The sequence below is a fragment of the Natrix helvetica genome (genome assembly GCF_964273705.1).
Source record: "Natrix helvetica genome assembly, chromosome: 1".
NCBI classification, from domain to species: domain Eukaryota; kingdom Metazoa; phylum Chordata; class Lepidosauria; order Squamata; family Natricidae; genus Natrix; species Natrix helvetica.
Window position 1 is genome coordinate 20,001,291 of NC_138548.1, and position 144,179 is coordinate 20,145,469.

The following is a 144,179-nucleotide window of genomic DNA, read 5'->3' on the forward strand; positions in this document are numbered from 1 at the left end:
ATGCAGAGGCACAATTGCCAATGTTTACAATGCTTAACAAGCCTTCATCCATCTAATTTTTAAAAAAAATAGTTATCAAACAATTTACTTCCATGTTCTAATCCAAGAAGGAGGTATGAGTTTTATTTACATGCAGACATAAGAAACCAAAAGCTAAATCATAAAAGGATGGAAATAATTTTTGGCCTCTTACCCCTATCAAAATCAGCTTCTCTCCATTGACTCCTGATGAATTGGACTTCAACATCCACAATCACCTCCTAGCATAACGACCAAAGATGTATTGCAGTGTTTCCCAACCTCAGCAACTTTAAGATGTGCGGACTTCAATTCCCAGAATCCCCTGGAAGTTGAAGTCCACACATCTTAAAGATGCCAGGATTGGGAGACACTGATATATTGATTTGATCTGGCATAATTGTCAATAATATGATTTGGAGCAGGGGCAAGCCTTTGTAGCCTCCAACTTGAAGTAAACTATATCTATTATATTTCTAATTTTCAAATCATCTCAGTTTTGGAGACTTGGGAGTTTCACAGATTTTCAACATTTTCTCCTTGATTCCCAGTGGATAACTCATACCACAGAATGTATGATTGTAAAACTAGTACAGGTATCTGGTCCAATCTGCTGCTCAGTGCAGGAATCTAGTAAACCATCTTCATAGGTAGCAACTCACCTCTTTTTTTGGAAACTTCTATCAAAGGGGAATCTATCGCTATTCTAGGTGGTTACACTGTTTGGCAATTCTGCATCTACATGGAGGGAAGTATGCAGTGGAGTACCCCAAGGCTCTGTTTTAGGCCCAGTACTCTTCAACATCTTCATCAATGATTTGGATGAGGGAATAAATGGGGAACTCATCAAATTTGCAGATGACACCAAGCTGGCAGGAATAGCCAACACTCCAGAAGATAGGCTTAAGATACAGAAGGATCTTGACAAACTTGAACATTGGGCACTATCTAATAAAATGAAATTCAATGGTGAAAAGAGTAAGGTTCTACATTTAGGCAACAAAAACGGAATGCACAGGTGCAGTATAGGTGGTACCTTGCTCAATAGTAGTAACTGTGAGAGGGATCTTGGAGTTCTAGTGGACAACCATTTAAATATGAGCCAGCAGTGTGCAGCAGCTGCCAAAAAAGCCAACACAGTTCTAGGCTGCATCAACAGAGGGATAGAATCAAGATCACGTGAAGTGTTAATACCACTTTATAATGCCTTGGTAAGGCCACACTTGGAATACTGCATTCAGTTCTGGTCGCCACGATGTAAAAAAGACATGGAGACTCTATAAAGAGTGCAGAGAAGAGCAACAAAGATGATTAGGGGACTGGAGACTAAAACATATGAAGAATGGTTGCAGGAACTGGGTATGTCTAGCTTAAGAGAAAGAAGGACTAGGGGAGACATGATAGCAGTGTTCCAATATCTCAGGGGTTGCCCCAAAGAAGAGGGAGTCAAACTATTTTCCAAGGCACCTGAGGGTAGAACAAGAAGCAATGGGTGGAAACTAACCAAGGAGAGAAGCAACTTAGAACTGAGGAGAAATTTCCTGACAGTTTGAACAATTAATCAGTGGAACAGCTTGCCTCCAGAAGACGTGAATGCCCCAACACTGGAAGTCTTTAAGAAGATGTTGGATAGCCATTTGTCTGAAACGGTATAGGGTTTCCTGCCTAGGCAGGGGGTTGGACTAGAAGGCCTCCAAGGTCCCTTCCAACTCTACTATTGTATTGTATTGTATTGTATTGTATTGTATTGTATTGTATTGCATTGCATTGTATTGTATTGTATTGTATTGATTGTCAGAAAATCCCTCCTAATATTCAATCTCCATCCTTTGATCCTACAATACTCTTTTTTCTTGGTTTTGACAGTGAGCCCCCCTTGCACATGATATCCCTTAGATATTTGTAGACCCCCATCGTATCTCCAATTCTGGGAATTGAAGTCCAGACATCTTCAAGTTGCCAAGGTAGAGAAACACTGATCGTTAGGCATTCTTTTTATTACATTCTCTAGATCAGGGGCCCCAACCTCTGGGCTGCAGCCCACTATTAGGCCTCAGCCCATTTGGAACCAGAACACACAAGTGATGGGCAAGTGTGCACAAAGCTCCACTTGTGCAAGTGGCAGGTATACGCACCCACCATTTGTGTGTTGGAAGAAATGTCCTTCTGGGTTTAGTTCCAAGTGGGGGGAAAAGACACTGGAAACATGGAGGCTGCTTGGAAAGATGGTTTAATTGTGGACAGGACCACATGGCTTGAGGTCCCCGGGGGGGGAGGGGGAGGTGATCACATGCTTCCAGATGTTGGATGAAGAAGAAAAGAGAGCAAATGCTGAAAGTCCCTGGCTTTATGCCCTCTCTGGCCTTTGATCTTGATCTTGTATTCTGATTGGTTGTCAGACTCCCATGGGTGCCATGGAGGAGCAACTCTGTAGGCTGTGAGTCTAAGTTTGGTTGGGCATCGCTTCTTCCCAGATGCCCTGTGGTGAGATGAGTAAAGGGCAAATACTAGCATGCCTTAATCCCATCACCCTGGAGCTGAATGGGGGATATCTTTGTTATGCAGAATAGACTGGCCCAGGCTTTTTTTAAATGGCCCATTGACAAAGGTGGGGGCTATTAAGAGTGAGTCTGCTTCCTGCCTAAAAACATGTCTCTCCATTTCTGATCCAGGGAAATATAAAATTCCGCCTTTTCAATATTTCCCAGGATATTTCATTTTTTCTAAGGGAGGGGTGGGTTTTAACTTCCTACATGTGCAAATGGACTTGCACACTCTTGCGTGCACACCTGCCATTCACACAGAACCATCTCCTCCCACCCCGGCCAGGCTGCCAAGCCGGAAAGGCTGAGGACCGTTGCTGTAGAATCAGGTCTGTCAAAACGGCGGCCCGTGGGCCAGACGCGTTACACGGAAGCCTACGCCCATCCCGGCTCCGCAAAGGCAAAAAAACGTTGCGATACATCACTATATGTCATGTGACACGTTCGCGTTTGACACCTGTGCTATAGATCATTCATTAAGAAATATTGAACAGCACTAGGCTATAATCCTAGGGAACCTTGCATGTTTTTCTTCCAGGCAATTTTGACCCACATGCAGACGGTGTTTGGGTGCAATGTTTGCAACAGATGCATATTCATTTGACCCCAGTACTATCTAGTCCATGTTTATCCATCTTATCTATCACATCATAAGAACCTTGTCAGACACTTTGCTGATTTCCAAGTGCCCTCTATCTATTAAGGTTAAAGAAGAGATCAGGTTAGTTTGATAGGACTTCTTGTCAACCCAAACCAGTTCCCAATAATGATAACATTCTTTCCTAAATACTCCAATCTGTTTTCTTTTCTTGCACAGATTAAGGTAATTGTGTGGTCATTTTCCAGTCCTCCTCCTTCTCATATATGAGTATTGCAATGATGTTTGCCCTTTTCCAGTTGTCTGGAACCTTACCAGTTGTCCAAGAATTTTCAAGAGTTACAATGTGAGATCAGTTTATGTCAGGAATTTCGAAATCCTGGAATGTAGTTTGTCTGGCTTGGAGACTTGAACTCATTTAAGGTAGCAAGATGAATTCTTATCATTTTTAAAAATAAATCCCGAGCTGCATTCCTTCCTTTTCCTCTTATACAACGGAGTATGGCTTATTCCTTCTGAGTGAAAACAGAAAAAAAAGGACTTAAACAGCTCTGCCTTCTTCTGTTCCCCATTCTTGCAGTATTTTTTAAATTTTCTCCTTGCAACAAAATGACAGTCTCTTGACTTTTCATTTATTTTTGATATTTTTCCCTCAAACCCTTCACATTATATTTTGTCTTCCTTACTACCCCTATTTCATTCTCAACTTTAGCCTACAACCACAGGTTCGAGTTAGTTTACAAAACATAGAAACATAAAAACGAAGAATCATAGGGCTGAAAGGTACCTTGGAGATCTTCTACTCCAAACCTCTCTGCCCAAGGCAGGAGACCTCCCAGATAAATTGATGTCCAATCTTTTCTTGAAAACCTACATCAATGGAGCACCCACTGGAAGGCAAACTGTTCCACTGATCTTACTGTCAGGAAATTTCTCCTTAGTTCCAGGTTGGGTTGCTTTTTAATGAGCTTTGACTCTTTGCTTCTTGTCCTGCCTTCAGGTGCTTTAGAGAATAGGTCCAACTCAGGGGTGGGTTCCTGCCAGTTCTAACCTCTTCTATAGAAGAGGTTCCACAAATCTACAGTGCCGTTTAGAACCGGTTCCAGCTCCCTCCCCCCCGCCCGTCCGCACATCATCAAGATGAAGAGCCAGAGGAGGAATTCTGGGAGTTGAAGTCCACAAGTCTTAAAGCTGTCATGTTTGAATACCCCTGGGTTTTTTCCCTAAAGGGTTAGGGGTGCAAGGGTCTTGTAACTTGACAGCTTTAAGACTTGCGTGCTTCAAATGCCAGAGTTGCTGAGCCAACATTTTGGTTGCTAAGCAAGAGTGTTGTTAAGTGAGTTTCACCACATTTTACAAGTTGGCCATGCCCACCCAGTCACATGGCTGGCAAGCCACTCCGACCCGGTCACATGGCCAGCAAGCCACTCCCATCCAGTCACATGGCCAGCAAGCCACTCCCACAAAGCAGGCCACACCTATAGAAGAGGTTCTAAAAAAATTTGAAACCCACCACTGGTCCACCTCCTTTTCTCTGCGATTGCCCCTCAAATACTGGAAGACAGCTATCATGACACCCATAATGGTTATTTTCGTTAGGCTAGACACACCTAGTCCCCTTAACCATTCATCATGTGGTTAAGGCTCCATGCCTTTTATCCTCTTTGTTGCTCTTCTCTTTACTCTTACAGTCTCAGCATCTCTTTTGTACCAAGGTATCCAGAACTGGATGCAGTCTTCCAAATGTGGCCTACCTATTGAAGTAGAATGTGATACCATCACTTCTCGTGATCTTGATGCTATCTCTCTGTTGAACCATTTTGATGGTGAATGATGGTGGCACGTGGAGCCATTTGTTAGGGTACGTGAGGTTGAGAATCGGCCCTACAGACAAACCAGAAGTCACCATTCCCAAACTTCCGGGTTCCCCATAGGTTCGTTTTTCGCCCTCCGGAGCCTTTAGGGCAAAAACTGGCCCTACGAGCAAACCGGAAGTGACTTCCAGTTTGTCCGTAGGGCCGTTTTTCTCACTCTGGATCCTTCAGGGAAGCCTCCCTAAGGCTCCGGAGGTCGAAAGTCGGCCCTACGGACAAACCCGAAGTCACCATTCCCAAAGTCTCCTGGGTTCCCAGTAGATCCGTTTTTCACCCTCCGGAGGCTTCTAGAAAGCCTCTGCAGCCTGGGGAGGGTGAAAAAACCGCACCAACCGCACTGGGGGGTTGTTGGTTGCGCATGCATGCGTGCACGGGGGGTAGTAGTGTAACAATGCATAGCATTATGGGTGTGGCACACCCACACACGACCCCCCCGCGTTCCCCCCGCTTTTGGCACGGGAGCCAAAAAGGTTAGCCATCACTGCCCTATGCCATTTCTGACAGATGGCACTCAGTCTCTTAGAACAGAATAACAGAGTTGGAAGAGTGCTTCTTCCAGTGAAAACGGAGCTCGGCAGAGGGTTGCAAGGGGCGGCAGCAGCCAAAAACGGAGCTCAGGAGCCTGTTTTCACTGGCCGAATGCCCCTGACATGAGTGACATCAAGCTGACCACGCCCACCCTGGCTACACCCACCCCAACCCACCAAGATCAAACACAACCCTGAGGGTGGCCCTCAATGAAATTGAGTTTGACACCCCTGGGATAGACATGATGATGAGATGCAGTTCCATGGAGAACGATACCTATGCGAAAGCTGACCTTTTCCATTCTGTAAATCGTCCTACCTAGGGCTGCAATAATAAGTTGGTTCACTTTTTAAACATTTATTTAATCAACTAAAATCATGATTCAGATTATCTGGATAATCTTCTATAAACAAGGCAAATTTCTTATCAACATTCTGCATGCATAGAGAACATACAAATTGTGCCGCTCCCTTTCAGGAAATTGGTGTTGAAATTACCCTCATTCTTTAGCACTTGAGGATCTATTGGGCATACCGAGACTGTAGGATGTGAAGTTTACCTTATGTATTTTTTTGGCCATCACTTTCCCTGTTCTTTGTTTAAGAAATTGAAAAACTGAGGTCATATCCTTCTACCTTTGTTCATGGGCAGGCAGCTATAGTCTCTTTCTGATTCTTTTCCTGATAAAATGAGGTTAGCTAAATGCTAGGTGTAGTCTACCTTCATAATGTACTTCCTGTAAGTAAATCTCCTGTCTGCTATTGTTATAGAAATTGGTTCAGTATTCTGTGCTCAAGTGAGATTCCGGCTGTTAGGAATGCTCACAAGCAAACTCAGGACACCTTCCAACCATGCAATTTCTCAGAAAATGAGTAAGAAGTAATTTAAAAAATATTCCTAAATTTTAAACATAAATACATTTTAAATTATTAAATATTTTAAAAATTCCTAATACAGGAAAAAGAAAAGGAATCAGTTAAAGCTGGTTTAAACGAACAATCATTCATTCTGTTTTACCTTTCTGCCACAACAGATTTGTGGCCCCTGAGACATTAATTGTGATGTCTATACAGGTAGCCCTTGACTTACAACCATTCGTTTAGCAACTGTTCAAAGTTACAACGGCTCTGGAAAAAAAAGACTGATAACTGGTCCTTGTATTTATAGCTTTCATAGCATCCCCATATTTTTTTATCTTTTAATGACCCCCGTAATCCCTTACATCAGGGCAACTGAATGAAGCTGAGTGTTACTGGCCAGATGCCCTTCCTGTCACCAATGCAGAGTTCGCAGCAGATAATAACTCATTGTGCCCAAAGAGAGAAATAACTGCCGCTACCTAGGATAGAACTCATGGGCTCCGAAGGCGCAGTCATCTTGGTGAGGTACCGACGTTTGTACTGTAAGGAGCCCCAGACCCTCCTAAGTGAAAGAGTGGAACGTCTGCCAGTTTGAACTGAGGTAGCGGAATGTGTGGCAACTGGCAGTTGGAACGGAGTTCTTTTCAGGTGGGAAGGGAGAGTAGAACTCCTTAGCATCAGAGCGTGTTAATTACTGTATATGAAATACTAATGATCTGATGGTCATTTCGACAAATCCTTTCTTAGCAAGCACCTAGAAGCCAAGAGGAATATACATGCCAAATTTCAAGTTTGTAGGCTTTACAGTTCTGGAGATTTTGTGATGAATGAGTGGTATTTGCCTTTTATATATATAGATATAGCATCCCCATAATTACGTGGTCAAAATGTGGGTGTTTGGCAACCGGCAGGTACCTGTGATGACTGCAGCATCCCAAGGCCATGTGATTGCTATCTGCAACTTTCCCGGCCAGCTTCTGACAAGTGAAGTCAATGGGGCAAGCTGGAGTCACTGAATGACAATATGATTCATCTAACAACTGCAGTGAGTTTCTGACTAATCATGGCAAACGAGGTTGTAAAATTGGGCATGACTTACTTAATAACCACCTTGCTTAGCAATGGAAATTCTGGTCCCAAAGGTGGTGGTAAACCAAGAGTCCCCAACCCCCCGGTCTGTGGACCAGCACTGGGCCACTGCAGAGGTGGGTTCCTACTGGTTCGAACTGGTTTGGCCAAGTAGGTAATAGCTTGGCTGACCATGCCCCTGAACTGGTTCTATCATTTTTTGCTTCTGCGCATGCACAGAAGCATTTTTTTACTACTGTGCATGCACACATGTAGAGCGCATCTAATAATAATAATAATAATAATAAATTTGGATTTATTAGCCGCTCCCTTTCCGAGTAGGACTCGGGGCGGCGTACAATGGAGCATAAAACATAAAAGATATATAACAGCACAAAAACGTACATACATACACAACACACATACATACATACACGGAGGAGGAAACAAATTACATCATTAGACAGTTAAAAATCAGCTTTAAAATACCCCAATTGTAAAAACCCAATATGCAGTTAAGAATTAATATTTAAGGACAATTTAAAAAACAGTTAGGAGGAATGAGAAAATTACGATTGCGATTGAGCCAGGCCAGATAATTGAAAGAGGTGGGTCTTCAGCTGTACACGGAAGGAGCGGAGATCGGAAGTAATCCTGATGTCACAGGGGAGGTCATTCCACAGGGCTGGGCCCATCACAGAGAAGGCTCTGCTCCTGGGTGTCGCCCCCCGGCACTGTTTGGCGGACGGCACCCGGAGAAGTCCCTCTCTGTGTGAGCGAATTGGTCGTAGGGATGTGTGGGGCAGGATGCGATCCTGCATATAACTAGGCCCTGTGCCATGAAGCGCTTTAAAGATCATAATCAAAACCTTGAAACGCACTCGGTAGACCACAGGAAGCCAGTGCAGCTCGCGCAGGAGAGGTGTTACAGGGGAGAATCTAGTCCTCCCCATAATCACCCGCGCGGCCGCGTTCTGGACCAACTGTAGTCTCCGAGTGCATCTCAAGGGAAGCCCCATGTAGAGAGCATTGCAGTAATCCAGGCGAGACGTCACTAGCGCATGGGTGACTGTGCGTAGGGCATCCCGGTCCAATAAGGGGCGCAATTGGCGCATCAGGCGGACCTGATGGAACGCCCCCCTTGCCACGGCTGTTACATGGTTATCCATGGACAGCCGGGCATCCAGGAGGACGCCCAAATTGCGCACCTGTTCCATGGGGGCTAGTTGGACGCCCCCGATGGCCAGAGATGGAAGCACCTGGTTGAACCGGGAGGCCGGAAGCCACAGCCACTCCGTCTTGGAAGGGTTGAGTTTTAGTCGGTTGCCATCCATCCAGACCCGTACGGCCTCCAGACACCGGGACATCATTTCGACGGCCTCATTGGGGTGGTTCGGAGTGGAAATGTATAGCTGAGTATCATCAGCATACAGATGATATCCCACCCCAAAACCACGGATGATCTCGCCCAGCGGTTTCATATATGTGTTGAACAGGAGAGGCGAGAGCACCGATCTCTGTGGCACTCCACATGTGAGTGGCCTCCGGGTCGAACTCTGCTCCCCTGTCAACACACGTTGCGTCCGATCAGAGAGGTAGGAGCCAAACCACCGTAAAACGGTGCCCCTGACTCCCAGCCCCTCTAGCCGGTGCAACAGGATACCATGGTCGATGGTATCGAACGCCGCCGAGAGATCTAATAGGACCAGGATAGAGGAACAACCCCTATCTCTGGCCCTCCAGAGATCATCAACCAATGCGACCAAGGCCGTCTCCGTGCTGTGCCCGGGTCGGAAGCCGGACTGGCGTGGGTCTAGATAATCATTTTCCTCCAGGTGACGTGGGAACTGCTGTGCTACCACACTCTCTACAACCTTCGCTAAAAAAGGAAGGTTGGAGACTGGACGATAATTGACTAGGTCCGTTGGGTCCAGGGAAGGCTTCTTGAGCAGGGGCCTCACCACCGCCTCTTTCAAGGCGGCCGGTAGAGACCCCTCACCCAACGAGGCGTTCACCAGGCCCAGGAGCCAGTCGCGCGTAACCTCCCAGGATGCCAGTACAAGCCAGGAGGGACACGGGTCCAATAAACATGTGGTGGGTCGCAGACGTCCACGCAACCTGTCCAAATCCTCGATGGCAACCGAGTCAAACTCCTCCCAAAGCGGTCCCTCAAGACTCGCAACGGGCGTCTCTACTGAACCACTGAAAGGGGTCCATCCCATCCGAATTTGAGCGACTTTGTCCTGTAGATAATTCCCAAACTCCTCTGCTCTGCCCTGTAGTGGGGCTTCCCGTGGTCTCTCAAACAAGAGGGAACGGGTCACCCGAAACAGGGCGGCAGGGCGGTTATCTGCAGACGCAATAAGAGCGGCGCAATGTTGACGTTTGGCCGCTCTTAATGCCACGAGGTACGTCTTCAAATAGGCTCGTGCCTGTGCTCGGTCAAATTCGGAACGGGAGGATCTCCAACGACTCTCTAGGCGTCTCTTGTGGCGTTTCATCACCCTTAGCTCCTCGGTAAACCAAGGTGCCAGGGTGGTTCGTCGCCGCAGGAGAGGCCGCAAAGGCGCCACCCGGTCTAGGGCCCCGGTAGTCGCACTATTCCATGCGTCTACCAGGTCCTCCACTCGGGGGCGGGTCAGGTCCACAGGGGGTGGCCCAAGTTCCGTCTGGAACCTATCCGGTTCCATCAGGCGCTTGGGGCGGAACCATCTAATACCTTCCAGTTCCGCCTCCTCGCGGCGGGGGGTAGCACCAGGGAAGTCCAGCCGGAGAAGTGAGTGATCCGACCATGACAGGGGAATAGTGTCTAGATCCCCTATTCCCAGATCACTCGTCCACTGGCCAGAGACAAAAACAAGGTCCAGGGTGTGGCCTCCCTCGTGAGTAGGGCCCTGAATTAACTGGGTCAGGTCCATGGCTGTCATGGAAGCCATGAACTCCCGAACCCCCTCAGACGCTTCTCCCATCGACGGCAGATTAAAATCCCCCATCACTAAAAGTTTGGGGGTCTCAACCGCCACCGATGAGATCAGCTCAAGGAGTTCGGGCAGGGCCGCTGAAGTATAGCGAGGAGCCAGGTATACTATCAGCAGGCCCAACTGCCTCCCTGGGCCCCATCTCACGATGAGGGACTCACACCCGGATGTCTGCGGCACGGTGAACTCTCTCGGCTCTAAGTCTTCCCGGATAATCACTGCTACCCCACCGCCCCTTCCCTGGGCCCGAGGCTGGTGAAATGCTCGATAACCTGGAGGGCACATTTCCACAAGGGGTAGACCTCCCTCGTGGCCCAACCAGGTCTCGGTTATTCCGGCGAGGTCCGGCTCCCCCTCCAAAATTAGATCGTGGATGAGGGGGGCCTTATTGACAACGGACCTCGCGTTGCATAACAGCAGTCTCAGGCCTTGGGTCTGTAGATCCTGACCACCTAGTATGCAGGGGTTGGTACAAACGACCGGGAATGACCAAAAACCCCGGTCTCCCAACCGACTACGTGCTCTTAAACTGTCCTCGCACCTGCCCCTCCCCACGACCGTTGGTATTAAGGTGCCCTTCACAGGAATGCTATCTTCCCTCTCCTCCCCCACTCCGCTCCCTCCTCTTTCGACCACACCTAGGTGCCTGGCTCTTCCATCCCTCCTAACCGGTTCCCCCCCCCCCATCCCTACAACCCCTCCCCCCCCCATCCTTATAACCCCTTACAACTTTTAAAAAACATTTAATTAAAAAACCCCTTAACATGCGCTTCCTCCACCTCTCTGGGTTAATGAACCCGTCCTCAAGGTGGGCCCTTGAAAGGGCAGGAGGCCATAGCTGCGAGAGGGGGGAATCTCGTAGCTGTAGTAGGTCTAGCCTCGTATATAACATGATTAGACAGGGCCAAGTTCGTCAAGAGGGAGCTGTAGATGTATCAGTGGCCACAGTTCCCACTAAGGGGATGGTCTTGGCAAGAAGATAGTCCAGGCAGGGGGATAGGCTGATGAAAATAGTCCATATCCGAATGGAAATGCTGGCTGATGGAAGTATGATAAAGTAGCCAGCTGGTGGATAAGAATTGCAGCTAAGAGGTGGTTTGCAATGGATGGTAAATCATAGTAGATGGTAGGGCAGATAGCCCGTAGTAAGTAGATGGTAAATGCGTGAGTGGCATCTAGCATATGTGCGCATGCAAAACGCATCCCAGAGCATACCGGCAGTAACAGAAGCTGGAACCCACCCCTGGGACACTGCATGCCAGAGATTGGGCTGCACAAACAAGCAAACTTCCATCCACGGGATGCAAGCAGCACGCAAAACCATGTGCTCTCCAATCCACAGAAAAAATCTTTCTCCATAGAACCGGTCCCTGGTGGCCAAAAGACCACTGTCGTTAACTGAGGACTACCTGTACTGCTCACAGGATCTATTTAGCAGGTCTCAGCAACATGGCATAACCTGCATATAAAAGTACACGGGGTTTACCTCCCCATCCAACGTCCCTCTAATGTCACCACAAGCATTCCATATATTCTTACACAGCTCTTCAACTTCATATTGCCGGAACAAAACCTCATTATCCTCATTGAAAATCCTTCACACAGGATAGAAGCCATAGTTGGTCCCTACTAGTGGTCTGGAAGGGACGTCGGAGGCAGGTCGTGAGGTTCCATTCTGGGAGGAGTTTGACTCTGTTGCTTCCGAAGATATGGACAGGTTGCGTAGGCGACTGCGAGCCACCACATGTTTATTGGACCCGTGTCCCTCCTGGCTTGTACTGGCATCCTGGGAGGTCACACGAGGCTGGCTCCAGGAGTTAGTCAGCGCTTCCTTGAGTGAAGGGTTTCTGCCGGCCGCCCTGAAAGAGGCGGTGGTGAGGCCCCTCCTCAAGAAGCCTTCCCTGGACCCAGCTCTGTTAGCCAACTACCGTCCCGTCTCCAACCTTTGCTTTCTGGCGAAGGTTGTAGAGAGTGTGGTGGCACAACAGTTTCCGCGCCACTTGGAGGAAAATGATTATCTGGACCCGCGCCAGTCCGGTTTCCGGCCTAGTCACAGCACGGAGACGGCATTGGTCGCGTTGGTGGATGATCTCTGGAGGGCCAGAGATGGGGGTTGCTCCTCCATCCTGGTCCTATTAGATCTCTCGGCGGCTTTCAATACCATCGACCATGGTATACTATTGCATCGACTGGAGGGGTTGGGGGTGAGGGGCACCGTTTTGCAGTGGTTCTGCTCCTACCTCTCTGGCCGAGTGCAATTTGTACTGGCAGGGGGGCAGAGGTCGACCTCGAGGCCGCTCTCTTGTGGGGTGCCACAAGGGTCGGTCCTCTTGCCTCTCCTGTTCAATGCATATATGAAGCCGCTGGCTGAGATCATTCGTGGGTTTGGGGTAGACTACCATCTGTACGCGGATGATACCCAGCTGTACATTTCTACCCCAAACCACCCCAACGATGCTATCGAAGTGATGTCCCGGTGTCTGGAAGCCGTACGGATCTGGATGGGAAGTAACAGACTCAAGCTCAACCCGTCCAAGACTGAGTGGCTGTGGCTACCGGCACCCCGGTTCAACCAGCTTACTCCATCACTGACCATTGGGGGCAAATGTCTGGCCCCCGTGGATCGGGTACGGAATTTGGGCGTCCTTCTGGATACCCGGCTGTCCTTGGATGACCATGTGACAGCCGTGGCCAGGGGGGCATTCCACCAGGTTCGCCTGGTGCGCCAATTGCGTCCCCTATTGGACCGGAGCGCCCTTCGCACAGTCACTCATGCGCTTGTGACGTCCCAGCTAGACTACTGTAACGCTCTCTACATGGGGCTCCCCTTGAGATGCACCCGAAGGCTGCAGCTGGTTCAGAATGCGGCCGCGCAGGCAGTCTCGGGAGTCTCTAGCTACTCCCACGTAACACCTCTCCTGCGCGGGCTACACTGGCTACCTGTGGCTTTTCGGGTGCGCTTCAAGGTGTTGACCATCATTTTTAAGGCGCTCCATGGCACAGACCTAGTTATTTGCGGGATCGTATCCTGCCCCATACATCCCTCCGGCCGATTCGCTCACACAGAGAGGGACTCCTCCGGGTGCCGTCCACTAGGCTGTGCCAGCGGGCGACGCCTAGGGGAAGGGCCTTCTCTGTGATGGGCCCGACCCTCTGGAATGACCTTCCCCCCGACATTAGAGTGACTACGGATCTCCACTCCTTCCGTCAGAAACTTAAAACCCACCTATTCCAGCTAGCCGGCTTGGCCTAATTCCACCCATCCCACCTCAGTTCTATTTTTAAATTTTTAAGATTGGTTTTAAGGTCTGTTTTTTAATTTTTATAAATTGTACAGGGGTTGTTTAATGTGATTTTTACCTATGTGTATGACTGTTTGTATGTTTTAAATTTATTCCTGTACACCGCCCCAAGTCCCTCCGGGGAGAGGGGGCGGTCTAGAAATTTAATAAATTATTATTATTAATTATTATTATTATTATAGTCTGCATAGAAGAAGGTGAAACACATGGGCTGCAGGTCAGCAAAGGAGGGAGATGAGATGACACGGCTCTATACTCTTCCTTTATCTGTGTGCTGAATATATATTGAGAAAAGCTGGCTTAGAAGGAATCATAGAATCATAAAGCTGAGTGTAATTTTAAAACTGGGGAGAGGAGGGGAGAGACATTGATTATTGGTGCTTTGCTGTGTTGGAAGAAATGTCCTTCTGGGTTCAGTTCCAAGTGGGGGAAAAAGACATTGGAAACATGGAGGCTGCTTGGAAAGATCACATGGCTTGAGCTCCTAAAGAGAAAAGGGGGATCACATGCTTCCAGATGTTGGGTGAAGAAGAAAAGAGAGCGAGATTCTGAAAGTTCCTGGCTTTATGTCCTCTCTGGCCTTTGATCTTGATCTTGTATTCTGATTGGTTGTCAGACTCCCATGGGGCCATGCAGGGCAACTCATTAGTTTGTGCTTTGAGTCCAAGTTTGGTTGAGCATTGCTTCTTCCCAGGTGCCCTGTGCCGAGTTTCTGTAGAGGGCCAATCCTACCTTTGTTATGTAGAGTAGACTAGCTCAGGCTTTTTAAATAGCCCATTGACAAAGGTGGGGGCTATTAAGAGTGAGTCTGTTTCCTGACTAAAAAACACGTTTCTCCATTTCTTATCCAGGGAAATATAATATTCTGCCTTTTCAATATTTCCCAGGATGTTTCATTTTTCTAAGAGAGGGGTGGGTGCTAACTTCCTACAGCTGACTGGGGAATCCTGGGAACTGAAGTCCACACATCTTAAAAGCTGCTGTCATTGAGAAACACTGTTCCATAGTATACAGTTGTCCCTTCTTCCTTGGGCATTCCTCTTTTATGCTTCTGCCCTGTCATCATAGTTATTTTTGGATGTGACTTTAAACATTCAGAAGCAATTTACTTGGACAACTTAGACAGATGGCTAAGCCGGTCATTCTAAGTACCCTTCTACTGTGGCCCATCCCTATCCCACCCAAAATTAAAGACAGTGATTGATGGCTGTTCTTCCTGCCAGTAGGTGATGCTCACTAAGGATGCCAGGGAGCTCTCTAAATTTGTCTCTCATTTAAAAGGGTTACTAAGTTAAGAACCGCAGTGATTCACTGTGGCAAGGAAGGTTGTAAAATGGGGCACAGCTGGCTGGGGAATTCTGGGAGTTGAAGTCCACAGGACTTAAAGTCGCCAAGGTTAAAAAGCACTGGGTTAGAGTAACCGTAACATACATATTTGCCAGCTCAGACTGGAGCCTATAACTTTAATGTGGCCACCTGGCTGTGCCCATGTTTCACCCATGCCACCTACAGGTAGTCCTTGACTTACAACAGTTCATTTTGCGCCCGTTCAAAGTTTAAATGCCTTTGAAAAAAAGGGACCTGTGACTATTTTTCACACTTACGACCATTGCAGCCTCCCCATGGTCACGTGATCAAAATTTGGATGCATGGCAACTGACTTCTATTTATGACGGTTGCAGTGTCCCGGGGTCATGTAAACCACCTTTTGTGACCTTCTAACAAGCAAAGTCCAATGGGGAAGTCAGATTCACTTAACAACTGGGTTACTAAGTTAAGAACCGCAGTGATTCACTGTGGAAGGTTGTAAAATGGGGCAAAATTCTCTTAACAATTGTCTCGCTTAGCCGTAGAAATTTTGGCCTCAGTTGTGGTCATAAGTCGAGGGCTACCAATAGAACACTCCAATGGTGAATTTTTTTACTATCAGTTCTGTGGGCGTGGCAGGGGAAGGATACTGCAAAATCTCCATTCCCTCCCCACTCTGGAGCCAGCCAGAGGTGGTATTTGCCGGTTCTCCCAACTACTCAAAATTTTGGCTAATGCTTCTCCAGAACCTGCTCAATTTCACCCTTGGAACACTCCCAACTAATGGTGAGGATTATCAGTAGAATAGAATATTTATAACTCAGGTTTGAACTCTGGAGTTCTTAGGCTGGGTTACTTTCCTGCAGATGTTTCATTACCCAACTAGATAAAAAAACCTCTTTGCTAAAAGTGACTGGGGTTTGTCCTGTTTATATGTAGTTGTTTACCCTATCAGTGTTGGTGGGAGTTTTGTTTTCTTTGGCTAGCTCTCCTTGTTTACTATTTAATTGTCTGAGTTGATAGTTCCTTGATTTGGATATTGTTTACCGCTTGATTGTATATCTGGTATTAATCCCAGTGTTAATCCCTGCTTATCTGTGTGCTGATTGCTGGCAAGGATGTGTCCTATCCTGGTCTTTTTGTTTTTGTTTCCTGCTTAGCTTTTTCCTTCTCTCTTTTGAATGCTGTGTAAATATTATAATGGTGTGCAAATGTTTACATTTGCTGTAGCTGACATTCTGATGGCACCTAGAGATAAATAACTTTTTACACTATTCAAAAAAAAAACAAAAAAAAAAACAAGGAAAAAGCTACCAAGGGACAAAAAGACCTGAACTCCTATGACCAGGAACTCCACAGTAAGGACTATATCACTTATTTGGGGCAAATTTGGCCAGTGAGCCACAGGCACAAGACTAGCCCATTTTGAGCCCAGGTGTGCTTCCCCAATTCAATGCAAGTTAGAATCTCCAATCTAGAAACCTTCTTGCAAGCTAACATACCATTGCCCATATCCACCAGTTTAGAGGTTATGTACATTGCAGTGACACATACTCCAGGATAAAAAATCTCTGTGAAGTCGATTCTTTACAAGATTGTCTGTAGAGTGGATGGCTTGGTTTTCAGATGTTGTTTGTTATGACCAAAGACCATTCTCAGAATAAAAGTTTGTTTCAGGCATTCAAATTCCCACTGTTTTTTTTCTTGATAGGCAATCATTTGGTGAATGAATTAGAACTACTGCAAGCGGTAGAAGGGCTTTTTATAAGTATTATTATTATTATTATTATTATTATTATTATTATTATTATTATTATTATTATTATTATTATTATTATTCGTATTTATAGACCGCCCCTTCTCCCGAAAGGGACTCGGGGCGGTGTACAGTCACTAAAATGCGTTATCAAATACATACATAAAACAGTTAAATAATTAAATACGTAGGTGGAGGAGGTTGCAAGACTGTATATAGAATAATAAATATAGTACATTAAAAGCTTATTAAAACCCCAAACCCAATTAAAATGAATAAATCCCCGGGAGGTAAAACTAAGAAAGTGCCAGGCCAGCTGATTGAAATTGGTGAGTCTTTAACTTTTGCCGGAAGGAATGGAGGTCGGTGGTAGTTCGAATGTCTGGGGGGAGGTCATTCCAGAGGGTTGGGCCCATCACAGAGAAGGATCTACTCCTAGGTGTCGCCCGCTGGCATTGCCTAGCAGATGGCACCAGGAGGAGCCCCTCTCTGTGTGAGCGGATAGGTCGCAGGGACGTGTGTGGTAGGATGCGATCCTGCAGATACCTAGGTCCTATGCCATGGAGCGCTTTAAAGATGGTAATCAATACCTTGAAACGCACCCGAAAGGCCACAGGTAGCCAGTGCAGCTCGCGCAGGAGAGGTGTTACGTGGGAGTAACGAGTACTTCCCATAATAACCCGCGCGGCTGCGTTCTGAACTAGCTGCAGTCTCCGGATGCGTCCCAAGTAAGGTGAGTTCAGTCCTGGCTTTCCCTCACCTGTCCTGGAGAGGGCAGTGGTGTGCCATGGATCTTGCTGACAAGGTTTTGCTAAGAAAACCAGGCTTGGATCTTTGCCTAGATGCCAGCCCCTTTGAGAGTTGGCACAGATGGATTGCATCCTGTTTGCAGTTGAGACAAGCTTTTTCCAGCAGCTGCTTTTCCTCCAATCCCCTCAGGAGAATCGGAGCCAGCTAGCATGGCCCTCGGGGTGCTGTTTTTACTGGTGGCATTTACTCAAGGTAGGTAAGAAGGGCAGGGAGATGCTCCTGGGAGTTTGGATTCCTGGGGCAGCTGCACAGGGCAAAAATCAGCATGGCTGATGGTTATCCACTTATGGCTGTTCAAGAAATAATCTGGAATATTGGGCTGCTACCTAATGAGAAGGAAGGACTCATTGGAGAAGAGCCTAATGCTGGGAAGGACTGGGAGCAAAAGAAGAAGGGGACGACAGAGAATGAGGTGGCTGGATGGAGTCATTGAAGCAGTCGGCATGAGCTTAAATGGACTCCAGAGGATGGTAGAGGACATGGAGGAACGTTGTCCATGGGGTTGCGATGGGTCGGATACAACTTCGCAACTAACAACAAATCTAGAGCAGTGGTCTCTGATCTTTCCAGCTTTGCTGATCGGCAGAGGGGGAGAGGGGATGGCTCCATGCGAGTGGTGGGTGAGCACCCGCAGCTCATTTGTGTGAGTAGTGGACACCCACATTCACACCACTCCCACAAATGGAGCTGCATGTCCGCCACTTCGGCAGCCTGGTTTTAAACAGGCCAGTAGTGTGCCAGGGCCCGGGGATTGGGGACAGTGGTGGGATTCAGCCAGTTCACACCACTTGGGAGAACTGGTTGTTAACTTTCTCAGCAGTTTGGTAAATTGGTTGTTGAAAGAAATCATTAGAGCAGAGAACCGGTTGTTAAATTATTTGAATCCCATCACTGGTTGGGGACCCCTGGCCTAGAGGATCTCAATTCTGCAGGAAAGCCAGTTTAACCTGCCAAGGTGAGTTGAGTGGCCAGTTTTACAAGACACTGCAGTAATTGTGGCTTTTAACAAAGCATTCAAAGAATGGCTAAGGTTTATCCAAACGTTCTGAAAACTTTCCCCTTACCTGAGATTTGCAAAACACTTCTAGCAAGACGACGGTTTCATAGCATTAACTGTGGCTGCTGTTTCAGTGCTGAGTTTTAACTTGATAACAGACAATCACCCCTCTTGACACAAAACCTGGTGAAAAAGAGGATGTAAAATTTTGTTTCCTGTTGCTCAGAGAGTTGAGGAAGTAAGCACTTCTGTTTATTTGCAGGGGAGGCAGAGAGGAGCATGGAGGAACTAGAAAATAATTCTCAAAAGGTTTGGATAATAAATAGAAGTCTGGCTAACCAATTCTCTCTAGTATGCATAATGATCTCTAATCAGGGGTGGGTTCCTGCCAGTTCTAACCTCTTCTATAGAAGAGGGTCCACAAATTTACAGTGCCGTTTAGAACCGGTTCCAGCTCCCTCCCCCTGCCCGTCCGAACATCATCAAGATGAAGAGCGAGAGGAGGAATTCTGGGAATTGAAGTCCACAAGTCTTAAAGCTGTCAAGTTTGAACACCCCTAAGGTTTTTTTCTAAAGGTTTAGGGGTACAAGGGTCTTGTAACTTGACAGCTTTAAGACTTGCATGCTTCATTGCCAGAGTTCCTGAGCCAACATGACTGGAGGAGGAATTCTGGGAGTTGAAGTCCACAAGTCTTAAAGCTGTCAAGTTTGAACACCCCTGGGTTTTTTTTTCCCTAAAGGATTAGGGGTGCAAGGGTCTTGTAACTTGACAGCTTTAAGACTGGTGTGCTTCAAATGCCAGAGTTTCTGAGCCAACCTTTTGGTTGCTAAGCAAGAGCGTTGTTAAGTGAGTTTCACTACATTTTACAAGTTGGCTACGCCCACCCAGTCACATGGCCGGCAAGTCAGGCCACACCTACAGAAGAGGTTCTAAAAAAGTTTGAAACTCACCACTGTCTCTAATAAGCATTAGGATTGTACAGCCTTAAGGCATGAAACATTGTGTTTGATCTACTCCAAAGGAGCCTCCCTCAGCTCTTCACTGGAATTCTAATGGGACTATTTTAGTTAATCATTTAACACACACCAATAGTTAAGTTTCAGTGTAGATAAGTGCTAATGTGCTTTGGTCTAGGGCTGTAATCTTCTATCAGATACATGTAGGTAGACTTCCAGGTGAGGCTGCAATTTGGATAAACATATTTATTTGGATAAATCTATACTTGTTGGATGAGCACCCTGTGACTGGTTCTCCAAGAGTACAGGAAACGCCACATTGGGAAATACCCTTACTTAGCAATAGGCATCACTGAATCCTTCTTTAAAATTCAAACCGGAGTTTAAAGAATGAATAACAGAATAAAGGGGCCTTTATTTGAAGGGACCTTGGAAGTCTTCTAGTCCAAACCTCTGCTCAAGCAGGAGATCCTAGACCAGTGATGTTGAATCTTTTAGGCACTGAGTGCCCAAATCAGAACCCGTGTGTGTGTGTGTGTGTGTGTGTGTGTGTGTGCGCGTGTGTGTGCACGCATGTATGCCGCAGCCCCGGAAACTGAAAGACCAGCTGGCCAGTGCACATGTGCATGCTGGCCAGCTGGCCTCCTGGTTTCGGTGTGCGCATGCACGCTGGCCAGCTGGTCTTTGCATGCACCAGAGCTCCAGAAACCCAAAGATCAGGTGGCCAGCTGCATATGCACACCGGCCAGTTGATCTTTGAGTTTCTGGAGCACATGCGAAGATCAGCTGGCGGGCTGCATGCGCACACCGGAAACAGGAAGACGGCACACCACAGAGTGGGCTCTGCGTGCCACCTCTGGCACACGTGCCAGAGGTTCGCCACCATGGCCCTATACCATTCCAGACAAATAGTTGTCCAATCTTTCCTTAAAAAAACCACAGTGTTGGAGCATTCACAACTTCTGGAGGCAAGTCTTTTCACTGATTAATTGTTCTAACTGTCAGGAAATTTCTCCATAGTTCTAAGTTGGTTTTTTCCCCTTGATTAGTTTCCTTCCATTGCTTCTTGTACAGTAATAAAATAAATATAACTCATGCAATAATTCCAAAAGCTCATGATATCAGTAGAATAAACCTGCTTCAAATACAGGTAGTACTTAACTTGCAACCATTCATTTAATGATCATTCCAAGTTACGACGGTACTGAAAAAAATGACTTACAATCATTTTTCACACTTAAGACCATTGCTGTATCCTCCCTCATGGTCCCGTGGTCCAAATTCAGAGGCTTGGCAACTGGCATGTACTTACGATGGTTGCAGTGTCCCCCGGGGTCATGTGATCTCCTTTTGCGGCTTCCAATAAACCAAATCAATGGAGAAGTCAGATTCATTTAATAATCATGTTCCTAATTTGACATCTGCAGTGATTCACTTAACAAAGGTGGCAAGAATAATAATAATTTAATAATAATAATTTTATTTGATTAGCCGCAACCCTCTCCCGAAGGACTCGGGGCGGCGTACAATCAAAACGGATAAAAATACACATAAGACAAACATATATACAAAAAGAACAGAGACATATACATATGTGCATGGAGGAGAGTTGACTTATAAGGGAAAGACAATTAAAAACACAATTTAAAATCCCCTTAAATAAAATTACTAAATTAAAAAACCCATCAGGAGCGTTACGAAGTTATGGTTGAGCCAGGCCAGCTATTTGGAAAAGGTGGGTCTTGAGCTTGACACGGAAGGAGCAGAGGTCAGTAGTGGTCCTAATATCCGGGGGGAGGTCATTCCACAGGGCTGGGCCCGCCACAGAGAAGGCTCTGCTCCTAGGCGCCGCCCCATGGCACTGTCTGGTGGACGGCACCTGGAGAAGTCCCTCTCTGTGCGAGCGGATGGGTCGTAGGGATGTATGGGGCAGAATACGATCCCGCAGGTAGCTAGGTCCTGAGCCATGGAGCGCTTTAAAGATCGTAATCAAGACCTTGAAACGCACTCGATAGACCACAGGAAGCCAGTGCAGCTCGCGCAGGAGAGGTGTCACATGGGAGTACTTAGTACTCCCCATAATCACCCGCGCGGCCGCATTCTGGACCAACTGCAGTCTCCGAGTGCATTTCAAGGGAAGCCCCATGTAGAGAGCGTTACAGTAGTCCAGGCGAGACGTCACTAGCGCATGGGTGACTGTGCGTAAGGCGTCCCGGTCCAATAGGGGGCGCAATTGGCGCACCAGGCGAACCTAGTGGAACGCCCCCCTGGCCACGGCTGTCACATGTTCATCCATGGACAGCCTGGCATCCAGGAGGACGCCCAAATTGCGCGCCCGCTCCACAGGGGCGAGTTGAATGCCCCCAATGGCCAGGGATGGAATTATCTGGTTGAACCGGGGAGCCGGAACCCACAGCCACTCCGTCTTGGAAGGGTTGAGCCTGAGTCGGTTGTCATCCATCCAGACCCGTACGGCTTCCACACACCGGGACATCACTTCGACGGCCTCGTTGGGGTGGTTCGGGGTGGAGATGTACAGCTGAGTATCATCAGCGTACAGATGATATCCCACCCCGAAACCACGGATGATCTCACCCAGCGGCTTCATGTATGTGTTGAACAGGAGTGGCGAGAGGACCGACCCCTGTGGCACCCCACAAGTAAGGGGGCTTAGGGTCGACCTCTGCTCCCCTGCCAACACACGTTGCGTCCGTCCGGAGAGGTAGGAGCCGAACCACCGCAAAACGGTGCCCCGGGCCCCCAACCCCTCCAGTAGGTGCAACAGGATACCATGGTCGATGGTATCAAAAGCCGCCGAGAGGTCTAATAGGACCAGGATAGAGGAACAACCCCTATCTCTGGCCCTCCAGAGATCATCTACCAACGCGACCAAGGCCGTCTCTGTGCTGTGCCCAGGGCGAAAGCCGGACTGGCGCGGGTCTAGATAATCATTCTCCTCCAGATGTTGTGGAAACTGAGAAGCCACCACACTCTCTACAACCTTCGCCAAAAAGGGAAGGTTGGAGACAGGACGATAATTGGCCAGCTCCGTAGGGTCCAGGGAAGGCTTCTTGAGCAAGGGTCTCACCACCACCTCTTTCAAGGCGGCCGGGAGAGACCCCTCACCCAACGAAGCGTTCACTAGGCCCAGGAGCCAGTCGCGTGTAACCTCCCAGGAAGCCAGTACAAGCCAGGAGGGACACGGGTCCAGCAAACATGTGGTAGGTCGCAGTCGTCCACGCAATCTGTCCAAATCCTCGATGACAACCAAGTCAAACTCCTCCCAAAGAGGTTTCTCAAGACTCGCCACTGGCGTCTCGACTGGGCCACTGAAGGGGACCCAATCCTTCCGGATTTGAGCGACTTTATCCTGCAGATATTTCCCAAACTCCTCTGCCCTACCCTGTAGAGGGGCCTCCCGCGGCCTCTGAAACAGAAGGGAGCGGGACACCCGAAAGGTCGTAAAATGGGGGAAAACTCATTTAACAATTGCCTTGTTTTAACAACAGAAATTTTGGATTCTATTGTGATTGTAAGTCAAGGACTACCTGTATAATATATTTTGATCAGTCAGAAGAATGTTGGTTCATGGAGTTTTCAGGATTTTGAGCTTGGTAGTAATAAAAACACCAGACTACCAGTAGACTGATACTGTAGAACAGGGGTGTCAAACTTGATTTGATTGAGGGCCACATCAGGATTGTGTTTGACCGTGTGTGTGTGTGTGTGTGTGTGTGCATGTGGGCGTGGCCAGGGTGGGCGTGGCCAGCTCCACATCACTTGTGTTGGGGTTGCTTGGAGGGGCCCGAGCGCTTTGCCAATGAAAATCGGCCCCCAAGCGCCGTTTTAAGCTGTGATGGCCTCCTGCAACCCTCTGCCAGCAAAAATGGAGCTGGGGAGGGCTGCACAGAGGCTGCACATTGCGGGGCAGTCCTTCGCTGTTTCCAGAGTGGCCCCATGGGCCAGATTTAAGCACCCCGCAGGCTGGATCTAAGTTGCTGCTGGAGGTGAGTTGCTGCCAGTTCAGCCCAGATCGGGCGAACCGGTAGTGGCAGCGGCGGAAGTCTCTGCCCACCTGTCCAGATGCTTCTGCGCATGTGCAGAAAGGTCGCATACGTGCGCGAGGGAACTGGTAGTAAAAATAATGGAAACCCACCACTGGCCTTGAGTTTGACACCCCTACTGTAGAAGGACTAGCATGCAGTTTCTGAGTTATACCAGGAGTGTTTTGTACAAGTGTACAATATGTTATTCAATAAACTGTTCCCAAATCGTATTATATATCCATCTACCTAGTTTAAGCAAAACTTTCAGCTTGTAAGAAAGCAAGCTTTGGGAAGCAAATTAAACTGTGTCCTAAAGAACTGAAGAAGCTTTTTGGATGAGAAGTGAAATGTCTTCAAGGAAAGCAAAGAAAATCCAGTTGCCTCTTGGAAAAAAGCACTTTTGGGACACTCATGTCGTAAATGACCAAGAATCTCTATAGATTCTAATTAAACTGTGCTTTCTTCATGCTCGGAAGTCGGAGCGCTGCTATTTGATCTCCAGCATAAATGTATTATTTGTGCAGTAAGGGCAGATAAGGAAAACTTATGTTAGATTGGGTAATGGATAGGCACACACAGGCTTAACGGTAACAACAGCTCTTTATTAAGTACAACAAGTGAGAACAATCCAGCGAAGGTGGAGTCTGACAGCAGCCCTTTTATAGGGAGCTGTCAGACCCTTCGACCAATAGGATTAAACCTCTGTTCCCGCCAGAACAGAGGATCTTGGTGGAAACCACTGAAGTTAGAACAAGTATCTAACAGCTTATTTGCCCTTTTAGGTTAGTAGGTACTTTCTGCTCTAATGTAATACACACTTTTAACTTTCATTTCCCTTGCTTGTTGCACTGCACGGCACTGGAGAAAAAACTGCAGGCTCCAACCTTAGAAAGAATTTTGAATGACTTTAGGGGCAAACATTTGCATCATAGGGTTAAAGGTTGTAGACTACTGCTGCACTTATTCACTATGTTGTTGTTGTTAGTTGCGAAGTTGTGTCCGACCCAATGTGACCCCATGGACATCGTTCCTCCAGGCCTTCCTGTCCTCTACCATCCCCCAGAGTCCATTTAAGCTCATGCCGACTGCTTTGGTGACTCCATCCAGCCACCTCATTCTCTGTCCTCCCATTCTTCTCTTGCCCTCAGTCTTTCCCAGCATTAGGCTCTTCTCCAGTGAGTCCTTTCTTCTCATTAGGTGGCCAAAGTATTTGAGTTTCATCTTCGGGATCTGGCCTTCATAGCAGTTCACTATGCTGACATTAGAAGTCCTATTTTGTGCCTCTAACATATTAATTAATGCTAATTTTGTTTTATGCCGATGGCTTCCAGGCTGGTAAGTGTATGGGCTGGTATTCTCCAGTCAAATCCCATCGCATCTAACTGTGCCTGATACTGGACCGTTTGCTAGCATTTTTGTCACCCTCTTCCCAATCCATGTATTCAACCAGAGTTCTTTGGAATATAGCTACCATATTTTTTGGAGTATAAGATGCACCAAGGTTTTAAAGAGGCAAATTTAAAAAAAAAGTTTTTGCACTCTGCAAACCTCCCCAAAAACGGCCTGTTTTTTGCAAAAACGGGCCTGTTTTTTTTTTATTTTAAAAAAGGGCATGAATAGCCCTTAGGAGGCTTGTAAAGTGTTCCTGGGGGATGGGTAGGGGGCAAAAATGAGCAAAAAATGGCCCGTTTTGTGCAAAAACACCCACTTTTTGTCAAAAAAGGGCATTAGGAAGCTTGTAGAGTGCTCCTGTGGGCTGGGGGGGGCGCAAAATTGAGCAAAAAATGGCCCGTTTTTTGCTCATTTCTGCCCTCCCCAGCCCCCAGGAGCTCTCTGAAAGCCTCCTAAAGGCTATGCACGGCCATTTTGGTGAAGGAGGTCGGGTTTCAGGAGGCAAAAAAAATGTTGTATTCCGTGTATAAGACGTACCCAGATTTTCAGCCCCATTTTTGAGGGAAAAACGTGCGTCTTATACTCTGAAAAATACGGTAGTTAGGAAAGCAAGAGGCCTCCTGGATGGATGGATTTCCTGCAGGACAGAAACCATGTAGATCACGGGTGTCAAACTTGCCGTGTCACGTTTCCGTCATGTGACATTTTGCGATGTTTTTTCCATTCGTGGAGCTTGGGTGGGCGTGACCTGCGCGTGACGCCTCCGGCTCGCAGGCCGCAAGTTTGACACCATGCATGCTACCTGGGGATTTCTGGGAGTTGAAGTTCACGCAACTTAAAAGTTGCCAAGTTTGAAAAACACTGGCATAGAGTATATTCACATGACATGCTAGGGTTAACTAAACAGTGGTTCCCCGAATTAATCCAGGAGCGTTTATGCGGTGGGGATAAAAAAAATTAGGTTGTCAGCTGCAAAAATTAGGATGTCAGCCATGTGTCTGAAGCCTCACCCTTTTTTTTCCCATTTGTCATAAGCTGCATAAATATTTTAAAATGATTTCTTGTCAGAAAAGATGCTACTTTTTATTTATTTTTTGCCACCCTAGACTAACATAGCCCTCCTTCTGTGATATCCTGATGTACAAAACCCTACCCACTGAAATCAATGTTCACAGACCCACACACCCCAACGGGAAGCACTCTTTCCAGCAGCGAAACAAGCCAGAAATGTTAGCCTCAAGCTGTTGTTTATTCTTGAGAAACACTTTAGAACCAGTGCAAGCACATTCTGTAGAGAAAGGAAATGTGATACTTTCAAAAAGCTCTGAAGGGCACAAATATGTTGATTTATGTTATTATGTAAGAAGATTTGAAGGGACTTAGACTCCAGTAGCTAAGACTACCAGGAAACCCAAATGTCAAGGAAAGCAACATTATTTGTCCTTGGTGTCTGCGTGCGATAGTCTGCCTCTGCATAGGAAGGTTCTATTACTTCGAATGCACACGATCAAATCGCTGCCTTTTTATGCAGGTAGTCCTCAACTTACAACATTTCGTTTAGTGACCATTCAAAGTTACAATGACGCTGAAAAAACTTAGTACAGTTTTTCACACTTATGACCATTGCAGCATCCCCATGGTCATGCGATCAAAATTCAGACAACTGGCAGATGATTCATATTTATGACGGTGGCCGTGTCCCGGGGTTAGGTGATCACCTCTTGCGACAAACAAAGCAAACGGGGAAGACAGATTCATTTAACAACCGTGTTAGAAACAACTGCAGTGATTCACTAAACATTTGTGGCAAGTAAGGGGACAAAACTCACTTAACGTCTGAGTGTTCTTCCTTAGCAACAGAAACTTTAGGCTCAGTTGTGGTTGTAAGTTGAGGACTACCTGTGTTTCTAAGAGCCTCCCTAATATCTTTAAAAGAACAGGTGAAAGCTGACTTCTTCCACCGAGGCAAAGAAACATACACTGATGTTTGGATCAGTAGTGGGATTTGGGCCAGTTCGCACCTATTTGGGAGAACCGGTTGTTAACTTTCTAAGCAGTCCGGAGAACCGGTTCTTGGAAGAAATCTCATTTTGGTTTTTTCCACTTTACAGGGCTAATCCAATAAGGAAAGCAGGAAGGAAACATTTTTTCTAGCCTAATCTTTATTGCCCTGCTTCCAGAAACTGCTTCTCTGGTTAACCCTTATTACATCGTCACAGCTAAGGCGAAGCGCTCATCGACCTGAGTGACGTTGAGTTGGCCATGCCCACCCAGTCACATGACCACTGAGCCCCTCCTACCCTGCTGGTCATTAGGGCAGAGAACCGGTTGTTAAATTATTTGAATCCCACCACTGATTTGGGTGGCTCTGCTTGTTGTGCTTGCAGCAGTGGTGGGCTGCTGACTGTTTGGACTGGTTCAGACGAGCTGGTAGTTGCAACCTGGGTGCAATCCTGTCCAATATCGCTGTGTTTTTGACAGTGCACGCATGCATGGAAGGCGCGTGCACACATTTCTGGTGCTGGGCGAATCGGTTGTTACAGTATGTCAGGGATGTCCAAACTTGGGAACTTTAAGACTTGTGGACTTCAATTCCCAGAATTCCCCAGCCAGCATGGCTGGCTGGGGAATTCTGGGAGTTGAAGTCCACAAGTCTTAAAGTTCTCAAGTTTGGACACCCCTGCATTATGTGAAACCCACCTCTGGCTTGCAGACTGTTTTCTGTTATCATTTTTAAGACGCATTCGATGGGTGTGACAGGGTTTTATTGCTATAACTCACACACAGAGTTGACAATTGAGGTGGCCTACAAGTGCTGTTAGATCGGGTAAATGGATAAGGCAGACTCAGGCTTCAGCAACAACAGCTCTTTATTAAGTGACAACTATGTACAATGCAGCAAAGACTCTGTCTGGCAGCAGCCCTTTTATAGGGAGCTGTCAGACCCTTCGACCAATCAGATTTGAGTACTGTTCCCGCCGGAACAGAGGACCTTGGTGGAAACTATTATACCGATTATCAGTATGTAACAAGTGCTGTAAAACAGGTAGCCTGAAGCAGGGTAAAGATCTCCCTGTCTATTCCCTAATTTTTGACAGCGGCAAGGGTAGTATGTTTCAAAAAGCCAACTAGCGGGTCAGAAAGGCAGTAAACGATGTCTCCTTCAAATGGTTAATGATTGAAGATAGACTGCGGTTGAAGCTGGAGGCTCCATTAAACCATAAGGGTTAAGAACGGGTAATGGAACCGAATTTGGTACACTGTGTCTGTCTGATTGTTTGGTCTTTCTGCAGACCGCCTTTCTGCTTCAAATAACACAAGCCCACCCAGTCTCCTGGAGACATCGACGACAGTTACATCCATTACAGCAGCTCTAACAGTCTCAGATACAACCCCGAACAGAGCAGATGTCACCTCAAAAGCAGCCAGATCCCCTATGCCCCAATCCACCGGAGCCACAAGCAGCACCGCAAAAGCAAATGACTCGACCACCAGCTGGAGCCCCGTGACTTCGCCTACTGGATCCAAAGAGCCTCTCACTACCCACAGGGCTGAGTCCATCAACGGCAGCACTCAGGCAGGTAAGAGGAAATTTTTGTGACTCGGTTAATGAATTAATTGAATGGCTATGCCATCCATCTCATTCTGCAAAGTGGGGGCTGCCCTTGAAGAGCATCCAGAAGCTCCAGTTGGTGCAAAATGCAGCGACCCGCATGGTTTTGTGCAGACCTCGATGTGCACATGCATCACCTCACTTGTGGGAGTTGCATTGGTTGTCGATTTGCTTCCGGGTGAAATTCAAGGTGCTGGTTGTCACCTTTAAAGCCCTGCATGGCTTGGGACCAGGTTATCTGAGGGACCGTCTCTTGCTGGTCACATCTACCCGACCCATCAGAGCGGGGAGGCAGGGAATGTTGCGGGTTCCATTTCCTAGGGAGATACATCCCGTGGGGCCCAGAAGAAGGGCCTTCTCCATGGTGGCTCCCTCTCTCTGGAACATTATTCCCCCAGTGGGTGTGGCCATGGTGGGCGTGGCCTAATCGGACTCCTGCACCACATGGGGGGGGGTGTTCACCCTCCCCAGGCTCCGGAGGTTTTCTTTGAGCCTCCGGGATGGCGAAAACTGCATCCCCTGGGCTTTAGAGGCCCTCCGGAGGCCGGAAACATGCCTGTTTCTGGACTTCCGGAACTCCAGTAGGCCCGTTCCCCACCTCCCCGAGCCTCCGTGCGGGCCCTGCACTTACCTGGCATGATGAATGGGCCACGTGCGATTCCCCAGCAGCCCACGCCTGTATTTTCCCCACAAGAACCCTGTGAAGTGAGTTGGACTGAGAAATAGTGACTGGGCCAAAATCACTCTACTGGCATTCATGTATAACAGGGGTGTCCAAACTTGGGAATTCTGGGAGTTGAAGTCCACAAGTCTTAAAGTTCCCAAGTTTGGACACCCCTGATGTATAAGGAAGGAATAGAACTTACAATCTCTTGATAATTGGCTCAAAGTCACCCAGCCAGCTTTCATGCTTAAGGCGGAATAAGAACTCAGAGTCTCCTAGTGATTGGTCCAAAGTCACCCAGCCACTTTTCATGCCTAAGGAGGGACTCAAACTCATATTCCCCTGGTAATCAGCTCAAGAGTCACTCAGCTGGCTTTCATGACTAATGTGGGACGGCCTCCTGGTTTGTCACCTGTGCCTTGAAGCCCCACCCTGTTATTTTTATAGAGAGATAAAGCACTGGGCATGACCGTATAATAAATAGCACTACTCATACTTGCTGGAGCACCACCAGAAACACACCTACGTGGCACATACTATATGTAATTACTGACTTTCTTTTCAGCTGGCTTCCTTATATTTCTCAAATTTTCCCTTCCTGTCAAACTTTTCTTTCATTCCAGTTTATTAGGGCTAACATATTTAAACTACAAACATCTGGATGGTTACTAGATAGTTGCAGTGTAAGGAGAATCCCCCCTTTTAATATAAGAAAGACCCCAAGAAATGCCCCCACGCCAGAGGTGATATTCAGCCAATTCTGACAGGCTTTGGACAACCGGTAGTGCAAATTTTGAGAGTGGGGAGGGAAACGGGGATTTTGCAGTGTCCTTCCCCTGCCACGCCCACAGAACCAGTAGTAAAAATATATTGAATCCCACCACTGCCCCACCGCCACACCCGGAAGAGAAAAAGTCTTCCCTGAAGTAAAACCACTCAAGCAGCCCCTGTGAATGGATGTTTCGTTTCATAAATTATTCCATTCATAAACAAAACGCCTTCAGCCACAGCTCCATAGAAGGTTGGGATTGATCAGATTAAAAAAGCAGAGAGACAAAGACACCTAAAAATCTACATTCCCCACCCAGCTCCAAGGACAGGGATAGGATTAGGGTTGTGACCTCCCAGCCACAATGGGAGTCAGACAACAATAATTAGAATACTAAAAGGACACACTCAAGCACAGATTAAAATACATTTCACAAGGAACCTGCCGCAAAGCCCTAGAACCACATACTCATCAGACTGTTTTGTCAGCTGTCCTAGAACTGATGCTGTGTCACCTCGGTTCTGATTCCTACGTAAATGGAGACTTCCTTTCCTGCACCTTGCCTCCAAATTCATTTTCTCCTACGTCTCTCTCCCAGCTTGAAACTGGACCAGATTTAACTTCCAACAGCAGTAAAGGAGAAAAATTCTCTGTAATGCCAAGTAGCAGTGGATCTGGATTTTTGCCACTTAGCAATACTAGCGCTAATTTCTTTTAAAGTACTATTTGCCATTTGATTGATCAATGTGTGGATCAGTATGTCGGTGAGGGGCAATTCTCTCTCTCTCTCTCTCTCTCTCTCTCTCTCTCTCTCTCTCTCTCTCTCTCTCTCTCTCTCTCTCTTCAAACCAGCATCTTCAAAGTAACTACAATGGTGTAAAATGTACAAAATATAACTGTAGAAAATTCTGTCTCTCTGAATAAAGTATTTCATAGACCCACAAAACAATCAGTAGCCTTTAACAATTGCTCAAGGTTGACTCAACCTTCCATCCTTCCGGGGTTGTAAAATGAAGACCCAGGTTGTTGGGGGCAATATGCTAACTCTGTAAACTGCTTAGAGAGGGCTGGGTAGCACTATGAAGCGGCATATAAGTCTAAATGCTATTACTGTTGCTATGATTGAAGAAATTCAACCTATAAAGCCTTTTCTCCTGTAATGGAGTTTTGCAATCAATTCTGACTTACTGAATGTTGGGCTGAGCTGTAGTTATACGAAGGGAAGGCAGGAATATCAATAAGATGATTGAAGTAGCCATTAGGTGGCACTGCAGTCTGACAATAGCCTTTGTTGCAAAAAGCGTGTCAGTTTTTCCCATCCAAAGGGATGGAAGAAGCATCTTTTCCAAAGTGCTAAATCAAGAAAAGCCCCAGACTCTGTTTGCAAGGATGAGACCATGCTGTCTCCATACATGTGGAGAGCTAAAATCCAGGAAATTGCAGCTCCACTGCCTTCTGGTGTAATCTAGGTGTTTGCAATCCAGATGAGTTAGTTAAACCCAAGAATGTTTTCTGGAGTCACTAGATCATATGGAGTGGGTTTAAGTACAAGCATGGAAGGGAAGGTTTAGATTTAATTATGTATGAACAGCGCAAAGCAGAAAATATGGATTGGGTTCATGCAGATTATTATGGGTATTTATGAGAATAAGAATTTGTAGATTTATTACTCTCAACCAGGAGTGGGTTCCTGCCAGTTCTAACCTCTCCTATAGAAGAGGTTCCGCAAATCTACCATGCTGTTTAGAACCGGTTCCAGCTCCCTCCCACTGCCCGTCCTCACCACGCTTGCCCCACCTGCCGCTCACTGATTGGCTGGCTCACCAATTGCCCCCTCCCGCCTCTAAGAGTCCTATCTAAACCTTAAAGTCTTAAAGCTGTCAAGTTTGAGCACCCCTGGGGTTTTCTTTTCTAAAGGTTTAGGGGTGCAAGGGTCTTGTAACTTGACAGCTTTAAGTCCTGTGTGCTTCAAATGCCAGAGTTTCTGAGCCAACATTTTGGTTGCTAAGCAAGAGCGTTGTTAAGTGAGTTCCACCGCATTTTACAAGTTGGCCACACCCACCCAGTCACATGACTGCCAATCCACTCCCACTCAGTCACATGGCTGGCAAGCCACTCCCACCCAGTCACATAGCCGGCAAGCCACTCCCACAAAACAGGCCACACCTACAGAAGAGGTTCTAAAAAAATTTGATTTTTACCAGTATAAATCACTGAATCCATGCCTCATCTTTTTACTACATGCATGGTGTAAAAAGAGACTTGCAAAGATAAATCCATGAATAATAATGGCACACAAGGAAGATATGCATCGTGCTGATTATATAACAAAGAACAAAAATGTATTCTGTCATCTCGGTTTGGTGTCATATATAGGAGCTATAGGTTATCTTATATAAATATCACATCTTTTACCATTGCTGTATATTTTGTCTATTTTTCTCTTCAATTTTGATTGCAAAAAATATATACTTTGTTCAAGCTTTGTCAGTCTAGACCAGTGTTTGTCAATCTTAGCAACTTTAACAGAATAACAGTGTTGGAAGTCTTCAAGTCCAACCCTTTGCTCAAGCAGGAGACCCCGTAGCATTCTAGACAAGTGGCTATCCCGTCTCTTCTTTCTTCCCCTAAGATGTGTAGGCTTCCAGATATCCCCTCCCTTAAGGGAATTTTGGGAGTTGAAATCTATACACCTTAAAGTTGCTGAGACTGAGACACATTGGTCTAGAAGCTAGATGATGGTGATGATGTTGGAAGAAATATCCATCTGGTTCAGTTCCAAGCCGGGAGAAAGTCACTGGAAACAAAATGGAAGCTGGAAGCTGATTGGAAAAAGGGACCATTTATTGATGAAACAGAAGCACATGGGTGGTTCTGGGAAGCTGACCACATGGAGTTGAGAGTGTGTGTGGGGGGGTGTATTTATACCTTCTCTTGGGCTTTGCACTTGAACTTCCTGTTCCTGTGCAAGAACATGTATTCTATTGGCTGCTGTCAGACTCCCACGGGTCATGTACAAATCCTTGGAGTTTGTCTGAGCTAAGTTTGGTTGAAGTTTGAACTGCTGGGGATGGTGCAACTGAGATGATGCAACGAAAGGACTTTGGGCCATTCCTATTGTGGCTGAGGGCTAATTTTACCTTTGTTGGATCTTGGTGAGGGTATTTGCTTATGAGTAGAGCTAGTTATCTCTTTATCTCTTAAGTGCTGACATCTGCTGAGGGCTATTAAGGAAAGTGGGGGTTGCTTTCTAAGAGCATCTTTCTCCATTTCTCACCCAGGGAAATATAATATTCTGCCTTTTTAAATATTTCTCCAAACATTGCATTCTTCTAGGAGAGGGGCGGGTGCTAACTTTCCACAGTGATTTAGGCTAAGAAAAGTAGAATGCGACAACACGCTCTCTGCACACAACCTCCGCACCTTTTCTGAGATTGGAATTGTGACTGCATGTTCCTCCTGGCTGGCTGTGTTTCTCCCCTAAAGCCAGGATTGGATTCTAAAAAAATTCTGATAATCCTAAAGGAGTGATGGCTAAACCTTTCCAGACCGAGTGCCCAAAGCACACACCTGAATCCCCAAAATGCTATGCACGCATGGCTCCCGAGCATGCACCCCCTCATGCATGCACACGTGCCCCCCCGATGCCCCCCTCCGCACATGCCCCACCCCCCTGTGCATGCACGGCAGAGACCCAAAGACCAGCTGGCTGGCAGGAGGCACATGTGCATGTGTGGCAGAACTGAGCTGGGGTGACAACTTATGTGCCCACAGAGAGGGTGCTGTGGCACAGGTGGCACGTGGGCCATAGGTTCGCCGTCACAGTCCTAGGGGTTCATCCCTTCTCTCTCTTACAGGACAACTTAGCCCTGAAGTGGCATTTTCAACAAAACCAGGCTTGGTGGTTGTGATCTGCCTCTTTGTCGTCGTCCTAGTCATTGCAGCCGTTGTGATCATAATAAAATCCTGCCGTCCGAAGGAACCAGCCTTTAAGAAGTTGGACGAGGTGCCGATGGTATGTACTCCAGGGTAGGGTATGGGACAAAGAGGCTGTTTCCTGAAGTTCAGGGTCATAATCTGTTCTTGGCTTCAAATGTTGACAAACTGGATAGCCATGGCATTTGAGAAAGCTCCGTTTCAGCTTTATCCTCTCTCTGTTTTCCTTAACAGGGAAAAGTTGCAGAAGATTCTCCATTTGCACGATACCCACCAAAATAACCAAGCAGACTTTTTCCAGCTCATCTTCTGGGCTCTTGCTCCATGGATATTTTAAGCAAGCATCAAGAATGTCTACTCCACCACAAGAGACTTTGTGTGTGAAATAAACTTGTTCTAGTTGCATGGCTGCCAATTACTATTTTGTGTCATTTAGCTGCTCTGCTTTGCTCTGCTCTCTCTCTCTCCCTCCCTCCCTCCCTCTCTCTGCGATGTATTCATTTATTTGTCAGTTTAGACAAATATTGATTTTGCAGGTGCCTTCCTAAACTTGAAGATTTTTTTGCACAGCTACTGAGCTCTTGAGCAATGCTCTACTTTTGAGTTTCTCAACCTTGGCAGCTTGAAGATGTGTGGACTTCAACTCCCAGAATTCCCCAGCTAGCTGGGGAATTCTGGGAGTTGAAGTCCATACATCTTCAAGTTGCTAAGGTTGAGAAACACTGTTCTAATTGGATGCTGCAGCTCATCTTTTGCATCCCCTATACCTGGGATGTTTTTATGTTTGTTGTTTTGTTTATTATTTATATATTTAGTAACAAATTTATATAGATACCCAAGTTACACACAGATGACGCCAGGAAGCGTACACCATTTAAAAATTTTAAGAGATCCACCATATAATACAGGTAGTCCTTGACTTACAATACTTTGTATAGTGACAGCTCGAAGTTACAACAGCACTGAGAAAGTGACTTATGACTGATTTTCACAATTATCACCATTGCAACACCCTCCTAGTCATGTGATCAAAATGCAAAGGCTTGGCAACTGACTCTTAATGATGACGGTTGCAGTGTTGTGGGGTCAGTAGTGGGTTCCACATGGATGCGCGCAGCATGCATGCACATGTGTGCAGCATGTGCATGCGTCTTAGCCCCTCCGCGAGCCTCCGCAATGTTCCAGCTGCCCAGTGGAGCATTGCACAGGTGCTTTATTTCCATTGCACGGAAGCGCAGAAGACTTAAAAGTCTTCCGGAGTACCATACCAGAATGGTATCCCGTGCGCCGGACTGGCTCCACTACGCCCATACCGGGGTGTACCGCCTGCAACCCACCACTGTGTGGGGTTATGTAAACACCTTTTGTGACTTTCTGACAAGCAAAGTCAATGAGGAAGCCAGATTCATTTAACAACCTTGTTATTAACTTAACAACCTCAGTGACTCACTTGACAACTGTGGCAACAAAGGTCATAAAATTGTGCCTAGAAATGGTTTTACAGGTGGTCCTTGACGTACAACCACAATTGAGCCTAAACTCAATTTTCAAGCCACTCTTGAGCAAAACCCGTTTAAAATCAATGATTTGGATGAGGGAATAAATGGGGAACTCATCAAATTTGCAGACGACACCAAGCTGGCAGGAATAGCCAACCCTCCAGAAGATAGGCTTAAGATACAGAAGGATCTTGACAAACTTGAACATTGGGCACTATCTAATAAAATGAAATTTAATGGTGAAAAGAGTAAGGTTCTACATTTAGGCAAGAAAAACAAAATGCACAGGTACAGTATAGGTAGTACCTTGCTCAATAGTAGTAACTGTGAGAGGGATCTTGGAGTCCTAGTGGACAACCATTTAAATATGAGCCAGCAGTGTGCAGCAGCTGCCAAAAAAGCCAACACAGTTCTAGGCTGCATCAACAGAGGGATGGAATCAAGATCACGTGAACTGTTAATACCACTTTATAATGCCTTGGTAAGGCCACACTTGGAATACTGCATTCAGTTTTGGTTGCCACGATGTAGAAAAGATGTGGAGACTCTAGAAAGAGTGCAGAGAAGAGCAACAAAGATGATTAGAGGACTGGAGACTAAAACATATGAGAAACGGTTGCCGGAACTGGGTATGTCTAGTTTAATAGAAAGAAGGACTAGGGGAGACATGATAGCAATGTTCCAATATCTCAGGGATTGCCACAAAGAAGAGGGAGTCAAACTATTCCCCAAGGAAACTGAGGGTAGAACAAGAAGCAATGGATGGAAACTAATCAAGGAGAGAAGCAACTTAGAATTGAGGAGAAACTTCCTGACAGTTAGAACAATTAATCAGTGGAACAGCTTGCTCCAGAAGTTGTGAATGCCCCAACACTGGAAGTCTTTAAGAAGATGTTGGATAGCTATTTGTCTGGAACGGTATAGGGTTTCCTGCCTAGGCAGGGGGTTGGACTAGAAGACCTCCAAGCTCCCTTCCAACTCTGCTATTGTATTGTAACATCTGCCTCACTTAGCAACCTAAATTTTAGGCTCAATTGTGGCTATACATCAAGGACCACCTGTAAAACCATTTAAAAAAGTATTAGTCATCAATATCAGAAAGCAAAAAAGTCCTATCTATAAGATATGTCAGAAGCACAATGATTATTCATCACAGTAGTTTATGAAGTCATATATAAAAAAGGGAAACCCAGAATATTTACTGAGTTCTTGTCTCCAAAGGAAACACCATCATTTAAAAAAAAAAAGAAAGGAAAACTATCTTTATGAGGTAAGAAATTTGCCATTAATTTCTGCAGAGCCTGGAAGGCACAATTTCTATCCATTCCACTTTTGTTGTGCATAAATGCGATGCGTCTACAGTGTTATTGGTCCAAAGAACAGCCAGATACTTCACATCCTCAAAAAGCTTTAAATGAATGTGAACTACTATTTATTACACATGGGAATCCTGATTGCTGTCCCCCTCAACCATCTTGCCTGACACTTCCCAAATTAGCTTTCTAGAAATGCATCTGCCAGGCTAATGAATAATATGGGCAGGGAGTTAATTAGTCATACTCAATGTTGGGCCCTCAGCAGCTCTCCTTGGCATCGGTGTTGGCATGTGGTGGGAGCTAAGAATACCCGCTTGTGGCGACATACAAAGACAAATGACAGGCAAAAACTCTTTCCACCTTTCAAAAGCAAAAATCCCTGCAGTGAACAAAGGCATTTCTATGCACAGAGAACATTCTAGTGGAAAAAAAATGGCGACTGACAGACCCTGGTTTCTTGGCACAGACAGTTGGCAATTGAAGAGGATCCAATTTACCTTTCTTTAACCCTGCCTCATGGGTGGGGGAGTTGTTTTTAAGCAGCCCGAAGACGGATGGTCGGCCAGCAGAAAATCCACCTGCCCGCCTCATGTTCAGAGAATTGGACTAATGTGGCTTCCCCCCCCTAAAGTGACATTATACGTCTTATAGAGGCTGCCAGGAATCCCATAGGTCCGGGATGGCAAAACTATGGCACAAATGCCTCTCTGTTGGCACGCATGCTACCAGCAGCTGCTCTTCTGGTTTACGGCGTGCGCATGTGTGCCAGCCAGCTGGTCTTTGGGTTTCTGGTGCTTTGGGGCATGCGCATGCGCGCACACACGTTCCGGTTTCAGCACTTGGTGCCGAAAAGGTCCGCCATCACTGCCACAGGTGATGTATAAAGGCAGTAGACTTCTCATGCTGTAATAAGACAGTGTTTTCCAACCTTGCCAGCTTGAAGATGTGTGGACTTCAACTCCCAGAATTCCCCGGCCATCTATGGGGAATTCCGGGAGTTGAAGTCCACACCTCTTCAAGTTGACAAGGTTGGGAAACTCTGTAATAAAAGGTAGACAGGTTCTATATGTGGAAGCTTTATTTAAGTTATTGGAGTAATATTGACAGCAAGATCTCTTCTCCATTAGAGCATAGAAATAGCCTTGCAAAATGGAGCCAGCCAGCTGTGTCACGGAATGCCCTAATAAGACTGGGATAGCAGAGGCAGGGGTGGGCTGCAACTGGTTTAACAACTGGTTCGGTGATCATGTGCTTTGTGCGCGCACTCCAGGGGTGGGTTCCTGCCAGTTCTAACCTCTTCTATAGAAGAGGTTCCACAAATCTACAGTGCCGTTTAGAACCGGTTCCAGCTCCCTCCCCCCGCCCGTCCGCACATCATCAAGATGAAGAGCCAGAGGAGGAATTCTGGGAGTTGAAGTCCACAAGTCTTAAAGCTGTCAAGTTTGAACACCCCTGGGGTTTTTTTTTCTCTAAAAGGCTAGTGATGCAAGGGGGTTGTAACTTGACAGCTTTAAGACTTGCGTGCTTCAAATGCCAGAGTTTCTGAGCCAACATTTTGGTTGCTAAGCAAGAACGTTGTTAAGTGAGTTTCACCACATTTTACAAGTTGGTCACGCCCACCCAGTCACATGGCTGGCAAGCCACTCCCACAAAGCAGGCCACACCTACAGAAGAGGTTCTAAAAAATTTTTGAAACCCACCACTGGCGCACTCGCACTTTCCACGCGCACCTAACACGCACTTCACACATGTGCACAACATTCAAAACCTTTACCTTCTACTGCAGCGCCGGTGAGTAAAACAGCTGAGGCACAGCAATTCGTTGTGCCGTGCGAATCAGCTGAGCTGAAAAACACAGAAATATAGAACAAGGTATAGCAGGGGTGGGTGGGCAGGCAGGGATGGGTGCAGGGGTGAAATGCTCCCAGTTCCGGCAGGTTCGCCCGAACCAGTAGTAAAAAATGCTACTGGTTCATAGAACCGGTAGCGAAACATACTTAAGAAAAACAAACCCTGCTCTGACAATTGCATGTCGCATAGCTGATCTTCAGAACTTTATTTTTTTACTTTTTTTTTACTTTTTTTTTAAACTACATATTCTCCGGAAATGGGGTGGGGGTGGGTGTCCAGTTTTGCTTCCAGCAGGATTCTCTGAAGCCTGCTAGGCCAAAAACAGGGGGGTAGGGGTGCTGAGAAAGAAAGAAAGAAAGAAAGAAAGAAAGAAAGAAAGAAAGAGAGAGAGAGAGAGAGAGAGAGAGAGAGAGAAGGAAAAAGAAACGGTAAAAGAAAGAAAAGAAAGAAAAAGAAAGAAAGGGAGGAGGGAGGGAAAAAGGAGAGGAAGGAAGGACTACAAACCTGGCACTAGATGCAGCTTCAGAGGATAATCCAGGGCTGGAAGGGAGCTGGAGGTCATCTAGTCCAACCCTGCTCCAGCAGGACATTGTTAAAGTGAGTTTCTATCTTTTGATCCCCCAATTACATGACTACATAGCTACGCCCACCCAGTCACATGACCCCACCAAGCCACGCCCATGGTAGTAAAAAAAAATAGATTTCACCACTGGATGGGTGGGCAGGGCCAACTGCTCCCTGGAACTACCGCTTCGCCGGAACCAGTCTGAACCAACAGCAGTCCACCACTGAGCAGAGGCATTCATGGATGAGGAGTGTCAAACTCTCCCCCCCCCCCCAAATGATGGTTGGGACTGCATGATTGAAACCTCGCCACTTTTTCAACATTGCAGCATTGCATATTCAAATAATAAATGGTCATGGCTACAATCTTATAAGATGTTGGATAGCCATTTGTCTGAAACGGTATAGGGTTTCCTGCCTAGGCAGGGGGTTGGACTAGAAGACCTCCAAGGTCCCTTCCAAATCTGCTATGGTATTTTATTGTATTGTATTGTATCTTGGACTTTTAAATTTTTTTTCCTTTGGATGCCTCTCAGACAAACAGCTATTGGTCCTCCAGAAACTAGTACAGCTAATGCTCAATTTACAACCAATCATATAGTGACGTTCAAAGTTCACAATGGCACTGAAAAAGTGACGTATGACCATTTTTCACACTTATTACCATTGCAACATCCCCATAGACATATGATCAAAATTCAGATGCTTGGCCACTGACTCATGTTTATGACGGTTTCAGAATCCCGGTGTCATGTGATCAACGTCTGTGTCTTTCTGGCAAGCAAAGTCAATGGGGAAACCAGATTCACTTAAGAACCGGGTTACTGACTCATCAACTGCAATGATTCACTTAACAACTTTGGCAAGAAAGATCCTAAAATAGGGCAAAACTCAATAAATGTCTTGCTTAGCAACAAAAAGTTTGGGAATAGAGGTCATACGTCAAGGACTATCTGTAATCAAGGATGAACTGTGTCTGTTCGTAGCTCTGTTTAACTGCTGTGGCCATGCACATATATTTATAAGATCTTAAAAATGAATCATCTGTCACTGAATTTCAATAAGAGTCTTTGAGTAAATTCCCAAACATGCCAGAAAAGCCACCGTTCTTCGCTGTTGGCAATTGGCAATGTAAAGTAGCCTCAGTCTTATAGTACTTCCAAATATGCTTCCATTTTTTCCTCAGCTGCAGCTAATCAGTAATTAATCAAACTGTCTAAGATGTTTTTGCCTCACCCGGCCTCCTAATTTTCATAGCAACTGACAAGGTGCCTCAGGAGAAGCAAAGAGATGGCAGGAGGAACCCAACATCTCAAGACGATTCTGCTCAAGGAATATGGCGTCGGCTTCTCTTTCATTGCCATTGATGGAGCTCTTGGATAATAATCCTTCCACAAATTTGTGAAACCATCTTGAGCCAATAACTCATCCTCCATCTTCTGAAGGATGGTTAGGTGGAGGTTAAGGAAGCCTTTTTCTCTTCCCTGGTTGCTTTTTAGTATGTCATTTCCCTAAAAGGCTGAGCACAGTTTTGATTTTAAAAGGATTTTTTTGGTATTTACATCCTGCTGTTTCTTTAAGACAGGGGTGTCCAAACTTGGGAACTTTAAGACTTGTGGACTTCAACTCCCAGAATTCCCCAGCCAGCTATGCTATGCTGGCTGGGGAATTCTGGGAGTTGAAGTCCACAAGTCTTAAAGTTCCCAAGTTTGGACACCCCTGCTTTAAGAGATCAAAGTATCTTGGGTAAACATGTCCTCCCATTTTGTAGAATGTAGAACAGGGGTGTCAAACTCAAGGTCTGTGGTCCACATCCGGCCCACACGGTGCTTAGATCTGGCCCACGGGCCACCCTGGAAACAGCAAAGGAACGGCCTGCAGTGCCTCTGCCAGCGAAAACGGAGCTCAGGAGGGCTGCATGCTGTCAAAGGGTGGAGGGACTTGGCCCAGGGATCTCCCCTGCTGAAGTCCTTTGCCATTAGTGATATGCTAATTGGTTTTGTGTGATCGTAGCACGATTTCTAAAACATGGATTATGATTTAGTGCTTTATACATATGCTTGTGGTTTATTTTTGACAGGAAGGAAGATGGATTTAATGAAGATCCATTGCCAGGGTGACATGAGATGAAATATATTTAAGTCACAACAGATAATATTTGGAAGCAGATCAAAGAGGAATAGGAGTAATAACAGACGGAATGGCACAAATAGGCTTGCAAGGTTTTCTTGTTGTAGTCAAAAAGTACGGTATTTTTCGGACTATAAGATACACTCTGCCAAGCTTCCGGTTCCGGCTGCGGTTCGCGACGGGCAGGTTCTGCTCGCCCCGCGCACTCCTAGTGGGCTCCCAACTGATCCGGGGGGCACAGGATGCCCTGGAGGGGCTCCTGCCGAGGGGGTGGTGTAGCGGGGGACCCCCTGAGTTGGCGGCGGCCGGGGGGGCTCCCCGCATCGCCCTAGGCACCGGGAGGCAAGAGGGGAGGCGCCGCGGCGTCTTCGCGATGAGGCAGCTGGAAGAAAGCAAGATTTGAAGGACGCAGCTGCTGTGTGGTGAGGTGGAAACTTTCCCCTGTTCCCTTACTTGGCTAAAAGGAAAAAAAAACTGCCAGCTTTTTAAAACTGACTTTCAACTTGTTTTGGAGAAGCGTGACTGGAGGGAGGGGGATTTCCCTCCCCCTTTGGACAAGCGGCTTTAAACGGTTTTGCTCTCTGCCCCCAGAGGAGGAGGAGGGGGGGGGAGCCATGCAACGAAATCACGCTCATAGCAAAGGCAGATTTTGGACTGCAATTGTGTAAATGAGGTGATGATCTGAAAACTTTCAAAACTTTTGGTTTTTGCCTTCTGATCCCGGAGCTGGCAGGGCAAGATGGCACACTTCCATCGTCTTCATAGACACTGAAACGTGACTCCACCCATAGAAGCTTCAGGCATCTTGTCTTTGTCTCCGTGGCACTCAGATAAATCTCTTGTTACATTAGACTCTGGGCTTGGAACAAAGGACTTTATTACTTTATCGCCAGGAGCTGAATATAGAAAAGGTTCCTATCTGCTTGGACTCTCTGCCTCGTAACCTCCTCGGCGGTTTTCCTCCCTAATTGTTTCCTCTCTGTATTGACATTGTTATCTCTTTGCTCACTATAATGCCACCCAAAAGACCACCCCCGGGGAAGCCGGGCTTTGCAGTCTCCACCCTGACATCCTCAGCGTCCAGCCCCAGCGGACAACAGACTATAACCTCCCTGCTTCAACCCAAGCCTTCTGAGGTGGACTTTCAGCAGATGTTTCAACAGATTTTAAAGGGACAGGAGGATTTAAAAAATCAATTCAAGGAGATGAATGAGCAGCTTAGAGAGAACCAAGACCGGGCGATTAATAATTCACAGAGACTGGATCTTTTGGAGGAGGAGACGGCTGAGATGAGGGGGGAGGTGGGGGGGTGCAGAAAGGGAACCAAGAGCTAGAGAACCACCAGATAAAAGTGGAATTTGAAAGAATGTCCTTTTTCCTTAGGTTTCAAAATGTGATTGAGGCAGATGATGAAGATTTAAGGGACATTATGACAAACCTTTTGGCTGAATACATTAAAAAAGACAAACAACAGATGGGGTGGGACATGGACCTGGTTTATAGAGTAAACTCAGCATACGCTAGAACACATAATGTTCCAAGGGAGGTACACATTAAATTCCTTAGAAAGACTACAAGAGATGAGATTCTGAGTGCACAAAGGGGGCAAGCACTAAAATACCAGGATAGAGAAATAGCCATTCTGAAACAGATCCCTAAGAAAGTGAGAGAGAGAAGAAAAAACTATTCGCTATTAGCGAAGAAATTATACCAGAAAGGGGTGTGGTTCAGATGGCTGATGCCTGAAGGTATGCTAATTTTCTGGGAGGACACAAGAGTCAGAATTAATACAACCATAGAGGCTCAGGCCTTTATGGAAAAAAATAGAGCCCTCCTAGATAAGCCTGATGATATTACACCAGATACACAAGACACGGGAGGGGGCGGAGCTCTGCTGGCGGGGGGAGAAGGGGCAACATCGAGAAAACTCAGATCACAAAAATGAACAAGAAAATCTGTTTGATGTAAAGTGATTGAAATTATTTGAAGATAAAAGTTTATATGCTGACAAAATACCATCGATTTGTAATAATCTAATGTATTAATAAATGAAATGTAGGAGTACGGGGGGAGGGACCACCTCCTGTATACTGTAACTGCCAAAATTTGTAACTTATCCCACTACCCTCTTCCTTGTTTATTTTTTTAAAAAAACCAATAAAATTTTGTTTTTTTAAAAAAAGATACACTCTCCCCCTCCCCCCAAAGTGGGTGGGTATGTCTGTGCGTCTTATAGAGCAAATATTGCGTGGGAGAGGGAAGGGTTGGTGCAGCGCCAATTAGCTGTTCTAGGTGGTGGGGAACGCCACCGCTGCCTAGCGCTGCCTATCACCGCCTATCGCTCCTGCCACTCCCCGTTCATCACCAATTGTGGCGAACGGGCCACAGAGGCGGTGAACAGGCAGCAGCAAATGGGTGGCGGGGAACGGGGGGTGGCAATCCTCGCCGCCTAGAAGGGCTGATTGGCAGTATTCCAGGAGGCCGATCCAACCACCAATCAGCTGCTCCACAACAAAGGTTCTAGTGCTGCCCAGCAGCGGCAGCAGCTCAGCTCAGTTGACCGGTGGTGGGTGCAACAGAGCGGAGCCCTGCAATAACTGCAATAACTTATTGAAGCTGACCAGGCTGTTTGCTCTTTGCTGCAAGGACATTAGCCAGATTAATGGTGGATGGATGCTGGGAGGCAGAGGCAGATTTTCCCCCCTTGTTTTCCTCCTCTAAAGCTAATGTGCGTCTTTTGGTCTGGTGCATCTTATAGTCTGAAAAATACGATACTTTTAGCCTTCCTCTGGAGTTGATTTTTTGGCCTGACACCCTATTGGGGCTTACATTTAGTACATTAACCAAAGTCAGTAAACTATGGTTTAGTTAGTGTATTGTGTGAATGCATTTACAGAGGAGATCCTGTATGGATTGTCAACTGAACTGGCAGATAAAGAAGCAACCCAGATCTGAGTAAATATTTGCAGACTCAAGTAATCTGGTGTCTTTTTAAAATAGCTAAATCTATATAGTTTCTCATTGAGGAATAAAAATTGAACATTTATCTACCTTCAGAGGTTGGAGCACCATGCTCCCGGTAGGGGATGGAAAGATTTAATCCTTCTGCATCGTGCTTCAAATGACCATCCAATATTTCTCTCTTATTGTATTGCCCTGTAGAAAAGTAGAGGAAACAGATCTTGAGTTTCCAACCCCTGATTCAAGTTTTCTGCCACAAAGGATCTCAGAACCTCTGGAAGAGCAGCCAGCCACCAACATGGGATCTCTCTTCAATACAATACAATAGTAGAGTTGGAAGGGACCTTGGAGGTCTTCTAGTCCAACCCCCTGCCTAGGCAGGAAACCCTATACTGTTTCAGACAGATGGCTATCCAACATCTTCTTAAAGACTTCCAGTGTTGGGGCATTCACAACTTCTGGAGGCAAGCTGTTCCACTGATTAATTGTTCTCACTGTCAGGAAATTTCTCCTCAGTTCTAAGTTGCTTCTCTCCTTGATTAGTTTCCACCTATTGCTTCTTGTTCTACCCTCAGGTTCCTTGGAGAATAGTTTGACTCCCTCTTCTTTGTGGCAACCCCTGAGATATTGGAACACTGCTATCATGTCTCCCCTAGTCCTTCTTTCTCTTAAGCTAGACATACCTTCTTTCTGGCTTTTGTTTGTTTGCATTCCTGCTGTCCACCATGCAGCACCAAATCTGTTCCAAGGCGCTTTCTCAATAAATGATTAATTTTTGGCGTTGGAAAATTAACTTTCTCCTTCTAGCACCCCATGACTTGTGATTCCTGTTACAAATTTGCCAAATCTGTGGAGAGGAGAAGATGAGTGGGATTTTTAAAAATATGCCAATAAGGGTTTAGGCATAAAGTAATCAGCTTTGATCTGAAATACCCTTGGGATCCAGTCATAATTCATAGGTTGATTGCAGGAGTGATTAAATGTTATCTTTAAAATTTTTTACTGGAGAATAGAAGCCAAAACAAGAAATAAAAGTTTTAAAAACTATTGATTATAATATGAAAAAAAATACGTATGTAAAATCTGATTATATGTATTGTGCTATCCAATTATAATATAACTATTACATTAGAATTAGAATTGTTAAAATCTACAACAATCTACGAGAAGGCAATAATCAATAGAGTCAAACTATTCTCCAGGGCACCTGAGGGTAGAACAAGAAGCAATTGGTGGAAACTAATCAAGGAGAGAAGCAACTTAGAACTGAGGAGAAATTTCCTGACAGTTAGAACAATTAATCATTGGAACAGCTTGCCTTCAGAAGTTGTGAATGCCCCAACACTGGAAGTCTTTAAGAAGATGTTGGATAGCCATTTGTCTGAAACGGTATAGGGTTTCCTGCCTGAGCAGGGATTTGGATTAGAAGACCTCCAAGGTCCCATCCAACTCTGCTATTGTATTGTAATAATCAAATGGTTTGAGTTTTATTAAATTTATATACCGCCCCCCTCTCCCCGCAGGGTAATGGTAAGCTACAAAAGCAGAATATAAATGCTGGTGCGGAAAGCTGCAAAATTATATTGTCATGTAATTTGCGTTTTTGTCTGTTTGTTTTTGTATTTTTTCTTATTTTTTTCCCCATTTTTCTTCTTTTTACTTGTGGTTTCTTAAACTTGAAAATGTTCAATAAAAACTATTTAAATAAAATAAATAAAGTAAACATTTTACTATTCAAATATTCAAAGATCATTTTTTCATATTCAAATGCTACTTGCTTGTGTGACCCAAGGCTACACGCTTTTGGTGGTGGTGATAACATCTGGAATGTGGAGGGCATATTCTGGCAGGGCCATCTTAACAGCATTATTGCCCCAGGCAAAGCAATGTATTGGGGCACCTATGACAACTACTCACAGGAATAAAAATGCAAAGGGTCGATAAAATTAAACATATATTTGCATGTTAGTATTGATTTAAAAATGCAGTAAAATGTAATAAATATGTTGCTGTATTTATATGATACAAGGTGCATTGAAGGGTTAATATACAGAGATTAGTAAGGGGCCCATGGGCAAGTGCCCATCAGGCCAGAGGTGAAATCAACTTACCTTCGCTACCGGCTCACTTCGCTCGCATGCACCACCTCTGTGCATGTGCAGAGTGTCAAAAACGGGACATGATGACGTCTGGGTGGGTGAATGGAATCTGTTACCAAGTGCGCCTGTAAAGGTAAGTAGAACAATTTTGCCATATATATATATTTTCTAGCCCAATGAAGATAGGCAGGAAACCAAAGCTGGCTGCAGACATGAGAGAAGAGAGTCTGCCCATTCCTCAAAAACTTTTGCATTGGCAGTCGAGTCCACACACCTCCAAATTAATTCAATCAGCTCGTGGCGGCCAATTTTCACCCACCACGTCTTCCCCATTTACCTCCCAAGCTCACCAAAAGGGGCTTTGTGTCTTCCTCTAGCCCTCCCGCTGAACTTCAAGACTCCGGAAGAGTCTTAGCCATGTTTCCTGATGCCCATGCTTTCCCCCCCCAGCTAATACCACCAGGTTTTAAGAACAGAGACCAAAATGAAGCTTTCCAAACTCTTCCTGCTACAATGCAGAATGTAAAAGTCCAAAGACGCACAGTAGACGATAGTCCCAATGTCCAATGAATCATCAAAAACCCCTCGGGGTAAGGGATGCTGCTAGCTAGAAAGCAGGTAATCCGACGAGTCACAGCTGATCGTCAGAAATACCGGTTCGCTCGAACCGATAGCAATTTTACTACCGGTTCGGGGGAACTGGTCCAAACCGGTAGCCCATGCCTTAAGACAGCCCTGATTCTGGGCACTTTGTGAAATGGCTACTAGTGGGACATAACTAGCTACAAATGCAGCTGTTTCCCATTGAAATCAAGAAGAGATGTTGTATCACTTCTTCTAAATTTGTCTTTCAATTTAAGGATGCTCTCTTCCAATCCAGTTGATTCTTTTTTCTGAAAAGGTGAAATACACAGTCCATTTTTAAAAAAAAAAATTCAAAGAGAGCTTATGGGATTTCTGAGGCCCAAAATCACTCATGGGGATAAAAAGGTGGATGGCTACAATCAGCAACATATCGCATTTTTAAAAAAGTTTGCAAACTGTAGAAAGAAAGGTTGACAAAAGGAAGCATGAACAAAGCTGTCCTTGACCATGTTAAGGAACTAACTTTCTGACATATTTATCAAAATGTTGCTTTATACAACATAATTAGCAAGGATAACAGTGAGGTATCAGCAGGTTGTTTAATTGTGACTCTTTAGATAAGAACAAGTGGCAACTAATGAACATGTTTTCAGAGTTGCTGTATTTATATATACTGTGGAAACTCAAAGATAAGCCCATCTGTGGATAAACTAACCCTCACATTTTAACCAAATTACCATGAAAAATATACTACCTGTGCATGCAGTCAACCTGCTTCTCTCATGGTATGCTGGTTAAAAATAGGAAGGCCTCCTTGTCTGTGGATGGGCTTATCTGTGAGTATATACAGATATACCTGTACTTTAAATATATGTGTGTGTGTGTGTGTGTGTGTGTGTGTGTGATAAATAAATAAAGGGAGACTAGTATAGATCTATTTCGAGCTAATTAGCTCTCATCAGCTAGCCATACCCTTACTGGGATTCGAACCTGGGCTGTATTATATCTTAGGCAGAAGTCTTAGCCACTAAGCCACAGGCTGTCCTCCTTATCAGTTGAGCCAGGGAAATAGGTATGTATTTGTGTTACAACCCCTGGTATGCCTAAATATGGGAGGAAGGTCACTACTCCCTCTTTCTGTCCTTCGGCTTATCACAGAAGACCATGCAGGCAGAAAACCATATTTTTATTTTTAATGTTGCCTTTTTATATTTGTGTTGTATTTGTACTGATAAATAAATAAAGGGAGACTAGTATAGATCTATTTCGAGATAATTAGCTCTCATCAGCTAGCCATACCCTTACTGGGATTCGAACCTGGGCTGTATTATATCTTAGGCAGAAGTCTTCTCTCTGATGAATAAGTCTATATGCAGATAAGGAGAATCAATTTTCAATTTTTGTGTGCATTTTGGCACCTAAAAATCTTGGCTTATCTGTGAGTATATATAATAGCCTCTTCTACAACTTGCGTTATAACTCTGGAAACAGGATAGGAAAATAATTTATGCTATTCAATTCTAGAATTTGAGAAGAATGTAGACAGCCAAGAAAATAAAATGACAGATCATCAAAAAAAAGACAGATCATCAAAAAAAAAAATCAACTCAGTTTTCACTTGAGATACAAATGACAAAAAGCCCAGGTTTAACACCAGAGTGTAGCGCAATGGGGTGAGCTCCTGTTCCTTGTCTCAGCTCCTGCCCACTTAACAGTTTGAAAGCATGCAAATGTGAGTATACTAATAGGTACCACTTCAGTGGGAAGATAACAACATTCTGTGCACTTTTGGCCATAGAAATGTTTTTGGACAATGCTGGCTCCCTCTGCTAAGAAACAGAGATGGGCACTGTGCCCTGAAGTTGGACCCTACTGGACAGGGAAATCTTTACCTTTATCTACAAAATGACCAGGCTCAAATCATCCTACCATGGACACATTATGTGAAGATCCCGCCATTTGAAAAAGTCTATAAGGCTGGAAAAGGTGGAAGAAAAGAGGAGGATGACCAGTAACAAGATGGACAGATTTGGTTACAATGATGATGGATGCACCCTTGGAAGGCTTGAAAGACCAGGTTAGATCATCATGGAGAAAATCTGTTTATGTGGTTGCTAGGAGTCAACAATGACTTGGTGGTACATAATCGATTTACCTTCTTGAGAGGTAAATATAGCACATAAATCAGGACGTTTTGGCGCAGGGGATTCCTATAGTCTCCAATACATGAAAATTGCCAATTTTCTTTGGCACAGTTATTGAACAACAACTCCTAATATTGGTGTGTCAAGAAATAGACAGAAAATAATTCACCCAGCCCTAAAGCTAATGAAAGAGTTTATCCTTGCCACTTTGCCCCACTGCTACATTCTTTGCAGAACTTTCAAAATAAAAAAAATTAGAACGGGGCTGTTGGATAGGGCAGTGTTGGCTAACTAGGGAATTCTTGGAGTTGAAGTTCACACATTTTAAAGGTGCCAAGGTTGAGAAACATGGTGATAGAGCAGGCAAGAACTCCGACTCCCAATAGAACAATCCACCAACCTTCTCCAGAAATACGGAGATGATGTAGCACTGAAGAAACCCCCATCTTCATGGAGTTTTGCTGGTTGAGCAACTTTCAAACAGAGACCAGACTTGTTGGGTGGGATTTCAGATGTGATCTATGGACTGATACCTTTTTCTTGTTTTCACCTAAGCCATTCACGTGACATTCACACAAACAGCAAGGAGAGATGGAGCAAAATCAAATGAAAATTAGAAATTTCCTGACAGAACAATGAATCAGTGGAACAGCTTGCCTCCTGAAGTTGTGAATGCCCCAACACTGGAAGTCTTTAAGAAGATGTTGGATAGCCATTTGTCTGAAACGGTATAGGATTTCTTGCCTAGGCAGGGGGTTGGACTAGAAGACCTCCAAGGTCCCTTTCAACTCTGCTATTGTATTGTATTGTGTTGTGTTGTGTTGTGTTGTATTGTATTGTATTGTATTCAGGGGTCGGTTCCTGCCAGTTCTAACCTCTTCTATAGAAGAGGTTCCACAAATGTACTGTGCCGTTTAGAACCGCTCCCTCCCCCGCCCGTCAGCGCCACGCTTGCCCCACCTGCTGCTCACTGATTGGCTGGCTCACCAATCACCCCGCCCGCCTCTAAGAGTCCTATCTAAACCTTAAAGTCTTAAAGCTGTCATGTTTGAACACCCCTGGGAGGTTTTTCCTAAAGGGTTAGGGGTGCAAGGGTCTTGTAACTTGACAGCTTTAAGACTTGCGTGCTTCAAATGCCAGAGTTTCTGAGCCAACATTTTGGTTGCTAAGCAAGAGCGTTGTTAAGTGAGTTTCACCATATTTTACAAGTTGGTCACGCCCACCCAGCAACATGAGTGCCAAGCCACTCCCACTCGATTACATGGCTGGCAAGCCACTCCCACCTGGTCACATTGCCAGCAAGCCGCTCCCACAAAGCAGGCCACACCTACAGAAAAGGTTCTTAAAATTTTTGAAATCCACCACTGATTGTATTGCATTGCATTGCATTGCATTGCATTGCATTGCATTGCATTGCATTGCATTGCATTGCATTGCATTGCATTGCATTGCATTGTATTGTATTGTAAAAGAAAAGCATCCATTTAATTTAACAGCTCTTAGTTGAATCAGCAATGCTATATTGTGCTTCTGCAGGATGGAAGTTTAACTAAAACTCTCCGAAGAGGAATAAGGGAAAGAGGAGAGGATTCCAGTCATGTACATCTGCCTATCCCTGGTCCATGGGAATGACTTGATAGGTTGAGAAAAATGCCAAATTCAATCTAAACTTGTGGCTGACTGTGTGATAAACACTAGTAATTCAATCTAAACATCTAGCTGACTGTACGAGCAACCCTAATACTTCAGCCTAAACTGGCAAAGAAAGCAAAGATAGCACCAATAGTAATAAGTGTCTTGGATGCAATACCAAAACATCTGGCTTACCACTTGAACACTACTGGCATTGACAAAAATCACCATCTGTGAATTGAAAAAGGCAGCTTTACTTGGAACAGCTTATATCCTGCAACAATATCTTTAACTTTATTAAACAACAACTTCTGCCTATCCCAGATCATTGGAAAGGATTTGGTAGGTAGAGAAAAATGCCAAATCTAGTCTAAATGTCTGGCTGACTGTGTGTGAGACCCACCGTGAAAATAGAGACACATTGCCAAAAATAGGATGGGATTTTTCCTTTCATTTTTTCCTTCTCTGATTTGCTTGCAGCTGGACAGGGAAGGGTTACACACGGCTGTTTGAAAAGAGAGAGGGAGGGAAGGAGAAGTCCAATGAGTTTCCACAAGGTAGAGCTTTCCTGCTGAGCTGCATCATTTAGTAAGCAGTACCTCCACACTCCAGGAGCCGCGAGAGTCCTTCCGCTTCTCTAACCTGCCAAAGTGTAAGTCCATTTGGGAAACTGGAAAGGGAGAAGGTTGTGATATGCACTTGTCTTGGATTGAAAAGTTAGCAAAACAATGTTGGCGCTTGGATTTCCCCTTGTATTTGTTTGAGTAGGATTACCTTAGAGCAGTACTTTTCAAACTTGGGGTAAATTACCCCAAATTGGGTAAAAGTGATTTACACAAAAATCACAACAAGAACATTGAAACAAAGGCATTCTGTTAAGCAAATAAAATGACTTTTTGATAAGCACTTTTGAGTAATGAAGGAAAAAGCTTGGGAAGCGTTGGCTGGCTTGCAGGAAAGATAAACTGTAAATTGCTATTTTTGCTGGGATTCTCAAAACGCAATGTCAAGCATTTAGCTCAGTTCTTGATTCTAGTCCAGCGCCTGTGTTCCATCTGAACACAGCCCATAGTTGGGTGCTTTATTCTTCCTAGGACCTAGACAAAAGGATAAGAGAACATCTTTGGAAGAATAGTGGTACCTGCCACTAGGCGGTTTGTGAAAATCACCAGAGCAGAAACGGTGAAAAGAAAAGTTTGCAACTTTATAGGGAAAGCCAGCAGAGGTGTGAAGTTCATAAGAATATATATAAGGTAAACTGCAGGAACAAAGAAATGCTGATTCCAAAGGAGTCAAATTGTCCAATATGGAATCCTGTTTACAAGATATATTGTGGGAAGCCGTTCTATATTTGTTCTACTTGCCAGTACGTAGAGGTAGACTTTCCACAACCTGGAGGCTTTATTTATTTTGAATTCTTGATAGAGCCCGCATTCACATTTTGTGTGTTTAATAAGTAACCATTGCCACCTCTTGGAGACACAAATTCCACACATTTTGCATTGGTGTGAAAATACCCAGAAGATCCAGCCCATTGGTTTGCTAATGGATTTTTCCAGAGTATTATTTGAACTGAACTTTTAACATCACCCCCACCTTCAAATTAATTCCTCCCTCCCTCCTTCCCTCCCTTCCTTCCTTTCCTTCCTTCCTTCCTTCCTTCCTTCCTTTCCTTCCTTCCTTCCTTCTTTCCTTCCTTCCTTCCTTCTTTTCCTTCTTTCTTTCCTTCCTTCCTTCTTTTCCTTCTTTCTTTCCTTCCTTCCTTCCTTTCTTCTTTCCTTCCTTCCTTTCCTTCCTTCCTTCCTTCCTTCTTTTCCTTCTTTTCCTTCTTTCTTTCTTTCCTTCCTTCCTTCCTTCCTTCCTTCCTTCCTTCCTTCCTTCCTTTTCTTCCTTCCTTCTTTTCCTTCTTTCTTCCTTTCCTTCCTTCCTTTCCTTCCTTCCTTCCTTCCTTCCTTCCTTCCTTCCTTCCTTCCCTCCCTCCCTCCCTCCCTCCCTCCCTTCCTTCCTTCCTTCCTTCCTTTCCTCCCACCAAAGCCACCTCAAGCCTTAATTCATTCATGGACCTTGGTAACAATAATTCTGGCCTGTGAAACTAAAGGATGTTTTCATCCTTCTGTCAGGCAGTTGGATAGCTCATCTACCCTCTATGCCATAGCCAGTGACTCATCTGACATACGCCGAGTCACATTTTTAAAAAAAAATCCAAGCAGAAAATAAAATTAAGAATGACATTTTAATTATGGATGGTCTTCAAGTTATGCCCATAACAATTTTAATTAAAATTAAAATTTATTATTATTATTACAATTTCCATTGTTAAGCAAGGCACTTGTTTAGTGAGTTGTATGTGATTTTACGACATTTTTGCATGGTTGTTAAATGAATGGTTGCAGTTGTTAAGTGAACCATGCGGTCATTAAGTGAATCTGGATCCCCCCCCATTGATTTTGCATGTTGGAAGCCAGCTGGGAAGGTTGCAAAGGGTGATCACATGACTCTGGGACACTGCAACTGTCGTAAATACACACTGGTTGCCCCGAATTTTGATCATCTGACCATGGGGGTGTTGTGACAATTGCAACTGGTTGCAAGTCTCTTTTTTTTCACTGCCCTTAGAAGTTAGATAAAAGGTTGTAAATGGAAGACTACCTGTATTCCTTGCCAGCAAAATACGGGTGAGCACCAGCAGGCTTCAGCTGCTTTGCTCTCAGTCAGTATTGAACAATTCCTGGGGGGAAAAACCAAGCAGGGTGTCTGGATGTTGCTGGCAAGCAGTGAAAAGTAGTGAGGTCTGTATCATTAGAGCAGCGGTGTCAAAACTCGATTTCATTGAGGGCCACATCAGGGTTGTGTTTCACCTTGGGGAGCCAGGGTGGGCGTGGCCAGCTTGATGTCACTCATGTCGGGGGTGGTGGTTCTTCCTGTGGTGGCTCGTTCTGCAAGTGAAAACAGGCTCCTGGGCTCTATTTTCAGCTGCAAGGCCTCCTGCAACCCTCTAGTGAAAATGGAGCTTGGTGTGTGTGCGTGCCCGTGGCCCTCGCAACCTCCATTTTCAGCTGCAACGGTCTCTTGCAACCCTCTGCCAGCAAAAATGGAGCTCGTGTGTGTGTGCTGCCTGTGGCCCTCCAAAGTTCAGTTTTCACTGGCAGAGGCACCACAGGCCGGTCCTTTGCTGTTTCCAGGGTAGCCCCACAAGCCAGATCTAAGCACCCCAAGGGCTAGATCTGGCCCCTGGGCCTTGAATTTGACACAATTACTAGGAGGGTGTGGGAGCTAACAACCCTGTTACATCAAGAAACGCTAGATATTAAATCTTCCCTTGTAGAGGCAATCTTCAGATATATTTTGGCTACTGATTTTCTGTCTTAACCCGAATTGAAGACTACCTGTATTCATTCATTCATTCATTCATTCATTCATTCATTCATTCATTCTGTCTGTCTGTCTGTCTGTCTGTCTGTCTGTCTGTCTCTGTCCATCCATCCATCCATCCATCCATCCATCCATCCATCCATCCATCTATCTATCTATCTATCTATCTATCTATCTATCTATCTATCTATCTATCATCTAACTTTTTAAACACCCACCTCTTTCACAGAGGAGCTCTGGACGGTGAATTATAGTGAGGAAAAACTGGAATACAGAATGGTAGGAGGTAAACAAGACATAAATCTACCATAAAACGAAAACAAATAAATTAAAGAGTAGTACCGCGTTTGAGAAACCTTCAAACAGGCACGATTCAGACTGGTTCCATCTCCTTTTTTTCTTTTTCTTTTTTAGGAAAGAGAACAATAATTGAGTCTGGACGGTTTGTCATCATGCGGCGTAGCCGAACTACCATGTCCTTTCTGAGCATGGAGGTAAGAAAGCAGGGGGAGAGGAGAGAAATGGAGGCCAGGATGGCTGGCTGAACTATCTGGATATTGCGGGAAAATCAAAGTCCATCCTTGCCAAAGTGGGTACCAGGAAAACCTTGGCTATGAGGATATCAATGGAGGCACAATTACCCAAAAATAAATTGGGGTCAGAGACTGTGGTGTTAAAGCTCCACCTCTTTTTTCACATATTGTGGGCACCATTTTGATTTTCCTCATGCCTCCCCTGCAGTTGAGATTGATATAAGGTTGTCTGTTAGTATATGTTAGATACTGTCAGCGTTCCAAATATCATGCAGAATTAAATCATTGTCCAAGGCAAAGATATCCTTAAAACTCCAATTTAATAAGACAGACATTTTGGCATTATGCTGTGAAATTTCAACTCTAACGTACATCCTGTGAGTTCACCCAGTTAAAAGTTCATCATCTAACCCCACACCCCATAATTCATCACATGGTCCAATCTTCATCTTCCACGCTGGCATGTACACCCCTCTTCTTCCGGCCAGGTGTCGAGGTGCGGAGACAAAAGACGACCTTGAGCTTCTAAGAAAATCCATAACAATACATTCCACAATCCTACTCCTTTCTATTCCCCCCTCCCAACTACTACGCTAATGAAACAGCATAGAAAATTATAAGAAAGTGTGGCAGGCCAAAGATCCTAAAAAGAATATAACTACAGGCCTGACAGATACTCAATTTGAGAAGATCAATCAATAAAAGGTGATTATAATAAAGGGAAAGGTTTCCCTGTCCAGTCGTGTCTGACTCGAGGGCACAGTGCTTATCTCCAATTCTTGGCTGAGGGAGCCAGCATTGTCCGAAGACAATTTCCGCGGTCATGTGCCCAGCGTGGCTATTTGCCGAAAGCACACAGATCAGGGGTGGGTTGCTGCTGGCATTGCTGCTGGTTTACTTTGCTCGTGCATGCGCCAGCCACACGATGCTCGCTCATGCACAGTTCAATGCAAATTGTTCTGTGCATGCACAAGGATCATTAAAAAGTAATCAAAATCTTGCTGGCAACGGCAGCAGAGACCGGGGAACTGGTACAGGGGGGTGGCCAGCCTGGGTCACTGCCAGTTTGGGCGACCCAGGCCAAAATATCACTACCAGTTCCAGCGAACCGGTAGCAGCCCATCTCTGACACAGGTGCTGTTTACCATCCCACTGAAGTGGTAGCAATAGCACTTAGACTTATATACCTCTTCGCGGTGCTTTTACAGCCCCCTCTAAGTGCTTTACAGAGTCATCCTATTGCCCCCAACAATCTGGGTCCTCATTTTACCCGCCTCGGAAGGATGGAAGGCTGAGTCAACCTTGAGCTGGTGAGAATCGAACTACCAAACAGCTGGCAGCCAGCAGAAGGAGCCTGCAGTACTGCATTCAAACCACTGCACCACCATGGCTCAGTAGTACCTATTAGTCTACTCACATTTGATTATGGGAGTAGCAGATAAAATACTCAAAATAAATAAGATAATACGCTGGAAGGCAAATGACATTCCACGATCGGTCTTCTTTTATGAGCCAAATTATACATTTCTTCACCAGCAATTTATTGTCAATCTGAATCGGGATATCCTGGCAAAGTCAAGCTTTCTTCTTGGCATTGCCAAGCTATCCTAATTCAGATATACAGTAAATTACTCAAAAACCATCCATTGCTGGCCTTATCTTGTCTCCATTTTATCTCTCTTACAATCTCAGATGGATTCTTTATGCATTGCAAAACATCCTCTCTTTTTTTCCTAATTAAGACATCGTGCAGCCTTTGGGTATAAACTTCACCTTGCTTTTTTGGAGGCAGGTGAGCTGATGTGATCAGGCTTGGCCTGTCACCCCTGATAAATCTGTGGTGGAAGGACACACATACCTTAGGAGAGAGGGCAGGAAATGCAAGTTGTCGGCTATTCATCAGCCAATTAGCATTCTCAAAATATTCTACCTGAGTCCAAAAGGACAATACTGCAAGGACCAGAGGTGGGTTCCTATTGGTTCAGACTGGTTCTGCTGAACCGGTAGTGTTGGGGGGGGGGGTCAGAACACAGTAGTAACACGGCAGCCTGGGTCGCTGAAACTGGTAGCAACCCATGCCTGCTACGCCCCGAACTGGTTCTCCTACAAGGCTGCCATCTTGTTTTAATTAATTAATTTAATTTAATTTATTAAACTTCTAGACCGCCCCCTCTCCCCGAAGGGACTCGGGGCGGTGTACAGGTACAAATTTAAAAAACCATACACTCGATAATATACATAACTAAAATTGAATTAAATATCCCCTGTACAAATTTATAAGAATTAAAAACTTAAACCTTAAAACCAAACCATAAAATTTAAAAATACAGACTGAGGAGGGAAAGCTGGAATTAGGCCAGGCCGGCTAGATGAACCAGGTGGGTTTTGAGCTTCTTGCGGAAGGAGCGGAGGTCCGTAGTCGTTCTAATGTCAGGGGGAAGGTCATTCCAGAGGGTCGGGCCCATCATAGAGAAGGCCCTTCCCCTGGGCATCGCCCGCTGGCACAGCCTAGTGGACGACACCCGGAGGAGGCCCTCTCTGTGTGAGCGAATCGGCCGAAGGGATGTATGGGGCAGGATTTTTCAGTTCTGCACATCCACAGAACAATTTTTAGTGGAAAATTTTATTTATTTTTCATTTCTTAAGGTTTTGTGCATGCACAGACCTTTTTATTTGGAAATGTGGACATGTGCATAGCGTGTGTCTGGTGTGAACACGAGCGAAGCGAGCGTGCACACTCACAATTTTGGAGGCACTGAACCGGCAGCAATGCGTGCAGCAACCAACCCCTGGCAAGGACCCAAAACAGCATGAAGAGTTCATGTAGTATATTGTTATTCCACAAAGATAGGATACACTCTCAGCAAATGTGGGCCACCAGAGAGGTTCAGCAAAGCCTGAATTGTAGCCCACAAACAAGTGTGAAGAAAGCCACATCATTTACTGGTGAAGTGTCTGCTTTGCATGCAAAAACATTTCTGTTTCCTATTCATCTTCAGTCTTCAGAGCTGTCTTTTGACTTCTCACTTTTCTTTGTCAACTGCTCAGCCAGGTGCTAGCATTTATTTGAGTGAGACAGAGCTTGAGAAATTTAAGCAGAACTTGGATAGGAGACCATGAAGAAATTTTAAGGCTGCTGGCCAGACTAGGAAATTGAAAGGGGGGGGGGGGGAAACCTCCCTGGAAGAAATCAAACCATTTTTATACTTTTGCCAAGATAATTGTATAGGCATGCAAGGAGTCAATTTTGACGTGAACAAAAGTATTATTCTGGGCAGGGGGATGAACCTCTAACGTCCCTTCCAATACTACCCTTTTATAGTTAGTCCTCAACTTGCAACCATTTGTTTAGTGATTGTTTGAATTACAATAAAAGGTAAAGGTTCCCCTCGCGCATATGTGCTAGTCGTTCCCGACTCTAGGGGGCGGTGCTCATCTCTGTTTCAAAGCCGAAGTGCCAGCACTGTCCGAAGACGTCTCTGTGGTCATGTGGCCGGCATGACTAAATGCCGAAGGTGCACGGAACGCTGTTACCTTCCCACCAAAGGTGGTTCCTATTTTTCTACTTGCATTTTTACATGCTTTCAAACTGCTAGGTTGGCAGAAGCTGGGACAAGTAATGGGAACTCACTCCGTTACACGGCGCTAGGGATTTGAACCGCTGAACTGCTGACCTTTCTGATCGACAAGCTCAGCGTCTTAGCCAATGAGCCACCGCATCCTCTATGAATTACAATAGCACTGAAAAAGTGACTTATAATAGTTTTTCACACTTATGTCCATTGCAACTTCCCCATGGTCACATGATCAAAATCCAGATGCTTGGCATCTGGCATGTACTGTATTTATGATGGTTGCAGTGTCCCTGGATCAGGTGATCCCCTTTTGTGACTTTCTGACATGCAAAGTCAATGGGGAAACCAGATTCACTTAACAACCGTGTTACTAACCTAACTGTTAGGAATGTAAGCTAACAGTTGGGTCAGCAATATATAAACCAGGATGGTAGTACTGTAGCTTTAAGTACTGCTGTAATGTGATTGGTTGCTGTTACCTCAAGCAGCCATAAGAGGGAGCCAGAATGACTGTTAATGCTGAGAATGCTCTGTCGCTGGTTACTGCTTGATATTGTATCGTGAGTTACTGTGTTTTTGCTACTCTTAGCTGCTTTGTGTGCTAAATTGATTATTTGATACTGGACTGTGTTCCAAGGATCATTCCTTAACTCAGAACATTGATAACTGACTGACTGAACCGTGTATGACTTGGACTGTAAATTGAACTCTGAATACCTCTATATTTCCACATAGTAAACTACTATATTTTATACTATTCGGTGTCCCTGTATGCTGGTTTGTGTGTGTTCTTCCATACCACTCTCATTACGCTTCTCTGCACCCTCGCTCTCCTAACGGGGAACTTACTTACTTAACACTGGTTATGGGCCCAGAGTGTACCAGACGTAGCTAAAAATTGCAGTGATTTGCTTAACAACTGTGGCAAGAAAGGTCATAAAATGAGGCAAAATGGACTCAACAACGGTCTTGCTTAGCAACAGAAATTTTGGGCTCGATTGTGGTTCTAAGTCAAGGACTGCCTGTTGAATACCGAAGAGCCTGGCCAGCAGAGGGCGTTTGAAGGAAGCCCTCTGATTGGCCAAGGCGCGCACTCCAGCCGGCGGGAGAATTCAAGGGTTCCTATTGGTTTACCGGCTGACAGCTGTAAGTATAAATAGCTGTCAGCCGGCTCGCGTTTTGTTCGTTCCTGTCAGCCTGTTCTGTTAATAAACCTGTTGAACTGACAGCTGCCTCAGTCTCCTCACTACAGATCTAACACTGGCGACGAAGGTGGGCGACACGGACCCTTTCGTAGTGCCGCCAATGGCTACCAACGCCGCCTTTTCGCCTTTCAGGCCAGAGGCTGAGGCTTGGGAAGCGTTTCTCGAAAGATTCGACTGCTTCCTCATAGCCCATGACCTCGTCAGCCTCTCTCAGGAGAGGAAACGCGGCATCTTCCTTAACTATTGCGGCGCGGAGATGTTCGCCACTGCTAGGGCTCTTGCTGCCCCAGAACCAGCAAACTCGCTGCCGTGGGACGACCTGATGACTCACCTCAAACACCACTACGAGCCCACGCCATCCCGTTTCGCCCGGCGACAGTACTTTCGTCGGTGCATCCAGAAAGAGGGCCAAACCATTGCCCAGTACGTCGCTGCTCTCCGAGCTGAGGCGAGCCTGTGCGAGTTCAGCGACCTAGAAGAGGCGCTGCTGGAGCGGTTCATTTATGGGCTCCGCGACGTAAAACTGAATCGCCGCATTCTCGCGCGACCAGAATTGACTTTAAAAATTGCGGTCGATGATGCTAGAGCCTATGAAATGGCTGACCAATCCACCCCGGATTTCAGCCACCTCAGCCAGCACCCTCATGCTGCTTATGTGCCGCCTTCTCCCTACGCGGCTTCCTCCGCCTCCTACGCGCATTCTACAGCCTCTGCTTTCCGTACAGAAGTCGATCAGACCGTCGACCGCCTCCAGTCACTCTCCACCAGAGACAGACGTCAATGCCTGAGTTGTGGCGGCCGCCACCAACGCTCTCAATGCCGGTTCCGTCAAGCCCTTTGCCACAATTGCGGCCGAAAGGGCCACCTGGCCGCCGTGTGCCGTTCCGCGCCTCCTGACAGACGACCCGCGCAACAACCTCCTCTCCCTTCCCGTAATCCAGCCCATTTACCTGGCCGTCGCCAAAATTCCCTCACCGTTGGCGACCCGGCCACGGCTTTTCCTGAATGGCTGGTGGACTCGGCCTCTTCCTCTGCGGAGGGCCGAGGTAAGCTGCATCTCCCAATAACTTTAGAGGGAGTGCCAACCTCCATGGAGGTGGACACGGGATCGGCTAGATCCATCATGTCATGGGACACATTTCACACTTTGCTACCTAAAATCCGGCGCTCTAGCCTATTGCCCCCAGACTGTCGCCTCCGTGACTATCAAGGGAACCCCATTGACTTGCTTGGCTGTGGCAATTTTAACGTTACCTATGGTTCCCGCCACGCCAGGCTGCCGCTTCTCATCGTAAAAAACCCTCTGTCCTCTCTGCTAGGCCTAGATTGGTTTAGGGCACTAGGGCTCTCAATAGCGGGGGTGCATTCCCTACTTCCCTCTCCTCTGCCCTCTTCTACTTCTCTCTCTTCTCTCCTAACTGAGTTCGCTGACGTCTTCAGCCCCTCCCTGGGTTGCTATACAGGTTCCCCCATTTCCCTAAACCTCGACCCTTCCATAGCCCCCATCCGTTTGAAGGCTCGCCGCCTGCCGCTGGCTCTTAAAGCCAAGGTAGACGCGGAGCTAGATAAGCTTCTCCGCCAAGGCATACTGGAACCCGTAGACTTCTCCCCATGGGAAACACCAATAGTGGTGCCCCTTAAGTCCGACGGATCCGTGAGGATCTGCGCGGACTTTAAATCTACATTAAATAAAGCCCTGCAAGCGCACCCCTATCCTGTGCCCGTGGTGCAGCATGTCCTGCACTCCCTAGGCAATGGGCGCATTTTCGCCAAGCTAGACCTCGCGCAGGCGTATCAACAGCTGCCCGTGGACGAGCCCACCGCGCTTGCGCAGACGATAGTTACCCACCGCGGGGCATTCAAATGCCGCAGGCTACAATTTGGAGTCAGTGTGGCCCCGGGAATTTTTCAAGGATTAATGGAGCGCCTGCTCCATGCCATTCCCGGGGTCACCCCGTACTTCGACGACGTCTTGATCGCAGCCCCCGACACTGCGGGGCTCGTTCAGACGCTGCGTGTTGTCCTACAGCGCTTCCGCGCTGCGGGACTCCACTTGAAGGCCGAAAAATGCCAACTGGGGGTTTCTGCCGTAACCTTCCTCGGTTACCGCATCGATGCCGCGGGCATCCACCCCGACCCAGCTAAACTTGACGCCATCCTAGCTGCCCCCCCACCCCAATCTAAAGCGGAGCTACAAGCCTTCCTGGGGCTTCTAAATTTTTATGCCTCCTTCATTCCCCACAAAGCTTCCCTGGCCGAGCCCCTTCACCGCCTTTTGGACTCCAAGGCCCCTTGGAGCTGGAGCAGCCGCGAGGCGCAAGCGCTCGCGGCTGTCAAGCACTCCCTCACTTCTCCTCCAGTCCTCGCCCAGTACGACGAGTCCCTTCCACTAACCTTAGTTTGTGACACCTCTCCCTTTGGGGTGGGCGCCGTCCTTAGCCATTCCTTCCCTGATGGCTCAGAACGTCCCATAGCGTTTTACTCCCGCACCTTATCAAGGCCTGAGCGCAATTACAGCCAGCTTGATAAGGAGGCGCTGGCTGCCGTTGCGGGGGTAAAGCGCTTCCACCATTACCTGTATGGACGTCCCTTCTCTCTTATTACAGACCACAAGCCGCTTCTAGGCATCATTGCCGGCGATCGCCCCACCCCTCCCATCCTGTCCCCTCGCATGTTGCGATGGGTTGAATTCCTTTCTGCCTATTCCTACACCCTTGCCTATCGCCCCGGCGGCCATATAGCCCACGCAGACGCTTTGAGCCGCTGCCCCTTGCCAGTTCCCATTCTCGACCCGGCTCCTACTGTTAAGGTCTGCCTCATTGACGACCTGTCTCTCCCTATGTCCGTCTCGGACATAGCTGCGGCGTCTGCGACCGACACTGTAGTCCTCCGCGCTATGGCCGCCGTAACTCATGGATGGACAGCTTACTCTAAGGATCCCCTCCTTCTGCCTTTTTTTCGCTGCCGCTGCGAACTTTCAGTAGTGCAGGATTGCCTCCTCTGGGGCTCCCGCGTCGTTATTCCCTCTTCCCTGCGCGCCTCTGTACTGTCTCGCCTCCATGACGGCCACCCAGGCATCATCCGAATGAAGGCCCTGGGCCGCGGATATGTCTGGTGGCCGTCTATGGATGCTGACATCGCCTCCTATGTGCAAGGTTGCTCCGCCTGCCAGCGGGTGCAGGCTGCCCCCCCCACCGCTCCTCCCCGCGAGTGGGAGCAACCTATGGGCCCTTGGAGTCGATTGCACATCGATTTCATGGGTCCCCTCGATGGCCACTCCTTCCTGGTCGTGGTGGATGCATGGTCAAAATGGGTTGAGCTCTTCCCCATGACCACCACCACCTCCGCTGCCACAATCCGCGTTCTTAACTCCCTTTTCACAACACATGGGCTGCCCGATGTTATCGTTTCCGATAACGGGCCCCAATTCACCTCGTCTGAATTCCTTTCATTCCTCACCTCCCTGGGCATCCGCCATGCCCCAATTTCACCGTATCACCCGGCCAGCAATGGCCTGGCGGAACGTGCCGTACGCTCTGCAAAGGATGCCTTTGCCCGTATGGCAGCCCTTCCCTGGCCCGAACGTATCCACACCTACCTCCGTACCCAACACACCACCCCTTGTTCCTCCACGGGAAAAGCTCCCTCTGAGCTGTTAATGGGTCGCCGCCTCAGGTCTCCTTTGGACCGCCTGCATCCCCTCTGCTCTTCCCCTCCTTTTCACCCCTCCACCCCCCCGAGGTCCTTTCTAGTGGGGGAGGAAGTTTTCGCCTGTAATTTTGCAGGGGAGCCAAAATGGGTACCCGAAAAGATCTCAGATGTAACAGGACCCTGCTCTTACAGGGTCCTCCTCTACGATGGGAGATCTTGGAGGCGCCATGTAGACCTGTTGCGGCGACGACCGGCAGAGGTTCCAGCAATCGCAGCCAGTGGACAGAAACAGCCAGGCCCTATCAACGCCGCCTGCTGGCCCAACCAAACACAAAATCCTAGCTCCGAGTCGGCGCAGATTGTTCCCGGTGCGTTTGGTTCCTTACCTGTTCTGTTGCATCCACCTCCAAGGCTTGCGGCCGCTCCTCCGGCGCCTCGTCACAAGGGCGGAGCCGACACTCCTTCTGCCTCGGACACCATACCAACTATGCCGAGGCGTTCCCAACGCGTGCGCAGACGGCCGAGTTACTTGGACGATTACGCATGCGCAATCCGGGGGAAAGGGGTGTTGAATACCGAAGAGCCTGGCCAGCAGAGGGCGTTTGAAGGAAGCCCTCTGATTGGCCAAGGCACGCACTCCAGCCGGCGGGAGAATTCAAGGGTTCCTATTGGTTTACCGGCTGACAGTTGTAAGTATTTATTTATTTATTTATTATTCACACTTATAGACCGCCCCCTCTCCCGGAAAGGACTCGGGGCGGTGTACAGTCACTAAAATACATTCTAAAATACATACATAAACAATTAAATTAATACTGGTGAAGGAGGTTATGAGACTGTAATCGAATAATAAATATAATACGTTAAAAGCCTATAAACCCTTAAAACCCAATTAAAATAAATAAATCCCGGGAGGTAAAACTAAGACGGTGCCAGGCCAGCTGATTGAAATAGGTGAGTCTTTAACTTTTGCCGGAAGGAGCGGAGGTCGGTGGTGGTTCGAATGTCTGGGGGGAGGTCGTTCCAGAGGGTTGGGCCCATCACAGATATATAAATAGCTGTCAGCCGGCTCGCGTTTTGTTCGTTCCTGTCAGCCTGTTCTGTTAATAAACCTGTTGAACTGACAGCTGCCTCAGTCTCCTCACTACAGATCTAACACTGCCTGTATAACATATCGATCAGTCAGAAGAATGTTGATCAGTTAGTACATGGCATTTTCAGGATTTTGAGCTTGGTACAATGGCGGGTTGCATGCGGTATGCCCTGGTACAGGTGTACTGGTACCTGCCTGGAGCTCTGGGTACAGTTCCGGTACGGTGCTCCGGAGGGCCCACCCATCTGCCTGAGCTCCTTACCTACGTTTGAGGTCTTTGGCGCTTCCATGCATGCGCATGGAGTGCATGGCACCTGCGTGACACTCCGCCGAGCAGCTGGAGTGTCGCGGAGGCTCGCAGAGGCATCGGAAGCGGTAAGGCTGCATGTGTGAGAGCACTGCGCATGTGTATGTGGGCGACACTGGGCCCCTGTTGCAGTGTAACGGTTGCAACAGGATCCAGAACCCACCACTGGCTTGTTAGTATTAAACAATAACTGCTGATTGGCCTCCAAAGGATTCTGCAGGCAGAACTGACCTCCTAGCCTGGAGCTGACATGTCTGATCCTTCTCTTCTTCCTCTGTTGCCTTCTCCTTCTACCCAGGATGATAGAGGCAAGCCTTAGCTTGCACCGAAGATGTTACAGCAAGTCAAGGGCGGCTGGGTCCTTTGTGTTTCAGTCCCACTGTTTCTTGGTCACCAGTCACGCTTGTTCAGCTCTTCCACTGTCCAGCTAAACTGTCCAGTGTTTTTTTTCTTATATATATATATATTCATTTTTTTATATATATTCATTTTTTTCTATTGCAAGCACAAAATTTGGAAGCAGTTTCAGAATAACAACAGCAATAGTACTGAGACTTATATACTGCTTCACAGTGCTTTTACAGCCCTCTCTACATGGTTTTACAGCCTATTGCCCCCAACAATCTGGGTCCTCATTTTACCCACCTCGGAAGGACGGAAGGCTGACTCAACCTGGAGCCTGGTGGGATTCGAACTGCCAAATTGCAGACATCTGGCAGTCGGCAGAAGTAGCCTGCAGTACGGCACTCTAACCACTGCGCCACCATTCGATATATTCTCTTCTCTGAATAAAAGAATATATGTTTTTTCCATTTGTGTCCCATCTAACCCTCTAGGGCCATGGCTATCTTGGCGTGCTTGTCATGCCAGGGTTTCATGAAATGGAGGACCTCCGGATCCAAAGAAGGGAGGGTTCAGATTTCAGCCACAAGTGGTAACTAACAGGCTTTGCTAGTAGATGGCTCTGGATTTTGCTGGCGTTTGGGAAAAGCCACTTAGATCCCGGGGAATCTCTGCCAGTCCACGGATAGCAAAAATCATAGAACATAGAATAATGATGATGATGATGATGATGATGATGATGATGATGATGATGATAATAATAATAATAATAATAATAATAATAATAATAATAATAATAATATCAGGTAGGGCATTCCAGACTTTGAGAAGTCTATTACAGAAATCATATTTTTTACAGTCAAGTTTAGAACGATTTAATTGGTCCCCCCCAATTAAATCAATAGGCTGTTTACATCCCGTGGCCATAAATATGTCACATTACATTGACTCAGTTACAGTTCAATTTGGTGATGCTCATGGGTCCCTTAGCAATGTTCAGGATCAATAACTCCAGCCTGATAATGCTAAATATCATAATATCCCTATTAAGAATGCTAGTGGGTGACTTCCTTGCACTCACCAAACAAAGGCAGAACAACTGCAGCAGCCTCAAGGTTTATTTAGACACAACAAAACAAGATGCACTACAAAAAGGCAGCAAGGAATAGCCTCCGAGCCCTTCTCAAGGCCAGCTTTTGGGCTTTGTTTGGGCTACAACAGGGGTGTCAAAGTCAATTTCATTTGAGGGCCGCATTAGGGTTGTGTTTGACCTCAGGGGGTCAGGGTGGGCGTGGCCAGGATAGGCGTGGCCAGGATAGGCGTGGCCAGTTCAATGTCATTCATGTTGAGGGCACCTGTGGTGGCCTGAGTGCCACTGCCAGTGAAAACAGGCTCTTGAGCTCCGTTTTCTGCTGTGATAGCCTCCTGCAACCCTCTGCTTTTGTTGGCAGAGGGTTGCAGGAGGCCATTGCAGCAGAAAACGGAGCTTGGGAGCCTGTTTTCGCTGTTAGAGGCACCATGGGCCTGTCCTTTGCTGTTTCTAGTGTGGCTCTGTCAGCCAGATCTTAGTACCCTGCGGGCCAGATGTGGCCCCCGAGCCTTGAGCTTGACACCCCTGGGCTACAATCTAACCCACAACACCAGCAACACAAGTCACACTTTGCCACCAAACTTCATCAGGTGGGCAGGGCAGAGAGGCTGGGCTGTGATGCCCGCTGCTTGCCCTTGCTGTTAGCTGGCTGGAACCAAACCAAGTTCTGCTTGGGAAAGGAACAGGCCTCAAGATATGGGCAAGAAAGTTGCTTCACCATTACTGTGGTTTGTGCCAAGCCAATGAGCCATCGCTTCTCTGGAATGGCTGCCCTGAGGTGCCAATTAGTACCACAATAGGGTTAGCTCTTGTTCTTTCTCCCTCACACAAATACCTATACGCCTGCGCACACATTCATCTCATTAGCAGCCAATCAATCTTCCTCTCCGCCCTCCGAGGCATGTTTAGCTTCTGGAAACCAGAGATTGATGTGGAACTAAGCATACATTTGCATTTTCCAGACTTTGGGTTATAGAGGCAAGGGAGGGTGTTTGCGCAATAAGGCATTGAATGTCAGCATTGATTTATGCTGTTTTTATTATTTAAGGTACTCTGATTACAGGCTGATTTTCAGAGCCTGCTCCGACGATCAAAATGTAATAAGGAACACAGTGGAAAGGCAGTTACACTTTTTAATCGAAGCAATTTACTCATTGTAGATTTTTATAGTGTCATTGCTCTACCGTAATCCCCTTGAAGGAAATTTCTGGCGTTTGTTTGAAATCCTCCTGTCATTTTAACGCAAAACAGAGGAATTGCCGGCTGTCGTATAAAGCAGGGCATGTAGTTTATTTTTAAGGAGGAAAATAGGAAATTTAAATATGGAACTGAATATTAAACTACAATGGCTACCTCAGTGAATGTCAGACAGCTCTGGTGTGTGACCTTGTATTTTGAGAGTCTAGAAAGAGGGCAGAGAAGAGCAACAGTGATGATTAGGGGACTCTGGAGGCTAAAGCATGTAAAGAATGGTTGTTGGAATTGGGTGTGTCTAGTTTAATTAAAAGAAGATCTAAGGGTGACTTGATAGCAGTGTTCCAATATCTCAGGGGCTGCCACAAAAAAGAGGGAGTCAAGCTATTCTCCAAAGGTAGAACAAGAAGCAATGGGTGGAAACTAATCAAGGAAGAAGCAACTTAGAACTGAGGAGAAATTTCCTGACAATTAGAACAATTAAATCAGTGGAATGACTTCCCTCCAGAAGTTGTGGATGTCCCAAAACTGGAAGTTTTAAAGAAGATGTTGAACAACCATTTGTCTATAGGGTTTCCTGCCTAGGCAAGGGGTTGGACTAGAACAGCGATGGCGAACCTTTTTTGGCTCACGTGCCATAAGTGGGGGGAGCGCGGGGGGGGGAGTGTGCGGATGTGCCACACCCATAATGCAATGCGCGACCCCCCCAGTGCGCATGCACGCACTACAGGCGCTCCCCCCATTTTTTGCATGCTTTTTTTGCCCTCCCCGGGCTCCAGAGGCTTTATAGGAGCCTGGGGAGGGCACAAACAGCCTTCCCCGCCCCCCAGAAGCCCTCTGGAGGCTTCAGGAGGCTTCCCTGAAGCCTCCGGAGCAGTCAAAACGAACCTCCGAGCAAACCGGAAGTCATTTCCGGTTTGCTCAGAGGGTCGTTTTGAGAGCTCCAAAGGCTTCAGGGACCTTCAGGAGGCTTCCCCGAAGCCTCCCGAGTAGTCAAAACAAACCTCCGAGCAAACCGGAAGTCTGTTACCGAACTTCCGGTTTGCCCGTAGGGCTGGTTTTTTGTGCTCCGGAGGCTTCAGGGAAGCTCATGAAGCCTCCGGAGGGCCTCCGGGGGGGGGGGCGGGGGAGGCTCTTTTCGCCCTCCTATAAAGGCTCTGGAGCTTGGGGAAGGGGAAAAATGGCTTTAAAAAGGGGTGAACTCAGCTGGCCAGCGCGCACATGCTCGCTGGTCAGCTGACAGGGCAGCGCCTCGCGTGCCCTGACAAATGGCTCCGCGTGCCACCTGTGGCACGCGTGCCATAGGTTCGCCATCACTGGACTAGAAGATCTCCAAGGTCCCTTCCCACTCTGTTATTCTGTTCTGTCTGTAAACACTTTTTAGACATCCTCATGTTTTGTGACAATGCACACAAATATAAAAGAACCAGTTTGATTTCATATTAACAAGCTGAGGCATAATTTATTAAATGGGTTTGTCTAATGAAATTTGATTTACTGAATGTAGTGGTTAAGGTACTGTCCTAGAAACCAGAAAAGAGTGAGTTCTAGTCCCACTTTAGGCATGAAAGCTGGCTGGGTGACTTTGGGCCAAGCACTTTCTCTCATAACCCACTTCATAAGGTTGTTGTGGGGAAATTAGGAGGAGGAAGGAGTATTCTATTATGTATGGTTGCTCTTGGATTACTTATAAAATAATAAACAGACCCCAACACAGCCCCAAAGTGCCCAAAATTCTATTCCCAGTATGCTTTTTTATATGAAAGAGGTAGACTGCTCTTGCATAAGAAGTTGCAATTATATCACTTTCCTGGCAACTATGGATCCATGCAACTGTTTCTCAATTAATTTGATTAATGTTCCCTTTAAAAGTCAGACAAAAGGAGTATAGATAGAAGTCCTCATTTAGTGACCAGAATTGGGACTTCCAATTTGATCATTAATCAAAGTGATTGATAAGTGGAACTGCAACTATGGTTTTGATCTTACCTCCGTTTTCCTTTGCTTTAGGGAAGGGACTGGCTGCAGAGTTACAATTTTAACATTTGCTAAACAAAGCAGTCCTTAAAAGTCATTAAAAGAGGGCTACTGATAGTTAGTAGTCATTGTAAAGATCTTTCCAGATCTTCTTCTTCCCACAGTGGCCAGCAAAATGCCTCTGAAGATCCCGAAGTGACATACTTAGAATTATAAGGCGGCCAGAATCACTTAATTGAGTTGGGCAGCTATAGAAACTGAATGAATGAATGAAAGAGAGAGAGAGAGAGAGAGAGAGAGAGAGAGAGAGAGAGAGAGAGAGAGAGAAGGAGGAGGAGGAGGAGGAGGAGGAGGAGGAGGAGGAGAAGAAGAAGAAGAAGAAGAAGAAGAAGAAGAAGAAAGAAAGAAAGAAAGAAAGAAAGAAAGAAAGAAAGAAAGAAAGAAAGAAAGAAAATACAAAGGGGATCCCCATTTTTGAGATCTTTTAGTAGTAGTTGCCTTAGGAGGGAGAATCAATTTGGTTCTCATGCCCAATTTAAAAAACCAATTCAATAACCATATATTTCAGAAATGTGAGCAGTATTTTAAATGGGGGGGGGGTATTCTGCTTGTGATGTTGTTTTCAAACCTTGCCCAAATCAAACCGAATTTCCCACCTTTCCCAGGCCTCTCCTCCCTGCCTTTCCCAGTCATGGGCTCTTTCCACCTGATGTCCCATCCTCATTAGCTCTGGATTTCGTGAGCCCTTTTGCCGGCCAACCCATTAAGGCACAAAAGTGCACACCAAGGCAGAGGCATGATGCAGACAGAATGATTTACTGGCCTGGCACGAGGGCAATTAGCTGCGTAAACATGGCCTAACGAGCTCCATTATTTTGCACGGCTCCTTGGTAACATTAGACGAAAGCATTGTCACCCCCAGCATCACCTCCTTAGCTGAGCTGGACCCAGAAACTGCTGACTTCCCTCACCCCCAAACCAGGAGATCAAGTGGGGGCTCTTTCAGAGATGGGGCACCTACTTTGTATTGTATTTATATTTGTATTTATTAGTTTGTCAAACATGTACAAGATAGCAGGTATAAATATAAACATGGACATGAACAAAGGAAACGAGTACAAATAAATGGGGACAGTAGGACAGGGACGGTAGGCACACTGGTGCGCTTATGTACACCCCATTTACAGACCTCTTAGGAATGGGGTGAGGTCCACGGTAGACAGTTTAAGGTTGAAGCTGTGAGGGTTTGAGGGTGTAACAATGGAGTCAGGTAGAGCATTCCAGGCATTGATCACTCTGTTGCTGAAGTCGTATTTTCTGCAATCCAGTTTGGAGAGTTTTACCTTGAGTTTGTATTGATTGTTTGTATTACTGAGGTTAAAGCTGAAGTAGTCGTTGACAGGTAAGACGTTGTAACAGACAATTTTGTGTACTGTGCTTAGATCATACTGCAGGTGGTGCAGTTCAGGATTGTCCAAACCCAAAATTTCCAGCCTGGTGGCATAGGGAATTCTATTGTGAGTACAGGAGTGGAGTACTCTTCTCCTGAAGTACCTCAGGACCTGCTCAATCGTATTAATGTCCAATATATAGTGTGGATTCCAGGCAGACGAGTTGTATTCGAGAATTGGTCTGGCAAAGGTTTTGTATGCCCTAGTTAGCAATACAATGTTACCGGAGAAGAAGCTTCGCAAAATTAGGTTAACAACTCTTAATGCCTTTTTGGCAATGCTGTTACAGTGGGCTCTGGGGCTTAGATCGTTTGAGATGAGTACTCCTAGTACTCCTTTGCACATGGAGGAATTTTCCCTGCTTGCATCCAAGTCCAACCACCGTCCAAACCTATCCCAATGTAACTGGAAGAAAGAATAACCTTGAGGAACAGAAGGAAGAGCCACCACTAGTGAGATAGAAGTGGCTCCGGCTTGACCCTTCTTGAAGATGAAGGGAGGGAGGAGGGAGGCAGATCCAGACTTGCAAGATTCTTATGACTTATGACCATTAGTCACACTTACAACCATTGCAGCATCCCCATGGTCATGTGATCAAAATTCAGATGCTTGGCAACTGGTTTTATACTTATGACTGTTGCAGTGTCCCAGGGTCATATGGTCACCTTTTGAGACCTTCTGACAAGCAAAGTCAACGGGGAAGCCAGATCCACTTAACAGCCATGTTACTAACTTAACAACTGCAGTGTTTCACTTACCCACTCTGGCAAGAAGGGTTGTAAAATGGGGCAAAACTCACTTAACAAATGCCTCAGCAACAGACCTCCCAAAAACGGCCCGTTTTCCACAAAAATTGGCTCATTTTTTGTCAAAAAAAAAGGGGGCATGCATAGCCTTTAGGAGGCTTATAGAGTGCTCCTGGGTGGTGGTGGTGGGGCAAAAAACAGTCTGTTTTTCACTCATTTTTAAAATACAATACAATAGTAGAGTTGGAAGGGACCTTGGAGGTCTTCTAGTCCAACCCCCTGCCTAGGCAGGAAACCCTATACCGTTTCAGACAAATGGCTATCCAACATCTTCTTAAAGACTTCCAGTGTTGGGGCATTCACAACTTCTGGAGGCAAGTTGTTCCACTGATTAATTGTTCTAACTGTCAGGAAATTTCTCCTCAGTTCTAAGTTGTTTCTCTCGTTGATTAGTTTCCACCCATTGCTTCTTGTTCTACCCTCAGGTGCCTCCTCTGCCCCTAGGAGCACTCTGGAAGCCTCCTAAAGGCTATTCACGGCCAATTTTGTGAAGGGGGTGGGGTTTCAGGAGGCCAAAATGCTGTATTCAGTGTATATGATGCACCCAGATTTTTACTCTCTTTTTTGAGGGGAAAAGGTGCATCTTATACTCCGAAAAATACAGTACATTCATAAACTGAGAAAAAGGTGAAATCACTTTCATTTTTGGTCTTAGTGGAAGAATAACGCAAACATACAGACTGTGTTCCCCTCAGAGACTTCACATGCCCTTGAGAGCATATTCACATGAGCTTTAAACCCAGGACAGTATTCAATGGGAGGGTGGGGTCAGGCAAAGCTTTTGCAGCTAGAACAGAAGTTTTTATCCTGGTAGATTTCAGGGGATCTGTGAAGGTGGATGAGAAAAAAAAAAGCAACGTTCTTTTTACTAACACCATTAGCTCAGACGCTGAGCTTGTTGATCAGAAAGGTCGGCAGTTTGGCAGTTTGAATCCCTAGCGCTGCGTAACGGAGTGAGCTCCCGTTACTTGTCCCAGCTTCTGCCAACCTAGCAGTTGCAGTTGCACATAAAAAATGCAAGTAGAAAAATAGGAACCACTTTTGGTGGGAAGGTAACAGCGTTCCATGAACCTTCAGCGTTTAGTTATGTCAGCCACATGACCATAGAGACATCTTTGGACAGCGCTGGCTCTTCGACTTTGAAACGGAGATGAGCACCGCCCCCTAGAGTTGGGAACAACCACCATATATGTGCTAGAGGAACTTTTACCTTTAACTGAAATTGAAAAGACTGATAGTCCTTTTTCTGACTAGCAAATTAATTAAAAGGCATTAGCTTCCCTAATATTTTTTTGCCACCTTAAACTAACCCAAATCTCCTGCTATACTACCTGGAATTTAGCTTCCCTTGTTATTGATATCATGAATTAATAAAGAAGCATGTGTATTATTGTACTGCATACTTGTTGTTTTCCAATAATATTTGGGCATCATTTGGGATTGGTTTGCAATACAATCTCTGTATTTTTAGAATGGGAATGCATTTTCCTGAGAAAGGGTGCGCAGCTTTCAGCAGACTCTCAAAGGCGTTGATGTCACAGAAAGATTAAGGCCCCTGAGCTAGAATATTCCATGAAACATTCTGTGACCCAGCTGGAAACACCTAATTGTTGGCCTAATTTTAAATGTTGATTAGCTCTGCTTATTAGCTCTTTGCACATCCATTTTATTGAGGCCTCCTAGAACTTGATAGTTCAGTACATTGTGTGCAGGATTTAATGACAGAGGTTGTTGAGAGAAATGTCCTTCTGGGTTAGGCTCCAAGTGGGGAAAAAGACACTGGAGACATGGAGGCTGCTTGGAAAGATGGTTTAATGGTGGACAGGACCACATGGCTTGAGTCCTGAATAGAAAAGGGGGAATTACATGCTTCCAGATGTCTTTTTTGAGCCCTCCTGCAAATGTCCCTGGGTCACGAATAGGGTGAAAAGCTCCTTGGGGGTGTTGGAAGAAATGTCCTTCTGGGTTTGGCTCCAAGTGGGGAAAAAGACACTGGAGACATGGAAAGATGGTTTAATGGTTGACAGGATTACACGGCTTGAGCTCCTGAACAGAAAAGGGGGAATCACATGCTTCCAGATGTTGGGTGGAGAAGAAGAGAAGGGCCGAGGAAGGGGCTTGCTGGGTTTTTTATAATCTGTTCAGCCCCACCTTTCTATTTCCTATTCCTGTGTAAGAAATGTATTCTGATTGGTTGTCAGACTCCCATGGGGCCACAGGGGCAAGTCTCTAGGCTGTGTCTTGAATCCAGGTTTGGTTGAGTTCTCGGATGCCATGTGGTGAGTGGGTAAAGGCTAATCATGCCTTAATCCCATCCCCCTGGAGCTGAAGGGGAGAACTCTGTATTATGTAAAGGGACTGGCTTGGGCATCTTCATGGCCCATTGACAAAGGGGGTGGGGGCAGGAAGCTGCAGGGAGCTACTCTGTCTTTAAAACATGTTTCTCCCTTTTCACATCCAGGGAAATGTAATATCCTGCCTTTTCAATATTTCCTAGGATATTTCATTTTTCTGGGAAAGAGCTGGATGATAACTTCCTACAGAGGCATGATTTCTATTTGCACAAAACTGTATTAAACCTGTTGGAGATTTAGCAGGAGCCCTTGATGAAGAATGTGCTAAGAAGTATTGTTGAAACAATATTGAATAAGTACCAGAAAATATAATGAATGAAGAATGTTTAATGTAACATTCCTAGATGTCTTGGGAGCAGAGCAGAGGTGGGCTCCTATTGGTTCGACCCGGTTTGGTTGAACCGGTAGTGGCACGCCGGCCCGGGTCGCAGAACCAGCAGCGACCCAGGCTGGCCACACCCCCAAACCAGTTCCCCAGTCACCGCCATCGCCCTCTTTGTTTTGAGTTCTGTGCATGCGCAGAACAATTTCCATTGAACTGTGCATGTGCGTGCAGCGCACATCCAGCAAGCGCACACAGTGCTCACACAAGCGAACCGGCAGTAACACTGGTTGTGCCAGGCCCTGGTGCAGAGTATGGGCACAGTCCAGCTACTGATGAATATTTAGAGACACACTTAAAGTAAAAAGTAGATTAGAAAATGCACAAAGGTAAGAAAATCTTTGCATCTGTCAAAAGTACAAGTTGAAGGAAGAGAAGGTATAAAAGAGAGAAAAAGACAAGGAATTCCCTTTCCTTCTTAAAAGTGGGGGTTCGTTTCATTAAAAATATACCACAAGAGAAATAGGCATGGGATAGTGAGTGAAGACTTAGTGGTCAAAGCAAATTGTGGATTATTTGTCTGAAAATGATAATCTGGAGTTCTGTACAATGCAGAAGAATACAATACAATACAATAAATACAATACAATACAATAAATACAATAAATACAATACAATAAATACAATACAATGCAATACAATGCAATACAATGCAATACAATGCAATACAATAAATACAATAAATACAATACAATACAATAAATACAATACAATAAATGCAATGCAATACAATACAATACCAGAGTTGGAAGGGACCTTGGAGGTCTTCTAGTCCAACCCCCTGCCTAGGCAGGAAACCCTATACCGTTTCAGAGAAATGGTTATCCATCATCTTCTTAAAGACTTCCAGTGTTGGGGCATTCACAACTTCTGGAGGCAAGCTGTTCCACTGATTAACTGATTAACTGTCAGGAAGTTTCTCCTCAGTTCTAAGTTGCTTCTCTCCTTGATTAGTTTCCACCCATTGTTCTACCCTCAGGTGCCTTGGAGAATATCTTGACTTCCTCTTCTTTGTGGCAACTCCTGAGATATTGGAACACTGTTATCATGTCTTCCCTAGTCCTTCTTTTCATTAAACTCGACATGGAAGGGATGGAAGGAGCTGTCAATTGGCCAATCATGTCATGTTGGGAAGTGTCTGATTATACATTCAAGATCTATTAGAGAGTTTATCAAGAAAGCCATGCCAGCAGCTATTATTTTCATTTCTTGGATTCAGGCCTGTGATAAAAATATGAAAATGATGGGATAGACCATAAAAGGGCTGGGAAGTAGGAATTTGGCAAGAGCCTCACAGATCTTATCCAGAAGGCTTCAAATTAAGGTATCTACAGCTAAGTCCTATCACTGGTGACAGAAGGATAAGCTTACAAGAATGAAGCGTTACCGACAGACGGTAATAGAAAAAAGTGTCAGTTGGGTCATGTAGAGTTGGAAGTAGCTGAATGGCCACAATATCTTGCAAGGCTGGGGTATAAAACTTATATAGAACAGAACGGAACGGAACGGAACAGAATGGAATGGAATAACAGAGTTGGAAGGGACCTTGAAAGTCTTCTAGTCCAACCCCCTACTTAGGCAGTGTCAGGGGAAGTTCCACCCTGAACTAATGAGGTGTGAATCATTGGCTTTCCAAGCAGCATATTTCCGAATAAGCAGAAAATAAAACCCGAAAACATATTCTAATGAACAACTTTAATATAAAATAAAATAAAATACAAATCTTACTGTATAAATCTTACATTTTGGCAAGAGCTGTTTTGCCCACCTCCTTGGCAGGCGAACGGAGGATCAGAAGGAAAGTAAGGAATGTGTGACGTATTATGAGACATGCACATTAATCATTGTCAGATAAGAAACAATTCAGTCTACTGTATAACTCAGAATATAAGCACAAGTTGGCAAACCAATTAACGCAGTGACAGGCAGAAAACTCTACACCACTTCAGACAAATGGCTATCCAACATCATCTTAAAGAGTTCTTGTGTTCACAGCATTCACAACTTCTGGAGGCAAATTGTTCCACTGATTAATTGTTCTAATTGTCAGGAAATTTCTCCTCAGTTCTAAGTTGCTTCTCTCCTTGATTAGTTTCCATCCATTACTTCTTGTCCTGCCCTCAGGCGCTTTGGAGAATAGCTAATCAAAGAAGTAATTACAGGCAGTCCTTGATTTACAACCATTATGATGGTACTGAAAAAAAACAACTTTAGATCGGTCCTGACAGTGATGATTATCACCGTGTCTCTGCGATAACATGATTAAAATGTGGGTGCTTGAGGACTGGCGTGTATTTACAACAATTGCAGCCTCTCTGGGTCACATGATTGACATTTGCGGATTTTCCCCGGTGGTCTTAAGACAAGCAAAATCAACAGGGGAAGCCAGATTTGCTTAATAACCACTTGATTTTCTAAACCACCATGGCATAAAGGTTGTAAAATTGGGAAGGATTCATTTAAGAACATTCTCATTTAGAAATGTAAATTCGGATCCTAATTGTGTTTGTAAGTAGAAGGCTACCCTGTGATTAGAGGCAAGACGAAGGAGATAAGAGGAGTCAATGGAGACAAAGAAATGGATATTCTCAAACGCCCGTCAAGGATTAGCATCAGCTGATCTGGCTGATTGAGAACAAGCTGAATGTCCCAAAGGTGCTTTTTCAAGAGGCAACTGGACTTTCTGGTTTTTCTTTGAAGACATTTCACTTCTCATCCAAGAAACTTCTCCAACGTCTTCAAAGAAAAACCAGAAAGTCCAGTTGCCTCTTGAAAAAGCACCTTTGGGACAACCATGAGACTGAGAATCTCTTTAAAAAAATCCCTCCAGGAGGCCATTAGAAATTGGAAATCATACAGCTGTTAAGAACATATCTGTGTGATCACTGAGAGTCAGGTTCAACTTGAGGGAATCCCGACCTTTTAGAAGGGCAGGTGAACTGGAAAGGTGCCACGTGAATATTGCAGTGTTTCTCATCCTTAATGTTAAGATGTGTGGACTTCAGCTCCCAGAATTCCCCAGCCAGCTTGGGAATCTTTGAATGGTAATGTTGGCTGGGAGATCCTGACCGCTGTTGTGTGTCATGTCATCCAGAAAGTGCTGGCTTGGTGAAGACTAGAAGACCTCCAAGGTCCCTTCCAACTCTGTTATTCTGTTAAAGGTGGCTAAGCATTAATGCATGGGGTATAGGAAACAAACAGGATGAACTTACAATCCTAACATGGAATGAGAAGTATATCTAGCTCATTTCACAAAAATGATAGGATGAAATTTGTATTTGGAGTATTATTGTTGTTAATTGCAAAGTCATGTCCAACCCACCGTGAAGCCATGGACAACATTCCTCCAGGCCTTCCTGTCTTCTATCATCCTCTGGAGTCCTTTTAAGTTCACGCCTACTACTTTGATGAGTCCATCCAGCCACCTCATTCTCTGTCGTCCCTTCTTCTTTTGTCCTCAATCATTCCCAGCATCAGGCTCTTCTCCAGCGAGTCCTTCCTTCTCATTAGGTGGCCAAAGTATTTAAGTTTCCTCTTCAGGATCTGGCCTTCTAAAGAGCAGTCAGGGTTGATCTCCTCTAGGACTGACCGGTTTAATCACCTTGCAGTCCAAGGGAAGGAGACTTCTCCAGCCTCAGAGTTCAAAGGCCTCAATTCTTTGGCGCTCAGCCTTCCTTCTGGTCCAACTCCAACCTTCACAGCCATACATTGCAACTGGGAAAACCATAACCTTGACTATACGCACTTTTGTTGGCAGGGTGATGTCTCTGCTTTTTAGTATGCTGTCTAGATCTGCCATAGCTTTTTTGGAGCCCAGGACTATAGCAATTGGCAAACTCAATTGGATTATCAAGAACCACCGCATTAGTGAAAATCTGATCCAGCTGCTCTGATTCAAGCTCTTTAGATGATGTCCATGGCTTTGATGTTTTATCTTGCCCCAGAGGGCAGGACTAGAGCCAGTGCATAGAAGCTTTAAGGAAGCAGAGCACAGGTAAAATGTGTGGAGGACGTTTCAATTGATGAGCGCTGCTTGGCCCTCAAGATATGTTCAAATTTTGTTTGCTGGAGTATTTCAGTACAAGAGCAGAGACAGGTAACGTGTGGTCCTTTGGGAGTTTTTGAACTACAATTCCCAGCATTCTTCCTCTCACCTGCATTTTGATTCTCCATTCTGCAATGCAGACATAGTGGATCTGGAGGACTCAGCCTGAAGCACATTTAAAGATTTATAATAAATATGGAACAAGGAGAATATGTGATATTATGGGGATGACATTATTAAGAACTTATGTCCAGGATGTTGTAATCATTTTAGGTGAATGGCTTTCTCTTTGCTTTAGATTCCCCATTTGATATTAAAAAGGGGAGAGAGACTTAATGGCACACTAGCTTAGCAAAGCATGACGTATAGAAACAGACAGCAATTGATCAATTCGAGCCATCTGCCCCTGGTTTTCCTGCCTTGCAGTTAATGGATGCTGTCAATAGATGGCGTTAATGGACGGCCAATTTACTTCCTTCTAATAACGCTGGATACCATTTACAAATTAAGGATTGAAAAAGCTCAACCCAAGAGTTTTTCCTTTTAAAAAGGGTTTTTTAGTTTGCTATGGAACTAGTAAACACTCCAATCTACTCAATTCTTTCGGGGCTGTCTTGGGATTTGAAATTCACACATTTTAAAGTTGTTCAAGCTGCGAAACCCTGCTCTAGAGTACGTGGCAGTGCTCAGAAATCACCCACCTTATGGCAATCCTATATAATTTGCAGAGACAGGGGATATGTTGACAAGGGCAGGAATTGTTACGTTGCAACAATCTCCAAACTGAGAATTCTTGTCTCTCTTTTTTTTCCAGAAATCCCGAGAACAGCTAGACTTGGCAACTTGCATTGGGGCATTCCCCGGCGGGGCTATTAAGCGCCGGTTTTCGGGGACTCCTCTGCTCCCACCACTTGCCTGCCGCCACGCAGCCATCAATGACCTCAGCCATGGGCCAGAGATGGAGCACTGCAGGGTAGTCTTCACCATTGAGGAATCTACTCCTGCGGCGGTCAAGGACTCTGACCTAATAAGGTAGGGATGAAAGTTTCAATCAGTGGTCATAGGAGAAGAATCCCAGGAGTGGTAAAGTCTACAGATACACTTAACGGGTTTGGTTAACAACCACAGCATGCACTTAATGACTGTAGTGTTGATTTAAAAGCCGCTGCAAAAATGTTATAAAGTTGGGCACAGTCACATAGTGACCCACTTAGTGACCTCCATGACTTATGACAGTAATACCAGAAGACAGGCTTAAGATACAGAAGGATCTTGACAAACGTGAAGATTGGGCACTATCTAATAAAACGAAATTCAATGGTGAAAAGAGTAAGGTTCTACATTTAGGCAAGAAAAATGAAATGCATAGGTACAGTATAGGTGGTACCTTGCTCAATAGTAGTAACTGTGAGAGGGATCTTGGAGTCCTAGTGGACAACCATTTAAATATGAGCCAGCAGTGTGCAGCAGCTGCCAAAAAAGCCAACACAGTTCTAGGCTGCATAAACAGAGGAATAGAATCAAGATCATGTGAAGTATTAATAGTCACTTTATAATGCCTTGGTAAGGCCACACTTGGAATACTGCATTCAGTTTTGGTCTCCACGATGTAGAAAAGATGTGGAGACTCTAGAAAGAGTGCAGAGAAGAGCAACAAAGATGATTAGGGGACTGGAGACTAAATCATATGAAGAACGGTTGCAGGAACTGGGTATGTCTCATTTAATAGAAAGAAGGACTAGGGGAGACATGATAGCAGTGTTCCAATATCTCAGGGGTTGCCACAAAGAAGAGGGAGTCAAACTATTCTCCAAAGCCCCTGACGGTAGAACAAGAAGCAATGGGTGGAAGCTAATCAAGGAGAGAAGTAACTTAGAACTGAGGAGAAACTTCCTGACAGTTCGAACAATTAATCAGTGGAACAGCTTGCCTCCAGAAGTTGTGAATACCCCAACACTTTAAGAAGATGTTGGATAACCATTTGTCTGAAACAGTATAGGGTTTCCTGCCTAGGCAGGGGGTTGGACTAGAAGACCTCCAAGGTCCCTTCCAACTCTGCTATTGTATTGTATTGTATTGTATTGTATTGTATTGTATTGTATCGTATCGTATCGTATCGTATCGTATTGTATCGTATCGTATCGTATCGTATCGTATCAGGCTCAATTACAGTCATAATTTGAGGAAATTTTGTATTATGAAAAGCCAGAGACACGTTTGAGTGAACCAAATGCCTACCATTATGGAGCAGTCTGTTCTGAGAGAGTGTAACCAGATTCTTTATCTACAGTTTGTCTTTCATCGTCACTCCCAGCAATTTGCATTCATAGCGTTCCTTCTCACAAGATGCAAAGCTTTAATATGGTTCATCTGGTTTTGATATATTCTCTGATGTGAATCAGCCATTGAGGTCTTTGATTGACACGACAGCAGTGTTCCAATATTTGAGGGGCTGCCATAGAGAGGAGGGAGACAGTCTATTTTCCAAAGCACCCGAAGACAAGGAACAGACAAGGAACAATGGATGAAAACTGATCAAGGAGAGATTCAATCTAGAAACAAGGAGGAACTTTCTGACAGGGAACAATCAACCAATGAAACAGAAGTTGCCTTCGGAAGTTGTGGGAGCTTCATCACTAGGGGCTTTCAAGAAGAGACTGGACAGCCACTTGTTAGAAATAATATAGGACTGTGATGGGGAATCTATGCCATGCAGTGCCCTTTCTGATGGCACACAAGCTGTTGCCCCAGTTCAGCTCTGCCGCGCATACGTACGCACCTCACAATGGCCACCTGGTCTTTGCACATGCACGGAGGACAGGGGGTGGGCGGCGGTTGCATGCATGGGGGCCACATGCACAGGGGCCGCACAGTCATTGCATTTTGGGGGTTCAGGCACATATGCGCTCATTTGCACTCTTTGGGCACTCAGTACGGAAAAGGTTAGCCATCACTGATATAAGATCCCCTGCTTGAGCAGGGGATTGGACTAGATCCCTTCCAACTTGGTTATTCTGTATTCTATTCTCCCTCCAAATACTAGTTTATGGCTTAGATTTTGCATAAACTTACACAGTTGTGGATTTGTACATTTAGCATGGCATAGCATAATGTGTGTGGCCCAGTCAAAATCTACACTAAAATCTCACTTTGAACTGTTAAGATATAAGGTCTTAAGAGGTGCCCATCTCTTCCAGCATTTCTCAGAAATTCCACTCCCCAAATCTAAGAGACATCCAGAAATCTAGGAAAGAGTATGGAGGCTGCAGGGCATCTTTGTGATTTACCCAATATTGGGGTATGAAACATGATCAACCTACAGCTGACATTTGTACTATTGATTGCCTAAAATTATGTCAGCTGATTGATTGATTGATATATCATCAAGTTGGTGTCAATTCTTAGTGATCACATTGATGGATTTCCCCCAGGACGATCTATCCTCAATCTAATCTTTTAACAGTGTCTCATTGTCACTATAACTGAGTCCATCCGCCTACAGCTGGCCATGATTCTTTCCTTCCATTTTTCTCAGAATCATAGACTTCTGGCTCTTTGCATAATACCCCCTTAGACAGGGTAATAAACTTTTCCATTCCACTGTGTCCTTGTACAGAGCTAAAACTGTACACCTGTACATTTCTTCTTCTTGGTCCATATCCGTCATTGGACGTTGGAGATCATGTTGCTGATCCTATTTTTATCAACAGCCGCACGAAAATGTGCTGCTGAGTTTTGTCCAAACCAGTCCCTTAGATTTTGAAGCCATGATGTTCTTCTTCTACTTGGACCTCATTTGTCTTCAATCTTTCCCTGGAGGATTAAGTGAAGCATGCTGTATTTTTCTGGGTGTTGCATCACATGTCTGAAATATTCTGACTTTCGCTCTTTAATGGTTTTGATGATTTCCCTTGGCTTTCCCAGGCGGCTTATCACCACCTTATTTGTGATTTTTGTCAACCCAGCTTATACGAAACAAATGTGGGTGTGTAAATCCACATTTCAAAAGCTTCTAGTCTCTTTAAGTGATTTTCGGTCAGAGACCAACTCTCCACTCCGTAGAGCAGGATAGAAAAGGTATAACATCTGACAAGCCTCATTTTCAATCTTAGGCTTGTATTGTGACTGCAGAATACAACTGTACACATATTTTAAAATAAGTGTATATTTATAAAAAAAAAATCATTTATTCTTTTGTCACTTTCTATACTTCCCTGATGAAGAAATTGTTTTATTCCAAGGCATGTTGGCTTTATGAAATAAACATTTGCAAGCATTTTGAAGGACAACTATTTTCTTTCTTTCCCTTTCTTTTAAATTCTCTTTTAGAACAGTGATAGCCTCAGTGGTGGGTTGCAGACAGTATGCCCCAGTACAGGTATACCGGAGCCTGCCCGGAGCACCGGGTACCATTCCGGTACGGTGCTCCGGAGGTCCCACCTGCCCGCCCGTCGTCCTTACCTGTCCTTTAAACTCTTCGGCCCATGCGCACGGTGCGTACTGCGCCTGTGCGACGCTCCGTCGAGCAGCTGGAGGCTCACAGAGGCATTGCTGGAAGGTAAGACACACGTTCATGTGGAGGACACCGGTACGGTTTCAACGTGATCCGGAACCCTCCACTGGGTTGCCTGTAGTAATCATTGCATCGAATACCAGTGAATTCCATAAGTTAATAACCCGTAATAAACAAGCTTCATAGGCTATGAGTTTCACTTCTTCTCCATGGATTTGTTTAAATGACCCTTTAAAATTGTCTGAGCTAACAGGCACCATCACATTTTACTGTGACAAGTTCCATTACTTAATTTTTAATGGTGTCAAGGACTTTTCATTCTCAGCACAATCTCCTAGCCTTTCATTTCATTGCGTAACCCTGAATTCCTAGAATCATAAAGCGGGAAGGGATCTTAGAGTCTTCTAGTCCAACCTCCTCCTCTCTGCAAGGGAGGAAACAAAATTGGTCATTCTCTGGTTTCCCAAAAAGTGGGGATCTTTGTTACTAAACGAAACTAAACAGTCATGTCCCCTAACCATTGTTCAAACTACCATAGGTTTGATAGGAGTTAGAATGCGACACTTGGTAGTCTGTCACGTCCAAAGTGTCTCTGTAAAATCATATTACAGAGCGGGCTGCTTCTTAAATGATATCGTTGTTTTTCTTCCAAATTAAAGCTGCAGACGCTCTACTATTTCTGTGGCCTCCCAGGAGTTTTGCTTTTGCCTTAGTTTTCCCATCTTGTTTTCCTTCCAGATACATTGGAGTCGAGAGCGAGGGGTTTTTATACCTTCTCTGGGCTCTGTGTTTGAGCTTCCTGTTCCTACGCAAGAACATGTATTCTATTGGCTGTTGTAGAGGTCATAGCTGGCTCTGTAGGTTGTCTGAGCTATGTTTGGTTGAAGTTTGGAGGGTGATGCAATGTCCCACTATAGCCAACTCAGCCTATCCGATGGAAGGCTGATTTATTTACTTAATTACAATATCTAAATCGGGTTTCCTGGTTCAGAGGCAATCTGTCCCCAAAAGAAAGGGTAGGCGAGGAGACCATATCCCAAGAGGAAGTTTCTGATTATACTGACTATCATGTTATTCTAGTACTGGGCTTCCTGTGAAAAGGAGCAGATGGGGCTGGCTAATAGTAGAAGCAAGATGCTAAGCTAGGTGGGGCAGCTTTCTTGCTATGTTAGAAAGAGACACAAGTCATATTCAGCTTCTTTTTGGCAAAATGAAGCTATTCTCCCCCTCCTTTCCCTCCCCCCATCCTACTTCCCTCTTTATTTATTTTTATTTATTTATTTATTTATTTATTTATTTATTTATTTATTTATTTACTTATTTACTTACTTACTTACTTACTTACTTACTTACTTACTTACTTACTTACTTATTTATTTATTTATTTATTTATTTATTTATTTATTTATTTATTTATTTATTTGTAGAATTTGTTAGCCTCCCATCTTATCTCAGAGTAACACCGGGAGGCTTACCATCATAAATAATAAAAAAAAACTATATATGCTAAAAGACATAGATTAGCTAAAACAAACACCAAACACTGCAGCTCAATTAAAAGATGGAGTGGGCAGGAGCAGGATGGGTGGGGGTGAGGGTGTGTGTGTGTGTGTGTGAGAGAGAGAGAGATCAGGATGGAGAAAATACTTTTGATCCTCTTCTTCCTCCATATCTGCATTACCAAAATCTCAGCAGCCAGTTGTTGGAAGAAATATCCATCGGGTTCGATTCCAAGCTGTGAGAAAGACACTGCAAACATGGAGGCTGATTGGAGAGATGGTTTAAACCACACGGATTTGAGAGTGAGGGTTTTTTTTTATACCTTCTCTGAGCTCTGTGTTTGAGCTTCCTGTTCCTGTGCAAGAACATGTATTCTATTGGCTGTTGTAGGAGTTATGTAGGGGTCATAGCTAGCTCTATAGGCTGTCCGAGCTATGTTTGGTTAAAGCTTGGAGGGTGATGCAATGTCCTTAGGAGATTGTGCAATGTAGTGAGCTCTCCTCCTAAATGGTAGTGGGTTAATCCTATTATGTCCTGGAGGGTCACGTTTTAATCCCATCATCCTGGAGCTGAAGGCCTTTTGTTTTGTAGATAGGATGGCCCAGTCCTTCTCAATGGGCACCAAATATCTTCTGGGGGGAGGGAGCTGTGGCTCTGTGTTTCTGTCTCCCTTAAGATTTTTGTTTCTCTTTAGGGGAAATATTTTATCTTGCCTTTTAAAAATATTTCTCAAAATATTTCATTCTTCTAGCAGGGGCGTGGCTTCCCACGCAACCATTTCTGAGCTTGGTGCTAAGACAGATTGGGTCTGGTTAAGGCTGAAATGGGAGAAAATCCGAGGAACCCGTTTGCTGTAGGCTAGGCTCGGAAACTAAAATAACATCTGGAAGAGGACATTAGCAAACCATTTCAATAGTCATGTGCCCCTGAAGTTACCATGAGATCCATTTTTTATTTATTTTATTTGTTTAGAACATAGAATAACAGGTTTGGAAGGGACCTTGGAGGTCTTCTGGACCAGGTCTTCTTGATATATCCAGTTCTTGCAACCGTTCTTCATATGTTTTAGTCTCCAGTCCCATAATCATCTTTCTTGCTCTTCTCTGCACTCTTTCTAGAAAAGATGTGGAGACTCTAGAAAGAGTGCAGAGAAGAGCAACAAAGATGATTAGGGGACTGGAGACTAAAACATACGAAGAACGGTTGCAGCAAAAATAGTTTGACTCCCTCTTCTTTGTGGCAACCTCTGAGATATTGGAACACTGCTATCACGTCTCCCCTAGTTTAATGAAAAGAAGGACTAGGGGAGACGTGATAGCAGTGTTCCAATATCTCAGAGGTTGCCACAAAGAAGAGGGAGTCAAACTATTTTCCAAGGCACCTGAGGGTAGAACAAGAAGCAATGGGTGGAAACTAATCAAGGAGGGAAGCAACTTAGAACTGAGGAGAAATTTCCTGACAGTTAGAACAATTAATCAGTGGAACAGCTTGCCTCCAGAAGTTGTGAATGCCCCAACACTGGAGCAGTCGTTAAGAAGATGTTGGATAGCTGTTCTGACCCCCCTTCTCGTATACCAAAACACTCCGAAACAAGGTCTCTGCAAGATGTTTTATTTACACACAGTTTAAACCTTTGCAGCAATCCAGTACAGACACCATCTTGGCAGCAATCCAGTACAGTCAATACCTTGGCAGCAATCCAGTACAGACAATACCTTGGCAGCAATCCAGTACAGACAACACCTTGGCAGCAATCCAGCCTGCCAAGGTAGGACACAGACTTGAGAGCGTCTCCAACTCTAATGATAAGACAAGGCCTGATAGCTTCTCCAGCTCTGGTAAATAAGTTGATTCCTGCAAACAGTTTGCGCAAAGTCATTTCTTTTTATACAGTCTTGAGAGGAGCCTAATTGCAACCACCTGGGTCCAATTATCTCCTGTAACTGCGTAGCTGTTCTTTACATCTATTAGCTCTCCGTTGCCGAGCATTCAGAACCACTTCCCTTGTCTCCTCCCCACTGCTCCAATGCATGACGTCAGGAGCACACTCCCTTTGGCTTTCACCACTGCTCCATGCCTCAGGCACCTCCTGGTGGCCAACCAGCCTCTCTGATCCCTGCTCAGAGTCAGAACCCTGTGCAGGGTCCTCCCACATCTTCCAGAGCCGAGTCATAAGACCCCTCACTGTCGGAGTCTGGTTGCAGCTCCAACAGCTCCTGCTGGGTCACAACAGATAGCCATTTGTCTGAAATGGTATAGGGTTTCCTGCCTAGGCAGCGGGTTGTACTAGAAGACCTCCAACGTCCCTTCCAACTCTGCTATTGTATTAACCCCCTGCTCAAGCAGGAGACCTTATATCAGTTCAGACAAATAGCTGTCCAATCTCTTCTTGAAAATCTCCAGTGATGGAGAACCTAGAGCTTCAAGAGGCAAGCCATTCCACTGATTGATTGTTCTCACTTTCAGGAAATTTATCTTTCCTTCTGGGTTGGATCTCTCTCTAATGTTCTTCATCCTGTTACTTCTTGTCCTGCCCTCATTTGCTTCGGAGGCGCATTTCTTTCTTTCAGATTACCATGAAAGCCAGTTTGGTCTAGTGTTGAAGGCGTCAAGCGAGAAACCAGGAGACTGTGAGTTCTAGTCCCGGCCTAGGCTTGAAAGCTGACTTTGTGACCTTGTGCCAGCTCCTCTTTCTCAGCCCATCTCATGTTACAGGATTGTTATTGTGGAGGAATTAAGAAAAGGAAAGAGTATTAGGTATGTTTTTCCTATGAGTTATTTGGGCGGAATAAAAAATAAATGAATAAAATCATGAGTCAAACTATACTCGAAGGGGCACTGTAAGATGCCTGGATGGCTAAAGCTAGACACACAAAGAATGGCAAACATTCTAATGGCTTCTAAAATGGCTATTTCAAGATTAATACTGCAGTACTTATAGGGATCAGAGAGATTGTCAGCATGATGGAGTCATTGCTTCAGTTTACAGCCTAGACTTTACAATTAAGGATAAGATTATTGATTACACTTAATTTGGCATTTCGCTGTACTGTAGTGTCTGTTTTGTGTTCCTTTATTTTCCCAGGTTTGTGTATGTATGTATGTATGTATGTGTATATATATGTGTGTGTGTGTGTGCGTGTGTGTGTGTGTGTGTGTTTGTGTGTTGTATTTGTGCTGATAAATAAATAAAGGGAGACTAGTATAGATCCATTTCAAGCTATTTAGCTCTCATCAGCTAGCCATACCCTTACTGGGATTTGAACCTGGGCTGTATTACATATTAGGCAGGAGTCTTAGCCACTAAGCCACAGGCTCTCCTCCTTTATCAGCTGAGCCAGGGAAATAGGTATGTATTTGTGTTACAACCCCTGGTATGCCCAAATATGGGAGGAAGCTCACTACTCCTTCTTTCTGTCCTTCTGTGGCTTAGTGGCTAAGACTCCTGCCTAATATGTAATACAGCCCAGGTTCAAATCCCAGTAAGGGTATGGCTAGCTGATGAGAGCTAAATAGCTTGAAATGGATCTATACTAGTCTCCCTTTATTTATTTATCAGTACAAATACAACACAAATATAAAAAGGCAACATTAAAAATAAAAATATGGTTTTCTGCCTGGATGGTTTTCTGTAATGAGCCGAAGGACAGAAAGGTTTGTGTTGCAACCCCTGGTATGCCTAAATATGGGAGGAAGCTCACTACTCCCTCTTTCTGTCCTTCGGCTCATTACAGAAAACCATCCAGGCAGAAAACCATATTTTTATTTTTAATGTTGCCTTTTTATATTTGTGTTGTATTTGTACTGATAAATAAATAAAGGGAGACTAGTATAGATCCATTTCAAGCTATTTAGCTCTCATCAGATATATATACTTATATATACATACACGCACACACACAAACACACACATACATACATACACACACACACACACACATATACATATATATACATATCCCTCTCTCCCTCTCCCTCCCTCTCTCTCTCCCTCCCTCTCTCCCTCCCTCTCTCTCTCTTCCTCCCTCCCTCCCGCCCCTCTCCCCCCCCTCCCAATGCATTCCCATGTCTGGTTTCCTATCCTGCAGTGCAGTTTTGATGTCTGACTCTTTGAAGCACGGAAACATTTTATTTTATTATTATTAAGGCTGTGGATGGTATTTTTTTCAAATGTGTGGCTTGCAGAGAAAAAACACTGCAGAAGTCTTGCTGTAGAAGAGGTTGACTTTCCCCTTTGAGGGTTCCTTGTTTTAAATATATGAATATTTGACACACCTGAAATTAATGGAGGAAAAAGAAGCCAGTAAAAAGAAACAATTACGGTAGCTAAACCAAGGGAGTGTGGGGTAAAGAACTTGATTAAGGGTACCATTTCCCCCCAGACTGAGGATTATATTTTGTGAGCTATGGTTCACAAAGTAGTGGGTGGAAACCAAGCCAAAATATCAATCTGACTTAATTTTCATATGCATTTCAAGTTGAAAATAATTAATATGATTACTCTCCAGTCATGTTTGCTCAATTCTCTTATATGAAACGAATGACTTGGTGACAGTTTGCATCTAAAAAGGACTGGATTTCATTAATGTTTGGTGGGAGGCTCCCATAGAGATCCCAAGGCTGTAAACAGGATTGGGATGTTGAAAACACAATGTACTGGAAGAAAGCAGTGGTAAACATCTACATTGCCTTTAACAAAATAATAACCCAGGTATGTCCATATTTCAGGGATGCAAATTCAGGGACATGGTGGTGGCTCAGTGGCTAAGACGCTGAACTTGTCGATCAGAAGGGTCAGCAGTTTCGCAGTTCGAATTCCTAGCGCCACGTAACGGAGTGAGCTCCCGTTACTTGTCCCAGCTTCTGCCAACCTAGTAGCTCAAAAGCATGTAAAAATGCAAGTAGAAAAATAGGAACCACCTTTGGTGGGAAGGAAACAGCGTTCCGTGCACCTTCGGGGTTTAGTCATGCCGGCCACATGACCACGGAGACGTCTTCGGACAGCGCTGGCACTTCGGCTTTGAAACAGAGATGAGCACACACACACCCCTAGAGTCAGGAATGACTAGAACCTATGTGTGAGAGGAACCTTTGCCTTTACTTTTATGTCCATATAATCACTAGCAGTTGAATTCAACTTGAAGGAGCCTTTCCGAAGAGCTTTTTGAAGTCTCATGTTGCCTTGGGGCACATTTTGAGTTTGTCCAAGATGGGAGATGTGTAAGCCTCCAGAAGTTGCGGAATTCTAGGTACTAACAACTGTATTCAGCATAAATCAATGGTGAATAATACTGGCAGTCTTAGCCCCCAAGATAAAACTGTAGACTTGGAAAGGTTGTTAGTAGTCTCATAGTCCAATTCTCTACTGAGTGCCGCATCCACTCTGATAAATGACTATTCAGACTCTGTTGGAGCATCTCCAGTGAAGGAGAACGCAGCACTTCTAAGTGGCAGTCTGTTCATGTTCTCCTGTCTGATAGTATGGTCAGGAGTTGTTCCTCCTATCCAGCCTCGACCTCCTCCTTTAAATTGTTAACTTGTTGGTTCTGCTCTTGGAGGCATTAGAGAATAGGGCCACTCCTTCTACAATGTGATGGTCCTTCAGATATTTGAAGATTGCTATCATATAAGCCATCTCCTCTATAGGCTACAAATACCCCGATTTTTTAACCATTCCTCCTAGGGCTTAGTTTCCAGACTCTCGGCATCTTATTAACCCTCCTGGTTTAGCATCTTATTCATCCTCCACCTTACTTTACCTAGAACTAAGGAGAAATTTCGTAATGGTGAGAACAATTAATTAGTGGAATGTTTGCAGACGTTATGGGTGTTCTAACACTGGAAGTTTTTAAGAAGAGATTGGACAACTATTTGTCTGAAATGGTAGAGGGCAGCGAGGGCGAACCTTTTTTGACTTGCGTGCCATAAGGAGAGGGAGCGCAGGGGGGGTCGTGTGTGGGCGTGCCATACACATAATGCAACGCTCGACACCCCCCAGTGCGCATGCGTGCATGAGAGGCGCTCCCCCCCCCATTTATTGCATACTTTTTTCACCCTCTCCAGGCTCCAGAGGCTTTATAGGAGTCTGGGAAGGGCGAAAACAGCCTCCCCCCGCCCCGGACGCCCTCCAGAGGCTTCAGGGACCTTCAGGAGGCTTCCCTGAAGCCTCCGGAGGACTAAAAAGGATCCTACAAGCAAACCGGAAGTCACTTCTGGTTTGCTCGTAGGGCCAGTTTCAGCCCTCCGGAGGCTTCAGGGAAGCCTCCTGAAGGTCCCTAAAGCCTCCGGAGGGCTTAAACCAACCCTATGAGCAAACTGGAAGTCCGTTCCCGAACTTCTGGTTTGCCCATAGGGCCAATTTTTTGCGCTCTGGAGGCTTCAGGGAAGTTCCTGAAGCCTCCACAGGGCCTGGGGGGGGGGAAGGCTCTTTTCACCCTCCCCAGGCTCCTATAAAGCCTCTGGAGCCTGGGGAGGGTGAAAAATGGCTTTTAAAAAGGCTGAACTTAGCTGGCCAGCTGACAGAAAAACACCTCGCGTGCCTTGACAAATGGCTTCATGTGCCATCTGTGGCACGCGTGCCATAGGTTTGCCATCCCGGGTACAGGGTTTCCTGCCTGAGCAGGGGATTGGAATAGAAGACCTCCAAAGTCCCTTCCAACTCTCTTATTGTTATTTCTCTAACTTCACTCCAGTATTGTGAGGGTAGTGGTTAAGGCATCAGGCTAGAAACTGTGATACTGTGATTTCTAGTTTCCCCAAAGGCACAAAGCTGTTTGGGTGATCTTAAGCCAGTCATTCTTTCCACAGTCCTAGAAAGGACGCAATGGCAAGCACTTCTGAAGTTTTGCAAGAAAACCCAGTGATGTGACCTGGCAGGTGCCAAGAATCAATGCTGACTCAAAGAACGCTGTCTCCTCGCAACCCCCACCCCCCACCTCATTTTAACTTATCACTGTTATTTTAAATTGTGGTACCAGTGGTGGGATTCATTTTTTTTTTACTACCGGTTCTTTGGGTGTGGCTTTGTGGGCGTGGCTTTGTGGATGTGGCAGGGGAAGGATACTGCAAAATCTCCATTCCCTCCCGATCAGCTGGGATTCGGGAGGCAGAGAATAGATGGGGGCGGGGCCAGTCAGAGGTGGTATTTACCAGTTCTCCGAACTATTCAAAATTTCCGCTGCCGGTTCTCCAGAACTGGTCAGAACCTGCTGAATACCACTTCTGTGTGGTACCCAGAGTTGGATGTAGTACACCAGATAGGTTCTGGTGCTGAATTATTATTCTCAGTATCCCCCATTATTAGCCTCACTGGGAGATATTCTAAACACTGTTGATATTTGATTCCTTTGACTCTTGGTGGCTACCAGTCAGGGGTGGGTTGCTGCTGGTTTTACTACCGGATCGCAATTCCTGCCCATGCCAGATGCATGCTGCTTGCGCATGCGTTATTCAATGTAAATTATTGTCCGCGCATGCGCAGAACAATTTACAGTGAACTGCACATGTGCAGTCATTAAAAACTAAAATGGCGTCAGCCCAGAAGCAGTGAGTCAACCAGTTCGGGGGCGTGGCAGGCCTGGGTCGCCGCCGATTCTGCGACCCAGGCCTGAATTCCGCTACCGGTTCGGCCGAACCAGGAGCTACCCACTTCTGCTACCAGTCACAATCACTCAGATCATTTGAAGTCACTGAATACAATGAACAGAAAATGAAGAGTTAAAAATGATCAAACCTGTTGTATATGTTAATAGGGAGTGAAGCCTTGGGACGAAGGCTTCACTCATGTCCTCCTTCCAGGCGGGGAAAATAATGGTTTAAAATCATTTGTTCAAATTACAAGCGGGAAAATAGAGCAACCTCAGTGGTTGGGCTGCCTGACAGTTCCCTTTAAAAGAGAGAGCTGTCGGACAGCCAAGAGAGTTAGTTTTACCGGTCTACCTAATAAAGAGCTGTAGTCACTATACTGAAGTCCTGCCTCTTCATTCTACCCCAACTTAACAAAACCTACTTATTTCAACCATGGAAATCTGGGACAAAAATCCAAGGAAATAATACCAGGTAAGCTACTTGACTAGGTCCATGGTTTAAGGCTTAAGGTTAAAGTGGCTGCATTTGTACAATACACTAAGCTGGCAGTTTTAATTTTTATCTTGTTGTGTCTGCAGCTTAGCATCTCGTATAGCCCTTTGGTTAATTTAGGGGTCAGTGTATTATTTGAATGCAGAAAATGAGACAATTGTATCATATGAATGCAGTCGACAACGAGAAAAATTTAATTATTATAAGGAGCAATACAAATTCTTCACAGCCGTAAATATTCATAACTCACTTTTCCATGTGTAGGTTCCTTGGGGAAGGGAGTTTCACACGGTTAGTATCATTGCAGAAATAAAATCAACAGTGCCCAATTTAGTTCCTCCAACAGGAGCTAAATAGATGCCGTACACAGCTCCTGCATTTTCAATGCCATGTAGGAGGAGAAAAAAATGTACATTTCCATTCGAAATGCTAGGGGTTTTATTATATAGCATAAAAAAGGTAAAGGTTCCCCTCGCACATATGTGCTAGTTGTTCCCGACTCTAGGGGGCGGTGCTCACCTCCATTTCAAAGCTGAAGAGCCAGCGCTGTCCGAAGACATCTCCATGGTCATGTGGCTGGCATGACTAAATGTCCAAGGTGCACGGAATGCTGTTACCTTCCCACCAAAGGTGGTTCCTATTTTTCGACTTGAATTTCTACATGCTTTCAAACTGCTGGGTTGGCAGAAGCTGGGACAAGTAACGGGAGCTCACTCTGTTATGCGGCGCTAGAGATTTGAACCACCAACCTTTCTGATTGACAAGCTCAGTGTCTTAGTCACTGATCCACTGCGTCTCTCTGTATAGATACTTAATGCTCTCTAATGAGTAACACTGACACACTACTATCAATATCTGAAGGAACAAGTTACACCAAACATGTCCTCTTTTAATTTATATGGCCACCCATCTCACCAAACTGCTGTCCTTTCTGATCGACAAGCTCAGTGTCTTAGCCACTGAGTAAAATGTTCCAGTTCTGTCCAATGATTAAGGCACCAGGGTAGAGTTCAGCAGAGTATGAGTTCTAATCCTACTGTAGCGATGGAAGTCAGCTATGTGACTTTGGGTCAGTCACTCTCTCTCAGCCCAACTCACCTCACAGGGTTGTTGTTGTGGGGAAAATAGAAGGAGGAATGTAACTTGGATATTTTCACCACTTTGAGTTATTTGTAGAAAAATAATAAAGGTGGCATACAAACAAATAAAAATATTGTAGCTATAAGTAATATAAAAGATCAGATATGCAGTAGGTATCTATATGCTACCAAAACTCTCATGTTTGTAACCTTTAACTGGGCAAAACAGAGTATCCGAGTTGCCTTGAACTGCAAGACAAGTTGTAACATCGTCGGACATCCACATCTGTCCCAGGTCCTTGGAGAGAACTCGCTAGGTAGACAAAAATGCCAAATCCAGTCTGAACATCTGGCTGACTGTGCGAGGAAATGTAATAGTGATCATAGAGAACAATTTTTGAACCATGTTATCTCAAATGGTCTAATTTATAGAATGAAACCAAAATCTAGGACCCATAACTCTGGTGGGATTGAAATTTGTCAAATTTGTAATTGCTTCCGTGCTTCTGCACTGCTTCATGGAGATTCAGCAGACGGGCCCTGCCTAAGTTCTCCAGAAACTGGGTAGACCAGCCTCTCCTTCATCCATTAAAGAACAAGTAGATTGGTCCTGCACTGGCCTTCTAGAGGCCAAGTAGACCTTTCCAAGTCGACACGAGAGTGAGCTGCAATCAAGCCAGCAGAATGAACACCTATACAACAGGGTGCTTGTCTATTTGGATGACATCTTGTTTTATTTGAAGTCCATGGATGAGCACGTCCAGTTGGCACGTAAGGTCCTAGGCAAGTTACTGGAGGCCAACTTGTATGCCAAATTAACAAACTGTGAATTCCACAAAACACGGTTGGACTACCTGGGTTACCAGGGTATCCCAAGAGGAGGGGGAGATGGACCCAGCTAAGGTGCAGACGGTTCTGGACTGGCAGGCCTCAAAGACCCATAACAACTGCAAAGCTTCCTGGGCTTTGCAAACTTCTACCGCCAGTTCGTTCCGTCCTTTGCCACAGTTCCTGTTCCCAGTTTTTTTGCCCAACCCTGGTCATTCTGTTTCTCTGTTCAGGTAAGAAAACATCTCCAAAATGATGACCCAATGGGTCACAGGTTGTCTAGTAAACGATATAAACATAGATATAAAAGCGGCACTAATACACACACACACACACACACACACATTAGATATAAAAGGTGCATACTGTAGAGCTTTCACACCCTGCTGTTTTAATAGTTTCTCCATTCCTATCTAGAGTCTCTGCCTGCCAAGCCCCTTTTGGGAGCTCCCAAGGTTTAGACAGGCTCAGTTTTATTGCAGTGAGCAAGAGGTTACAGAATTGCAGAAAATTTATTATCTGTCCCTTAGCCCTCATTTATCAGTGAGCATGTTATGGTAGGGTATCTATTTCTTCCCATCTTTATTCTCAAGAGTCTTGGTTTAATGGGATGGATGCTAATCGCTTATTTAATATTCCCCAAATGTTGATCTCTTCTTGTTTGGCAGCATTTAGGGAAAAGGCATATTTTTATTCCCAGGGTCAGAGAATTCCGTCACAATAACCATGTCTGCACACAATATTTTGGCATTGGCTAAGATAAGGTTATCAGAACAGCAAACATTGGGGCTAGAATTATGTGGTTTTCTATGCTTATTTATATACGAACAATTTACAGGTGGCGGAATCCTTGGTTCTTTCTGAGCTTGGTTGTTTGCTTGTAGGTGTTTCATTACTCAACAGGTAACATCATGAGTGCTCGTTGGGTAAAGAAACATCTGCAAGCAAACAACAGTCAGAGGGCACCAAGGACTTCACAGTTCACCTCTGAGCTATAGATACTCTCTTCTGCTTACAGATCATAAAATATCACCTTTCTGCTCAAATAACAGTAAGGCAGAGAGGCTTTATGTCTTTTCGGTGATGGTGAGAAGATGCTAGGAAAATACTCAAAAGTACAAAAATTATCTGTTTCTTTTTGTTGCCATATAATGGTACCAGATCATAGCTGTAAAATTTCAGATGACTGTTGGACAGCAGAAAAAAAAAGATACAGAAAACTCTAACCCAAATTTCTATGTCAGATTTGGTGTCCTTATGGTAGCCAGAAAAATTGTTTGCTTTCCTGCTATTTTGTATCATGTGGATGTTTGCAACTCAGCTATGGTAGCCCTACATAAGATGTACAAGTAGTCCTTGACATACAACAGTTCAAAGTTACAATGGCACTGAAAAAGGTGACATGGCCATTTTCCACATCACCTTTGCAGCATCCCTATGGCCACATGATCAGAATTCAGATGCTTGGCAACAGACTTATATACAAATACAATAGCAGAGTTGGAAGGGACCTTGGAGGTCTTCTAGTCCAACCCCCTGCTATATATATGAGGGTTGCCATGTCTCCGTGGTCATATGATCGCCTTTTATTATCTTCTGACAAGCAAAGCCAATGGGGAAACCAAATTCATTTAACAACCGTGTTACTAACTTAACAACTGCAGTGATTCACTCAACAAGTGTGGCAAGAAAGGTCGTAAAATGGAGCAAAATTCACTGAAAAACTACAGCACTTAGCAACAGATATTTTGGACTCAATTGTAGTCATAAGTTGAGGACTACCTGTATGAAAATGTATGCTTTCAAGCTTATTTTGACTCGTGGTGACTACATAGACCAGTCCCTGCAGTTTTCTTGGCAAGGTTTTTCAGAAGTGGTTTGCCATTGCCTCCTTCCTAGGGCTGAGAGAGAGTGACTGGCCTAGATCTTGCTGTCTCCAGTTTCCAGACTGATGCCTTGACTGAACTGAAGTTTGTGGTTTAGCATGTTGTAAATGCAGCTATGGGCTTAGCATGTAAACAGACATGTTGAGCAATTTGATTTGATGTTGTGTATTACATAGACAATGGAGTATATTAACCAAGCGTTAAGAATTACTGTCTGATTTTCTCAATAGGTAAGCCCAGCCAAAGAAATTGATGCTGGGTATAAGCTTTAAATTATTCAGAATATCTCATTTTGGGGGGGAAGCCTCCCAGGATGGAAACAGTCATCTTAAAAAAGCTGAACGTTGTATTCTTGGCAGAGGTAAACCTAGGAGAGTTATTTTTTGAAAGACCAAGAGAAACATGTTTCTGTGAGTGCTGTTACAACAAAATATAAATGTTGGTTATTGATTGGGGCAGGGGGAACAAAATATCTGAATGCTACTATATGTGTTGAGTGAAGAAATGGGCAATAAAAAATTAATTTGCACTGTGTTCACATCCCAAAAGCTGGAAACTTGGGTGGCATATAAAGGAAAGAAAAGCAGGAATAAGGGCTATTGGAGTTGAATGAATGGAGCAACAAGGATTTAAGCAAAGGAGTCAGTGGAGGGTTCTGGATCCCGTCGCAACCGGTACGCTGTGACAGGGCTGGGTGTCCACCACATGCATGTGTGCTGCGCATGCATGAACACCACCACCCTGCAATGCTCCACCTGCTTGGCGGAGCGTTGTGCAGGCGCCGTATGCTGCATGAGCATTCGCATGCGCAAATAGCCCGGTAGGGTCAAATACTGGTAAGGAGAGCGGGTGAGAGGGTGGGCCCTCCTCAGAACCGTACCGGAACAGTACCTGCTGCTCCCACCAGGCACCATTCCGCCCGTACAGGGGTGTACAGGCTGTAACCCACCAATGAAAGGAGTGATAGGCTTGACTGCTTGCAGCTATGTTATCTTAACAGTCTTAGTATGGTATGGTGTTGTGGCCCAGCAGGATCCGGTTGAGCTGCTGATGGACTCGGATAGCGAGGAACCATATGAGTCTGCCCTGGACGATGTGGAGGATCCTGTGCAGTGTTCAGACTCAGAGCAGGGACCAGAGAGGCTGGATGGCCACCAGGAGGCGCCTGAGGCATGGAGCAGTGGGGAGGATCAAAGGCAGTTTGTCCCTGATGCTAGATTGAGAAGGGCTGAGAAACGGAAACAGCAACTTCGTATGCAGACTCACAGAAGATGATTAAGCACAGGTGGTTGTGGATTGGCCCCTCCCAAAAGAGATTATAGGTGAGGCGTTGGGAGGGGACATTTGCAGGAAACAACCGTTCGAATTAGTAGTTAAGAAAATCTATCTGTGTATTCTAGCCGTGTCTGTTCATTTGGACTACCTGCGTTGCTTCATTTGAATTATCTGGGTTGCTCTATTGAACGTGAGTTGTCTGGGCCCTCAGCCAAAGGATTCATTATTCATTAATTAAACAGTGGCAAACAGCCAAGCCTGTGTTCTGGTTTATTCACAGGCAGGGAGGGGGGTCAGAACAGTATGGTATCGTAACTTTGCTGACCATAAATAGCTTAACATTCTGACATCTGACAGCTCAAGCAACTAAGGACATGTAAAGTTTCATTTTCAGTATTGTTTTATTGGCTAATTCTGGAACAGGAGATAATGAAGCTCCTTCTTCTTTGATCTGGACATTGTCCATAGTTGATCTCCTCTCTAGCCTTTATTCTTAACTGGGTATTTTCCCAAAACAACTTTTGGTTTTATTGATGCAAGAACTTCAGTAATAATTTAGAAGATATTTTAAGGAAGAAAGAACTGTAATTGTACAATAGTATTTGAGGGCAAATAGAATTTTGCCTTTTTTTGTCACTGCACCTGTCCTCAGAACAATGTTCCCCCAAGAGACCCTTAAAATGTGACTGTCTAACAATTAAGAGAATCAGAAAATTGAGGCTTTGAGATATTGTTAATCATTGTGGGCGGTTATGCTCAATTACCAATTTTGTTTTCTTCTTGTGCATTCATTTTGTACTATTAGACGGACTTTTAAACTCTGTTCACCACCAAGGGTAGCTTATGCGAGAAGAGTGATCATATAAATTCAATTGAATAAATAAGGATAAATGCATCCAATTAAATTTATTATAAGCCAACCAATACTTAACAATAAAGTCTCAATCTACTTGTATAAATTTATTCTGTAATGGTGATCCAATTTCAGTTCTGTCCTTCATTTTCTGGCCTTTTTCAGATGCGTTACACCTCCTTATCTCTGTCGCTCTATTCTGCAAGTCTATATATGCAAAGCTCAAAATTGGGAAGATGGTAGATAGAGCATCATGAGAAAGCCCCTCCCCTAAAGGTCCTGAAGGGGTGGGGCTTATAACATGATGCTTTGACCCAGGGGTCAGGGCCTGATGCGTCACACACTGGCCACACCCCACCCCTGTTTTAGTGAAGGGGAAAAAGTTGTGATATGTCACATGACAACAACATGTCATCATGAGTTTGACAACCCTGCTCTGACAGCACTGACTCCCTCCACCCAGTTTTTCACACAAGCCTGGCCAATAAGAAGGAAATAGAGACTTTGTAATATTTCTACACTTTTTTTTATTTGGCAGATTCCTAGAATAACCTATGGACGATCCAAGAAACTTATTTCTTCCCACACCTACCCCCTGGCAACCTATATTAGTTTCTTGAGCCTGAGCACTTGAATATGCTTTAATACAATACAATACAATACAATACAATACAATACAATACAATACAATACAATACAATACAATAGCAGAGTTGGAAGGGACCTTGGAAGTCTTCTAGTCCAACCCCCTGCCTAGGCAGGAAACCCTATACCGTTTCAGACAGATGGCTATCCAACATCTTCTTAAAGACTTCCAGTGTTGGGGCATTCACAACTTCTGGAGGCAAGCTGTTCCACTGATTAATTGTTCTAACTGTCAGGAAGTTTCTCCTCAGTTCCAAGTTGCTTCTCTCCTTGATTAGTTTCCATCCATTGCTTCTTCTTCTACCCTCAGGTGCCCTGGAGAATAGTTTGACTCCCTCTTCTTTGTGGCAGCCCTTGAGATATTGGAACACTGCTATCATGTCTCCCCTAGTCCTTCTTTTCATCAAACTAGACGTACCCAACCGTTCTTCATATGTTTTAGTCTCCAGTCCCCTAATCATCTTTGTTGCTCTTCTCTGCACTCTTTCTATAGTCTCCACATCTTTTCTACATTGTGGTGACCAAAACTGAATGCAGTATTCCAAGTATGGCCTTACCAAAGCATTATAAAGTGGTATTAACACTTCACGTGATCTTGATTCTATACCTCTGTTGATGCAGCCTAGAACTGCGTTGGCTTTTTTGGCAGCTGCTGCATACTGCTGGCTCATATTTAAATGGTTGTCCACTAGGACTCCAAGATCCCTTTCACAGTTATTACTGTTCAGCAAGGTACCACCTATTCTGTACCTGTGCATTTCGTTTTTGTTGCCTAAATGTAGAACCTTACTCTTTTCATTTTATTAGATAGTGCCCAATGTTCACGTCTGTCAAGATCCTTCTGTATCTTTAGCCTATCTTCTGGAGTGTTGGCTATTTCTGCCAGCTTGGTGTCATCTGCAAATTTGATGAGTTCCTCATTTATTCCCTCATCCAAATCATTGATGAAAATGTTGAAGAGTACTGGGCCCAAAACAGAGACTTGGGGTACTCCACTGCATACATCCCTCCATGTAGATGCAGTTCCATTGAGGACTACATGTTGAGTGCGGTTGGTCAACCAGTTACGAATCCATCTGGTGGTGATGCTGTCTAACCCACATTCTTCTACTTTATCTAGTAGTAGGTTATGGTCTACTTTTTCAAATGCCTTACTGAAGTCCAAGTAAACTATATCGACGGCATTCCTCTGGTCCACTAATTTTGTCACTTTGTCAAAGAATGCAATAAGATTAGTCTGGCATGATCTGTTTTTGACAAACCCATGTTGGCTTTTGGCTATTACTTTGTTTGCTTCTAGGTGTTCACTGATTCATTGCTTGATTATTTTTTCCAGAATCTTTCCTGGTATTGAGGTCAGGCTGATAGGTTTGTAGTTTCCTGGATCTAATTTTTTCCCTTTTTTGAAGATGGGAACCACATCAGCTCTTTTCCAGTCCTCTGGTAGTTCCCCGGTGCTCCAGGATCTCTGAAAGATATAGTTCAGTGGTTCTGAGATCTTGTCTGCCAGTTCCTTCAGAACTCTGGGGTGTAATCCATCCGGTCCTGGTGATTTGAACTTGTCTAGAGTAGAGAGGTGCTCACTTTAAATCAGAGGTGGGTTTCTCCCAGTTCAGCCAAACCAGTAGTGGTGGTAGCGGGAGGCTCTGCCCTCCCGCCCAGATGCTTCTGTGCATGCACGAGAGAACTGATAGTAAAACCGGTACAAACCCACCACTGCTTTAAATATTACCATTTTATAATCTCGAAACAAATTCAGAATGCTTAAAAATTCCATGTCTTTGCAATATACAAAAGGACAAATCTAATTTGAAATGCCAGGATCTTTATGATAGCATTCAGATATGACGTGTTAGAAGCCTTCAATTATTTCAGACCATATTTTTACTATAAATTTTCATGGTTAACTTATAACAGGCTAAAACTTGTTCCCACAATATAGAGAGGAGGAGCTAAGAATCTGTACTAAAGACCTATGGCTTGGTTGTATTTCATATGACCCTGGTTAATTCACTGCTTAACCTCCTGCTCTTTGCACTGAATATATAATTTAAAAGATAATTGTAGGGCAAAAGGGCTATCTGTTTAATACTTCAAGGTTGACTCAGCTTTCTATCCATCCGAGGTCTGTAAAATGAGGACCCAGATTGTTGTGGGGAATATACTGACTCTGTAAACCGCTTAGAGAGGACTGTAAAGCACTGTGAAGCGGTATATAAGTCTAATTGCTATTGCTATTACGAAGTTGGCATCTACTTTTCATCAGAATTCTAGATGTGAGTACTTAAGTCATACAATTACAACTGAAAATAATGCAACTTGCAGTTGGGATTGTGACTGACCATAAATGACTAAAAAAGCAGCCTTAAACAATTGGCAGTAGGTTTTCTGAAACAAAAAGCCTCAGGGACTAAAATATTAATTCTTTTCCACCTCAACATATTATGCATTTGGTCTTTTCGAGTGCATCCTTGAAGGAATTGATTGCAGATTCTTCTCTACCTCTAGTTTTTCAAACTGCTTTCTGATTTCACTCAAAGGTTATAAAAATAATGTTCCAGAGGAAGGGGGCAGGAGTTGTGGCTCCTTGAAAAATAACATTTAGTATTTGCATTTATATTTTATGTTGTTTTCTTTTTAAAAAAATAAGGATGAAAAATAGACAAGCAATACAATTAAGTATGACTAAGCCAGAGGCAGATAGGGATTCCAAAGGGATGAGGGAGGCAGTAAGAGTGACTTAATAGCAGTCCTTCCAAAAGGCTGCACTCTTGCCAAAATGGGACAGTTTTATTCTTTTGTCTATTATGCATTTCTCACCCTGATGATGTGATACAGCCAGGGAAGTTTGGGGCTGAGCAAGAACAGGTGCAAATCCTTTTACTCCAGCTGAGCTCATCCGGAGATCCAGCTCATCTCCTCCTCCTCCTCCTCCTCCTCCTCCTTCCTTTTGCCATAAATGGATATGAAAAGTTGAGCCAAGGAAAGCTCAGATGTTTTGCATGCTCGTAGCCATTTCCAGCCCCATCTTTAGCTGAAGGGCTGATAAATAACATTGACTGGGAAGCATCTCTCTCCACGAGGAACCCCTGCCTGATCAAATGGTCCAAGAACTAGTAGCATGGTGTTGTCAGGACTCCAAAGAGATGGCCTCAACTCTCCAGAATCAATTGATAAATAACATTTGGCCCAGTCTCACAAGGTTTTGGGATGCTTGCAAGATTTCAGTGATCACATTTTCGTTGTTGTTTTTCTTGTTGTAATTCAATCATTGGATGAATGAATTAGAACTACTGCAAGTGGCTGTTGTTAGTTGCAAAGTCGTGTCCGACCCATCGTGATCCCATGGACAACGTTCCTCCAGGCCTTCCTGTCCTCTACCATCATCTGGAATTCATTTAAGCTCATGCCTACTGCTTCAGTGATTCCATCCAGCCACCTCATTCTCTGTCATCCCCTTCTTCTTTTGCCCTCATTCTTCCCCAGCATTAGGCTCTTCTCCAGTGAGTCCTTTCTTCTCATTAGGGGGCCAAAGTATTTGAGTTTTCTCTTCAGGATCTGGCCTTCTGAAGAGCAGTCAGGGTTGATCTCCTCTAGGACTGACCGGTTTGATCGCCTTGCAATTCAAGGGACTCGCAGGAGTCTTTTCCAGCACCATTGTTCAAAAGCCTCAATTCTTTGGTGCTCAGCCTTTCCTATGGTCCAACCTTCACAGCTATACATTGCAACTGTGAAAACTATAGCCTTGACTACATGCACTTTTGTTGGCAGGGTGATGTCTCTGCTTTTTAGTATGCTGTCTAGCTTAGTCATAGTTTTCCTCTCCAGGAGCAGTGTCTTTTAATTTCTTGGCTGCAGTCCCCATTGGCTGTGATCACATTTAGAATACTATCATTTTGTGAGATCTTACTAGAATCACATCTGATTTTGGCAACACTATTTTTTGCCTTTTTTTTCAAAGAGTGTAATTAAGTGTCAGTTGAAACTTTGGCAAATCATCTTACTTGATTAGCGGGCTTATTTCTATCCCTTAAAAAAGTCTCATGTATGTTCAAAGTGATATGAGCAATTATTGCCAGCTTCATCTTACAATGGTCATTGATCACATAGTGATCATATGATACTTAAATGTTATATGATCATTCTCCAAATAAAAAAATAACTGCAATCTCTTGTGCCATGACAGGCATATTCAAAGAAAATGGACTCCTTTTAGCCCCTAACTATGTAAGGCGTTTTAATCTTCCACTCAGCATTAAGACTGCCACACATTTAATGACTTCTTATTTTACAATACAGTACAATACATTAATACAATTGTATTGTATTGTATTATCCCTCCTTTATTTGACTGTATCCTGTATCATAACATTTCCCCCCCTAATAATCAAAACTTAACTACATTTAACTTAGTTCTTTTTTATTAGCCTTTATATAGAACCAAAAAGATTTCTAATCTTCCTTTCATGGGTACCATTCAATATTCATATCCAATTATTACTTATCATAACAATATATATGTATACATTATTATCATTATCAATTATTTATTTGACTATATCTATTGTCACTAAATTTCACTAAGTTTAACTAGTTTTAAATTATACACTTCCATCTATCAACCTGTATCTTTCCAGTAGCAAAACAGTCTCATATCTTCTTCCATTTATGGTGTCAGTCCTCTAATCATCTCCTTAATCAAATTTGTATGGACTCCTTTTAGCAACTCATTGCTTATTAAATCTCTCATGTAATTTTGATGCCCTTCTTCTGTTCCCTTAATCAGCTTATCTTTAATTGTCAATAGTGTTATCAATGATGTTGCTAATAAAATTTCTCTCTTTAAATCCATAAATTCTTTTGTTTTTTCTTCTTCTGTATCTTGCAATCTGGGCTAGACTTCCCCTCCATTTAATTCCTCTTTCAGTGTTCCACTCTTTCCATTTCCAGACACAAACCAATCACCATAGATATCAGTGGATTTAATTTCTTTATGGTCATTTTCCTCTTCGGTTTTTAGGACTCTAACCTCCACTTTTTCCACTTGATAAACATCTCCAACTTCTTCATCATATTTTACTGTTAGATGCTCTAGGTTTTCCAACTTCTTCTCCCTCCTCTCAAATGTGTTTGATAATTTCTGAATTTCTAACAATATCTTTTGCAGGCTTAAAGTTTCTTTCTGCTGTTGAAATTGTGCCATTATTCCAGCTGACAAACACTGCTGCTCTGGCTTGGAAGGTTTTTACAAGATTAAGCATAAATTCACAATAAAGTCTTATTTTCACTTTTCTCTGATTGAAGATATACTTCAAAGGAACATCTATATGCTTTTCTTCTTATCACTCTCTATCAACAAACAATGAGACCTTGAAGTGCCAAGCCAGAATAATCAGTGAGGAAAGTAAAAGTGTTTTGTTTCCAATACACAAACCTCCAGCCTCTGAGTAGCAGTGTTTTTCTTTCCCTTTGTTGTTACAATTTTCTTTCGTTTTAAAAGGCTTGCATAAATTCCATCCAGAACATAGCATTTAAAAAGTAAGATAACCCACTGTCCAAAAGCATTCAAAGCTTAATTCCGCCGCTTATTTCTTCTGTTCTCAAATTTAAATTAACTTTAAGTTCTTTATAGGCAGTCTCTTTTAAAATGGTAAAAATTCCTCACCAGCTGGAAACACTTTCTCTTTCCATATCCTTCCGTTTTGGAGCTGCCACAACTTCATCAGCCGAATGGCTGGATTTTTTTTGTCACCGGCTTGAAGAACTTCTCTTGGATCGATCAGGGACTTTGTGATGTCCCTGAGATCAGCAAGACATATTCTTCCTGTTCACCGTCTCTGCGGGACGGTTTAGGTCTGATTGGACCACCCAGTGACAAAAGTATCGGCGTCCATATCGTCGCGATGTTGGCTCCTCCTCAGAATATGCTGACTCCTTAAACCGCTTAGAGAGGGCTGTAAAGCACTGTAAAGTGGTATATAAGTCTAAGTGCTATTGCTATTGCTATATAGTACAATTGAAGTATCCAAAGAGAAGTCACTCACAAAAACTTCAAGACGTTCTTTTTTATCTCATATTGGAGGACATGAAAAATTGATCTTCGGTTACAGGAATTCTGGAATGTTAGGAAAACACTAAGAGCAATTAAATAATGGTACCAACTCCCTGCTGAGGTATATGCTTAACTGGGCATGCTCAAATAGAGTTGGGAAGCCCTCTATAGGGTTTCATTTGATTTGAATTCCTGGGATTGGGCTCTTTAACTTTATGGTCCATTCTTATTCTTAGGGTTACTGTAAAAAAAATCTGCAAGGAAGATATAGTTAGGAATCATGCTTTGCTTGCTAAAGCAAAAGGGTTTTGGTTTTTTTGCTGGGAATTTTGAATTGGAAGTGTTTTTATGAGTTGTTTGATCTTTTGTTTGCTAGTTGAACATTGTTATATTTGGAATTTTAGGAACATCATCTAAATGTTCCTAAATCCACCTGTGGTTAAATGGCAGTTATACAGTATTTATTACAACAAATATAATAAGTAAGTGTCCAGAAAAAAGCCTATAATGTTATTCTCTAAGAATATTTTAATATTTAACTCAGAGTCAAATAAGCCAGCCTCACCATGAATTAAACTCCACATCTTGTAGTGATTTAAGAAATATTTAATATCTTTATAGAACTCAGTGCCTGGAGGGTATGCTAGTAGACACCAGCATTGATCATATGGGGTTTAATCTTCTTCAAAAGGAGAATTGTTCTAACCAAGAAATTGTGAGCAGCAGGATTAAAGTTTAGGACCGATAGAAAGACAGTCATGGAAATCTCTTTACTCTAGGATCAAATGAATTGCGTGCTTTCTTTTAATGGTCTTCATGCTTACGTCATGTTGAGTAGGGCAGCTACATAAACTAAAGAAGTGAATAAATGAATAATTTTAGGATTATATTTCAGAAGTCCTGGAAAACTGATATAGTACCTCCCAAAAATACACTATGTCCCTAGCTTCAAAAGGAGAAAAAAAATGTCAGGAACTATAAAGCAGTCAATTAGACATCAAAACGTAGGAATCTTCTAGAGCAGGGGTGTCAAACTCACAGCTCATGGGCTGGACGTGTCATATACTAGTCATGCCCACCCCTCCAGGGGAAGTCGTGATACATCACGTGCCAACAATGTGATGACACGGGTTTGACACCCCTGTTCTAGAGCACAGTATAAAAGGATGGATATGTAAAAATTGTGGAAAACAATGCAATAATGATAAAAACGTAATGTGGATTTGTCAGAAAAGAGACTTTCCTTTTCTAAGTAGGTAACTTCCTTAATAGATTGAGGGAGTGCCGTAGGTATTGTACATCTTTATTAAATAATTTGACAAATTAACCGGTGTCATGATAATTAACCCAGGAGTTCATTGTGGATTGGATACCATGGCAATTAACTGGATACATAGCTAGTTCATAACTCATTCTCCAAAAATGCTTGTCAACTGAACAGAAGTGTTGAGTAGGAAGCCCCAAGATTCCAGTCCTCTATATGCATGCATGCATACACGCATACACGCATGCATACATACATACATGCATGCATGTCATGCTATTCCTTTTTAAGCTAAACAACATCATGAAAAACACAAAAAGGGAGTAACAATTAGAAAAAGAAAGTACGGCATATGCATATAATAAAAAAAAAGGATAACATTGTAATCTTGTATAACGATAACATTATTTTCCATAACGTTCCAATTGTTGCTTTTACCCTGATGATACCCTGCTTCCTGAATTGCTTTTTGTTCTATACATTTCTCCTCCCTTTCTTTTTGAGGATCTCATCAACTCCATCCCACTGTGACCTTTTGGTCTTCTTCCTGTTAAATCATTCACTTTGTCTTCACGAGGTTATTTTGCAATTCCAGCCTCTTTCCTTCTCTTTTATAGCATCAAATCTCCTCCAGATGCTTCTTCCATCATTCACTTTTGTATTCAGCCTATATTCATTCAAAAGCCACTGAGTTATTGGATACGAGGTTGGTGGCAAATAAAATTTCTAAATAAATACATAAGAAGTCATTCATTCTTGACCCTCTTTGCTTTACAACACATACCTCCTGAGTACCCACTCCCACCACAGTTCAATATATTTTTATATTTCTCCTGACACATCCAATTCTTCCACAATAACAAGACTGGCTGAAGCCACTTTGTTTCTTTGACCAGAGATAGATTCCAGCAACAAATGTTATCTGCTACCTTTCTTTCAGCAACTTAACACTTCTCCCTCATTTCCCCATTTTTGTAAACGTTTTACCAAGGTACACAATGCCCACTTGCTTTAATCTTTCATGATTTATGCATAACTTGCAACTGTTCATTTTCTCTGTCAAGCACAATTAGCGAAGAGTTTGATGCATTAATTTTCAGGCCATACTTCTTACTGCATCATGCACTCAATCCATTTTTAATATTTGTTGTAAATTACTTGGATTCGCAGCCAACAGCAACAAAATGCCTGCATAGAAAAATGCAAGTACCAGTACTTCACATCGCAGCCAAAATGTCTCAGATGTTACCAGAAATATTTCTTTTACATTTATCCATACATATGTTAAATGGCTAAGGGGATATCACACACATGGAAGGTGCTTGTAGCAGAGTGAAAAGGCAGCTGTTACAGAATGCCACAGAAGTATGAGATGCTACTGGGATGCATCTTTTTTTTTCATACTTTTTTTCCCTTTTCCTATAGTTGCTCCAGTTTCTTTCATATCTTTTTGTTTTGGACCATGTGCATATTTCCCCCAATCTATATTAAATTAGGGGTGATAGCAGTGTTCCAATACTTGAGGGGCTGCAATGAAGAAGAGCAGGTCAACCTATTCCCCAAAGCACCAGAAGGCAGGACACTAAACAATGGGTAAAAACTTAATCTCACCGAGAAGCAACCTAGAACTATAGATAAATTTCTTGACAATGAGAGCAATTAACCAGTGGAACAGTTTGCCTTCAGAGGTTGTGAGTGCCCCATCACTGGAAATTTTTAAGAAGAGACTGGACAGCCACTTGTTTGGAAAGATACAATACAATAGTAGAGTTGGAAGGGACCTTGGAGGTCTTCTAGTCCAACCCCCTGCCTAGGCAGGAAACCCTATACCGTTTCAGACAAATAGTGATCCAACATCTTCTTAAAGACTTCCAGTGTTCGGGCATTCACAACTTCTGGAGGCAAGCTGTTCCACTGATTAATTGTTCTAACTGTCAGGAAATTCCTCCTCAGTTCTAAGTTGCTTCTCTCTTTGATTAGTTTCCACCCATTGCTTCTTGTTCTACCCTCAGGTGCCTTGGAGAATAGCTTGACTCCCTCTTCTTTGTGGCAGCCCCTGAGATATTGGAGCAATGCTATCATGTCTCCCCTAGTCCAGGGGTGTCCAAACTTGGGAACTTTAAGACTTGTGGACTTCAACTCCCAGAATTCCCCAGCCAGCCTGGGGAATTCTGGGAGTTGAAGTCCACAAGTCTTAAAGTTCTCAAGTTTGGACACCCCTGCCCTAGTCCTTCTTTCTATTAAACTAGACATACCCAGTTCCTGCAACCGTCCTTCATATGTTTTAGTCTCCAGTCCCCTAATCCTCTTTGTTGGTTTTCTCTGCACTCTTTCTAGAGTCTCCACATCTTTTCTACATCGTGGTGACCAGAACTGAATGCAGTATTCCAAGTGTGGCTTTACCAAGGCATTATAAAGTGGTATTAACACTTCACGTGATCTTGATTCTATCTCTCTGTTGATGCAGATATAGGACAGTGATGGCGAACGTTTTTCTGCTCGGTTGCCAAAAGGTCGTGCGCATGCGTGCCCACACCCATAATGCAATGCCTCCCCCCCACACACATGTGTGCACACACACACACTGTGTTCCCCCCCCCACATGCACACATGCCTCACTGAACCCATTGGGCCTGTTTTTCAGCATCCACAGGCTCCGGAGGCTTTCCTGAAGCCCAGGTAGGGCAAAAACGGCCTCCCCCACCCTCCAGAAGGGAACTGACATAGGGCAACGCCTTGTGTGCCCTCAGATATGGCTCCATGTGCCACCCATGGTACGCGTGCCATAGGTTTGCCATCATGGATACGGGATCTTCTGCTTGAGCAACGGGGCTTGGACTAGAAAACTCCAGTGTCCCTGTCAGGGTGGAATTTCAGCCCTGTTCCCCTCCTGGGGTAATTGTATTTAATGAGGGATGAACCGTGGATTTTCCTTGAAGTATACTTCAAAATTAAGAAAAATAAACCCGAGATATATTCTCAGAAAACACATTTTATTGTAAAGAAAATGAAAACAAAACTTACTAGCTAATGATTACATTTTGGCAGTGTTCCTGCCTATCTTCTTGGCAGGCGAGCAAAAATTTTTTTAAAAAAATGTGGACATGAGTAGTGAGCTTAGTGATACGAGTCAGATCAGTCTACCTCCAGATGTTGTGAATGCCCCAACACTGAAAGTCTTTAAGAAGATGTTGGATAGCCATTTGTCTGAAACGGTATAGGGTTTCCTGCCTAGGCAGGGGGTTGGACTAGAAGACCTCCAAGGTCCCTTCCAACTCTACTATTGTATTGTATTGTATTGTATTGTACCATATGTCTTAGAGTTTAAGCACAGCTGGCAAACAAAAAAACGCAGTGACAGTCCCAACTCTCTTATTCTGTTATGTACTATTAAAATTTTTGTATCTGTATCCTTCAGTCAGGTAAAACGGTGCATCATCAATTTTTTTCAGTCAAGGCACCTGTTGATGGCATGGAGACATTTTGTAAGGAAATAGCTATGAAAAGATCCCCCCCCCCCAATTGGTTGCCTTATATCTACTCTTGATGTTATTTTAAAAATGGTTTTACTTTGAGAATTTCTTTTGCCCTCCCATCCTTCACCTATTCTCTCAAAATTTATTTCTTTGATTTACAATGAAGCCTACACTTTCACTTCCCTGCATATCTTTATCAGATCCACTTCACAAGGACAAATCGCCACTTAAGTCTATTCCATCCTTGTCTTTTCTTTTTTTCTGGATTTCACGGAGGTGCAACTGATTAATATTTCTTTCATTGCATTTCATTAGGGTGCTGGACCGTGCTTTAGTGTGAGTGTGCATTATAACAATGTTATAAATAAGTAATCAAATATAAAATGTATATTCTAAATTGCATCACCAGAGAAGCCTAAAGAGATTAACTGCTGTTGCCTTGTGTGCCTTACTTATTTTTAACAGAATAACTGAATAACAGAATACAGGGAGTCCTTGACTCACAACAGTTCATTTAGTGACCGAAGTCACACCAGCACTGAAAAAAGTGACTTATGAACATATTTCACACTTACAACCATAGCAGCATCCCCATGGCCCCATGATTAAAATTCAGATGCTTGGCAAGTGGTTCATATTTATGAAACCATATTTATGGTTGCAGTGTCCATGTGATCAACTTTTGGGACCTTCTGACAAGCAACGACAATGGGAATCCAGATTCACTTAACAACCATGTTACTAACTTAACAAATGCAATGGTTCACTTAACAACGGTGGCAGAAAAAGTCATAAAATAGGGCAAACTCCCTGAACAAATCTTTCACTTAGCAACATAAATTTTGGGCTCAATTGTAGTTGTAGGACTACTGTAACAGAGTTGGAAGGCAGCTTGGAGGTCTTCTGGTCCAATCTCCTGCTTAAGCTGGAGACTCTATACCAGGGGTGTCAAACTCAATTTCATTGAGGGCCACATTAGGGCTGTGGTTGACCTTGGGGGTTGGGGGACAGGCAGGCATGGTTGACTGGCTGGGTGTGGCAATGGTGTGAGCGTGGCCAGCTTGTCACTCCCCAAACTGCTGGCATGTTTCCTGTTTGCACTGGGTAGACTGGGCCGAAACCATGTGGGCCAGCCCCGTTACATTTTCCATGATGGCCCCCTGGGCCAGATCCGACCACATCGTGGGCTGGATCCAGCCCATGGGCCTTATGTTTGAAATCCCTGCTCTATACCAGACAAATTGTTGTCCAATTTCTTTTTTAAAGCTTCCACAACCTCTGAAGGCAACCCATAATTTTTGTTTTTTAGTAATATAGAAGATGTCACATAGACTATGTTAGTAGCCTTGATTGCATCCCTGGCACATGCAACATTCATTTGCTAATGTTAAGGGCACTGTTGGTCAATTTTGTCATATTTTGACTAAACGCCTGCCACAGCACAACCAATGCTTTACTCCTAGCATGCTTATGTTAATATTCCTAATCCGTAGATTACCATCCTAACCAATCCACATCCCAAAGTGGATTTCTAATTAAAAAAAGATTTCTAAATTCCCTTCTTCTAGGATTTGCATTGGTGGAAAGCTGAGGATCTATGTACTACCCCAAGATGACTTGAAATTTCAAGGATGTTTATGCGTGCAATAAAATGTCTCACAATGCTGTGTGCAGAAGAGAATAACCTAAATCTCTACAAACATGGAGATGCAAAGCAGTGCCCCGTAATCCGTAAATTGTAATTTGCAAGCGTTCCAAATGGAAAAGCTTTGCTTTAGATTCCTCAGCTTTATAGATTCAGAACATAAATTATAAACTGCCTTAAAATGACAGATTAGATGGATGGGTTTCAGCAGGAAGGGCAGAGATGCATGGACACACACACACAGACAAACACAACAATTGGTTCAGTTGCTTCCATGCTGGCTGCTGGCATATCTTTGCTCTTCTTACGATTTCACAACAAGCTTTTGATTAATTTGCCTGTATTTTGCATCCAGCTGCACAAGGCGACAGAAACTCTTGCCTTTGAGAGGAGTTGAAGCAAATTTCTCTTGCTTCTCATCCTTCTTAGTGAAAGTGGGCAATTTTCCTATGTCTCCAGCTAAGTGCAGGCTCATTTACCATCTGTGTGAAAGATGAAAGGACTGTTGTGATTAGTGCACAACATTTGGAGGCGATTCCTTGAGTTTATGGGTCAGTTTCCTAAGGGATAAAATTGCAGGTAATTGTTACCAGTAATGGCCTTCAGTGTTTTGTGTGTCGCCGGCTTCGGTTAGAAGCCTCAGCTGATTTCAGTTTCAAAGTTGTGCATGTTTTCTTTGTTTTGCAATGCTTGCTAGTGGATGTAAGGCAAAATGGAATCTGTAGCCTCACAGGAAGTATAATGTCCACAGGCTAAGGCAAGGCTGTCAAACGTCCGGTCCATGGGCCGGATGCCTTACGTGCTGGCCCTGCCCACCCCCATCTTAGCAAAGGGGGGGAAAGTCACGATATGTCACATGACAATGTGCCACCATGCCTTTGACACACCTGGGCTTAAGGGAACAAAAAAAAGGGGGGTGGCCCAGCAGCGTATTTTGAAATCCCCTGAGCCTCCTGGGAGGGGACAGAGGCCCTAAAATCCAATTGAGATCTCCCTTTTGGCTTTTTGAAAGATTTGAAGCAATTTTAAGAGACAATATAGGTAAATGCACCCCTGCAAAACCTTAAGGCATGCATATAGTCCTTTAACACAGGGGCCCCCAGCCCCTGGTCCATGGACCAGCACATGGGCATGCCAACAACCCGGCTGCCCAAGCAAGTAAATCCCCATCCCTGGCAGAATGGGACTGTTCTCCTTGTACCCTTCTCCGCCCCTTATTCGCCCCCAGGGTTCTGCCCCCAGCTAGTGACCTCTACCATTTGTCCTTTGCTGAAAAGACCCTAGCTGTTCACCCTGGGCAATGGGACCAGCCACTTCAGTCCCAGAACCTTCGTCACGGGCCAATAGGAGAAATACTGCTTATTCTGGCCTTTTGGGCTCAAGAGACAGTTGACTGCCAGCCAATCGGAGGAAGGGAAGGAAGAAAGAGAGGGGGGGGAGGGAGAAAGTGTTCCATGTCGAGTTTCCTCTCTGGGGTTTGTTTCTCCACCAGTTGCCTCGGTCCAAGCTAGAAAACCATTTGCATTCCCACCCCACCCCCACCCCAAAATGTGACAGGACAACACAAGGGCCACAGGAAAGTTCAACACAAACAGGTTGGGGTGTGGAGGTTGCATTTCCCCCCACTTGCTTGACAACCCTTTGGATTCCCCCCCCCCCCTCCAAATGTGACAGGACAACACATACGTTGAAAAGACAAAAGGTTTGTTTGCTCCGTTACTTTGATTCAATCAATTATCATTATCTTCCCCAACAGCTCTGCACCTCCACACCCCAACCCACTTTCCTGTGGCCCTTGTGTTGTCCTGTCACATTTCGGAGGGGGGATGCAAACAGTTTTCAAGCAAGTGGGGAGGAATCCAAAGGGTTTTCAAGCCTAGGCAGGGGGTTGGACTAGAAGACATCCAAGGTCCCTTCCAACTCTACTATTGTATTGTATTGTATTGTATTGTAAATGGGGGAGGGGGAGAGAATGCAACCTGCACACCCCAACCCCGTTGTGTTTAACTTTCCAGCCTCAAGGGCCTGAGGCTAAAAGTTGGAAGTGGCTGCCTACAGCTCTTCCTTCTGAATTCCTTGGATCAAGAGACAGAACTTGCATTGTGCAGTTTCCCCTGGGCCACTTAAACGGATCAGTTTAACCCCCATTAATTGGAGAAAAATTCAGCTTGTGAATGAGATGGCTGCTTAGAAAACTGCAAGCACCTGTGCTGCCTTCCTCCCCTCCCCTTTGAGCCTCCCCCCCCCCCCCCCAGCGTCAGCCTGGCAGAGTTGCCAATAAAGCTGCAACCTTGAGACAAGTGTGGGTGGAGATGGAGGAGAAGCACATTTTGGAAGCTCTGCATCCATCAGCAAACAGAGAAAAGCAGCCAAATGAAAGAAGGGGTTTTTTTTTCCCCTTCAAAGAGAGAAAATGGTCCAGACTGCAGGGGAAAATGAAGGCTCCGACAGAGGCTCATCAGAGCCCAGTACAATGTGGAAAGCCACAAGAATTGGACCATTAATATAGAAGAAAAAAAGAACTTCCAGAGAGTGAGGAATTAGAGCAGAAAGTAGAACAGGGTTTGAAAGAAGAGGACATTGCTAGTAATACTGTAGAGAGTGGTACAGTAAAGAGGAAATGTTATAATAGAATAATTGTACTAACTATAGAATATAATGAGGAAATATTGTAATAGTAATTGACTAGTAGAATAATATAATTATGGCAGTAATAGCAATATAATGGAATATAGGATAGCGCCAACAGAAAATATTCACATATAGATTTATAAGTTTCACATTTCATTTATATATATATATATATTTTAAAGCATCTCCCTAATCCTTTAAGGGAGATACTTTAAAATATCCTACCTGTCCAGGTTCCAGTGTTTATGGGGCTCTTTTGAGTGGGTGAATCTATTGGGTACAGATTTAAAAAGTCCACTCAATTCCATCTTTTCCTTCCAGTAACAAAACGTCTTAGCTGTTTCTTTTAGCCCCACTGTTTTCAGTTTCCTGAGAAGTGGAGTTCTTTTAAAAATATATATTTTATTTACCACCTTGGTAACCCTCCGTGCACTGAACGAAGCTGGCTAAAGCCCAGGAAACCTTTTGCCATTGTTTACTTTTCAGATGGCTTAGGAAGCCGCCCTTCCTTTTTTAACGGCCGAAGAGATTCTCCCCTCTGTAATCTATGAACGGAAGGACTTTTCGCTCGAGTCTGGGTTGAAATTGGTTGGGGGGGGGGAAGAGTAGGATTATGGAGGCTGCTTCCCAGCCTTTTGCGTGGTTTCAGGCAAACCTCCCCCCTCCCGTTGGAAAAGGAAAAAGACAAGGCTGAAAGAGTGCTTGGAGAGAGAGACTTTTGGGGCGCTGCTTGGAGGCAGGGCTGGCGGCTGTTATCAAGGCAGCGGCGGGACCTGTTGGATCTGTCGCTCTGCTGCGGCTTCCTTCTCCCGCCGGAGAGCGGAGAGCGCAGCTCTCTCTGCTCCGAGATCCCCGCGCGCAGAGAAGGGAAGCGCGCCCCACCTTTCGAGGCTGCCCAGCCTGAGCACAGCAACTGGGTTGGAGAGGAGAGCGGCCAGAGAAGCCTTCGTCTCGCCCCGCCCCGCCTCCCCCGCCGGACTAATGAGCCGGGGGAGAGCTGCGAATAAATCTTGCCCGGAGGAGCGCCTTCTCATCGCCGGCGCTATATAACGGTGGAGCTGCCACCGGCCGGGGTGCGCGGAGAAAGACAGTTCGGTCAGGAGCCAAGGCTGAGCGGAGCCAGCGAAACTTTGCCCGACTCTGCCTTCCCCGCCGGTCCTTCCTTCTGCCTCTTCGCTTCGCCGGGCTCCACGTGGCCGTTTCAGCACCACGCGATGGAGGACAGCGCCGCGCGCCGCCCCTTGGAGCTGAGCCGCGAAGGAGCCGGCCTGGCCAAGCCGCCCAAGCACCTCTGGCGCCAGCCTCGCACCCACATCCGCATCAAGCAGCGCTTCCACTCCGACACCGAGAAGTACCTGCGCTCGGGAACCTGCGATGCCTCGCTCCGGCCGGCCCTCCAGAACCCCAGGATGTCCTGGCCCTCCTCGCTGCACCGCCGGTGAGAGCAGCCGCAGGGGAAAGGAAAGGGAGCGATGAGTCCGTGGGGTGGAAGAGAAGTGGCTGTCCCGAGATTGGGGGGGGGGGGAGGTTGAGTGGGGGGAAGGAAATGCAGCTGCTGCTTCGACGGAGGTTCCTTGATTTGGAACTGAGGGCGCGGGAGATGCTGGAGTCCCTACTTCAGGGAGCTCCGTGCACTCCGAAGCTCCGCGGATTTGTAACGAGAGGCGCCGTCAACCTGGAGAATAGGCTCCCTGGAGGTTGAGGTTTGGCTTGAAAGAAAGCCTTGCCCCTAGGAGTAGAGTGCACCCCAACTGTCTAAAGGTCAGTTGGTGACCTGGAAATCCCAAGGAATGGGAATCTTGGGGCTACAACATTAACAAGGGTGTGCAAGAGAGAATTCAAGGGAAGTGTGTGTGTGTGGGGGGGATCCTCTTGTGATGGAGGCTTGCACTGGAGCCTCTTTTTCAGAAGCTGGAGAGCAGTGCAGATATTTCCAGCAAGCCCCTCTTCAAAGGTGCAGGATTGGAGAGTCTGAAGCCACACTCTTCCGAAGAGGGGAACAGATAGTCCTGCTGAGAGAGCAGATTTTCTACGATGCAGGGTTAGGATAAGAAGGGTGTCTGGTTGGAAAGGTCAAAATAGCAGTTTCCAATACACTAATTCAGTGGCACAGGTAAGGGAGCCAAAATCTGTCTTGCTATGGGCACAATTCCTTCTCACGGCTGCCTATAGCAGAAGCTGCCAATCTACGGCATGACTTCCTGCCTCCCTTAAATTAACACTAACACATGCACTGAAAAACCCACGTCAGTGATAAATACGGGGCACAGTATGTTTGTTGCTATTTTAGAAATGGCTTCTTATTAGTTCTATCTAGCCACCCATCCATCAGGGTATCTGATCTGGGCCCACACTTCTTTAGCTTTCCAATCCAAAGAATTTATCTGCGGTTGACGTTAAAGTTAATGTGACTTGTTTGCTGTTGTGAAAGGCCTTTGAGGATCCGGATGATCAACTTGCCACTAAAACAACAACAACAACAACAACCTGTAAATAACACCCCACGTCTGAACAGGAACACGATATTTTTTTCATAGCTAGAAACTGGCTCTTGCAGAGTGTGGAATTAAGAAGCAATGCCCCGAGCCTACCTTTAAAAGGAACAAATAAAAGTTTAGTGTCCTTTCTGCCTGAATCATGTTTTGAGAAAATAGTATTTTGAAGAAATCTGGTTATAGCAGCTATCCTATACAACCTCTAGAACTTTGTAATTTGATTCCCTCTGGATATGTGGGGCTACAAAGCCTGAATTATCAACCACATAACATTGTTGTCCTAACAGAGGACAAATGCAAGTATGGGAAAAGGTTGCGTTGACTTTGCATCTGATTGCACTCGCTATGTCCTTAGGCTTAAACCCCAGCCTGTCCTTGGGCTCAGACCTTGTACAGATGGTTCTTTTTCTAAACAGATGCATATTTTTTGCATCTTTGCTCACACAAACCTATGACATCACTCTCTGCATCAGCTGAGAGCCCAGAATCTAGTCTGAAACATTCAAAGAGTGTTTTTTTTTAAATGCTCACTGTTGCAAGCATCTTTGAATGCAATTTGTCAATGGGTGATAGGGTCTGGATGCTCCAGCTCAAGTGTGAAAGAAGCAAAGAAAGAATAATAAAGCTCTTCTGTCACGTTTTGTGGTGAGAATAAAGATTCTGCAGATTGGGATTGTGAGCAGGGAAGGAAGTACAGAGAAGTAAGCAAGGAATATGAATTTCAAAAACCACATTGTTTGGGAGGAGTTGATGCCCCCATTCCAAGTAATTGGCCATTTCTTGCCTGGGATTGCAGATAATTTGTCAAATTTTGGGGGGGAAAGAAAAGATTAAATTAAATGCAATTTCTCAGTCCTGGGCTGGAGAATGAGAGCGAGGAGAGGGGGAAGTTGCATGAATACAATGCTGTACAGGATATGGAGAGAATGGAGAAGAACGGAGGGAATATTGCCAAATGAAATGGATGAGCAGGAAATTCAAGGCAAGGAGAAAAATGTAGGGTTTTTTTTTGCAAACTGTGGAATTAACTTACAGAAGTGATTACAGCAGTGGCTAATGATAGCAGTTGACTTAGCTTTGAAAAGGGAGTGGGGTGGAGGAAGGGGAGATCTATGATTGGCTGTTAGTCATGATGGTGGTGTGGTTCCTCCATATTCATAGGCAACCTATCTCTGAAGACCAGCTTCTGTGAACAAATAGCAGGTAGAGGTGTTTATTAATGCATTAATTACATTTCTAAACCACCCAGCAATCGCAAGTTCCCTGGGCAATACATATGTCTATTAAAAACCAATATAAACAGAGACAGAGAGAGGGAGAGAGAGACAGAGAGAAACAGAGAGAGGGAGAGAGAGAGAGAGAGGGAGAGAAAAAGAGAGAGAAACACACAGAGAGAGAGAAACACAGAGAGAGAGACATAGAAAGAGACAAAGAGACAGAGACAGAGAGAGAGTGCACCGCCCCCCCCCCCCAAAAAAAGCAAATGCAATCCTAGGCTACATCCACAAAAGTATAATGTTACAATCAAGTTATTGTTTCTCTCTGTCCAGCATAGATGAGACTATATATAGAATATCGCATGCAGTTATGGGCATCACAGGATAATAACAAAGTGTAAAATGTCCAGAAAAAAGCTACTAAGATGAAAGGGAAGGGGGAAAAATACATGCAGCATGGCAAAATGTTAGAAACAGTGGGTACATTTCTCCTAGGAAAAAGATGACTGCAAGAAGAATGGCTGAATGTTCCATTTCCTGGGTCCTCGAACAGTCAAAAGGTCCCTCTTGGTGTTCACCTAAACCAGGATTCTTGTTGCATCAACCCATTAATTATGATCCTGACCTTTAGATGAAAGAGAATAAGTTCATCATATTTTTGTGTAACAACCCTTCAGATTTTGGAAGACTTCTATTAATATCTCATTAGACTACCTACCTGACACGGTGGATCAGTGGCTAAAACACTGAGCTTATCGATCAGAAGGTCGGCAGTTCAGCGGCGTCAAATCCCTAACGGAGTGAGCTCCCATTATTTGTCCCAGCTTCTGCCAACCTAGCAGTTCGAAAGCTTGTAAAAATGCAGGTAGAAAAATAGGAACCATCTTTGGTGGGAAGGTAACAGAGTTCCGTGCGCCTTCGGCATTTAGTCATGCCGGCCACATGATGCCGGGGACGTCTTCGGACAGCGCTGGCTCTTCACTTTGAAACGGAGATGAGCACCACCCCCTAGAGTCAGGAACGAATGGCACATATGTGTGAGGGGAACCTTTACCTTTCATTAAGCTAAACATAGCAAAACCCTTTAACCAGAACATGCGTGCTCCCATATCAAATCAAACCAATCTTTATTTGGTCATAGACCAGCAAATAAAACACAGGAGTCACAATTCATTAAGATAAAGGGCAAAATATAGTTATTCTAAAATATCTTAAAGGCTTAGAATTAATATGATGGTGTACAGTGCAGACTATTGAACTGTGCTTGGCTATGGGTCAAGGAAATAAGATCAGATGCTGCTATATTTCATAAGCAACCCAGACAAAACCCTGGTATAGCAAGTATTGAAAAAGAATCTTTATAAAGTTTTATCACAATTTAGCCTCTCTCTTGCTGATCAATCTGCCCTGCCACTATTTTTATCTGTCTGTGTTCTTCCTCCTGTCCTCCTCCCCACTCTCTTTGCCATCTGTGTAGCAAATATTTGCTTGCCAATTTTTTTTTTTATCTAGGAGGTCTGTTAACCTTGATCTGCATCTCCTCTTGGTGAACTGCAGGGCTTTCCCATCAAAAGGGAGGACAAATCCCAAGCAAAGAATTTCTGCTCTGGGGAAAATCTTAATGGCTCTGCTGATTACCTTTTGTTTCATGGTAAATTTCTGGTTTGATTCGATAATGAAACTGTCAGCAACTGATTCAGAGCAGTGGTGGGATTCAAATTTTTTTTACAATTGGTTCTGTGGGTGTGGCTTAGTGGGCGTGGCGTGGCTTGGTGGGCGTGGCAGGGGAAGGATACTGTAAAATCTCCATTTCCTCCCAATCAGCTGGGACTCCGGAGGCAGAGAATAGATGAGGGCGGGGCCAATCAGGAGTGGTACTTAACGGTTCTCCAAACTATTCAAAATTTTCACTACCGGTTCTCCAGAACTGCTCAGAACCTGCTGAATGCCACCTCTGATTCAGAGTCTGTACAATGGCCTCTTACAAAGATTTCACCCTGCAGGCCTGGTTCCACAACGCCAACTATTTACATCTTCGAGAAGTCAATCCAAGGTGCAAAAGAGGAAGAGAAATGGTCATTGTAGAAAACACGAGGCTTCACGAAATGTACTCCCTCTGAGCCAATAGGGTTTTTCCGTTGTTCTTAGCTGCAGCTAAGATAATATGAATGGAGCCCCTTCTCTAGCTAACAGATTTTATTAAAAAGCATCAGCTTTTGTGAACTGTATTGTATTGTATACAATACAATACAATACAATGCAATACAATACAGTAGCAGAGTTGGAAGGTACCTTGGAGGTCTTCTAGTCCAACCCCCTGCCTAGGCAGGAAACCCTACACCACTTCAGACAAATGGCTATCCAACATCTTCTTAAAGACTTCCATTGTTGGGGCATTCACAACTTCTGGAGGCAACTTCTGTTCCACTGGCTAATTGTTCTCACTGTCAGGAAGTTTCTCCTCAGTTCTAAGTTGCTTCTCTCCTTGATTAGTTTCCACCCATTGCTTCTTGTTCTACCTTCAGGTGCTTTGGAGAATAGTTTGACTCCCTCTTCTTTGTGGCAACCCCTGAGATATTGGAACAATGCTATCATGTCTCCCCTAGTCCTTCTTTCTCTTAAGCTAGACATACCTAGTTCCTGCAACCGTTCTTCATATGTTTTAGTCTCCAGTCCCCTAACCATCTTCGTTGCTCTTCTCTGCACTCCTTCTAGAGTCTCCACATCTTTTTTACATTGTTACTCTCATCAGTTGCATAGATTAGTTGGAAAGCCTACACCAGTCTAGTCACTTTATGCATATGATGATGTGACCTCTAGCTCATGAAAGCTTTTAAAAATTGGTCATTGGAAAAAGTGATCTACCGGGCTTCTTATTTTCAGCCACCATAGACAGACAGGGTTGCCTTCCTACAATGTCTTCACATAGGAACAATCTCTCTCTCTCTGTCTCTCTCTGAAGTCCAGAATGTGGAAATCCTGCTACCTTCAAATTTTGCTTCTGAGCTTGTCGGGGACTGATTTTCAAGGGAACGAATCAGAGATAGATGTTTCAACCACTTCCTTCACTCTTAAGTAAGCTTTCTTAGGAGCAAAGAGGGAGAGAGTGCTGAGAGAGAGAGAGATGGGCACAACATGGGATGTGACACGGGAAGAAAGAAATAAGATTCAAAATTTATACTGAAGGTTAGAAAAAGGAAGTAAGAATAAGGGAATAAAAATAACAGAGACAAATGCCAAGGTTTGTTTGACCAAGAGAAAAAAATCAAAGGGATGGGATGGGATAGGATAGGATAGGAAGAGCTGAAGTGGTGCAGCGGTTAGAGTGCAGAACTGCAAGCTACTTCAGCTGACTGCTAGCTTGCAGTTTGGCAGATCGAATCTCACCAGCCTCAAGTTTGACTCAGCCTTCCATCCTTCCTAGGTGGGTAAAATGAGGACCCAGATTGTTGGGGGCAATAGGCTGACTCTGTAAACTGCTTAGAGAGGGATGTAAAGCACTGGGAAGCGGTATATAAGTCTAACTGCTATTGCTATAGGATAAGGTATGCTAGGCTACGCTAGGACAGGACAGGACAGGATAAAAAGATTGTAGAAAGATAGATGTTTGCAAATTGAATATGAGCCAGCAATGCCAAAAAAGGCAAATGGAATTTTAGGCTGCGTATTTGGTTCGACTCAGGTGCCTAAATGCTACTTCTCACTTCTAGCTTTTTATGATTCTCTTTTCTTCAGAAACCCAATCACTGCAAGTCTCGTTAACCTCAATTTCATCCTCTTTTTCACTTCCCACTCTCTTGCTTTCAGCCTCTTACCTCCCACTTACCGTATCTGTGCCTTTCAAAAGTGACTTTTTTCTTTTAACATTCTCCCTGAATCCTGTTTACAGTGCCAATACAGCATTATCTATAGCTCAATATCCTGTTTCCAATAGAAGCCAAGAATCCTGGTAATCATGGGGGAGGGGGAGCCTGGGAGGTGTCTTCCCAGTTCCCGGTTTCCTATTCAGAAGCACAGCGCTTTAAGCAGTGAGGATCTATTTAGCTGTCAACCAGAATTCTTTCCGCCTGCAAATTTTTCTAATTCTTTAAAACTGGTATATTGAGTCATTATCAGTTGTTGAGATAGCAAATTCCACAAGTTAATGCACTCTGGGAAGAAATCCTTCCTTTTTATGTCCCAAGCTTATTACCAATATATTTCACATAGATCTGGGGGGAAGAAGATTGAAAAAGAAAGTAAGAGATGTCTTTTCCAGTTATTAATACTTTTATAACTTATTTTTTATTAAGGACCTGGCCTGTCTGGTATTAGGCTGAGCAGCATATAAAAGTAGGAACGGAGAAGAAGTTTTTAATAAATGGCATTTCTATGAGGATTTAACAGTAACAGAGTTGGAAGGGACCTTGGAGATCATCTAGTCCAATCCCAGGAGACCTGTACTAGGGATTTGAACCGCTGAACTGCTGACCTTTCTGATCAGAAGTGATCAGAAGTTGCTAGTCAGATGTGACAAACTACATGTTCTTGGGGATGGCATTATGGTGAGATTAGAAATTTGATGGTGGGTGCTGGCTGGCAAAATCTCTCCAGAGAAAAGAGAGATCCTGGGATCGCCCATATGCACTCCAGCTCTTTGTGAGTAGATGTCACGGATGGAGAGTTTTGTGGTTGGCTTGTGAGTCAAGTAGCTGGGAATTCAGGGAGTCTATCTAACTTACAGTTGTAATGTAGCCTATGCAGGTTATCCTTGACATATGACTGTCATGAAGCCAATCCATTTTCATGCCTGCAAGCCATCTTTTTCTTTTTAGACTTCAGGCCTGCCACACTTTCAACTGTCTACTTTCTATTGTGGGAAAATGGGAGGGGGGAATTATACAGAGTTGGGTCATATGTAGCCATAATAACATTCTTCTTAGAAACTCAAGGTCATCTTTGTCTCTGCACCTGGCCGGGACTATGTGGGAGGAATCTGTCTTTGTGGCAGTGGAAGATTGGACCATGTGATGAACTTGTGGGTGCTGGGGCAGGATCTTGAATGTTCAACTGGGTGGGGGAAACCTGGAAGCTTTCAGATTCGGGTTTTCCCAGATGTGCCAACATGGCTCTTTTACTTTACTTTACTTTACTTTATTTCAAACTTTTATACCGCCCCCTCTCCCAAAAAGGGACTCGGGGCGGTGTACAGTCAGATTAAAACACATAAATACATGGGAATAAATACAAACATAGTTAAATACTAAATACTTAAAAGAGGAGGTTGTAAAAAACTGTACCTAAAGTAAAGCAATTAAAACAATGTTTAAAAATAACCCCTAAAAATACCCAATTAAAAATATCTGCCAGGAGGTAAGATAAGACTATGAATGGGCCAAGCCGGCTAAACGGAACAGGTGAGTCTTCAGTTTTTGTCGGAAGGAGCGGAAGTCGGTGGTGGTTCTGATATCGGGGGGGAGGTCATTCCAGAGGGTTGGGCCCATCACAGAGAAGGCTCTACTCCTAGGCGCCGCCCGTTGGCATTGCTTAGTGGACGGCACCAATCTATTTTAATAGATTGGAATTTTGAGGAATCTTATTTTGGATGCTATTTGGAACCCTGTCACCCATTACGGTCATATGTGCAATGATCATAAGAAAATCACATGACCAATCTGGTTTTATGACCTTTGTTGTGGCAGTTGTTAAGCGAACATGGCAGTCATAAAACCAACACTGTAGTCCTTAAGCAAATCCATTGTTCGCTAAGGTGCGGTTCTGTTTTTGGGAAAAAAATGTGAAAAATAGCCGTATGACCTCTGGATGCAGCAAATGGCCATAAATAAATGCAGCTGTGTTACCAAGAACCCAAAGTGCAGTCACGGGACTCTGTGTGTGCGTGTGTCCGTGTGACGGTTGGAGTTTTGGAACCATGTTGTAACTCTCTTTTTACAGGTAGGTCATAACTTTGAGCTGTTGCTAAGCAACTAGTCGTAAGTGGAGGGCTAGCTGTATGTACATAAAGTTCAGCTGAACTTCATTTTTTAATCTATTCTAGAAGTACTTTTTTATTGCTTTTCAAATATTAAGAACCTGCAGAATGGCATGTTTTATGACATTCACTGGATGAGTTTCTGTCAATTCTTACCAAAGGAAACTTTATGAGTTTAAGGGACTTTAGAAACTCTTCTTTTTTCATTTTTTGTAGAACAAATGGCAAACTGGGTAATTAGACTGTTGTTTTGGGAAAGTTAAGCAGACAAAGGGTCCAGGTAGATTTGAAATACGATGTTGAAATTAACTATAAGAATTCCTCCAAGGGGAAACCTCTGTTGCTTTGAATTTTAAACAAAAATGTGATAGGAGGAAACATCAAAGGTTGCGCAATAAGGGAAAGCAGAAGGAACTAAAGATTATAATTAAAACAGAATACTTAACTGTGACTTGTTAACATATTTGCTTGGAGCCAGATTGGTCTAATGCAGTGGTGGGCAACCTTTTTTTTCAACTGAGCCAAATCTCGCCAAAACCACGATTGAAATTTATTTTGAGAGCCACATTTTTAAAACCGAAAATACATAGGATGGTACACTGTTTTTAGTTTCAATAAACTCTGGCATTTGAAGCACGCAAGTCTTAAAGCTGTCAAGTTACAAGATCCTTGCACCCCTAACCCTTTAGAAAAAAAAACCCCCAGGGGTCTTCAAACCTGACAGCTTGAAGACTTGTGGACTTCAACTCCCAGAATTCTGAGAATTGAAGTCCACCAAGGGCATCAATCATATTAGCCCAGGGATCTGCAAAATTGGCTCTTAAGACTGGTGGACTTCAATTCCCAGAATTCTGAGAATTGAAGTCCACCAGTCTTAAAACAGCCAACTTTGCAGACCCCTGTGTTAGCCCAAAGCCTGGTGCTGGGCCTTGCTCCCCCATTGGTGGAGCCCCAAGAAGCGAGGAGGGAGAAAAAGAGACGGAGGCCAAGGAGCTTCCCCCCCCCGCCCCCTCCCAGCAAAAATCTAACCGGGGAGCCGGGCAGTAGCAAATTAGCCAATCATGCGAGGAAAGCGAGGTCTGACCGGGTGGGCAGCGAAACTCCAGGGCTCTCTGTTCTAATTCCCCGTGAAAACTGTTGCCTCTGAAGCGTTTGCTCTACTGTTTGAACCTTTAAGCTGGGTTGAAAAGAAAAAAGGGAAAGGGACGCTTAAAGGTTCAAACAGTAGAGCAAACGCTTCAGAGGCAACAGTTTTCACGGGGAATTAGAACAGAGAGCCCTGGAGTTTCGCTGCCCACCCGGTCAGACCTCGCTTTCCTCGCATGATTGGCTAATTTGCTACTGCCCGGCTCCCCAGTTAGATTTTTGCTGGGAGGGGGCGGGGGGGAAGCTCCTTAGCCTCCGTTTCTTTTTCTGCCTCCTCGCTTCTCATCCCCGCCTGACTTCAGGATCCTCCCTAATCATTGTGGGTCGAAAAGAAAAAAGGGAAAGGGGCGCTTGTTATGAAGTGCCCGAGAGGAGGGAGGGGAGCGGGCGCTTCAAAACAAGCGCCCCTTTCCCTTTTTTCTTTTCGATCCACAATGATTAGGGAGGATAATAATCCAGCACACAGAAGAGCCGCATTAAAATGTGTAAAGAGCCGCTTGTGGCTCGCGAGCCGCGGCTTGCCGACCACTGGTCTAATGCAATGATGGTTAACTTTTTTGGTACCGAGTGCCCAAAAGCATGCACATTCGTGGGCGAATGGACGCGTGCATGCCCCAAGCCCCAAAATGCAATGTGAGTACCCACCTGCGCATGACCATCGCCCCCACACATGCACACGCATTCCCTGCGCATGTGTTCCCTGCACATGCCCCCCCCATTTTGGATTCCACGTTGATGCAGGAGGCTTTTCAGGCCCAAAACAGGCATGGGGAAGGGGCATCACGATTTCTGCAGTTTCTCCCCACCCCCAGCATGTCCTAGCTTTCTCCTCCATTCCTGCCATGGAGAGGGACCTGCAGAGGGTGGAACCTGTGGAGATCGGGAAAGGCACGAGAGGCAGGAATGCAGGAGAAAGGTAGGGTGCACTGGGGAGAGAAAGGTAGGGCCGCTGGGAGGGGGGAACTGCGGAAATCGGAGAAGGCCCATCCCCATGCATGCACAGCAGAGACCTGAAAACCAGCTGGCCGATGGGAGGTACGCATGCGGTGGAGCAGGGCTGGGGCGATGGCTGGCATGCCAGCAGAGAGAGCTCTGCATGCCACCTGTGGCACATGTGCCATAGGTTCGCCATCATGGGCCTAGTTGTTAAGGCATCAGGCTAGAAACCAGGAGACCATGAGTTCAAGTCCCACCTTAGCCATGAAATCCAGCTGGGTGACTTCTCTCTCTCTCAGCTCAACCCACCTCACAGGATTGTTTTTATGGGGAAAATAGGAGGAGGAAGGTGTGTTGGATATGTTGACCACCTTGAGTTATTTGTAAAAATAAGAACGAAAGGAAATAAATAACACAAAAAGGAGCACAATGAATTATTTTAATTCATATTCAATAATTCATATTGAAAAGTATTTGTGAACAATGTCATATTAAAAATATTTGTGAATATTGGGTTCATAAATTGACTTTAAGAACGCCTGCCATTATAGGTAGACTGTGTGTAAATGATGTTACAGAGAGGGACATGTTCTACTGGGCAAGACTGAATTGGTTTGAATCTGGATTAAAAATGACAGGCTACAGGAAAATGAAAAAGTGATGTGCTAAATATGCAAATAAAACCACTTGATGTCTTCATTAAAAGAGACATATAGATAATAAACCAAAAGAGTAGATCACTCACTTAACAAATCTCTCACTTAGCAACATAAATTTTGGGCTCAATCATGGTTGTAAATCAAGGGCTACCTGCATTTGAAGAGATTGAAGACCAAGATTGTTAAAAGTAAAGAGAAGAAATATGAAGTTGCTTTATTTCAGGGGTCTCCAACCTTGGCAACTTTAAGACTTGTGGACTTCAATTCCCAGAATTCTGGGAGTTGAAGTCCACAAGTCTTAAAGTTGCCAAGGTTGGAGACCCCTGCTTTATTTGATCGAGGTTAAAATATATATATTATTGTTTCTGGTAATCTTTTTGCTGATCAGGACTGAATGATGATGCTTTAACATTTTGTTTATAGACAAAATATGAGGTATGGGAAGAAGAGATTCCTTATATTTTAAGATATAATAAAGGTACTAAAATTGTCTATATTTGTGATGAAGAGGGAAGTCATTTCTTTATATATTTCCTTTCTTTTTCTTTACTATATTCTTATATCTATGATGTTGCCCAATTTGTGAGGTTATTTTTTTAAAATTCTCATTTTACACCTGTTAACAGCAAGTCAAAGAAAACATTTACTAAGTAGGGTATTGCACCAGGGTATTGGATGGATTTGATTTCAGAATTTCTGGTTTTGGTCACTAAATACAGACTGCTCTCATGTGACTTTACCCGCAAGGTCATAAGAGATTAAATGTGATATTTATGTTCCTTGAGGCTCTCTCACTTGGAAATGTTGGAATAAAGAGAAAACACTAACTTTGCGTAAGTATAACTAAAAATTAATTACAGTACTTCACTCATGGGCCTCTTTATCTCTTCTGGCAGCTTTTCAAAGAAAGGTTCAGAGAAGGAAAATATTTGTTGTTCGGGGTTGACATGAGTAGTGCTTTTGTGCTCTCTGAGCTTGCAGACATTTCATTACCAAAACTACCGTATTTTTTGGTGTATAAGACACTCTGGAGTATAAGACGGACCTTAGTTTTTGGGGAGGAAAATAAGAAGAAGAAAAATTCTGCCTCTGCCTACCAGCATCCATGGTATTCTGCTGGCTAGCTTCCTGACTTGGAACACATGTTAACAAGGTCAGCCAATGAATAGGCATAGCAACTGAATCAGCCAATGAGGGCTATTTAGACTCTGAAACAGTATTTGCCATGTGAGCAACAAGGAGACAGGAAGGAGCCTGGCTTAGCTGAGAACTGAAAGTGAAACTGCTTGTGTTTTGCTTGTATTTACTGCTACCTTGAAAAACCTGCTTCTGGTATTGTATTGTATATTACGCATTATTATTTTGACTCCTGCTTATTTGTGTGTGCTTTCTGAATGTGATTGCTGCTGCAAACTCTGACCAGCCAGGTCAGCTTCAGGACTTATTGCAGTCTGATTCAGCAGTGCTGATTGGTTGGGTGGATTGGATGGAATACCCCCAATCAGCTGTTCCTGGCCCCAGGGATTGTCACAGACCATTGCTGCCTCTATGCCTTGCGTTTTTGGCCTCTGGTGGGGGTGGGTGGGACTACATTCGGTGTATAAGATCCACCCAAATATTCACCCTCTTTTTGGGGGGGAAGAGGTGCGTCTTATACTCCAAAAATACGGTAGGTAACTGCTGGTGTTACTCAGCACTGCTGATGTCACTTAGTTTGGGTATCGAAATGTCTGCAAGAAAACCACCAAACTCAGAGAGCACCAAGGACCCCCCGAGTTCAGAAAACCACCACCATTATCCTGACTCAAGTCTGTTGGGTTATTCTTGATCCTCACATACAGGGTGTTAATCAGCAAGACAAGTCCTGGTTGAATTGGCTGGGAAGCACATACACTGCTGAATTGTGAAATTCAGAGCAGATGGTCTTTGCAGCAGTCTCTGAGACTAAACCATCTATTTTTAATATCAGAATCTAATATGATTGACAGCTACAGGGCATGGGGGCAGGTGGGGAAAGTAGATGTGCAGCTGATCGTAGTTATTTCCTCTTTGAAGAGACTTTGTCATGATTAACATATAAACATCTCTCTCTCTCTCTCCCATCTCCCAAAGTTAACACCCAAACACACATGTTTCCGTATCTGTGCCTATGCATGCATGTGTGTGCATAAATTATTTCCCATAGTTAACACACAAACACGTGTGTGTGCCTGTGTGTGTATGTTTGTGTATGAGACAAATGTACAATTGGTTCAACATACAACATACAATAATACAGACGTGGTGACACAGTGGTTAGAACACAGTATTGCAGGCTGACTCTACCCACTGCCAGGAGTTCAATCTTGCCCAGCTCAAGGTTGACTCAACCTTTCATCTTTCTGAGGTCAGTAAAATGAGGATCCAGATTGTTGGGGGGTAAAGTACTACTGTGTTTCCCCAAAAATAAGACCCAGTCTTATATTTTTTGAGGGCTCCAAAGTAAGCACTAGGGCTTATTTCCAGGGAAACGGATTTTAGGGTGATCAACCCAGCTGGGCGCGCCCTCCCCCCAAGCAAGAGGCGGCAAGCGACGGTATCCAGCAGCAGCTGCAACCTGCCGGTCCCTTGGTCAGCGCACTCTGAGGCTGTGCAGCCTGCACAGCACAGGTGTGTTGATTCCCTGTCAAAGCAGCAGACGGAGGCAGAGGCGCGGGGGGTGGGTGGCAGGTGACCCAGCAGACGCACCATGCAGGCCGCGGGAAAGCCGAGAGTCGGTGGGCTGGAGCAGGCAGCTGGCTGCAGGAGTCTCATTTTCATGTCTTTCAGCTTGCCTGAGGCCCACATGGCGCATCAGGATCTCCTGCCTTCCTCCCCATGCCTCTGCCTCCATCTGCTGCGGGTGCCGCTGCGCAAAGACAACCTTCCCACAGCCAGACACCCACCTGCTTTGGCCCACCAACTCTTGGCTTTCCCGTGACCCATGCAGCATATCCAGATTGAGTGCCTCCCCCTGCCTCTGCCTCCCCTTGCTGCTTAGACAGGCAATTCAACTCACCTGCACTGCAGAGGCTGTGGCTGCTGCTGGACACCATCGGCCCATCCGCGCTCTCTGCCTCCTGTGCTGGCCATGCCCAACCCCCTTCACTAGGTCTTATATTTAGGGTAGGATTTATTTTCAGGGAAACATGGTATGAAGTGGTATATAAGTCTATGTTCTATTGCTATTGTTATAAAACAATTGCTTATTTGTCCTCTATTTACCTTCTGGATCTTCTCGTCCAGGCAGAATTTCAATTGGTAAGCTCTTACGGTAAAGAGATTTTTCTGTTATATTTTGGAATGCTCTAGATATATGGAAAGGGCTACATAAACACCCAGTAGTGATTGTGATTGACTGCTTCCCTATAAAGCACAACTTCTTGCACACTGAAAAGCTAGAAAGTAATCAGAAGTTCTCTACTCCCTTCTCCCTGACACAGTAATTTTCTATGCACAAGGAAGTGAGATTGATTTTATTTTAAAGCTGACAACATTCAGGAAAATGAGATTCTGCATATCTGAGGATATCATAATGTCCTAAAATAGTTTAGGTAACATTTTAAACTCAAACCAGTGGTGGGTTTCAAATTTTTTTAGAATATATTCTGTAAGTGTGGCCTATTTTGTGGGTGTGGCTTGGCGGTCATGTGACTGGGTGGGAGTGGCCAACTTGTAAAATGTGGTGAAATTCATTTAACAACGCTCTTGCTTAGCAACCAAAATTTTGGACTCAATTGTGATTATAAGTTATCTTTCTTTTTCTTTCTTTCTTTCCTTTCTTTCTTCCTTTCTTCCTTCTTTCTTTCTTATGTGTCTCTCTCCCTCTTTCTTTCTTTCTTTCCTCCCTTCCATTCTCTTCCTCTTTCTTCCTTCCTTCCTTTTTTCTTTTTTCTTTCTTCTGTCTCTCTCCACCACTTACTTATTTACTTTCTTTCTTCCTTCCTTCCTTCCTTCTTTCTTATGTCTCTCTCTCCAACTTTCTTTCTTTCTTTCTCTTTCTTTCTCTTTCTATCTTTGTCTCTCTCTTTTTTTCTGTCTCTCTCTCTCCCTTCCTTCCATTCTTTCTCTCTTACTCTTTCTTCTCTCTCTCTCTCTCTCTCTCTCTCTCTCTCTCTCTCTCTCTCTCTCTCTCTCTCTCTTGCCCCCTCCCCTCTCACACACACATACCTTCCAGTTGGTGAAAATTTATGTTTTGCTAGCTGGAAGGCTGGCAAAGAAGCCTCGTTTTCCCTGCCGCCCGCAGGTCTCGGAGGAAGGAGGAAGGGAAGCAAGCCCCAGGCTTCATCTCTGCCTCCTTCCTTGAGAGCTAGTTTTGAGGACGGCCAGCCTCTCCCGACACTGCACCCTTCACTTCCCTTCCACCCGGAGGCTCTGCCAGTGGTCCCCTACCGAGATAAGCTTGGGAGAGATGCGTAAACGGCTGGGAGCCTCCCGAGGAGGACACTGAACAGTGGAGGTAGCGCCCATTGCTGCTGCTGCTCCTGGTAACACAGGCTTCTTGGAGAGCATTAAGTTGCAGGCGCACCGATTCCAGCAGCTGTGTTTTGCCTTGAAACATGCTGTCCCGGCAACCCGAAGGGGACATTCTCCCAGCGGTGTCTCAGGCAACTTTCTCTCTTGCCGCATAAGGAAGCAAAGCCAACTTTATTTACTTATTTGGTTGGTTGGTTCCAAGACCATGGGAGGCGATCCGATAGCGCTTTTTATGTCCGTGGTGACCCATTTCATTGCTTGCGTCTCGCCTCACAGCTCTCACTCGAGATTCCACCTGATTTTCTCCCAAGCGGTGGCCACGAGCACCGGAGAGTCTCCTGCTCCAGTCTCCCCTGCCCTACTACATTAAGATCCCTGCACTTCCCATTCCTGCTAGAAGCATGCAGGCCACGCGAGTGAGCAGGTGCGTGAAGCCCCCTGATGATCCGAGGGGAGCCAGGAGGTGCCAAACTGCACCCAGCCATCCTTACTCCCTCCTGGCTAAGGGTGGGAGCGCCTGAGATGCCGCTGGGAGAATGTCCCAACCTCCCTGCCGCCTCCAGGCCCGCACAAACTTCCTCACCACTCCATCAACCTGGGGACAATTCCATCTCTGCTGTGCGGCCGCTCCTTCATGCCCCGTTGCTGGCTGCAGTTGGGCTTTTCCACCTTACATTCTTTGTTATCAGCACACCTGTAATAACTTAGCTTGTGGCAATCAAACTACAACTAATACCAATGCTGTGTGCTTCAATTTTAAAACATGCCTACCCAATGTTTGCAGTATAAAATTTAAAATGATCAGATGGTGCTAACAAACTTGCAGCCTCCTGCACTGCTGTATCACCAGAAGCCCTTCAAATGATATCTTTCATTTACTTTTGTTGAGCTGTGGTGGCGCAGCAGTTAGAGTGCGGTACTGCAGGCTACTTCTGCTGACTGCCTGCAATTTGGCAGTTCAAATCTCACCAGGCTCAAGGTTAACTTAGCCGTCCACCCTTCTGAGGTGGGTAAAATGAGGACCCAGATTGTCGGGGGCAATAGGCTGACTCTGTAAAACCACTTAGAGAGGGCTGTAAAGCACTGTAAAGCGGTATTGCTTTACAGTGCTATTGCTCTGCTACTGCTATTTGTATTCCACCATTTTTATTTTTTATAAATAACTCAAGGTAGCAAATATATGCAATGAAAATCTTCGTATTTCCCCCCCACAACGCCCACTCTGTAAGGCAAGTTGGGCTGAGAGAGGGACTGGCCCAAAGTCACCAATGGCCCTTTATGTCTAAGGCAGGGCTAGAACTCACTGTCTCCTGGTTTCTAGCCTGGTGCCTTAACCACGAAACCAAACTGGCTCTAAATGAGAATTGTTTCTTTACTAGTACGACATGCTACAATGGGTTTGTTTTTAGTTGCCTTTAGCATCTTATGTGGACCTAGGCTTTTTGAGCGGCTTTGGAATCAATGTATTGTGTGAATCTAGAAAACGGATTGATGCAATCAGTTAATCTAGAAAACGGATTGATGCAATCAGTTAATCTAGAAAATGGATTGATGCAATCAGTTAATCTAGAAAATGGATTGATGCAATCAGTTAATCTAGAAAATGGATTGATGCAATCAGTTAATCTAGAAAATGGATTGATGCAATCAGTTAATCTAGAAAATGGATTGATGCAATCAGTTTTTAAGTACTGTATATGGTATGTTGGTGAGGGAACTGAGTACCTGGTTCTCTACAAAAACTCAGGGCTTACAGTGGAATACAGGTATTTCTTAGAACTGTAATGCTTAGAATTTCTTGATTTCTAAAATATTAATGAATAAATCTGGTCCCTTATAAATGCATTTGTTTCTGGTTACTTCCGCCAAGCTTTTTACATGTGGGCATCCCTGAAAACCCACATTGCTTAAAAAAGAATGCAACCACATTAACAAAGCAATTGTCTCTGGATTGTTGTTGTCGTTCCAATTTTAATATATTGGCTATTAATTTCAGCTGTTTCTGGGCTAAGGTTGTTTTGCTTTCATAAAGCTTTCAGTTTTATAATTGCACGGTAATGGCAGGTTGGTGTTATTGTTTATAGTTCACACAAGGCTGCTTTGAGCCACGTTGGTTTTATAAGCAAACACGTGGAAAATGATGGCTTGACTTCCCAAGTCGGGATTCTCCTGATGTGTTAGGCCTGCAACACCTGGAATTTGCAGACACCACGGCCTTAGGCAATGGCAATTTCTGGAAATTGCAATCCCAATGCAAGCTGGACAGCATATAAATTTAATATATAAATAATTGCATCTGGAGGACATTAGGTTTCAAAAAGATTGGCTTGAAAACAAAAAAAGAAAAAATAACATGGTGAATTCAAATGTCAGTAGCTCTCTGGCACATCAGAGGCATGCAACATCTTCCAAGAATAAGAATTGATCCGTGATTGCTATTTTGGAGCTTTTGCTTTAAAAGCTTTTGCTCTAAAAAGGAGTAAGCGGACCAAGATAAAACAAAACCAATTTGATTTCTGTTCATTTTGCATGTAATTAAAATTAAGCAGTTGGTATGATTACTCCCTGAAAAGGGACATGGTGGCTCAGTGCCTAAGATGTTGAGCTTGTCGATCAGAAAGATTGACAGTTCGGCAGTTCGAATCCCTAGTGCTGCGTAACAGAGTGAGCTCCTGTTACTCGTCCCAGCTTCTGCCAACCTGGCAGTTCGAAAGCATGTAAAAAATGCAAGTAGAAAAATAGGGACCACTTTGGTGGGAAGGTAACAGCGTTCTGTATGCCTTCGCCGTTTAATCATGACCACGGAGCCACAGAGACGTCTTCGGACAGTGCTGGCTCTTTGGCTTTGAAACGGAGATGAGCACCACCCCCTAGAGCTGGGAACAACTAGCACATATGTGCGAGGGGAACCTTTACCTTATGATTACTCTCCAGTCAAATCTAAATGTTTTTCTACATCACCTCCCATTTCTGAAGATGCTGACCATGAAATCATTGATGGGCACCACCCATCCCAAGACCATTTGAATTTCACCAGTCACTGATAAGGCCAGAAATGAAGTATTCCTTCTGGAATACTGCCAGACTGATGGACTGTGCCACAGGAATGTTTGCAATATTTGATTTTGGCAAAGGGCATGTCCTTGTAAACCCCTTGCCTTCTGTGCCCCCGCTGGAACAGATGGCTTGAGAATGGAAAGCAATCTGTTTCACATTTGGCGTTCCGGTTTCCCCATTCCAGATTTGAGAGATTAGCCTCGCAACAACCACAGCCATCAAAATCCAAGAAGCTTCAGTCGGGCAGAATGGTAGCTACAAATCAGGGCCGTAATTCTGTCAGAAAAAGACATGAGCCTCTTTGAAAATGAACTCCTCCCCCCCATCCCATTGAGGGAGGGCAACAGGAATTTGGTTATTCTGATTGTAAAGTAGTGAGCTTATTTCTCACTGCCCATCCACCCCATCACCTTGGTGCTTGGCACTGTATCTGAAAATGCAAAGGTGCTATCTCATCCCGCAGCTTTTCATTGCTGGAAGCGATAAAACTTGAGTATTGGACTTGGAGCAATAGTAAGATCAATATTCGTTTTCTCTCCCTGCACCTGACTTTGGAAATGGCTTTCCCCTCTATCTTAGAGCTGTGACTCACTCACTAGTAACACTGCTGTGTTTTATGGTTAAATAAAAATTCAGTCTGCCAATTCCTGCCTGTGATGACTCAGCTCTAGAGATGGGCCAGGGAAACCTGCCATGGGTTGAGAATGAGAAGGATTTTGCTTTGGTTTACAATAGTTGTAACAGTTTGTTTTAGGAGTTAAAATGTTAGCGAAACATGGAAAGCAACTGGATGACTTCAGACCACTCCGTCTCCCTCAGCCTTAGCAAGAAGTCGGCAAGGATAAACCACCTATAAAAATGCTGTCAAGGAAACTGCACAGGGGTGAGATCCTACCGGTTTAACAACCGGTTTGCTGAGGGCACACGTTGCCATACCACTCAGCTTGGCTTCATAAAAGGGAATATAGATGAGTATAGCGCAGGGGCGGGTGGGGGGCGAGTCCAGCTGAAAGACGGAGCAAACTGGTTCACTCCCAGCTGATAATCGATGCTACCGGTTTGCCCAAACCTGTCCGAACTGATAGAATCCCATCCCTGAAAGTATATGGACGCCGACTACTACTACTACTACTACTACTACTACTACTACTACTACTACTAATACAGTGGTGGGTTCCGGATCTCGTTCCAACTGATACGGTTGGAATGGGCTCGGTGGCGTCCACATGGAGGTGTGCAGCGCGCGCATGCATCTTAGCACCTCCGCGAGCCTCCGCGACGCTCCAGCTGCTCAGAAGAGCATGCGCAGGCACTGTACACACCATGCGCGTGTGCGGAAGTGCTGAAGACTTAAAAGACAGGTAAGGAGCTCGGGCGGGCCCTCCGGAGCACCGTACTGGAACGGTATCCGGTGCTTCGGGCAGGCTCTGGTACGCCTGTACCAGGGCTTACCACCTGCAACCCACCACTGTACTGTTACTACTACTACTACTACTACTACTACTACTACTACTACTACTTCTTCTTCTTCTTCTTCTTCTTCTTCTTCTTCTTCTTCTTCTTCTTCTTCTTCTTCTTCTTCTTCTTCTTCTTCTTCTTCTTCTTCTTCTTCTTGTTTTGCTTTCTCCAGATACTGCAAAGTCCACTATCCGCTTTTTTGTCTTTCTTAAGAGTTGTTAAGTCTGCAGATGCTGTGTGGCAGATAATTGTCTCTTTGAATTCTAGAGCACTTTAACCTCTTTAATTTTTCTGTTATTTTCTCTATTGTGTAATTCCACCAGTTCTTGCTAGTAGGAAAGAGTATTTCTTGCTACTTTGTCATGTCATGGTTTGGGATCGGTCTGTGCTGTCTTTTTGCAGCAGCTAATTAGGTGCTTGGTCCATTGTTTCTTCAGCTTCTTTGCTGAGGACATTTACTATCTGTCGCAATCTTCTCAATTCTAGCTGAATATGCATTTGCTCTTAAGGCAAAGAATGATCCCTGCTGTGTTTTTCTTCAACTTTAGAACTCTTTCAACTCTTAACCATTGCCAAGTATTGTTGCTTGCTTTGCCTGGTTTTTTTTTAATGTACTGGCCATGTAATACTTTGCCTTGCAATGTCTGTTTGTTTGTTTTTAATTTGGCCCTTTTTATAGGCCAGTTTGTTGTCTGGAATTCAGTAAACCCTCAAGTTAGATGAGCTTCAATGCATCTTCTTCATTGTCTTTCAGATATTCTTCCAATGTCCTTTTTCCTTCTTCAATGTCTGGTTTAGTTTAGTTTCCTTTATTGTCATTGCACCTTGTACAACGAAATTAAATGTTGTATTCAGTGTACAATGACAGTTCAGGTTGTGGTTGTTAGGGAATCATGTGCAGTCATTAAGCACAACATCAGGTGGTGCCTGGTTTCCTCATTGACTTGACTTATTGGAAGCTGAAGTGAAGATCACAAGTGGTGATGAGGTGACTGTGGGAAGCTGTGATCATTGTAACTGTGTGCCAGTTGCCAAGTGCCCCAATCATGATCCTATGACTGTGGGGACACTGTGACAGCCACAACTTGAAGGATCAGCCATAAGTCTTCTTGTTGAGCACTGTTGTAACTTTGAATGGCTGCTGAACAAGAAGTCACTAAGTGAAGACTACCTGTATAGTAAAAAGCCCTCCCCCTGTCTTTCATGGTTGACAAAGCGTAATGATACCCCTGAAGACAACCATCGGACCAACCAGTTGGTGGGCTCCGTAGTGCCCTGGGGTCTCTGGCCTGCTGGCAAAACCATGTCTTCATGCTTTTTGGTCCATGTCTATCCAGAGTTTATCAAAAGAGTCTGGTGAACAAAGGATATGATTCATTGTCATTATTTTTCTGGTCTTCCTATCCAGGGCTTTTACTTCAGCACAAATCCAATCTACTATTCCAGCTGTGTAACCATTGACTGAAATTCCCCAAGCTTTAATTGCCTTGATGGTAGCATTTCTGCCACTGAGTTTGGATTTGAAGCTCTTTTTCACCTTTCTGATATGTTCACTACTAACCTTCTTCTTGACTTCAGTGGGCTTGGTGTTGTCCACCTGAAAGATGCCCAGGTATTTATCTGGATCGTCTTCATCCAAACTCTTGATGTTATTTCCAGAGGGCATCTCATTACTCATCCAGTAATGAGCAGCAATTCCATTTGAGATATCGTTTTTCCTTACAGCTTCAGGGCATCTGTGAAGAGGAGGAGGGATAGCCTGGCAATTTTTTTTTATTCTTCTCTTGGTGTTAACCTCTCCAGTCTATTGACCAGCAACGCTATCTTCCATGGTGTCATTGATCTTTGCATAAGGCTTCTGAGGTTTCTATTGACCTCTGTTATTTCTAGGACATTTGATTTTCCAGTCATGTGGCAGGGAGATCAATCCAAGTTACATTCAAGTTGGTCTTTCTTTTCTTACAATTTTCCAAAATCATCTTGTCAGGAGCTGATTTTTGTCCCTCTGTTGATTAGAGAGTTTTCTTTCTACTCAGGTGGAAAGTGTTTACCGTATTTTTCGGAGTATAAGACGCACCTTTCCCCTCCAAAAAGAGGGTGAAAATCTGGGTGCTTCTTATATACTGAATGCAGCATTTTTGGCCTCCTGAAACCCCGCCCCCTTCACAAAAATGGATGTGCAGAGGGTTTGGGAAGCCTGCAAAGTGCTCCTGGGGGCTGGGGAGGGGAAAATGAGTGAAAACAGGCTGTTTTTGGCTCATTTGTGCACCCCCCAGCCCCAGGAGCACTCTGCAACTCTCCAAAGCATTATCATGCTCTGTTTTTTGAAAAAAACAGGCCCGTGTTTTGCTTGTTTTTGCCAGCCCCCAGGAGCACTTTGCAAGCCTCTCAAACTCTCTGCATGCCTCATTTTTCATTAAAAAATGAGTGGGGCAGAGAGTTTGGGAGGCCTGCAGAGTGCAAAAACTTTTTTAAAAAATTTACCTCTTTAAAATCTTGGTGCGTCTTATACTCCGGTGCGTCTTATACTCCCAAAAATATGGTAGTTTTCCAATAGATGCTGTTGGAATGCATCAGCTACCACACTAGTTAACAATTTGAAAATTGTTGGATAGAAGGTAATTGATCTGCAGTTGCCTGGTGCTGTCCCTTTTTCCAGATCTTTCATTATCAGGTAGATTCTGCCAGACGTTAACCAATCTTCAATTTCACCTCCTTGCAATGTTTTGTTAAACCGCTTGGCAATGAGTAGGTGTAGACCAGTCACATATTTGAACCAAAAATCGGGCACTTCATCTTCACCTGATCCCAACCAATTAATTCTTGATCTTCCTTGCCTTTTTCTCCACCGTTTCTATTATTGTTACAAGTTCTTTCATTTCAGCTTCTTTTTTTATTCGTACCTATCTCTTTTATCCAGACTGCATTTCTGTTCTATTTCCCTGGCAGAGGTGGTATTCAGCCAGTTCTGACCGGTAGCGGAAATTTTGAGAGTGGGGAGGGAATGGGGATTTTGCCATATCCTTCCCCTGCCACGCCCACAAAGCCACGCCCACAGAACCGGTAGTAAAAAAAATTAAATCCCACCACTGTCTCTGGGTTGTCCCATAGTGGAGCCCAGAACTGAAGTGTTTCTTCTTTATCAGATGTTGACTGACGAAGCATTCTTCCCACGGATGGATGGATAGAAATGTTTCTGATTCAACTGAAATTTGCCCATAGCGTGTAATTCGAGCTTCGTATTTTCTGATCTTCTTGGTTATGATGGTTATTTGCTGTTTTGTTATTCACAATGCTTTGTTAACCTTCCTTATTTCTAGGTGACATTTTTTAATCAGATATTGTTTGATTTGCTTGTTCTTCAGCTTCTTTAATCTCTTCTAGTTGTTTACTTGAAACAATCTCCAACACAGGCAACCTTATTCTGTTCTTGTGTGCTGTTCTAAATGTTCAATTGTTCTTTGTTTCATTTCCTCTTGATTTTTTTCTGTTGGAGGATTTGTTCTTTCTGTGGAGAAGGCAGAGGAGAGGGTGCCTGGTTTGGGAACGAAAACAATCCAATATTTTTGCTACCTTCCTCTACTGCTGACTGCCCTTGGTTTGTCTCTACTATCTGAGCAATCTCTGGCAAGGTTTGATTTTTTTTTGCCCTGGCTAGATCTTTGTAGTTCTTCCAATTCTGCTTCTGTGAATACTTTATTTTGTATTATAAATCGTCATTGGTTTGTCTCTGTCCTGATTTCTGATTCTGGATGTTGTTCTTTCCAGAACTGCTGTACTCTTTTCAAATATCCTCTTCTCTTTAGACTTGATTTGTAATAGCAAATCATTATTTCTTGGGTTTTGTTTTTGTATATTTGCAACCAAATAGGGACGCGGAGGTTCAGTGGCTAAATACTGAGCTTGTTGATCAGAAAGGTCGGCAATCTGGCAGTTCAAATCCCTAGCGCCACATAACGGAGTGAGCTCCAGTTAACTGTCCCAGCTTCTGGCAAGCTAGCAGTTCGAAAGCACGTAAAAATGCAAGTAAAAAAATAGGAACCACCTTTGGTGGGAAGGTAACAGCATTCCATGAGCCTTCAGCGTTTAGTCATGTTGGCCACATGACCATGGAGACGTCTTCGGACAGCGCTGGCTCTTTGGCTTTGAAACGGAGATGAGCACTGACCCCTAGAGTGGGGAACCTGTGTGCGAGGGGAACCTTTACCTTTTATTTGCAACCAGTAAGCAACTTTTCTTCCAGTAGCTGCTCATCAGCTGGCTCGGTTGTTTAACCAACAGTCCTGTGGCCCACTCCTCACCAGATATCCAGGAGCTCCAACACGTAGCACACTCCTTGTTGACCCAAACAATGACTCATAGGAGTAGATTTCTACAAGTTGTATCTCACTACATTTATCTGGCTCCTCTGGTGAGATCTGTTCAGTATGGTTGAATTTCTAGCATAGCTTTCATCTCCCTCAGAACAGGCAAGCCCCACAATCACTGCAAGGTAGTGCCTCACTGAGGGATTATTGTTATTACTATTATCTACAATGACAAGATACATAGATATCACCCTTTTTCCAGGTGCCCTGATTCACTGTTGGTTTTTAAAGAAGAGATTGACCAGCCATTTATCTGAAATGGTATATAGGGTCTCCTGCTTGAGCAGCGGGATGGACTGGAAGATCTCTAAGGTCCTTTCCAACTCTGTTATTCTGTATTCTCTAACTCAGGGGTCAGCAATCTGCGGCTCCGGAGCCACATGTGGCTCTTTCATCCCTCTGCTGTGGCTCCCTGTTGCCGGTTGGCGTCACAATTTTGAGTGGAGCTTCCGGTTGGAGGGAGGGAGGATGGCAGGCCAGGAGGAGACTCTATCGCAAGGGATAGGTTTTCCAGTTGGCTCCACAATTGATAGGGCTTTCAGTTAGGACAGGTAGAGGGAAAAGGACACCATGCTAGGAGGAGACTCTATGGTGGGGGAACCAAACTTCCGGTTGGCAGAGGAAAAGGAACGCGCTAGGAGGAGACCCTATGGTGGGGGAACCAGACTAGGAGGAGACCCTATGGTGGGGGAACCAGACTTCCGGTCGGCTCCAGAATTGCATGAGGGGCTTCCAGTTAGGACCTTTGTGGCTCTTTGAGTGTTTAAGGTTGCCGACCCCTCCTCTAATTCATATGTAAATATGGCTGGATAATGTTATAGCTTTGTCAGAAAGAAAGACTAGAAATGTGAACTTCTTTCTTTCTTTCCCCCTCTTTTCCAAAAGATGTCACATGTTTCCCCTTCCTCTCCTCTCCTTTATTGTGTGTGTGTGTGTGTGTGTGTCAATATCTCTCCAGGATTCCCCCCCCCCTTCTTTATAGCAAAGAGACAGTTTGTTGCATCTGGTTGCAAACATTATTTTCACATACACAGATTTCATTACACTGTTTTATAAACACTGTAAAAACCTTTTTAAAAATTCTTTTAGAGTCGGTAATTGAAGCCATCATAAAAATAAATTCTACTGCTGACCTTTCCTTCTTTCTCACTGAGTGTTTAATGCAGCTTCTATTTACAGCTGGTTAGACTGAATTTTAAACCACATCTAAGTATAATTTCAGTAGTGATCATTTGGGGACACTCAAATAATGATTGCAGATTGCAAAGGCTAAGGATGCCTTCTTTTTGGTTGCTGAATGCGAGTTTTCTCAAGTATGAAGTAGGAATTTGAAACTAAATCTTGAGTCATCTAATCAAAATAAAAGTTTCCCATTACAAATCTGATAGAATGCAGAGGTTCACATCCAGTAGCCTGCAAAACACAAGCAATTCATCACATGCTGGGGAACTGCTTCAAACCAACAAGAATACTAGAAAGGTAATCCTCAAGTTATGTTTGCAATCGAGCCCAACATTTATGTTGCTAAGTGAGAAATTTGTTAAGTGAGCCTTGCTCCATTTTACGACTTTTCTTGCCAGATTTGTTAAGTGAATCACTGCAGTTGATAAATTGGTAACTCGGTTGTTAAGTGAATCTGGTTTGCCCATTGACTTTGCTTGACAGAAGGTTGCAAAAGGGGATGGCGTGACTCTGGGACACGGCAACCGTCATAAATGTGAGTCAGTGGTCAAGCATCCGAATGTAAATTACGTGACCGTGAGAATGCTGCAATGGTCATAAGTGTGAAAAATGGTTGTAAGTCACTTTTTTCAGTGCCGTTGCAACTTCAAACAGTCACTAAGTGAACTGTTGTAAGTCAAGGACTACCTCTATTTCATAAGAGTTTGTTTTAAGGTCTCTGTTTAATATGAGCTCAGATCCTGGCTTTCAGAAAAGGAGCAGGCACAAATGGAAGATTTGATATCTCTTATTATTAAATCAACTAGCAATCAATTAGCTGGGTAACAACCGACAACATATGTTTAGGGTCTGTGTTAAAAATCTACACTGCTCAGCGTTCAGCTATTAACTTGGGGATATTTTTATATGATTGTAATTATAAAATAAGAGGGACATGGTGGCTCAGTGGCCAAGACGCTGAGCTTATCAATCAGAAAGGTCACCAGGTTTGTGGTTCAAATCCCTAGTGCCGCATAACGGAGTGAGCTCCTGTTACTTGTCCCAGATTCTGCCAACCTAGCAGTTCGAAAGCATGTAAAAATGCAAGTAGAAAAAATAGGGACCACCTTTGGTGGGAAGGAAACAGCGTTCCATGCGCCTTTGGTGTTTAGTCATGCCAGCCACGTGACCACGGAGACTTCTTCGGACAGAGCTGGCTCTTTGGCTTTGAAACAGAGATGAGCACCACCCCCTAGAGTTGGGAACGACTATATGCGAGGCGAACCTTTACCTTTACCCAATAATAAAATGCAATCAGATCAAATGAAGATTTAACAAAGCCATTGATACAGCATTCTAAATTTACTTATTTTATTTGGAAAAAGTGAACTTGCCAACTCCTTTACTGGCCCTACCCGTAAGGATATTTGGAAAGGGGGGTTGGGTTAGTGTTTTGGGCAACTCCAGCCTGTTACATTAGTTTAGAATTCACAGTGTTGGGAAAATCCAGAAAACTGATTAATTGTGCGACTGTGTTTGGTATGTTGTATGAATGCAGACAACCACGAAGCACGTGTTTTAGCACTGAAGCAGCAGTTCATCCTAAATACATGGAAATGCTTTGTGCTGAGAGATAGATCCAGGTCAATTGGGCAGGCTGTCCACTTTGAGCTGGCAGCAACCCTCCAAAGTCCTAGGCAGACCGAGATCTATAAAAGAGACTATTAGTAGCTTAGGGTTGAAACGAGGGATCCTTGGTTAGTTGTTTTCTTGCAGTTCACTGATGATGCTACCCAGTGGTAAGATTTAAATTTTTTTAAAATTTGCGTGGCATGGTGGGTGTGGCGTTCAGCTAGGACTTGGGAGGCAGTGAATAGATCGGGGGTGGGGCCAGCCAGAGGTGGCATTTGCCGGTTCTCTGAACTACTCAAAATTTCTGCTACCAGTTCGCTAGAACCAGTCCGAACCGGCTGAATACCACCTCTGATACTACCTAAATCAGGTAATGAAAACAAAACAACCAAGCTCAGAGAGCACCAAGGAACCCTCAGAGAGAAACCTTCGCCAGCCCTGACTGTTGAAAGTTCTCAAACTCAACTCATACCTTTCAGGAACATGCAGGCCACGGAATCAATGCTAACTCTTGGGCTGTGCATGGTGGGGTTTAATAGTGCTAACATTGTTTCCCTTCATTTCCAAGTGCCGGTTCCATTATGATCTCATTAGAAATCTTTGCTTTTATAGAGACCTTCCTATAACTTAATTGTAATATCCTGATCTGTGGAATGAGAGAGAAGAGCTTCAATCTCCTTCTATGAGGCATTTAGGTTTGGTGCAAAATTCACTGAATTGGCCAGAGAATGTTTCAGAGAAATAGGGAGAGAGTTCTATTCTCCCAGCAGACCGTGCCAAATCTTCTCCCGGAGCATACCATCCAAAGGGCAGCCGATCCTCAGTGATATATTATGGTGTTTGAAAATTGCTATTATATCCCCTCCCAGGGTCAAAGCCAAATCCTATCTGAGAAAATAGGTTTGCTTTCCCAAGATCCCAGCCCAGCCTGTCTTTGTTGTTATATTGATCTAGTTGGGATTGTACTGACATCTGCCTTTATCTTCTGACATATATGTATGTATGTATGTATGTATGTATGTATGTATGTATGTAAGTGTGTGTGTTACAACCCCTGGTATGCCTAAATATGGGAGGAAGGTCACTACTCCCTCTTTCTGTCCTTCGGCTCATCACAGAAGACCATGCAGGCAGAAAACCATATTTTTATTTTTAATGTTGCCTTTTTATATTTGTGTTGTATTTGTACTGATAAATAAATAAAGGGAGACTAGTATAGATCTATTTCGAGCTAATTAGCTCTCATCAGCTAGCCATACCCTTACTGGGATTCGAACCTGGGCTGTATTATATCTTAGGCAGGAGTCTTAGCCACTAAGCCACAGGCTGTCCTCCTTATCAGTTGAGCCAGGGAAATAGGTATGCATTTGTGTTACAACCCCTGGTATGTCTAAATATGGGAGGAAGGTCACTACTCCCTCTTTCTGCCCCATATATATATATATGGCAATAGGCTGATTCTGTAAACCGCTTAGAAAGGGCTGTAAAAAGCACTATGAAGCGGTATATAAGTCTAAGTGCTATTGCTATTGCTATCCTTATCTGATTGCCAAAATACTCAGAGGCGCTACAGTTTATTTACCTTTTAAGATATGGAACAATGTATACAATTTAGAATATTCAATACATGTACAGATGAGTAGCTGTGGCAGCAACCCCCACCAGGTGCCCATATTTCACAGTAT

At 44.5% G+C, this 144,179-nt stretch overlaps 2 protein-coding genes across 2 annotated transcripts; both read left to right on the forward strand.

The window, feature by feature from the left end:
* The first annotated feature begins 17,674 nt into the window (after positions 1 to 17,674).
* CIST1 (colon, intestine and stomach enriched 1) lies at positions 17,675 to 34,432 on the forward strand. The gene is made up of 4 exons (XM_081960423.1): positions 17,675 to 17,835; positions 28,329 to 28,616; positions 33,939 to 34,096; positions 34,252 to 34,432. Exons 1-4 carry the CDS (start codon positions 17,793 to 17,795, stop codon positions 34,297 to 34,299), a joined length of 537 nt encoding a protein of 178 aa, XP_081816549.1. The 5' UTR covers positions 17,675 to 17,792; the 3' UTR covers positions 34,300 to 34,432.
* A 16,972-nt stretch (positions 34,433 to 51,404) lies between these two features.
* On the forward strand, positions 51,405 to 111,283 carry LOC309395933 (3',5'-cyclic-AMP phosphodiesterase 4C-like). The gene is made up of 4 exons (XM_081960622.1): positions 51,405 to 51,450; positions 54,585 to 54,664; positions 78,990 to 79,207; positions 111,194 to 111,283. The coding sequence occupies exons 2-4, from the start codon at positions 54,623 to 54,625 to the stop codon at positions 111,273 to 111,275; spliced, it is 342 nt and encodes a 113-aa protein (XP_081816748.1). The 5' UTR covers positions 51,405 to 51,450; positions 54,585 to 54,622; the 3' UTR covers positions 111,276 to 111,283.
* The last annotated feature ends 32,896 nt before the right edge of the window (positions 111,284 to 144,179 follow it).

Bases quoted from the DNA above. Each gene is read 5' to 3' on its own strand.
- CIST1 (XM_081960423.1), top strand. From the start codon at position 17,793: ATGGCCCTCGGGGTGCTGTTTTTACTGGTGGCATTTACTCAAG. The intron at 28,617-33,938 runs GTAAGAGGAAAT...TCTCTCTTACAG, and splicing joins CAACGGCAGCACTCAGGCAG to GACAACTTAGCCCTGAAGTG. The intron at 34,097-34,251 runs GTATGTACTCCA...TTTCCTTAACAG, and splicing joins AGTTGGACGAGGTGCCGATG to GGAAAAGTTGCAGAAGATTC.
- LOC309395933 (XM_081960622.1), top strand. From the start codon at position 54,623: ATGCGGCGTAGCCGAACTACCATGTCCTTTCTGAGCATGGAG. The intron at 54,665-78,989 runs GTAAGAAAGCAG...TTTTTTTTCCAG, and splicing joins TGTCCTTTCTGAGCATGGAG to AAATCCCGAGAACAGCTAGA. The intron at 79,208-111,193 runs GTAGGGATGAAA...CCCTTCTTCTAG, and splicing joins AAGGACTCTGACCTAATAAG to GATTTGCATTGGTGGAAAGC.